Here is a 122317-nt window from a genome sequence, read left to right on the forward strand (position 1 = left end):
TGCCTTTCTCCTCTCAGCCCTTAAAGCTGCTGTCTGCCCATGTAGCTGGGTTCACACATTACACCAAGCCGCAGGGAAACATAGTTGTCGAAAGCCGTGGCAATTATCCCGGTTCATACATCAAGTGAAGCTGAGATTCATACAGTAGGATTAGCCCAAACTGACCAAGCCATGTTTTAGGGGAACCCAGCCGGTGGGTTTGTGTGAAAGAGAAACAAAATAGCCTGTGTGGAGAAGGGAAGTTGTTTGGTGTTTGTTGTTTGTTTTCAGGAAAATTATATATAAATTCTTCCGTTTGTTTCTCATTTGTGAGAAGCACCACTGGGGCTATTTTTGATAGACTGTTAATACTGATCCAGCTAGCACAATCCAGAGCCACAGTGAGGTTTCCACATCTTCCAACATCTATTCTTTTCACACCTGTCATCATCTACCTATTTCCATAAGTCCCTCAGCAAGGTGATGCTCGTGATCCCATAAGAGCCAAAAACAAAAAAAAAACCCCTCGGATTTATGTAAACACGGCATTTAAGAAGCACCGGTTCGAAGGAGTTTATGCATATTCAAAAATTGCAATCGCTGCTGTTCAGAGGACGCAAGATGCCTCTGCATCGTTAAAGAGCGGTGCGCAAGATGGGGTTGTGGGTGTTTTAAGCTAGGAGAACATGCATGGCTGTTAATTGTACATTTTAACTTAAAAGTGCAGAGCCGAAGTATTGCTTTAGCTGGTGCCCGGAATGAGACAGGCTTTTTTTCCCCTGTGGGGTCATTGGTGCTCTCTGAACTTGTTTGTTTCCTTCCAAACATTTCATTACCCAGCTAGGTAACATCATCAGTGCTAGAAGAGAGTGGGGTTTGGTGGAGAGGAAGAGGAAGACTGTAGGGTTCTTGGTGCTCTCAGCTTGGTTGTTCCTTCCAGACATTTCTTACCCAGCTAGGTAACATCATCAATACTAGAAGAGAGTGGGGTTGGTGGAGAGGAGGAGGAGGAAGAGGAGGAGGAAGAGGAGGAAGAGGAGGAGGAGAGGAAGAAGATTAGATTTAGATTTAGATTTTATTAGATTTATATACCGCCCTTACCCGAGGGACTCATGGCGGTTTACAGGGCATTTTAAATCACATCAATATAAAATACAAAGTTAAAAGAGAATTAAAAGATTAAATTATCCCTGAAAATAAAACCCCAGTTAAAATTCTCAGCCTGGGTCAGAGAGCTCAAAGAACCAAGTCTTCAGGTCCCGGCGGAATGAGAAGAAGAAGAAGAAGAAGAAGAAGAAGAAGAAGAAGAAGAAGAAGAAGAAGAAGAAGAAGAAGGAGGAGGAGGAGGAGGAGGAGGAGGAGGAGGAGGAGGAGGAGGAGGAGGAGGAGGAGGAGGAGGGAGGAGGAGGAGGAGGAGGAGGAGTGAGGAAAGACTGTAGGGTGTCTTGGTGCTCTCTGAGCTTAGTTTGTTTCCTTTCAGACATTTTATTACCCAAAAAGAGCCTTGGTGGAGCAGTGGGCTAATGCCTCCTTAAGTAACACCAGCTGCCTGCAATTAGTGCAGGTTCGAGTCCCACCAGGCTCAAGGTTGACTCAGCCTTCCATCCTTCGAGGTAGGTAAAATGAGGACCTTATTAGGGCGAAAGCCCTAATAAGCAGGCATATACATAGAATGAAGGCTATTGCTAAGCACATTGATTTGTGCTTCTTAGATTGTAAGCCGCCCTGAGTCTTCGGAGAAGGGCGGGATATAAATGGGATTAAAAAAAAAAAACTAGGCAACATCATCAATGCTAGAAGAGAGTGGAGTTGGTGGAGAGGAGGAGGAGAGAGGAGGAGGAGGAAGACTGTGGGGTTCTTGGTGCTCTCTGAGCTTGGTTGTTTCCTTCCAGACATTTCGTTACCCAACTAGGTAACATCATCAGTGCTATTAGAGAGTGGGTTTGCTGTCTGTTTATACATAAGTGGCTTCCCCCCGCCAGTGTCTTTTCCCCCTCTCTCTTCGGCACCTCGGCTTCATTTCAAGTGGCTACAGAAGGTCTTTCAAACACAGCCTTGAGGATGCTTTTGGAGATATACAAGCAATAACCGTGCACCCTCTGTGGAATGAGGAGGCTAGCCGAAGGGAAGCCACCGTGCCTGTTCCCATCCCTTCAGCCAGTTTGTGAAATAGTTTTCGTGCCTTTTCCCAACGGAAAACCTCCTTTTTTTTACTGAATTGTCTCCGGCCGCCAGGGGACGCTGTGGCTGGGGACCTGCCAAACAACAAGGCAATTCAGCAGCGGCATCTTCACTTTGTGTGTCCAGATTGTTTGGTTCACATCTCAGGCGCTGCTTTGCGTCAGTGGAACCGGTCAACCTTGTCGTTGTGGCCCAGTGTGGCTTAGTGTGGTGTGCGAGTCCTGTCATATGTGGCTTCTTCTATTCAGTGCTTATTTTTTTTGTAAAAGGAAAAGGTGCCGGAACTCACACATGTCATACAACCCACCTTGCCTACCCTACAAGGTTCCATCCAAACAAGGTGCCGGAACTCCATTCTGAGCGTTCTATGACAAAAAAAGCCCTGCTTCTATCCATCACGGATGAGCATCTTCTCTGCATAAAAGCATGCTGGAAAGAGAGTGTTAATTGTTCTTATTTCTCTCTTCCCCCCACCCCCACCCCCTTAGTAATTTTTTAGCCTTGAGAGTTTACTCCCGTGAAGCCCACAAGCTGTGGCTAATGATTAACTAATTATAAATTTCAGGGGAAATGACTCTGTTCCTTGTAATTATCAGGAAATGTATTCTGGGAAGCATACATGAAATTGACAGACGGGGAAAAAAAATTACAGGCTCTCCCTTTGACCCATCTGAACTGGTGCACGAGAAGACTCAGCTGCCAGAAAAGTAAGATTCCAGATGAATACAGGCAGTCCTTGACTTACGACCACGATTGAGAGGGAGGGAGGGAGGGAGAGAGAGAGAATTTCTCCTATCCAACTCCGTTTCCTACCAATGTCAAGATACCTCGAAGAAGCACCAAGCAACATCTGGTGCAGAAGTCTTCGCTACCTGTCAACCGGTAAAGTGATACCTTGCCCCTTAGGCTGTGATAATATATGCTAGGTAAGAATGTGGGAGCCTAACTTCCCACTGACAGGAAGGACGTTCAAAGATGGCGTTAGAAAGTCTTGCTGCACAAAAAAAGTTGGCAGACGCTTGGAACCAACTTCCAGCCGAGCTAGTGGGCCAATCATCAGGGACGGAGTTTAAAGATGCCTGGGATAAACATATGTCCATCAGCCGACAAAAATTTTTTTTTAAAAAAAGAGAAATATAAATTGTAATTAGTAATTAAAAATAATGAAAAAATGAAAAAGAAAAACAAACAAAAAACCCTCAAAGGGCAGACTCAGTGGACCCCTGGCTCTTTTTCTGCCTTTCTCTCAAATAACAGATAGCCAACTTGATTGCCTCTACATTTGTTTTTTCCTCCAAGAGTAAGTCGGAACCCATCGTTGTTCACTTCGGCAAAGGTCCCATGAAAACAGGCCACAATAAAATGCGACTCCAGCTGCTGTTTCCTCCGTTTCTCACGCAACGCTGAACATCAACAGCTGTCTAGGGACATCCGGTTGCATCACCGAGTTTTCAAAAGACCTTTGCTCCAGTCTTGTTTAAGGACATTGCCCTGTCTTTCTAGTTCTCGTCTTCTAGTCTTGGAACTGAAGTTCCAAATCCAGATAAGTTTCCTGGTAAGTCACTTAATGCATGCTCAAAGGACCAGAAGAAGTGGCCTGAAGAAGCTTCATGGACGAGAAGCGAAACATCTTCCAAAAAAAAAACACACACACCAAGAAAGTCCAAGCTCTGAGCTTCAGCTTCAGAGCTGAAGAAGCTTCTTGGATGAGAAGTGAAAGGTCTTCAAAGAAAAAACAACGAAGTCCAGCTGCATCTTTGGGACAACCCTGACCTGGATGACTGAGAATCCTCATAGACAAGTGGCCTCTAAGATATTCTTCATCCTTTCATTGGTGAGTTCCGTCCTGCAAGGAGCTGGTTGGTTGAGCTGTAGAGGAAGCAAGCTTCCAAGAGTCTTCCTGACCCATCATTTTTTATATCCTATCGGCCTAAGATCAAGATAGCCATCCAGGAGCATCAATCTCATCCTACTGGAAAGTCTCTGAGTGATCTCAAGGAAGCTACTCTCTTGGAGACCCAGCTTTCCAACCCACGCTACAGCCATAAAGTCTCGGCAGAAGAATAACAGCTAATATATATGGATTTTTGGAATTCATAACTATCAATGCTATTACTTGACTATGAGACCAGAGTGTTGTTCAAGCTTCCAGGAAGCAGCATTTAGCTGACCTTGACAGATCCCAGAAGCCCAGCAGTAGAGTAGAGTAGAGTAGAGAAAGAATAGAATAGGAATAGGAATAGGAATAGGAATAGGAATAGAATAGAATAGAATAGAATAGAATAGAATAGAATAGAATAGAATAGAATAGAATAGAATAGAATAGAATAGAGCAGAGCAGAGCAGAGCAGAACAGAACAGAACAGAAGCTGGAAGGGACCTTGGAGGTCTTCTAGTCCAGCCCCTGCTCGAGCAGGAGAACCTATATACCATCTCAGACAGGTGATCTACCAGACAGCAGAAGCCTACCAAGCTGCTATTTCAATGGAGGATTACTACCACAACTGTTGGCCAGTTTGGGGAGATGAAAAAGCCTCCTAGAAAAAAAAATAGAAGTAATAATTCCCAGTATTTTATTCTACTTTATTACCTTATTCAACTGTGCCAAAAGGAGTTGGAAGTCGATGCTTTTCTTTTTCTTCTCCCCTCGTTTCCTCCCCTATCTTCCCATTATTTTCCCTTTCCTTGGCATTTTCCTCTTTTATATTTTTTTTTAATCCCATTTATATCCCGCCCTTCTCCGAAGACTCAGGGCGGCTTACAAGCTTAGCAGTAGCCTTCATTCTATGTATATGCCTGCTTATTAGGGCTTTCACACACACCCCCAAGCGGCATTATTACAAAGTCAGCTTAATTGCCCCCAACAATCTGGGTCCTCATTTTACCTACCTGGGAAGGACGGAAGGCTGAGTCAACCTTGAGCCTGGTGGGATGCGAATCTGCACTAATTGCAGGCAGCTGGTGTTACTTAAGGAGGCGTTAGCCCACTGCTCCACCAAGGCTAATTAAAAAAAAACACTTGGCTAGAAATAATAGTAACAATTATGCCCACAGGATTGCCCTGAAAACTGCTCGGATGGAGTCCCCCACTCAAGTGGAGTAGCAGAGAACGTCTTTTTAGCGATTATCTTATTTTTTTTCCCCAAGGACTCAACAATTTACTCACCTTGCCGACAGGTGGAGCCCGGGAGCAGCGCGACTCGCACCAAACCGAGCTTGGTTCGCTCGGGTTTCGCATACGCCGCCCAAGCCCACTTTGAAGGGTCCCCTCATCCACCCACCCACCCACCCACCCACCCACTGGGCCTTACAGCCCTGGCGTCCATCTGATTGCCCACCCTTAAGTAAATCCAAAGGAGAAAGACGGCCAGATGCGTCTGGTATAATAGGCTCTCCTGCTTGAGCAGGGGAGGGGGCGGGTGGACTAGAAGACCTCCAAGGTCCCTCCCAGCTCTATTCTGAGTCCTGGTGGCTTACGGAGACGGGCCTTCTCACCTGGGAAAGCTGCTACCTGGGGCTGGCCAAGCTGGGCTGTCTTGTGAACGGGGGCTGGTGGGGGGTGGGGGGGGGAGTCGGGGAGGGGGGGGCTCAGTGACGCCCACCAACTCGAGTCTTTCCCAGCAATTCCCAGCGCTTGGCAACGGGAAGAGGGAGAGGAGTGGGTGGGCTTTTCTTCTCGCGGGGCCGAGGAGTGGGTGGGTGGGTGGGTGAATAATTGGGTGGGTGGGATCCCTCGTCTCCCCCAAGAGGGCGTTGGAGCAACCTCTCGCCAGGCGGCGGCTTAAGCGCCTGGAGGAGCGCAAAGGTCGGTCGTGGCGGCTCCTTCCTTCCTTCCTTCCTTCCTTCCTTCCTTCCTTCCTTCCTTCCTTCCTTCCTTCCTTCCTTCCTTCCTTCCTTCCTTCCTTCCTTCCTTCCTTCCTTCCTTCCTTTCTTGGCTCCGCTCCGAAGCGGGGCAAAAGAGCAATCTTTGCCCGGAGGTTGGCTCAAGACGCGGAAGCAAGCCGGCTCCAAACGGGAAGAAGGGACCTGCGGGGCGGCTGCTTCGGATTTCACTCCAGCTGCGGGGTTGTTGCAAGGGGCTGCGGCTGGCCGAGGGGCTCCAGACAAGGCTGGAAGCCGGGGTGAGGTGACCACCGGACCGGAGTCACAGCCGCCTTCCCGGTCACCTGGAGGAAGGCGGACGAACGCCCGCCATCCCCGGCTCAGGAGCGCGCAGGGCCCCCGGTCCGCGTTCTCGACGCTCCAGAAACTCCGAAAAAAGGAAGAAAAGAAAAGAAAAAGAAAAAAGAGGGAGCGATCCCACCCAGCAGTGGGGAGGGAAAACCTTTTTTTGGGGGGAGGGAGGGAGTGGGGGCGGGCGGGGCAGAAGGAATTGCAATTCGGATCAGCCGGAGGTGAGCTCGGAAGAAAGTTGAGCCCAGGTAGGTCGCCACTTTCCCTTTGCGCGCGTCACCCCGGCGGGATGATGGTTTGGTATCGGGGTTTAGGAGCGCGAGGATGGCTTGTGCCTGCAGCTTGCGGACAAGTCGGCAGCGCTGAGCTCGGAACGGAGCGATTACCTGGCGCAGCTTCCAATTTTCCCGATCCGGATTTCGTGGGGAACAGCCTACCCTACAGCAGCGTTTCCCAACCTTAGGAACTTGAAGATGCGTGGACTTCAACTCCCAGAATTCCCCAGCCAGCTATGCTGGCTGGGGAATTCTGGGAGTTGAAGTCCACGCATCTTCAAGTTCCTAAGGTTGGGAAACGCTGCCCTACAGGGTTGGTTTTTCTGGCACTGACAGGGACTGTCTCAGGAGCTGCTGAAGAAAAAAAAAATGTGGACAGCCCCACCTGGTAATGTGCAGCGTATCCAACCTGCACTGAGCAAAAGGGGAATTGCTTTTTTTTTTAAATCCACAGGGGGGAAAAATGTCAGTGTGACGGTGTTAATTCCCAGGCCACCCTTCCTTTTTATTAATGTATTTATTAACTTTATTGATACAAACACACACCATCTTACCACCAGGTACCTCTGGGTGGTTTAATATATTATATATATATATATATATATATATATATATATATATATATATATATATATATATATATATATATATATATATATATATATATATATATATATATATATATATATATATATATATATATGCCTTCTCTCTTGCTGCTCCTACCTGTGCACCAAGGGATTAAGAAAGAGGTGTGTGTGTGTGTGTGGGGAAATCCCTCCTCAAATCAAAAGCATCCAGAGTCGTTTTGGGGTAACAAGAGGGTCAGTATATAAATTTTAATTAATTAAGCTCCTTTGTCACTTATGAATAGAAATAAAACAAAAAAAACCCCTCCAACAACACAATTTTGCTTGGCTATTGATCTCTTAGAACAGGAGTATCGACCTTGGCAACTTGTGGACTTCAGCTCCCAGAATTCCCTAGAGAGCATGGGATTCTGGGAGCTGAAGTTCACAAGCCTTAACGTTGCCAAGGTTGGACGTAGGCCCTGCCTTATACAACTTCAGAAATGGTGCCACTATTTGTTTATTTGGAGCAATCCTGAGGCTGCCCACCTTGAACTCTACAACTATTTCGCAACCACACACAAACACACACACAAATCTAAGATAACGGGGTGTGCCTGTAGGTAAAAAAGGAATCTGGAAAGCTGTCTTGCTTTTACCTTGGATTACCCTGGAATCTCTTAGGTAAGGGGGGGGGGAAACGGATGGAATTTATTGTATTTCCAGGAACAGCTTCCCTCCAGAACTTTCTTTTTCTCTTTCCCTTGAAACATCTGTTGCTGGGATATTATTAGGTGGGAGGGAGCAAACCCCCCCCCCCAAATATCCTGTTTTATACTGTCTGGGGGAGGAGGGATGAGCAGGAGTCAGGATTATGGTTTCCGGAGTGTATTTAAAACCTGGCCGAAAGAACAGTGTCCAAACATTCAAAATAGGTTTCAGCACCAGTGTTAGTCTGTGGCAGCAAAAACAGCATCGGCTCCTGCATGATATTTAGTGATAATTTAAAACCATCAAACTGTCCATGTTAATAAAAGTCTTAATTTTTTTTTAAAAAAAATAGATCGATAAGACTGTCAAATGGGGCAGCTCACAATAGCCTCAATACTAGCTCTCCTCCTTTAAACAGTTTTCCCAGGACATGTGCAAACTGGGAGAGTCCAAAAGGTAAAAAAAAAAAAAAACTTTTGTGCAATTGAAGTCCTGCTCCTAGTTTATTTGCATTGCAATGTATGTAAATTAGGGGCAGGGCTTTGATTGTGTAGTTAGATCACCCTCTTGGTGTTTTCTGTTTGTTTCTTGTTTTAAATCATCTATGGATGTCCCCAATGTTCCATTTTCCTAAGCTCCTTTTTCTCCACATCCCAAAATAAATCTTGTTGGAGAAAATGAAGAGAAAAGCAACAAGTAGATTCAAATGAAAAGACCGGGATTGACTTCCAAGCCAGTGGCAAAATTCTCACTCATGGACCTAACCTGGTCCCTGAATTAATTAATTTATTTTCTGGATTCAGACAATATAGTGACTAATCAGCTTACTCAAATGATCTGCATTTGTATGACATGCTAAGCTGCCTACACGCATGCCAGCCCAACCGAGATTAAAACTAACAATATTTAGCATGGGATGGAGTTGCTATAACTTTTAAGTTTTAACTGATCTGGGCAGGTAGGTATATCCGGAGTCTGTGTTTGTGAACTGTTCCAATATTAGAGATGTGGAGCACTTTAAGATGAAGGTTTCTCAAAGTTACCTATCAATGACCATTCTTCTGAGTTTTCTCTGAAAATGAAGTTATGGGTAAGGAAAATAGAGAAGGTGTCAGATAGAAAGCTTTGTTCTGTTCTTGCATAATATTCTTTGCTTGCATCACAAGACGTGTTAGCAAAAGCGACAGTTGGCTTGAAAGGGAAGTTAAGCGCATTTATCAACAATGAAAGTCCTCGAGTTTGTCCAAAACTTTGGAGAGAAGAGAAGATTTAGAATCAGAATAGAGCTGGAAGGGAGCCTGGAGGTCTTCTAGTCCACACACACACACACACACACACACACACCGCTCGAGCATTTCAGACAAATCACTGTCCAGTCTCTTCTTAAAAACCTCCAGTGATGGAGCACCCACAATTGGTAGCTCAAAGTTGAAGTGTGGGGTCCTTGGTGCGCTCTGAGGCTTGGACCCCACTAGGCAGCTCAGAGAGCACCAAGGACCCCCGTTTGGAGAATTGGAGATGAACAAAAGAAGTGCAGTCCTGTGATGAAACCTTCTCGGCTGAGTGTTGCTATTCATGCTCTCTTTCTCAGGGAGGGATCAGTTCCTCTTGCTAAGTGCTGATGGTCCAGTTTGGTTCCCCCTTTCTAGGCAGGCAGCGGCGAGGAGCAGAAGAGACCGCCCGGGCTTCCTCTTCTGAGCAGGAAAGTGATGACCTCAAGAGGCAGCTGCACACAACATTGACCGAGAGGTCAGGAGACATGTGGGGGGAGTACCGCGAACTTTGAGGAGATGCTGGACCCTGAAGGAAGGGACGTGATGGAGACGCAAAAGGAGAGCAAGCAGAAAGGAGGAGAAGAGACGCCTGTCGTGGCAAGCAGCCTGCAGCAACAAAGACCAGCTGCTGCTGGCAGTCAATCCCCTCGTCTTTCTGACCGGCCTGAAAGCTTGAATCTTCTCCGAGGTCAATCAACCAAGAGGGGCTGCGACTGGGTGAAGAGGCGTTCGGCAAAGTGGGGGGCCGAAATGAGCCCGTCCCGGCTTTCCATGTCTTGGAGCAGCACAAGGAGGAAAGGCCTGAAGGAGCTTCTCCTGCAGAGCACTCAGGCCAGCCCTACCTGGCTTACAGCTTCCCGCAAAGCCTCCGTCCCGATCGATAGCCAACAGGTAGAGGATAATTTCTCAGAGGTGGCTTCTGAAGAGTTGTGCTTAGCTCTGGACCCCTTGGAGCACGAATGGATGTTGACGGTGGCCCAAGGAGACGTGGAAAGCATCCTCGACCTGTTAGCCAAGGAGCCCAGCTTGCTTTCCAGGAGAGACTTTGTGACTGGCTTTACTGTCCTCCATTGGCTGGCCAAACACGGCCGTCACGAAGCCTTGATCCAGGTGATGGCTTTTGCAGAGAGGAATGGCTACCCAATCAACGTTGACGTGCCCACGGCCAGCGGGAGACTGACCCCTCTGCACTTGGCTGCTCTTCAGGGTCACGCGATGACCCTCAAGATCCTAGTCGGAGCCTTTGGGGCCAACACCAGCCTCAGGGACCACAATGGCCGCAGAGCTTGGCAGTACCTCCACGCCAGCGCTCCCAGAGAGTTGAAGGAACTCCTGGGGGCAACTGAAGAAGACTTGGCCATCCCAGGAGCAGGGAACACCAACAACAACTGTGCTCCTTCAAGATGGAGTTGGATCGGGGCCTTTCGAACGGAATCCCACAATGCTGAGGCTGCAAGGCCAGACCAGAGGGCCAGTCCCACGGGCTCTTATTTGAGGAATGTCTTCAGGCAAGCTGTTGCGTTCTTTCAAGATCGTTAGAGGTCTCCTAGGTGGGTTCATGGCATTTGGGCTCCTGGCTGGGGCCGATCCTCATGGCGGCCATTAGAGACCCAACAGTTAAGAAGGTGGAGAAGCCATAGATAGGGTGGTTGATGAAACGTTTGGATTATCTCCCAAGTTTTAGCAAACCTACTTACAGTTTCTGGGATAAGAACTTTTTTTTTGGCTCAAGGAAGTTGATACGGGGAGGAAGAGACCTAATGAAACTGGGGTGCCCCTGGCATTTCTTCTCTAAAGCAGAGGTCTGCCACCTTGACAACTTTTAAGACTTGTGGACTTCAGCTCCCAGAATTCCTCAGCTAGCATAGCTGGTTGAGGAATTCTGGGAGCTGAAGTCCACAAGTCTTAAAGTTGTCAAGGTGGCAGACCCCTGCCCTAAAGTGCTGTGAATACATAACGTGAAAAGAATTTGGAATTCTGTGTCTGGAAAAATTCTCACCTTGTCCTGGGAGAACGGAGGACATTGCATTACGCAAAGATATGTGCATAATGTACTCGGATTTGTTGAGAGTGGACGGCCCCAACTTTTGTTATTGCAAAACCTCTTCTGACAGCTCAACAATACAATTTGGCAAGCAACTCACTTTTTAAAATCCGAGTTGCAATGCTTAAGGAAGCAGAATATAACACTGGCTGCCAGGTCTTTTGGCAGGATGGGGTGGAAAAGTGTCAGAAACAATATGTATTTGAAAATCAGATTTTGCAAGTCTTACCTACCCACAGTGCAACTCAGCGCTGGGCTAAGATCAGCCATGCATTTTACTTTACAAGAATACTGAAGGCTTAAGCGTTGCCTATGCAGATTTTAGATTTTAAGATAAGAAGGTTGGAATGCTCCGCAAACGTATATTTTTTGTGTGCGCTTTGCCTGTCCTGCGTTTCAAAAGAGCGTAAGGAAGCGCACTTGTTAGACCAAGCCCTTCCTGTTAATGTGGCAATCTTTGCAAAAATTTCAGCAGCAAGTCTCTAGGAGAGGGGTTTCCAAGCTTGGCAACTTCAAGACTTGTGGACTTCAACTCCCAGAATTCCTCAGCCAGCATGGCTGGCTGGGGAATTCTGGGAGCTGAAGTCCACAAATGTTAAATGTTGCGATACCCCTGCTCTAGGATGCTGTTTGATACTTGCCTTGTTTGATCAGTATTTTTGTGTTTGTTTTGTCCACCTGGTTTAATTTGTCATTCCTGCTCCCCGATCGAAAGAAAAACGCAACCAATCAAGAGCAGAACAGAAAGCGTAAGTTTTAATCTGCAGGATCTCCAGTCATCTCCAGGATTTTAACGTTAATCTATTTTAGGAGTGTAGCATTCGGAGAGCTTCAGGGATATTCTCTGTTTTAAATAAAGGATATTTCAACACTAATGTTGTCCTTTTTTGGGGGGGGGGGGTTGGGTTTTTTGTGAACGGGTGAATTCCTGGTGGGCAAGGACAGTCTTTAAAACTTTTAGCAGAAATGAGAATCGGCGTTTCACGTATGGCCCCAAACTGGGTGCATCCAGAAAGCTCTGGATAAGCTAATCATGAGTTGCCCCAAGAGAATCACTACTCCCTGGTTGAAAGAGGATTTGGGGTGGTGGGGGGGGGGGTCAAAGCAGGCAGACTCAAGTCTTGGGATATTTTTTGATATTGCTGCCACCAGCACTTTTTGAGAAACCACAAGATTCATAACCGGAAGGGGGCATATGAAACTGCAGGAAATATGCGGGCAGAATTAAAACAACATTGAGTGACATCTGGTGTTGGCAAAGGCTGCTTGATTTCTGAGATCGGTGTGTGTGTGTGTGTGTGTGTGTGTGTGTGTGTGTGTGTGTGTGTGTGTGTGTGTCTGTTGAAGCAGAAATGGTTCTGCCCCAAGAAAGAATGCAGGAATAATTTTAAAAAAAGGGGGCTACTGTCTTCAGTCCCATGAAGGTAACTAATGGGAGATTCGTGACAGTAAGGCAGCATCACGCAATCCGTTGTCTGGCCAGCAACTTTACCATCTAACAGGGATTCAAGCGTTTAACCCAGTCTCCATAGACCAGCATGGGTCATTCCCATCTCGTTTTGCCCAGGATTGAGACGGTATCAGGGTACAGATGATACCTTATTCCACGGGTCTTCAAACGTGGCCCTTTGATGACTTGTGGACTTCGACTCCCAGAATTCCTCAGCCAGGCTGAGGAATTCTGGGAGTCGAAGTCCACAAGTCATCAAAGGGCCACGTTTGAAGACTCCTGCCTTATCCCAATTTTTCAGAGGCTTTATATAAATGCTTAATAGGGGTGCTATTTCCAGTTGCTATGGATTGGACTGAGGCGTTGAAGAAGGGGATTACTGCTTCGACCTATCCCAATGCTTAGATCACGGCTACCCACCTTGGAAACATTTTTTAAGACCTGTGAATGTTGACTCCCAGAATTCTCCAGCCAGACCCGTGTGGGAGTTGAGGTGCACGTGTCTTAAATAAAAGTTGCTAGGGATACCCCTGGCTTAAGACTTTGCGCTCAATGGCATCACAAGGCGAAAATACATGTCCCAGGAATTCTGGGAGTCGAAGTCCACAAGTCATCAAAGGGCCAAGTTTGAAGACCCCTGCCTTATCCCAATTTTTCAGAGGCTTTATATAAATGCTTAATGTTGCAGGATCCAATCAGGGTACAAAGTGCACAGAGAAGTGTTCTTTGAGAATGGGCTTCAGTACGAGTCCGAAAGCTCAGAAGATAAAATCTCTGATCCTGGTTAAGAGACCCAGATTGGATCCCAGTATCAAGTCACCAAGACCGTTGAGATCAGAAGGATCACCTTGCCCTCAACCGGGTCTCATATTGCTACCATGATCTGCTAATTTAAAGGTAATAGACTAGCAGAGGTTACAAAAGGTTGCCTCTAGTATTTTTTTAACACCAGTTGCCAGGAAACAGGTTACACCTGTACTTACCTCCTATTTGTAGATTTCTCAAAGGTGTCTGTGGAAACCACAAACCAAACCTGGTAGTCCTTTATCTGATTCAACTCAGCTTTTCTTATAGGGTGGCGCCAAATAATTCTCAAAGCAGGGCTGAATTCAAGCTCATAGCAAGAAACAATGGTGTAAAATGTGGCTGCTTTAAAAGTCAAAGACATTTTTTAAATGGATTATACTAGTAAGAGGGTCAGTGCTCCTGGATAAAGTTAGGAAGCAGTCTATCTAATGCACCCAGAGAGAGATCTGTATTCACTTGGCTTTGGGTGTCCAAGCTTGTCAACATTAATTCCATGGGTTTTTGAAATCCTGCCCTGTCTCCAAAAGCACCTGGAGAAGTTCCAGAGAAATTTTTTTTGAAGGAATTCCCTAAAAATTGCCCAGATCAGCAGCATTACATTTTTAGACCTAAAATTCCTCCTTCAGTACAAATAGTGGTTAATCAAACCATGTCTTCAACATGTATAGTCTCTTAGAGGGACAGGGCATTTATTCCACTAATACATCTGGTTAAGTTTTTTTTTCTTTTAAATAAATCTGAATCTCTTTCAATCATGACTTTTCTGTAAGCATCTTCACTGTAGGTAGTTAAGTCTGCTAAGTCGTTTTTTAGCTCATCAGCTCTCTGAGTTAGGGCTATCACTGCTACTTTCTTATACAGTTTGGGTATTTTGTAAATTATTGCTTTATTAGTTAATCCCCATTAAATGCAACTCTTCAAAAAAATATTTCTTAACAGCTTCATTGTTGATTCTGGTTAAACCTGCGAAGAGTCTGCGATTAAGAAGCATTTTCTTTCTTTAAACACTGAAAAAACAATTTTCACTTCTTGTTAACAGCTTGTAGACTTTGTAAAAATTGTTTAAAGGTAAAAGGTAAAGGTTCCCCCGCACATGCGTGCTAGTCGTTTCCGACTCTAGGGGCCGGTGCTCATCTCCGTTTCAAAGCCGAAGAGCCAGCGCTTGTCCGAGGACGTCTCCGTGGTCATGTGGCTGGCATGACTGGACGTTTACTGAATATAAGTAAAAAGAAAAAAGGAAATACTCCAAAGATGTTTTGCATGCAGAGTTGATCACAAACCTCTTTTTTCTTCTTTCTCCTATAATCTTTTATACTTTGCCTTTTAAAATTTCCTACCTTATCTGTTATTTTTTCCTGTCTCTGGCTAGAGTTTTCTTAGTTAGTGCCACCAGCACTTTGAAACAATGCATTTCCAAACCCTGAAAGTAATTTATTTGATTTCTATAGCTGTCCATCTCAGCAAACGACTCTTGAGCAGTTGACAAATATTCTCACATTATTTGCTTGGGATGAGTTTCTGCCAAAGTCTTTTATATACTGTCAACGCTTTCATAAGCAATAAATCCAGACAGAATTTGAAATTAACTAATCTCCTCTTTGTTAATGAACCATCTCCCCTCTGGCAGCAGGAATTCAGTCAACATAGCTACGGTGAGAAATAAAAAGAACATAAACACGAACACAAAATACCACATTATTTGGTTTTAATTCCTTTGGAAACCTCTTGGTGGAAATAAAAATGTTAAAAGGTGGCGGGGAAGTACATAATACACCAGGAGGTTCAGTCTTGAAAATAGGGCCCTGTTTAGAAGGGAGGCATCCTGGGGCACAAAAGCTGGGTGCCAGACAGACATGGCGAAGATTGCAGCTGCTTCTCTTCACAGGCCCAGCTTGGTCCTTCTCCAATGCCGCCTCTTGGAATTGTACCTAGAACAAAAGAGGTACAATTAGTAAGCGAGACACAGCTCTGAGCGTCTAACGGACACAAATCTGAACTGCAAGAAGCCAATAGCAAGCAACTAAATTAGGGACCTGCAATCTGGGGGGCCTCTTTTACAAAGCAGAGGGAGAAAACTTTTCCCATGTCGATCTTTATCCCGTTCCTCATTTAAATGCACACACACACAAAAACCCCTAGTGTCTTTATTTTTCAACACAAGCTGCTTTGATAAACAGCGTTATGAAATTTACGGTACAAGGACGGGACCCATAACAAGGTCTAGCATTTCAAAATTTGCCCCCTCCCCCCAAAATTAAGCCCACAATTATAGTACTAAGAGATGGGGAGGTTACTAGGCTATCGTCCAACTGGAATTTATGGACCAGATCAACTAATCAAGTCTTTTAGATTGAAATTCAGTGATTTACTCAAATGCATTGATCCAGCCGATTGCTTTTAAAAAAAAACTACATCTACATCCTAATCTCATATGGTGATGAAGACACACATTTAACAGGCTTCCAAATTATTCAGTTACCTCCTCAAACAATTATTTTCATTCAACATGTACAAATTCTGGTTCTGCACATTTTGTATTCATGCTGTATTATCTGTAAACTTTATTAAGAGGATGAAGCGGCCCTGACAGATGAAGCAATCAATAAATCTAATTTCCCACGTGTTACATCCCAGAAAACCTTCCTTAGATATTACCCGAGTTACATTTGAGTTTCCTCTGAGGACAGAGAAGATGAAAACTGTTTTGTGTTTTCCCCATAACGCTTGTCACTGTTAAAAGGAGACGAATTGCACCAGGATGAAGGAGAAATCCAATCCTATGTAACAGAATTGCTCTCAGCAGGGATAATGGCAGTGTTTCCACATAAGGAAACCCTGCAATTGCAACCTGCTTTGGAAAATTTCCTTTCAGAAAATAGTGTTTCCTTTAAGGAAGTAATCTTCACTCATCTGACCTGGGAACAGATCTCAAAATTTCAGTGCCAGAGAGAAACAAAATGTTGGATGGATAGATATTTATTTATTTATTTAATTGGATTTGTATACCGCCCTATTCCCGTAGGACTCAGGGCGGTTTACAGGGCAGTTAAAACCATGAATACAAAAAATTAAAAACAAATAAAACAAATTAAATTCAAGCCCCAAGAGTAATAGGAACGCAAATGTATTTTGCACCCCAAGAGAAGGGGGTGTACGTGAAACGAAGCAGAAGGATGAAAATCAGGAAAACAAAACAGATGATGAAAAAAGATAACGAGGATTTGTTAGAAAGTCGTTTGATACCAGGAGGCAAAGTTAGGTCAATTACAAACAGGGGCTCATACAAAGTCAGCTCAATGTTGTTATTATTTGTAGCAGAATTGATTAAATAGTATTTATTAAATTTTGTATAATGAATGTTTGGAGGCCAATGGGACCACCTGAAGCTTCATGAAGAGGCTGAGGAGCTGAAGAGTTTGGCACCCCTGATTTAGAAGGATGTAAATGAACTTGAGGCAGGTTTTCTTCAAAACATAAATATCCCCATGAAATTGCTAGTGAGGTCTGACAGCAGGCAGACAACAACCAAGGGGATCTGAAGCCCGCTCCTTCAAGGGTTGTACCTGATCTTATTGCCAGTTTTCATGCGAATCCATTGCGGAATGGGACGGTTCTGCTTCTGCTTCTTAGCGAGGAACCGCTTGATCTTGAAAGTCTTGTGGGACGACTGGAGATCGGGAAGGAACGTCAAAGACAATTTAAGCGGTGGTCAAGATAAGCTTCCAAAAGCATCACACACAGGCTTCCAAGAATGGCCAACTGCCCTTTTGGGAGGTGATGGAACTCTTCCTTTTGTGAATGCAAAAGAGGGAAATCTCTGTGCTGGGCAGAGAGAAGTGGACTAGAGGATCTTCAAGATCCCTTCCTACTCACGATTCTGTGAATCACAGGCCCGCTGCGGAGCAGAACCTAGAGGCAGCCCAGCTAACCCATGGCAACGTGGGTTGGATTATGCACAGCAGGGAGCAGCGAGGATAATTTCAGGAATTACGGGGAAGTTTGACATAGATTCCCAGGCTAAAAGGGGAGAGTAAACTGAGCAAACTGGATTCCCCCCCCCCCCCCAGGGAAGCCTAGTCTCCCTCCCTACACACTGCAACATCAGATAAAAAAAAGGAAGCAAAACAAAACAGGTTTTTGTTACTTTTGAGCTGTCCTGAGTTGTATTTTAAGACTGGCGGCCATGCTCACAAGATACATAAGCCAACAAATAAACAAAGCACCTCTGACCTACCCAATTTATATTTCTAATTTCCATTTACTTAACGGTTACTCCAGTCTTTTTAAAACTTCCATGCTCGGCACTGAAATGTGTTTACACAAACACACCTCGCCCCTGTACTTGACGGCAATATGAAAACGCCAAGCCTAACCCTACGGATTTCAGCCTGCCGAGGGACCCTGGACAAGCTGCAGTGGGCAACGGAAAAAAAGGATTCGATACTTTGGCTAGATGGAATTGATATTTTTACCCCATTTTTTTAAAAAAATAATTCACTCAAGAAAGAGACCTAACGCGCCTGGCTATTTTTCTCCACAACAACCCCGTGAGGTGGGTCGGACTGAGAGAGAGGTCCTGACATAAAATCACCCAGCCAGTTTTCATAGCTAAGGCAGGACTAGAACTCACAACCTGCTCGGGCAGGAGACCCAACTGGATTCTTCCCTCCCCCCAGCCCAATCTCAGAGCCTCAGAACTCTTCTATTGTTGGCAATTGGCAATTTTAAGACTTGTGGACTTCCAACTCCCCAGAATTGAAAAATTGCCGACTGGGGAATTTGGGGCGTCGGAGTCGACAAGGCAATTGTGGAGACCCCTGGCTTTAGAAGACGACTTGGAGTTCTGACACAGACCAGGGGTCTCCAACCTTGGCAACTGAGGGATTGGGATTTTAATTTTTTTAATTTTTAACTTTTAGAATGTGTTTTATTTATTAGGGCTAATTTAATGTATTTTAACTTTGTATATTGTGTTTTAATTGCCCTGTACACCGCCCTGAGTCCTTCAGGAGAAGGGCGGTATATAAATCCAATTATTATTAATAATAATAATAATAATAATAATAATAATAATAATAATACTTGTGGACTTCGACTCCCAGAATTCCTCAGCCAGAGTCGAAGTCCACAAGTCTTAAAAGCTGGCAAGGTTGAGGACCCCTGCCTTAGAAGGCTCCGAGTTCTCAGATGAGCTGGGATATTGGGTGGGGGAGGTCCAATTGGGCCTCCTGCTCGAGCAGGGGGTCAGACTAGAAGACCTCCAAGGTCCCTTCCAACTCTGTTCTTCTGTACTCTGGATACTCGGTGGCTGTGAGTTCTAGTCCTGCCTTGGCTACGAAAACTGGCTGGGGGGGGGCTTTGGGTCAGGAGCTCCCTCTGTCCAACCCACCTCACAGGGCTGTGGTGGGGAAAAACAGGCCTACGACGCCAAATTGGCTCATTATGCGTAAAATTGGGCCGGAATCCGACCAACCTTTCTTCGGACTCGCTCAATCCCATTCCATCCCTTCCTTCGAGTCGCCTTGACCACCGAGAAGGGCAACTCTATGGTAAAGAGAGGCCTACAAACAACTCTCCATGTAAGCGGCGGACGGGCGAGCCTTAACCGGGCACCCCCCCCGCTCTTTTCTACACACGGTTCCCAATTCTCGAAATGGAGCTCGGGGTGATGGGTAGGAAGCCCCCAGAGGGCCCGGCCCGGGGAAGCGGGTTGGCAGGCCGTTCCCCGAGGGAGGATTGCGACGGATATACTCACCATCGTCCAACGCGGCTACCGGCTACCTCAACGGCAGCAGACGAAGAGAAAGGCAAGACGGAAGCGGCGCCGGGTACGATGGGAAAAAGCCGACAAGTGCTTTTCCTGTGAAGGCTAGAAAGTCGACTCGTTGGCGACAGCGCCGCCCCGCTCAGCGTCTCCTTACCGGGTATTGCAGGTTTTCAAGCAGGTTAACTCCGCCAAGGTCAAAGACTTCACAGCAGGATTTTTACGAATAATAGTGAAAAAAAAACGTACTGAATTTACCTGGGGTGTTCATAGATTTAATTTATTCAGTGGGCATGCTGCCCGTTTGGATGTGCTCGTCGGGTGTATTTGGAACCATCTAGTAATTCTGACTTGGTAAATTGAAGATTTTATATTAAATGGTCACCCTTTTATTTTATTTTATTTTATTAATTATGAGACTTGTATGCCGCCCTATCTCCCAAAGGACTCAGGGCGGCTAACAACAATAAAATACAAATGAAAATAAATATTAAAAAAGAATTAAATTGCCCAAAGGTGTACGATCAAACCTTAGTGGCGAATTAAGCCTTTTTTTGTTGGCATGACAAATTGGGCAGAGAATGTCTTTGAAACGGGTCTCTGCTGGAGGATTTCGTTGTTTCTGCTCTCCTTAGTTCGCATTCGGTTTTTCTTAAAACAGGATCGTTTCCCTGCAGGTTTATTCCAATGTGCGCTTGGGCTGGAACAGCCACACAAATGCTGCCTGGAGATCCAATGGATTTGAAGGACATTCATTGGAGAAAGCTGCCATCAAAGGTGGCCAAAGGATCTGCAGATTTTTAAGAAACGTTACCTATTTCTAGGTTGATAAAATAGTTCTGAGCTGACAACCCTGTTCTAGGACATGTCATGTCATCAGGAGAATGTAGCTCATCAATCAACCACATGTTTTCCAAGGAGAAGGCCCCCCTACTTAATTCCTGATATTGCCTGTGAAGAACATTTTCCGACTTGGAAAACATGTGGGCCAGCCAGAGCAGATAATCTTACACTATGTGGAGCAAGGGATCTGGGGTAACCATTTTTAAAACAGAAACTGTCTTTTTAATGCAAAAAGTAAAAATACAAGGTGGGAGCAATGATTTCTAGCGGATGGGAAAAGGAAAACAAATAGACAATAGAAAATGTGCACTTTTTGCTTTGAGCTAGCGTGAAGGATTAGTGAATAAAAAAACAATAATTAGTCACAACTCTAATTAGCAAGAGGTGTGAAATATTCTGCTCAGTGAGGCCTAATAGATAGTCCTCAGTTAACAACCACTCATTTAGTGACTGGTTATAACAGCGCCGAGCCTGTGGTACACCGGTCCTCGACACTCTGAGCATCCCAACACTCCCACAGCCACATGACTACAATAGAGTTAAAGTTCATAACCTTTTAACCTAGAACATGACATTTGACTTTGGGGTCTGGCCTTTTTACCCAGGGTGTGGTGGTTTGATCCTTGGGGCTGACCTTTTGACCTTGGATTCTTGACTTTTTGACTTGGAGTCTTGACTTCCTAGGTGGACCAAGGGATTTGGGATTACCATTTTAAAAACAAATTGTCTTTTGTGTGCAAAATATAAAAATGCGTAATGGGAGCTATGACCTCTAGCAGGTCGGAGAAGCAAAATAGAAAGTTACTGTTTCTCCTTCAAAAATGTCACAGCAGCAGCTAGGCATGGCTTCCCATGCGCCATCCTTGGTGAAAAAGATCAGGTGCTTCCATTATCCTTTCACAACTCATTTCCAGAAAAAAAAGGCTGCACTTTGCAACATTTCAACAAACAAGGGCATACATGCAATTTTGCAGCTACTCAGATTGTTGGACGAGCAGATACAAAAACAGCCAGGGAAGTGATTGAAAACTGGGACACGGGCCCCTTGTCCAGTCAACAGGGGTGCTGATTTACCACCAGCTTATCAAGTACTTAGCAGCTGAGGGTTTGGCAGCTCATGGAAACAACAGCCAATCGCCGGCCATCAACACACCAGTCAACCAATTGGAAGGCACCACATAAATACGAAACCCAGAATAGCCCAAAGCACACATTCCGGTAGAGAGAAGTTATCTTGAGAATGGGCTCCAGCATGATTCCGAAAGTTCGGAAGACAAAACCTCTGGTCACAGTGACTGACCCAGACTGGATCCTGCAACATTATCCTGGGGCATAGAGATTTGCCTTCTATGTGAGGCTGCACTTTCCCTACCAAGTCATTACATACAAAATGATACTTTAAAACATTTATAAATGGACAGTGTTTTATTAAATATAAAATAGCTGTGTTGGATTAGCATAAAGGAGAGCCCAGGTCTGTTGCTAGGAGTTCTTCCTCAGTGGCCCTTTTCCCCCAGTTTGCCCCAGATTCCCTAGAAAGCCAAGAAAAGCAATCCGAGAGATATCAATAGGGAGAGGCGGGGATGGCTGCCTTAGTGCACTGAAGAAGAAAGTCTGAACTGAAGCAAAAAACAAAACAAAAGCAAAGCTATTTTCTTAGGTGGCATTCAGAAAAGCAGAGAGTAAATTAAGATCGATACGGCTGCCTTTAAAACAAAAACTCATTTTTTAAAAAAAAAATCCGTATCTAATGTTAGCGCTTTCATTCTGGCTGTACAAACCTCTCACAAAGCAAAGCAAATGCAAAGCTACGCTCTGAAAATTTTTGCCATTAGCTGTTAGAAACACAAGGGAAGAAAAAAAAAAGACTGGACTCTGACTTAACCGTTATGACAGCATTTTTCTCCCGCTCCAGTCAATAATGCAAATTCTGGGACCACCGACTACCATGATGCAACCTTACAACCCTGGTGCGATCCCAAGGACTGAATTTGAAGTGCAAATACTGCTTCGTGGCTTTTATTATTTCAAAGACAGCACTTGTACTGGGCTGTGGGCAGCCCACCTTCCTTTTCTGAGGCTCCTGCTGCTGTGGCCTCTCAACGGAGAATGCGCTAGCCGAACACAAGGTTGGGTTTTGACTCTGCACATGGCTTAGAAACCAGATACATCCCAAAGCTTAGTTTTCTCTGCTCTTTCCTCCTCCTCCTCCTCCCCAAGGCACTTCTGGACTGTACAGTTCATCCTCTTTGGCTGCTTGTTCGATGAGAACAGGTGAGGCCGTCACACCTCTTCTTTCAAGTTACTAGCCTCACACTCCGGCTTTTTATCTGCTCCTTGGTCAGATGACTTGGAAGAGCTTTCGTCGTACGCAGATAAACGACTTCGACTCCGGCCTCCTGGCTGGTAGAGCTGCATGGCTGGTCGATCCTGGAAGGACAAAAAGAAATTGTATTGGATGTTCCGCTTCCAGCTGAGCAGATGAGGCAGCAATTACAACTGCTGTACTGGATGAACAGGAGTTCAGTAAAGGAGAATTACCCAAACTAAGTAACATCATCAGTGTTAGAAGGGAGTGAGGTTTATGGAGGAGGAGGAGGAGGAGGAGGAGGAGGAGGAGGAGGAGGAGGAGGAGGAGGAGGAGGAGGAGGAGGAGGAGGAAGAGGAGGAAGACTAAGGGGTTGGTCCTTGATGCTCTCTGAGCTTGGTTGTTTTCTTGGAGACGTTTCATTACCCAACTAGGTAACATTATCAATGAGTGGGGTTTGTGCAGAGGAGGAGAAGGGGACAGGACGAGGAAGAGGGGGGAGGGAGAAGAAGAGCAGGAAGAGTAGAAGGAGAAGGCCTGGGGGATCCTTGGTGCTTGCTAAGATTGGATGCTTTCTTGCAGATGTTTCATTACCCAAACTAGATTATCATCTTCAGTGCCTAATGAGCTCATGAGTTCAACCAGCTCAAGCTAGCCATGAAGTGGGCTGGGTGAACTTGGTTTTAATTAATGTTCCTTTCAGGCAGAACGGTCCTATGAATCAGACCTGGAATGCTTTAGAGAAAGGAGGGAGGAACGCTGCAGTGCTAAGTAACCCAACCAGTAATTCCTAGGGCTAATTGGAAGGTTTAGCATTCTCACTTAGAAGCCCTGTGAAACTGATCTTTTAGAACGATAAAATCAAGTTTCCTTTTCAACGAACAATAACCATCATGAATGAACACCCCTCCATGTCTACGCCCTTGATTAAAAAAAAAATACCATCTATTTACTGTTTCCACCTCTCCACTGTACCGGGGACTAATGAGGTATTATCAATCATCTGGTTGAGATAGGTGGCTAAAAAAATTGAATAAATTTTTTACATACATACATACATACATATATATAATTTATTTATTCAATTTCTTATATATCTATATATATATCTGTCTCTCTCTCTGTCTCTCTCTATATATCTATATAAAACAACCTAGGACCAGCACCTTGTTTCGGATCCGATCTTTCTTGGCCAAATCGTCTCTCTTCTCCTCCTTGGTCCCCTTCTCGGTTTTCTCTGGGTTGCCCACATATTCCACGAAGTCGGCTCTTTTCCCTTTTTCTCGCAAGGAGTCTCGTTCTCTTTTCACGTCTTCCTCTTTCCTCCGGAACACCCGCTCTTTCTCGAAGCGTTCTTTCTGCCGTCGGCGGTCGTCTTCTTGGCGCCGGAGTTTATCCCGCTGAATTCTCTCGTAGTCTCTGTCGCGGTCGTAGTCTCTTTCTCGGTAGTCCTTCCCACACTCGTCTTCAAATCTGACGCAAAGCCATTTGGAGAGAGACAATTAACGAGGCAATCTCCTCCTCACTTGTTCACTGGCCACCCTGGACTTTGCACAGAATTTCTAATAGATTTTTTTATTTTAAAGGGGGGACTTACAACAAATTTCTTGATAATGTATATGTATAACACAAGACATTAGAAATCAAAAGTTGCACACATTATAGAGCCCTCTCCAGCCTGTTTCCAAATTAAAGTACTTTAAAACGATTATGTGTGTGTGTGTGTGTGTGTGTGTATATCAGTCTCCCTTTAATTCGTCAGCAATCCAAATTTAATACAAATTGTCGTATATATATAAATATATACACACACACACGCACACACACACATATATATCAGTCTCCCTTTAATTCTTTGTCAGCAATCCAAATTTAATACAATTGTCTCTCTCTCTATATATATATATATATACACACACACACACACACACACATATCAGTCTCCCTTTAATTCTGTCAGCAATCCAAATTTATTTAATACAAACAATTGTCGTATACACACACACACACACACACACACACACACATATATCAGTCTCCCTTTAATTCTTTGTCAGCAATCCAAATTTATTTAATACAAACAATTGTCGTAGTTGCGACTTGCTGCCTGTGGATGGCTCTAGTTTGGGCTGATACAGGCAAAAGATTTCGCGACGCTCAAAAACACTCAAGGGGTGTGTGTGTGTGTGTGTGTGTGTGTGTCTCCTATCCAGAGTTTACGTTTTGGAATTTATAGTTCACACTGTAAGTTAACTCGGCAGTCTTCAAAGTTACTTTGAAACGGTAAGGCAGATCAAACAGTGACTCCGGAAGCTGAATTTAGGGGAAAAGGCACCAAGTTAACCAGGATGGTCTGAGAAACGAGAATACGTACTGCAGTGGGTACACTGGCTTTTTGGTCTTTTCCTCTTTAGCTTCGGAGCGCTTGGCTGGCAGGCTGCCAATTGGGCTGACCATCTTGTCCTCTCTCTGATTCTCTTTCTCCAATCTCTTGGCCTTTTCCTTTTTTTCAAAGTCTCTTTCATCTTTCTCTGGCTTCTTAAGTAGCTAGGAAAAAAGCAAATTTAGTCCTCCTTACTAAATTGACTTTCTACGCTAAGCTAGGCTAGCAATTTGGCCGACTACCAACGTGAGAGTTGTCAGTTATTTCCACAATAAATTGTTCTTCCTCACTGGCTCGTGTTGAGGTCTTCAAACAACTGAAGGTGCAATTCTTGCATCTGTTTACTCGAGTCACGTCAGTGTGAGGTTTAAGGCTTTGATTAAGCCACTTCATACTCGTCTTCTCAAATTACTTATGTCCACAAGGCAATGGCTGGATGCATACATGGTGCTAAGCTACGGCTTCCTAATGCATTTTTTCTAAAATCAGCTAGAATAACGGTTAACGCATCATGTTGAGCCAACACTAAACGGACCACACTAAAATTTAGCACTGGGCCTCAACCTAGTTGCTATAGTCAAGAATGGATCCTACTCTAAATAAAAATATATTGGGATAGTGCAGGGGTCGTCAGACTTGGCCCTTTTATGACTCGTGGACTTCAACTCCCGGAATTCCTCAGCCAGCGTGCCTCGTGGACTTCAACTCCGTGGACTTCAACTCCCGGAATTCCTCAGCCAGCGTGCCTCGTGGACTTCAACTCTGTGGACTTCAACTCCCAGAATTCCAGAGCCAGCATGACTTAGCTTGGAAACCTCTCCCTTTCCCCTCAGCATAGCTGGCTCAGGAATTCTGGGAGTTGAAGTCCATGAGTCATAAAAGAGCCGAGGTTGCCTACCCCTGAGCTAGGGTATTCTACAAATATACACGAGCCACACAGTATCTGTAGGCTATTTATCCTACAGGAAAGAAGTTATACCTTAATCTTTGGTTCCTCCTTGGATTTGTCTCTTTCCTTTTCCGGGCACCTCTCCACTTTCTTGGTTTTTTCACTTTCTTTTCGCCGCCTTCTTTCTTCTTCTTTCCACTTCCTTCTTTCTTCTTCCCGCTGTCTTTTTCTCTCTAATTCCCGTCTCCTCCTTTCCTCTCGTTTCTCTTCTCTAAGCCTCTGCAAGAGTTAGGTTTTCCAACCGAAAGCATCACCTCACTTGACATGAACTGCAAGTACTTTGTTTTCTAAGTTAAGAAACTTCATTAAAAGTTACAAAGCTACTTTAACACATCTAAAAACAACAGTAAAATAATTATCTTTCTTTGAAAGCCGACGTGCGCAAGGAGGAATTCGGATGTTTTCAACCAGGACACGGGTAGGAAAGATAATTTCAAAACACAGCTTTTTTTTGGGGGGGGGGTGTTAGGGTTTTGTATAAAAAAAAACCCTGAACATAAATCCCCAGAACAAGATTAGAACAAGCCCAATATTATTAGTGTTTAATTGGAGTAAGGTTTAATCGGACACCGTTTCTTTAAATATATGTACACGTTGAGCAATAGATCACAAAGCAGCTATAACTAAGGAATCATTACCTGCTTATTCTTCAAGAAGTTCAACAGAGGAGTTGTCTTTTTGGCTAAAGAGTAAAAAAAATAATAAACTGAATAAAGGCATAAACTGAAATTACTGCAAAAACATTACCAAAATAAATACATGTAAGGCATTTCTCTTCATAATGTGGCTGTAAAGAGGATCTTAGAAGCTTTAATATCCATATTAGATTAACTGCAACTAATGTCCAACGAACAGCGGTTATAGTTGTGTTGAATATGTTAAGGACATACCTATTAATTCTTTATTTCTTGCCTCTATTTCTTCTAATAAAGTCTCGGGAGTAGAGGTTAATTTTTCATCATCGGCACTGTAGCTTTCTAAAAACTTCTTATATTCCGGATCTAAGGAACAACCATCACACAGGATATAAATACACAGGCTTAAAAAAAAATATATTGAAAATTATGAAGTCCGTGACAAAAGCCAGCCTGCAGTGGTGCTAGATATACGATCTCTATGGATGACACAACTTCACGTTCTATGACCCACAGCAATGACTTATGCTGTAAAGCTTGCATTGCTGCATTCATGCTAAATCAGACATGTCAAACACAAGGCCCAGGGGCCGGATTCGGCCCGCAAAGTGGTTTCATGTGGCCCGCGAAGCCATCCTGGAAACAGTGAGGGAACAGCCCCCACTGCCTTGGCCCTGGCCCAGAGACCCTCAGATCTGTCCCACTCCTGCCCAGGCCCCCCTAGGCACCCTTGATGCCAACGATGTAGAGCTGGCCACGCCCACCCAGTAGGCCATACGCACTTTAGCCACGCCCACCCAGTAGGCCACGCCCACCCAGGCCATACCCACCTGGCCCCCTGAGGGCAACCACAATGCTGATGCGGCCCTCAATGAAATTGAGTTTGACACCCCTGTGCTAAATGCTAAAACGTCTTCCAGAGACCAGATCAACCATTGCAGCAGACGATTCAAAAGGAGAATATTTATTTGCTGGTAGCAAGAGACAATGAAATTTTCAGAGAGTAAAAAGGGACATAGTCCTCCTGGATGGTTTACCAGCAGATTACACACCAACATAAGCAAAGTAATCTTGGTCGTGAGAATTCCCTTACGTGGAAAATTTTGAACCTGGGCAGACTGGGAACTGCACCCAGAAATTCTCAAAACTGCCTTGGTTGAAGTGAATTTTAAAAAGGAAAGAGCAAGACAGCGTTATCACAACTAACCATCATCAATGGTTCCAGCTTTGGCATCCTTTTTCTTACTCTTCTTTTTGGCAGCTTTTTGAAACGGAGCAAATTCCACGACAGCGGGATATTCCAGACCTGTTTATACGGACAAATACTTGGTGTAAAAAAAAAAGAGAAGCTGCATTTGGAAGGGAAACAGTGGCCGTTAGTTGCACGGAACGTATTTCAAAAGTACAGGTACAGCCTGCGATTTGGAGAGAAGCACACGTGGCCTTGGGGAAGAAGGGCCGACATTGCCAGCAGCTGCCTCACTTAGGGCCAGGCTGGGCACACCTTGTCGGCAATAGGAAGATGATGATGATGACGACCTGCTGGAAGTGTAGCAGGGCCTGGGGAGGGCAGGGTGGCAGGGGCAGCTAGGGCTTTGTGCTGGGGTACTTGGCTGCACCGTGGGGCTAGAGGCGGAACTCTTCTGCAAGACCAGGGCTGAAGTTGAGGCTGGGTGTGGTGGCAGCTGGTGGAGACTGCTGACTGCCTTGGGTCTCTTCTCCAGCTCGGCTGGCTTTGCCACCATCAGGGAGGGCCACTGGGCAGGGTGGCAAAAGGGCAGAGATGGAGGAGAGGCAGATGAGTGGGGGGGAGCTGAAGCCCACCTATGGTCATGCGTCAAAATGGCAAGTGCCTGGATTTTGATGGCACGACTGTAGGGATGTTCCAACAGCTGTAGCATTGGGAGCTGGGTGTAAGTACCATTCCTTCAGCACTGCTAGGTGGTGAATGGTTGCTGCGCAAATCGTCATTAATTGAGGACTACATAGAAGCCCAAAGTGACTGAAAGATGACGTCACACAAGACGTTCCTTATCCTGTGAGTTCTCTTGTCCACCATTCTCATCAACAGCAAGGGGAAAAAAAAGACTACCTGAAATGCATCGCACTGAGCACATCGTGGCTTACTTCAAATGGACAGGAATTACGTTACGCAAAGTAGCTTTCAAACCACGGTATGTTGCCAGTTATTTTATGATGGGTTTTATACTATGCAGGCCAGTGGTGAGATAATACAAATGCATACATTTATAATAGATGGGTGTCTGGGCTTACTGAATAAATGCTTTTGAACAACAATGACTAACCTAACATAAATGATTTGTAAAGTAATTTCGGCTACATGAAAAATGATAAATAAGCAAAATAAATAAACAACAAAAAAAGTAGCATGATCCTACAGGGCCAACAACGGCTGCTGACATGGCTCTCCCCCCAAGAATTCTTCAAGATCTACTGTAAACCCTAAAATGTTTGTGATATTCAATTGTAAAACAACTGCAGGAAAAATATTTCCACTGTGCCAACTCCATTATTTTAGGTGCAGAAAGGCCACAAAACAAAATTCCTGAACTGATGCCTTAATTTTATTTTTATTTTTTTGCACCACATCTGGATTGCCAAAGCCAGCCAGCTTGCTCTACCTTTAAAAAGAAGCTAAAAATGAATCCCATGCAAGGAAATTGGAGCATTTATCTGACTCTGTAAACTTCTATATTAAACCCCGAATCATCCCTAAACAGATGGGATCTTAGGCTAGTCTGGATCTCTAGCAAGAAGCCTGCACAATCGCACCTCTTTCTGACAGCCGTATTCCCTTGTGCAGTTTTTATGTTCTAAAGATTACAAATTAACCCAAATTAGAATGTCGACATTTTTATACAACCAAGCATCCAGTTTTAGTTTACGCTGCAATTCCAAAATTACTTATTTGAAACCAAATCCGATACCATAGTTTCAGAAAAACTGTGCTGAGGTATTAATGATCCTAAGTGCTCTTCCCTGCTAATAAACCTCTACCACCTCAGATTAGTAAAATTGTTGTTGAGTAATTGTGCGCATTCTGAACTACATGTTACCTTTAAAAATCTTAACTCGGTTACAGCATGGAAGCAAATAGGTGGTTCCAGAATTACAATATGCTTATTGTACAAAGGTTTGCCAATATATATGAACAACAGAGATATGATAATTGTAGGCTTACTTGCCTTTGTGATCAATAAAAACATAACCATCAAAGCGATCCCTGAACAGAACTATGTCTTCTTGGTTTTTAAAGTTGATGTATGCTCTGGAAAACATGTGAGGATACAAACTGCAGAAGGACAAAAAATGGCAATGTTTAAGAAAACGTTGCTGAGTGGTGATTATAAATATACACAACACGGAAGGGTGTAAAAACTGAAAGACAGACGTGACATGCCATCGTTACGTGCAACACAACCAACCTTCCCTTTTTACCTAGAGTCGTTTGAAAAGAATTCAAAGTAATCGTGCTCTGGCAGCGGCTGGAGATGTTCTTCGAGCTGTTCCTTGGTCAAGCTGGGAGGAAGGCGTCGAATCACTACCTTAAAGAAAAATGTTTCATCCTTTACAACAGGTGAAACACCAGAGCATTTTTAAAAATGCAAATATGTGTTTGTGTGTATGTACACACACACACACACAAACATTAAAGCGAACTATCAAGTAGTTTAATTAAAACCACATATTTCCTCTCCCCTATTACTTATATGCCACTGAATAAAAATATTCATCCAGAGGTGTGTTCTTCTTCATTTTATTTAGAATAGTACTGTGGAATCCTTCCTGGCTCTAATAACTTTACTCTATGTATATTTTTCCCCAAACCTGCAACGTTGACCTCAATGAAGGAGAATATCTGTAGCTCAGGGCTGAAATGATGCTCTCTGAGCTGGGTGGTTTTCCTGCAGACGTTTCATGACCCAACTAGGTAACATCATGGGTGCTAGAAATGGAGGGGGGGGGAACGCTCCTCCCTTCCAGCACTGATGATGTTACCTAGTTGGGTCATGAAACATCTGCAGGAAAAGCACTCAGCTCAGAGAGAGGGCCAGGACCCCTCAATGTTGACTTCCTCAGCTAACTAAAAGTGGCTGGAGCCTGAAGCATCCCCATAAAGCAGGGGGTGTTCAAACTTGACCCTTTTATGACTTGTGGACTTCAACTCCCAGAATTCCTCTGTCAGGCACACTGGCTGAGGAATTCTGGGAGTCGAAGTCCACAAGTCATAAAAGGGCCAAGTTTGAAGACCCTTGCCATAAAGCAGCGTTTTCCAACCTTAGGAACTTGAAGATGCGTCGACTTCAACTCCCAGAATTCCCCAGCCAGCTGGCTGGGGAATTCTGGGAGTTGAAGTCCACGCATCTTCAAGTTCCTAAGGTTGGGAAACGCTGCCATAAAGGGTTATACCCTCTCAGACGGGGAGGGGGGGCAAGAGGGTTGGGGCTCCTTGATCTAACCAAAGTAGAAGAATAACAGCATACTACTACTAGTAGTACTACTATCATCATCATTTTATTATTACTATTGCATTACTATTACTATATTACTACTACTATTGCCATCATTACTATTCCCATTACTACTATTACACAGATCATCATCACCACCATCATCATCATTATCATTATTAAGGACAGCAACCATAAACCTTAGACGTGCTACCCTGCCAAAGGAATGTTTTTTTCCCCTAAAGTCCCCCACTCCGTCCATGGACATCAGCGAGCTGGGGGTGATGGGAGTTGTAGTCCAGCGGGGGTCCGGGTGGGGGCCGCCCGAGTTCGCTCCCTCTCTCCCCCCCCCACCCGGCGCACGCACCTTGCTGAGCGTCTCTTTCTTGTCTTTGGGCCTCTCGAGCCGGTCGGGCTCTCCGCCCGCCTTGGCGTCCGCCCCGGCCATGGCGGTCCCGAGCCCGGCGGGAGTGAGGGGCCCGCTGCGCTTCTCCTTCGGCCTGGCGTTCTCCTTGTCCTCCTTCATGGTCGGTGCCGCCGGGAGCGGGGCAGCACGCGGGCCTAGCTGTCTCCTGGGCCGCGGGAGTCGGCCCGCTTCTCTCGCGGGAAGAGCGGAGGGGGAAGCCGAGCGAGGCCGCGACGCCACAGCGCCCTCCTCACCACTAGGGAGGCGGCGCGACTCCGCCAGGCCGCGCGTTGCCACGGCGACCAGCCCCGGGCGGCAGGGACTTCACTTCCCAGCATGCTCTGCGCCTTGAAATCTAGGGAAGGAAACGATAGCGTTCCCTTATGCCAAAAGATACCCGGCCTACAACCGGCGCTGCTTACGTACAATAACTGCCCGGCCCGTATGGAGACCCCATCCCAAAGAATAAAGCAGAATAGGGGGAAAAAAACGCTTCGTCTTTCCCTTAAGAAAAAAAAAGGGCCCTCTCCGCCGTTTGAACGGCATTGCCACAGCAACGGCGAGCAGAAGTTTCCGGGCGCGCGGTGCATTCTGGGGGCCGGAGGGCGGGGAAGGTCGGAATGCCCGTCAGGAGAGTTGCGGCGCACGCGCAGTGGTCTCTTGGTCTCTCCGGCAGATAGTTCCGAGCAAGCGGCGATTCGTCGGGATGTGGTACGAAATTCTGCCCTCGGCGGCGATTATGTACGTGGCGCTGATCATCCCGGGCCTTTCCACCTTGTACATCCAGCGCTATTTAAACAACGGCAAGGTGAGGGCTCTGGACGGCGGTGAGGGTGGGTGGGACTACAAACCCCATCTCTCGACTACAGTCCCCAGATGCCTGAACCGGTCGGAAGGGTGCTGATGTTGCCTGTTTTATTTATATGTGTGTGTGTGTGTGTGTGTAAATTATTCAAAGAGCCTGTGGCCTAGGGGTTAAAACAACTGCCTAATATATAATTAGCCCAGGTTCGAATCTCAGATAAAGCGTATTTATTTATTTATTTTATTGAATTTATATACTGCCCTTTCCCGAAGGACTCAGGGCGGTTTACAGGGTATAATTTTTAAAACATTAATACAAAAATTAAGACCAAGATAAAGATAAAATGTATGTTAAAACTTTTCAATAAAAAAAAAATTAAGACCAATTTAAAAAAGATTAAACTAAGTCCCTCAGTATGACTGACTGATGAGAACAAAATAAGTTCGAAATGGCCATATCAGCCTCCCAAATTCTTTATTAGCAATTTGAATAAGTTACACAAATAATGAACTGTCGTAAGTTGTGACTGTAGCCTTGGGCTAGGCCAGGGGTAGGCAACCTCGGCTCTTTTATGACTCATGGACTTCAACTCCCAGAATTCCTGAGTCAGCTCTGCTGACTCAGGAATTCTGGGAGTTGAAGTCCATGAGTCATAAAAGAGCCGAGGTTGCCTACCCCTGAGCTAGGCTGAAACAGGAAAGAAGATTTAACTAGCAAGGTATTCAACAAGACTTGACAAATACTTCACACACACACACACACACACACACACACATATAGAGGGAGAGAGAGAGAGGTATGTATGTATATATGTGTATGTATGTGTGTGTATATGTGTGTATAAAATGGCATGGATCCTGAGCCTGGTCGGAAGAGGAGGAGAAAGGGGGGTGAGCTCTTTGCTAAGAGAGAGGGAGAGAGAGAACAGCGCGTGTCTGATTTTTCTGATTTTGGGAATAACAGAGGGTGAAGCAAAATATGTGGCATTTAATGTCTGCTCACTTTTGAGTTTTGCCTTCCATCTGACCTTATCGTTTTTAATCATCTCTTTCTTCTCCCATCCCCGTTGCTCTACACGTGACTTCTGCCTTATCTCCTCTGTGCTTAAGAATAAAAGAATTATAAAGACTGTAAACGACTATCAAGCCTGGCATAGGGAAAAGCGCCTCTGTGGAAGCGGATCGAAGGTTAGTTTGAAGGAAACGTCTCTGAGTGAAGCAACCCAAATGCAAAGTCAGGCCGTCATCTTTGTAAAAATGGGTAAATCCTGGAGGAGCTCTTAGCTGCCCCGTTTTTTTTTGGGGGGGGGGGTGAGGGCTTTTCTTTTTTAAAAAATATATCTTTAGAGCCAGAATTCAAAGTTATGACTCCCTTGCCAGGAATTGTGTGATCCTAGACCTGCTTGATGAATCAAAAGTTGGAATTAAGATTTCCGGGAGAAATATCAACAACCTAAGATATGCAGATGATACCACTCTAATGGCAGAAAGTGAAGAAGAACTAAAGAGCCTCTTGTTGCGGGTGAAGAAGGAGAGTGCAAAAGTTGGGTTGAAACTTAACATTAAGAAAACCAAGATCATGGCATCTGGCCCTCTCAGTTCCTGGCAAATAGATGGGGAAGAAATGGAGGTAGTGACAGATTTTATTTTCCTGGGCTCCAAGATCACTGCAGATAGGGACTGTAACCAAGAAATTAAAAGACTCTTGCTCCTTGGGAGGAAAGCCATGGCAAATCTAGACAGCACACTAAAAAGCAGAGATATCACCCTGTCAACAAAAGTGTGTATAGTCAAGACTATGGTCTTCCCAGTTGCAATGTATGGCAGTGAAAGTTGGACCATACGAAAGGCTGAGCGCCAAAGAATTGAGGCCTTTGAATTATGGTGCTGGAGAAGACTCCTGGGAGTCCCTTGGACTGCAAGGCGATCAAACCGGTCAGTCCTAGAGGAGATCAACCCTGACTGCTCTTTAGAAGGCCAGATCCTAAAGCTAAAACTCAAATACTTTGGCCACCTAATGAGAAGGAAGGAAGGACTCATTGGAGAAGAGCCTAATGCTGGGAAAGATGGAGGGCAAGAGAAGAAGGGGATGACAGAGAATGAGGTGGCTCATTCTGAAGCAGTAGGCGTGAGCTTAAATGGACTCCAGAAGATGGTAGAGGACAGGAAGGCCTGGAGGAACGTTGTCCATAGGGTCGCGATGAGTCGGACACGACTTCGCAGCTAACAACAACAGCAGACCTGCAAATACCCCTTGTGTTAACAGCAAGGCCAATAATAACCTTTTTTTGGGGGGGGAGTTGTAATCCTAAAAGGGCCCCTGAGTATAAAAGTTTGATGATTTGCCATAATTCAGGAAACAATTTTCCTGAAGGGATTATGGAGTGAGATAACGGAGTCTAATAAACCCAAGAGCATCGTTTCATTTGTTTGTGACAAAGACGCCTCTGACTTTGTTTTCTTGTCTTTATTTTTCAGGGTTTGGAGAACATTGACTGAAGCCATGACGTGATATTCTTATTTCATAAAAGCCTTTAGCATAAATAAAACAAAATTGAAAACAAGTGTGCAACGAATGTGTTACAAACCTGGGAGCAGAAAAATAGGATTCAAAGCAAGGCTACCCTAAGGCAGGTGCCTGGCTGAGGGATTCTGGGAGTTGAAGTCCACAATTCATAAAAGGGCCAAGTTTGAAGACCCCTGCCCTAAGGCAATGAAAAAAGACCTCATAATACAATTGCTTTGGGCTACGCCTTTTTAAAAACAATTATAGAAGAAAATCATCAGCAAGCAGGCAATTCCTGTAGCAGTGGGAAACTGTCTCCCAGGTGCTTCCGCTCCACATGTGGCTTGAGGATCTGCAGTGATGGAAAGAGAGTTAATCTTGCAGGAACACCTGGCATGCAGAAGGAGCCTGTGGCTTCAGAGAGGGAATCTGGAGATACTCACTTCTCCAGATCGCTTTGGATTTGACTTGGGTCCAGTAGATGTCATATGATTGGGCAACAGTTGCCCTGATATAGCAGGAAGAGAAATAATTGCAGTTAGAATTTCTGAAGGCCTTGGAATAAAGCTGAGAATCCTGTGTTTCTTAACTTGGGCCATTCTGGGAGCTGGAATCCATGCAACTTAAAACTGGTCCAAATTGAGGAACACTGTTAATTTCTTGGTGTTGCAACATCCCGCTAAAGATTATAACCGTTCCAGTTTATAGAACTGGAGGGTTTCAGGTTAGAGGAGGCCAGGATTAATTTCCAAGGGAATTCCATCATTTTCCATAATACTTATAAAATCCCACCACCCTAGCCCTTGCAGAATTAATTGCAAAGCATGCAGAGTGGGTGAATATTTTCCAGGAATTATGGCTTCTGGGCTCACCTGAAGTGATCTCGGTTCTCATGAAACCTCACCAATCCATTTAAAAGAAAAGCAGCTGCGGTTCGAAGCACCTATAATACTTACACAAAGATAACTACAGGGGGACAGTGCGAGGGAGGTGGAAGCCAGGAGTAGATCTGACTCATTTTTAAATTGGTGTTGGAATGAGTAATGGCCCCTTGAGGATTTCCAGAGCACTGCCAAATAAATAATAAATAAATAAGCACCAAAGCTACTTCACGTTAATTCTGTTTAAAACAGAATTACTTGTATTTCTACAAGAGCCTTGCTATTTTTCATCTCAGTTTTGTGTCTTCGCACAGCATAACTAAAATGCAGTGTTCATTGCACGCACAATCTTCCAAGTCTTATGGAAGTGATTACTTTCTCTAGCACATTTTGCCTCAATATGCCTTTCCGAATACAACACCCATGAAGTGAAGCCATGGTTTACTCACCCTAAGATTCGGATCTTCCAACAACCGCACTCACCTGAAGTGAAACGAGCAACAGGCAAGCCCAGCGCAACATGAGAAAGTGAGCTGTGACTTGTATAGTTTGTGCTACACAATTTGGGGGCGTGGGTTTATGTGGATAATAGCAATAGCTCTTAGGCTCATAGACTGCCCCATAGTGCTTTACAGCCCTCTCTAAGCAGTTTTCGAAGTCAGCACCTTGCCCCCCAACAATCTGGACCATCGTTTTACTGACCTCAGAAGGATGGAAGTTGTGGGCTCTCTAACTGGGAGTTTTCAAGAAGAGATTGGACAACCATTTGTCTGAAATGGTATAGGTTTCCCTCCTTGAGCAGAGGGTTGGAATAGAAGACCTCCAAGGTCCCTTCTAACTCTGTAATTCTGTTATTCTGAGTCCACCTTGAGCTGGTCAGGATCAAACTCTCGGCAGTGGGCAGAGTTAGCCTGCAATACTGCATTCTAACCACTGCACCACTACAGGTAAAGTTGAGTTCCAACAGACCTGGGGACGTTATGTCACTCGCCGTTGGTTTGCAAGCAAGAACTGGTGGGCCACAAACTAGACAAGTCACAGGCCACAAAGACACGGAAGAGTTCTGGGACTTCAAACGGACAAGTATATGACCCATCACCCTCCAGGCTAACTATTTGTGCTTACCTGTAAAAATCTGGTATTGTTTGGGGGACTTTGCCAAAATCCCAGGGCAGCAGCAGAGGGAAATGAACGCACCTCCAACAACAATCCTCGATAAGCAGCTCCACGGATCTGAACTGGAGAGAAAAAAAACTTTCTTTTTCTGCTCCTGTAAAGCAGCAAACCTTGTTTTCCAAGCATTGGGGGGCGGGGGGGGGGGGAGAAACCACATTTATGTATTGTGTGAAGAATTAACAGCTTAACCACGGGTTAATGAATAAACCAAAGTTGGCTGGATTCACCCACTTTGCTAAGCATTTAGCTATGAAACTCAAAAGCGGGTCCACACAACCCACTTTTCCAAAACTATACAACTATACTTTGGATGATCAGGACAACCGCTGACTTCAATGATACAGACATTAGGGGTTGTTTTGGGCTAGTAGTAGAAGATTATTATTTTTATTTCCTGGAATGTATCCACTTCTCATTGCCTACAATCCTGACCTTTCTTGATGACATCGCATCTAATCTGGCTCAGTTTAGGGTTTCTGAGTTTGCCCAAAATTTGGCTACTGCTGATTTTTGCTAACCTAAAAAAACCGCCAATGATTTTTGATGCTGAGAAAACATAAGGACTTATTAACTAGATTTGGAAAAGAGGAGAAGAGAGAGAGAAAAAGATTTGGTGTGTGTGTGTGTGTCTAGCAGCTTTAACAGCATCTTCCTTTCAATTGAAATAATACAAACTTACCATTAACCAGCTGCCCGTTTTGGAAGGAAGGTGTACTCACTGAAACTTCATAGGGACTAGGAACCGATTGAGGCTGTGCCCCAGTATGGACAGGCAACATGCTCTCGCAGGCAGATTGAGGGGCTCCATCTGGAAAGGCCCGATTTGAGCCGAATATGGTCCAGAAAGCGATAACCGCACCAAAAAAGCAATTCCCACAAGCCATGTGTAGAAAAAAAAAGACTTGCTAGCTCAATCTCTGTCTACAAAAGCAAGTATGAATGTTCCTAGCTCAGAAAGAAAACTTTAAAAACAGAAGGGGCAAAAAAAAGTGCTTCTGGTGAGTCGTTACTCCAGAACAGATTCATTTTCTACCCCTGAGCGGTGGAAAACTCACATGTCTCTGCTGAGAAGACGTCAGGAAAGGAAGAAAGAAGTTCTTTTTTTTTATTGAAAAGTTTTACAGTACATTTTTGAAATAGAAAAAACTCCCTCCCTCCCCCTCCCCTCCCCCCAACCCTCCCCTACCCTCCCTTCTCCCCTCCCCCGACTTCCCAGAACTGAATACAGGGTATAAACTTACAAACTTAAGCTAAAATATGCTAACAACAAAAATAAAACATTAAATTCTATCGCACTTTAACTCTCCGTAAACATAAAGAAGTTCTTTTTTTCTTCTTCCCCAAAACCAGCCTAGAAAGCCAATCGGTGCAAAACAAATTTTAAGCTTGGAAATTGATTAAATCTGAAGCTGGATTTCCTGTCAGATGAGGCAGGGAGGGATTGGGGGTGGGGTGGGGTTGGAAAGGGTAATGTCATCCCAATGATGCTTTTTTTTTTCCCCCACGAGGCAACTTGGACTTTCTTGTTTCTCTTGGGAGACGTTTCTCTTCTCATCCGGGAAGCTTCTTCAGCTTTGACTGGATGGTTGGGAATGGCTGAGCTGAAGAAGCTTCTCGGATGAGAAGAGAAACGTCTTCCAAGAAAAACAAGAGAGTCCAAGTTGCCTCCTGGAAAAAAAAGCATCTTTGGGATAACGATGACCTGGATGACTGAGAATCTCCGCAGGGAATGGTGGCAAATGAGCATTGTACTTTTTAAGCATTTTTATGGCTGTCCTATTCAGTGTGACTCAGGGCAGCGGACAACAAAGCAGTCAACGAAAAAGCCTACAAAATTAAACAACACACACCAAATAAAATGGGCAAAGCACTACGTTTAATTGACACAACCCTCTTGGTGGCGTTCATCTCTTCATCTCACCTGGTGGGACGTTCCTGTGTGCCTGATCCGACCCCTAAGACCTCCTGTTGGTTTAGCACTTTTCCTTTAAGCCTGATGGAATGTCCGAACATCAATGCCACGGAATTATTGGCTGGACGTTGTGGGTTGCCTAAGTGATGCTTGTGAGCAAACACTTTGCAAGTCTGCAGCCGGAAGCTTGATCAACCTTGGAAACTTGCATTTTTTCCCCCTAGAGCAAAGAAGGTTGGTTTTGTCACAAGATCAAAGCAGCCAGAAAGTGGGATATTTTTTTTTTTAGCAGGTAGCCAAATTCCAAAGCCTCTTGGCCGGGTGACAGATTCACTGGATGTTCCCGAGTTATTTCTTACAAACAGCGGCTTGCTTTTCAGAGTGGTGGAGCAAGCAGGAAATAGGGAGGTCAATGAACACAACATTCTTGTGTTGCATTTTCCTTGCACGCATGACCATTTCTCAAGGACAATGCAAAAGGTGGCCAGGAATGTATTGCAAGATGGAAGGTGGGAATAAGCAAGGGTTGGGATTTTTTTTTGCAGCAGCACTGTTATCATGCAGGAAGTATGCAAGAGTGATACAAGGCATGGTTTGTGTGCAAAATAAAGAGTTGGAAGGGACCTTGGAGGTCTTCTAGTCCAACTCCCTGCTCATGCAGGAAACTGTATACCATTTCAGATAAACGGTTGTCAAAATTCTTCTTAAAAGCCTGCAGTGATGGAGCAGCCACAACTTTTGGAGACAAATTGTTCTCACTTTCCGGAAGTTGCTCCTTAATTCTAGGTTGCTTCTCTCCTGGATTAGTTTCCATCCGTTGCTTCTTGTCCTGCCTTTTGGTGCTTTGGAGAATAGCTTGACTCCCTCTTCTTTGTGGCAGCCCCCGAGATTTTGGAACACTGCTATCATGTCACTCTAAGCCCTTCTTTTCATGAAACTAGACATAGCCAATTCTTGCAATGGTTTTTATGATTTAGCCTCCCAAACGTTTGGTGTTTAGTCCTTGGCATCTGCTGCTAGGAGGAGAACAAGGGCCTGCTTCAAACAACGGAGAGGTATGGGAGATTACCTTTGTGACCTGCAGGAACCGTGGCGGCGCAGTGGTTAGAATGCAATATTGCAGGCTAATTCTGCTGGCTGTCAGGAGTTTGATCCTGACCGGCTGAAGGTTGACTCAGCCTTCCATCCTTCCAAGATTGGTCAAATGAGAACCCAGGTTGTTTGGGGGCATGATATTGAGTCTGTAAACCACTTACAAAGGGCTGCACAGCAGCATGAAGTGGTATATGAGTCTAAGTGCTATTGCTATCTTTCCCATAATCAGGAAGAATTAGACCAATGATGGTTTACCATTAGCTGAGTTAGCTTTCCACAGCAAAAAGAGTGAGAAGATCTTCTATTACCTTACGAAGTGGCAAATATATCATCCCCAAAACTTTCATTATTGTGGTGAAGTACAGTCCATTAGAGTCGAATCGGGCACAGGGGTCAAGGATTTGCCTACAGCCCAGATACAACCTTTTCCCAGACTTCTTTCTTCAGATTCTATCCAATCTTTTTTCCATCTTCTACAAGCGGAAGACATAAAGGACCATGTCGTTGGAAGAGAAATATATAGCAGTTATGGAGGAGGCGGAAGAGGAGAAGGAAGAGGAGGAAGACATCCAGTTGGCAGCGTCCTTGGTTGTTAGTGGGGTGATTAAAGATGCTGTGGACAGAATTAAAGCCCTGAAGAAGGAAGAGGCAGGTACTCCAGGGTGGAAGAGAAGCTGCCAGGACATTGGTGTCCAACTTGAATTAGGCTCTAATTTGTCCTCTTCTCATCAACTTCAGGTGCCAAATACAAAATACCAAATATAGCTTGGATGAGGTGCATGGATTTCTCCATCGGAAGAGGCCTGTTGCAGATTGAGGACTATATGAAAGTAAGTGTTGTGTTCGGTGTTCCTTGGCATCTTGTGTAGAAGGCAATGTGACACACGGCTGGGAGGGCAAACTACGCTTAGCCCATGGCCACTTTATGACTTGTGGACTTCAACTCCCAGAATTCCTCAGCCAGGATGGGTTATGAGATTACTCGTCCATCACTGTGGTGACCAAATGAGGCAGTCGCTAAACAAAGTGCCCCATCACTGGAGGTTTTTAAGAAGAGACGGGACAGCCATTTGTCTGAAATAGTATAGGGTTTCCTGCTTGAGCAGCGGGTTGGACTAGAAGATCTTCAAGGTCCCTTCTGTTATTCTGTTAAAAGGCTACCTGTGAACTCCAAAATAGTAAAACATAGCACGCTTTTTTCAAATGGGGGCTTGTAATGGGACTGTTGTTATTCATCCTTGCAGACATGGGAACTTCATGAAAGTTGGCTACACTGGAGCAATTATCTCAACAACGAGGAACTCCGGTATAGCACCAGGTATTATTACCGAGTCCGTTGGAGCATCCCAACATGCAGGAAGCCCATTCCTCGAGCAACAGCGTGTGTCTACTTCGTCATTGAGATTTCCAAAATCAAGCCCAGAGTGAGTATTTTTGAGGTCCGCTTGGGAGACAATTAAGCCCAATTGTGATGAAATCATGTTAGGGATGCTCTTTAAGAGTTCTCTAAAATCCGTGATCTGTGGGGATAGAAACTCAACGCCCTTCTAGGACTGATGATGTTACCTAGTTTGGTAATGAAGCATCTGCAAGAAAACCGCCAAGCATGCAAAGCACCAGGGAACCCCACAGTAGCTCGACCCTGAGCTACAAATATTCCCTTTGATCGGTAATCCATGATCTGCTGTTATCAGCTGCTTTTAAGAATCTGATCACACCCAGAGAAGGGGAAGGAAAAGAGACCTTGACTTACAACCAATCATTTAGGGACTGTTAGAAGTTAAACTAGCACAGAAAAACGTGACTTATGATTGATCCTTAACATTTTTGTCCGCTGCAACATCACGGCGGTCACGTGATCTATAATTGGGAGCTTGGCAACCAACACATATTTGTGATAAGTTACAGCATCCTGGGGCCATCTGTGACCTTCCTAGCTGACAAGAAGGAAAAGCTTGCTATTAGTTTTAGGTATAACTAATATAAAGGGACGCGGTGGCTCAGTGGGTTAGGACGCTGAGCTTGTCGATCGGAAGGTCGGCAGTTTGGCAGGTCGAATCCCGAGTGCCGCGTAACAGAGTGAGCGCCTGTTACTCGTCCCAGCTTCTGCCAACCTAGCAGTTCGAAAGCACGTAAAAATGCAAGTAGAAAAATAGGGACCACTCCGGTGGGAAGGTAACAGCATTCCGTGCGCCTTTGGCGTCCAGTCATGCCGGCCACATGACCTGTCCTCGGACAAGCGCTGGCTCTTCGGCTTTGAAACGGAGATGAGCACCGGCCCCTAGAGTCGGAAACGACTAGCACGCATGTGCGGGGGAACCTTTACCTTTACCTTTATAACTAATATACATAAATGACCATGTTCCCCCGAAAGTTAAGACCGGGTTTTATATTAATTTTTGCTCCAAAAGATGCATTAGGGCTTATTTTTCCAGTTAGGGGTTATATTCAGTCCTAAATGCGTCCGTCTGGCTGACAATCTTTTGTTGTTAGCTGCGAAGTCGTGTCCGACCCATCGCGACCCTATGGACCACGTTCCTCCAGGCCTTCCTGTCCGCTACCATCTTCTGGAGTCCATTTAAGCTCACGCCTCCTGCTTCAGTGACTCCATCCAGCCTCCTCATTCCCTGGGGTTATTTTTGGGGAGGGGCTTATATTACAAGCATCCTGAAAAATCATGCTAGGGCTTTTTTTTTGGGGGGGGGGACATGGTATAAGCAGGCATATACATAGAATGAAGGCTACTGCTAAGCTTGTAAGCCACCCTGAGTCTTCGGAGAAGGACGGGATATAAATAGAATTAAAATAAATAAATAAATAAATAAATAATAGCTAGAATGGTGGCATCTTGAAGACTTAGCCATTTATACTTTTATGAATCCTCTCGCTTTAGGTGCCCCATTCATCCAATACCTATTTGAGTAGCTCAATGAGACAACTTGGAAGAAACCAGAAACTGTAAATTTAGAAATCAGGCAGCACGGAAAAACGGATACAAGAGTTGTAATTTAATGGAATTTCCATCCGGGATGCCTGTTAGAAGTTGAATATTGTTGTTAGGTTAAATTCTTGGGAGTACTTGCTGTATTTTTTTTCCCCTCCTGGAATGTCTCTACTTTCATGAGAACCGTTAAGCAGGCCCATCATGCATAAAACTAACTACTGGTTTTCTCTCTGATACAGACGCTGCCAATTGAAGTGTTCTTTGTGGTGGAAACCAATAAGCTCATTCACAGGTAACATTCCCACCTCTCTATCAACTGGTTTGCATGTGTGGGTTCCCACGTTGCCATAAGAGCTATTTGTATTAGGTAACCTTTGGGATAAAATGAAAAAAAAAGAAAGATGTGAGTGTAAAATGCTCAGGCTGTTTTCTATTTGCAGGCCAGGAAAAACTCGCTTTAAGGAAAAGTGGCTCAAAGATGTAATTGAAAGCAAGATCGTCATGATGGAGACTGTGGATTTTTAGTCCTGCTGGAATGGTTAGAAATTAAAATCTCTTTTAGACAACCCGCTTTTGTGTTTTGGGGTAATAAAATCCATGGCTTGCTGTAATCAGACCCTTGTTTTGATCTCTCTGTGCAATTCACGCCGGTGAAATGCAGGAAGAAAAACTTTTAACCAAATTGTCTATGGAGATTCTCAGTCGTCCAGGGTCATGGTTCTCCCAAAGTTGCTTTTTCAAAAAGCAACTGGACTTTGTTTTTCCTTGAAGAGGTTTCGCTTCCCATCCAAGAAGCTTCTTCAGTTCAGAACTGAAAAATGAGAAGCAAAACCTCCTCAAGGAAAAACAAAGTCCAGTCGCCTTTTCAAAAAGCACTTTGGGGCTTAACCAAATTGCACACGTAAGCAGTTTTAAGGCCCTTAAATTGGACATTTGCAGCAAAAGATGGAAGAGATTAGCCTCGTTGAGTGTGTTTATTTAATGCAAGAGAAATAAATCGACTTTTCCCAACCGGGCGGATCTTCCTAAGGTGTGAAAATGCAAGTCTCAAAATTCCAACCAATGTGGGTAAAAGCGAGAAAGGGAGGCTGATCTACAAAAGCCAGGATCGCAATTCTTTTTTTGAGTTTTTCTTTATGCAGATCTCAAGAATGTTGGACTTTTGATTCAAGAGCAGTCTCTTGAGGGGTCTCCATCTCAAATGTATTAAATCAACTGGACTGCATTTGGGGAAACGCAAAAGGGTGGAGATAATTTATGCTTCTTGCTCAAAGAATGATGATGATGATTATAACTTTATTGTACACCAATCGGCATACATCAAAATGAAATTTCGTTGCATACAGCTCTCAAAGGGTCACCACCTCCGATATATACTCCTTGTTCGGGGCCCGCTCAAATTTCACATTGTCCATTTTAGTCTCTAGGGAGTAAACGATGGCAAACAGGACAGATGGAAATGGGGCTCCATGTGGATTAGCCCTCAAATTCGCTTGTATTCTGACAACCTCGCCTTCTTTCCTTTTTCTGATCCTGACTCTTCCACCCTTTCCTTAAAGAGGCCTTGCTTCTTTTCGCCCCTGGAGCACGCTGCTGCCGCCACCAACTCCTCCAAAAGCCTCTCTCTCTTCCTCTGGGCCTGCTGACAGCCTCATCCAGTTCCTTCGCTCCATAAGCTCCAGGTCCTCTCCTCCTCTGCCTCCTCTGGAAACAGCCCTGATTTGCAATAGAATCCATCACTGGGCCAGCAGTCAGATCTTGCTTCTGGTAGAACAAATTCAAACAGCGCCAACGACTTTTAACGGTCCCACCAACAGTTCCAAAACAACTAGAAACTCGACAGGCCAGCAAAGATTGTCGGTCGTATGTTACCTTAGTTCCACCATGTTGCTCAAACACCTTAAAATCTTCCTGATCATGTGGCCTATAGCCCTTACTATCCCTCCCAAAACTATTCGCCTTCAAGAATGACCTTGAATGACTTCAAAGCCTTGAGAGTCACTGCAGTTCAGAAGTTTGAGCAGTCTGAGAAAACTCCTGTTCGAATCCACCTCTAAGTTTATGGAAACTCAAGAGGGTGACCTTGTCCTTCCCTTGGTCTGGATCTGCCTCTCATGGCTATTGAGAGGATAGGTGGGCCCTGTGTACATAACCTCCAGCTCCAAGAAAAGATGGATAGACACTTACTGAACAAATAAGAAACTGGCAAATCTCATAAAGCAACATACAGCCAACTATACACAGGAGGAGGTTTAATTTTAAAAATACAGTTTAGAAGTGGTGTACCATACTGGAACTTTGCAAAAAATAAAAATAAAAAATTGAACATCCAGAATGCATTTAATAAAAGCTGCCCTTGATACTGGGGTGTATGTACATTGGGATTTTTTTTTCTTCCTAGTTTCAAAATGTGGCTCCAGACATGCTTCTAAAGTTTATGGTGCACTCAAAATTTTAAAAAGGGAGCAGAAACTGAAAACCACCCCCCCATCCCCAGTAGGTGGCAGTTGGCACATGGACTATGAATTCCAATCCACATATTTTATTTAGGCTGTAGATGAAGCCATTGAAGAAACTAAAGGGTTAAAAGAAAACTTATTTAGATGGATATTTATCTCCTCCGCGTTGCTAAAAAAAAGTATTTACACTTAGTCCAGCGGGAAACATATTTATGATCCTCAAAGCATTCTCTTTTGCAAAATTAGGAGAGCTAGACTTTAACACAGCACTAAATCTGCAAAGAATCTCAAAATGACAGATTTACTGATCCTATGTACAAGGAGTCTGCAGGAGATGACCCACGCTTGACAGTCTGAGCCACAAAATGAGATCGTAATTTTTCCCTGTTTTAAAAATCCGCTCATCTTTGTGTGCCTGTTCGAGGCAGGAAGCTTATAAAGGCAACCATCAACATTAAAGCTATTTCTGCCTTTTGGGTGCAGAGTTAGGCCCAGGGTTATGTTCTGGCCATTTTTCACAAAAATACACTCATTCTACAAGAGATCTTGTTCCATTCAGGGCTTAATATTTCCTTCTTGTTAAAAGTCGATAGAAAACAGTCTTCGCCGAACCCCTATTGATGGAGGTTTTGGCTCAACTGATTTTTTTAAAGTGCTATTTTCTCAAAGACAAATAGCAACAGCATCACAGTCGCCTTTTGGCATTATGGTGGTGCTGACTGGCCTGCTTTGGTTAATCTGCCTTGGACTGCAAGTTGGAAAGAGCCTGCAAGTTAGTTCCAAGGCCTCACCAGACCAATTAGGGTTCTTGGCTGGATATCTATTCCCCAAAATTTCCTGTGGCACAAGCCAGTGTCAGGACCCACCCATTTGCCTGTCACTAGGGAGGATACGTCGTTCATTTCTCATCTTTGCCCTTAGTTTTTCGGTAGACCATTTCCCGGAAGCTGGCTAGGATCTTGTTTTCTCTCTTTCGCCTTTCTTCCTGGTTGAAAGAAGCCAGGGCTCTCTTCTCGTCCGCGCTGTAGATCTGGTTCTCTTTCCGCAGACGCACCGCTTCCATTCGCCGATGCCTAACGAGAGATATGGTGGCCATCCATAAGCTATCAACACTCAAGGCATCAACTGGCAACAGAATGTTTTCATTTCCGCCATTCCCATTCACCTCCACCCCCTTACCAGCATACGGGAACTGTTAAGAATGGTGTGGAAAAGACGTTCCATCTAGAACAGAGTTCCTCAACCCTGGCAATTTTGAGATGGGTGGACTTCCAACTCCCAGAATTCACTGACCGGTTGTTGCCAAGGTTGAGAAACACTGAGACAGTTAAAAAAAAAAAGCTCAAATCCCTGAATGGCACGCCGCTGCCAAACCATCATTTTTGATTGGAGAGAAACAACGAAATTAAAAAAGATGACAGTATAATCGTGATTAGTTTTGATTCAGTAGTCTTCATTACAGCCAGGTCACAAATACAAGCAAGATCCAATCTATTCTTTGTTCTGAGATTGCCCCGGTATTTTTGGGGGTGGGGTGGGGGTGGCGGGGCAATCGAAACCAAGGCCGGCCCTTGTCCTTTGCAGTATTCTTAACCAGGTCACTTACCTGCTGCCACTCATAACATAGCCGGATTTCTCAAAGGAAGCAATTTCTTCACTGGTAAGACCTATTTCGCCTCTCCTGGGAATCCGCTTGCCTGCCTTCACATACTCGGCCATGGCAGCCCCTTCACCGGGCAACAAAGCGTGACCGTAGCTTCATGGGAGAAAGAGAATGCCAATGTAAACCACAGCAACTACACACACACACAAATGATTACTCTCCCCATTCCCTACGCCTCGTATTGCAGCTCGGCTTCTTGCATGCTGTACATCAGTGGCCCCCAACCTTTGGGGCACCCGAGACCCGGGTTCCACGGAGAGAGGTTTTCCCGCAGACTGGAGGGGGCCTGATTTCGCGTGAGGCCTGCATCCCACAGATGGGGCTGTGCTTGTTTGTGTGGCTTGGTTCCTGGCGTGCCGGGGACCGGTGCCGGTCCATGGACCTGGGGTTGGGGACCCTGTTTGTACCTGACCTTTACCTACAACAATTCTATTCCCTCCTAATCTATTTATCTAATCTAAATAAATAAATAAAAATATTATCAGCCTCGCAGATCAGCACTTACTTCAAAGGGCGCTCGTCTTGAGAAGCATGAGTGATGGGAGCTTCTGGGCCAATAAAATCCACGGCGTCTGTGTTTTCTGCAATAGGTGGGAGAGGAAAAAAAAATCCAAATCTGTGAAGACTCAGGCAGCACTGGCAGTCCTTGACTTAACACAACTGAGCCCGACATTTCTGTTGCTAAGTGAGACCGTGGTTTCATGAATATTGTCCCGTTTTATGACTTTTCTTGCCACAGTTGTTCAGTGAATCACCGCAGTTGTTAAGTGGATCCAGCTTGCCCACTGACTTTGCTTGTCAGAAGGTCGCAAAAAGAGGATCATACAAACCCGGGATGCTGCGACCGTTCATAAATACGAACCGTTTGTCAAGCGTCTGAATTTCGATCACGTGATATTTTGGGGAATGCTGCAATGGTCGTTAAGCGTCACAAACGGTCATAGGTCTTTTTTTTCAGTGCTCTGGTGACTCCGAACGGTCACTATAAATGCACTGTTGTAAGTTGAGGATCGCCTGCACACATCGTTAATAACGATAAAGCCCATTGGATGAGACCAAACATAAAAAAATCACAAGCCAGACTGGAGAAAAGGAGGATATAAACACTGTAAAAATATCTTGAAAGCAGCTAGCAATCTCCCAACGAAATGAGTTTTAAAACAGATGTCCCCAACCTGTGTGCCTTGGCAGCCTGGCTGGGGGGGGGGGCAGGGGGGAAAGAGGGGAACTGGGCCCTGTAAGTGACGGGAAGCTTGACTGGTGCGAAAGGCAGGCCATGCAGCTCAACTTCCACAAATTTATTTATTTATTTTATTAAACTTATATACCGCCCTTCTCCCGTAGGACTCAGGGCAGTTCACAAGGTTTTTTTTTTAAAACAATGCAACAAGCTGCAAAAATTAAAAACAATTAAAATAATTACACTGACCTTGAAATAAAAACCCAATTACAATTAAAAATAGAATTAAAACCCCAGTTAATACTCTCAGTCTAGGCCAGAAAGCTCGAAGAGCCAGGTCTTCAGGTCCCGGCGGAATGAGCTATGCGTGCTGGTACGCCGCTTGTGTGGCCCGGTTCCAAATTGGCCACGGCCCCGTAGTGGGCTGCAGCCCAGAGGCTGAGGACCCATTTTAAAATATTCGGAGATGAGTGGCTCTCTCTTAACCAAAGGGGTGTACTTCGCTTGATTTGAGTTAGCCCGCCCCCAGTGCTAGCCACCTACTTGATCTCTCAATCCAGAGCTCCTCTCCACATTCAGCTCTCTCGTCCGAATCTTCGCTGCTCGAGTCACTGGAGTCCTTTCTGCTCTTTCTACTCTTCTTCTTCTTGCTCTTTTTCCTAGTCATTAAGTGAGACCGGATGAATTTGGAGAGCCAGTGTCAGGGAAGAGGAAAAACCAAGGATTGCAAACAAGAATAAAGAACTGTGGTTTACAGCATCCTCTGCAAACGGGCAACAGTCATTAGGATCTCAAGCTTTCCCCCCCCCACCTAGCTGGTATGAATATGGTTTTATGTTTTATTTCTTCATGTAGAATGGTGTTTTTCAAGCTTGGCAATTTTTTAAAGCTGGATGGGCTTCCAACATGATGGCTGGGAAATTGTGAGGGGTGTAAAAAACCCACACATTTTAAAGGCGTCAAATTTGGAAAAAATGGAACTAAACGCTGTATTCGGCCAAGTGCGATTAGACACACAAGGAATTTGTCCCTGGTACCAATATAAAAATACCAACACAGAAGAAGTAATGTGCCATGCAGCCCAAACAAAATCCAGGGACTTCCACGTGGTTCCTCTCTTTTGCAATCTCATATAATTGTGCAGCCCTGGAGATATCTGGAAGTAAACCACCCCGATACTTAAAAGGAATTTAACCTCAGGGATTAGGCTGAAGCAACAGACCGTATCCCCTCTCTACAGCGTTTCCCAAAGTATTAACAGCCGATATTAACAATTTCAAGAATGGAAAGAATCCAAGAACTGGAATAATTTGAAATCGCATAAGGAGTCAAGAAATGAAGGAAAAACAAATTTCAATAAGTGAACAACAATAACAAAATCTGAAAGTCAACCAGCGTTTTAGGAGTTAACTTTTGGCTTGTACTTTGGCAGTTAAAGGAAGAATGATATAATATTACATACAGGAAGTATGCAGAATGTTTTAAAAAGAGTTCTTACTTTCTATGCTTCTTCCTCTTCTTCTTGGCTCTTTTTTTTTCTTCCTCACCTGAAGTATTAAATAGAAAAAAGGGGGACAAGAAGGAAACCTTAAAACCTGATTATGTTTCCAAGAGATAAAAAACTAGCACACAGGAGTAACTAGACTATGGGGACTGAATCAAAAAGATTAAGATGCAAATCTCTAATTCTGTTGTGAATCTTTAACTGATACTTACGTGCTGCAGCCTTTTTCTTCTTTTTCTTTTTCTTCCTTTTCTTCTCTTCCTCTAAAAAATAAAAATATTTGAAATGTATGTTATACAATCAGAGAAACAATTCATTCTAATATGTCGATGAAGATTCTTAGTCATCCAGACAGAATTTTCTGGAAGTTGGGTCACGGCCATTCACAAACTGAAAGTAAAATGAGTTTCCCACAGATATTACAGATGTAGTCCAGCTTAAACACATCGGAGTACCTTCTGAACTGGATTCGGAGGAGCTGCTTTTTTTAGATGATCCTTCTTCGTCTTCTGCGGGAGTATGTTCGTCAGAGCTAGATTTAAAGGCAGAATATAGTCTTAAGATTTATGAACTAAAGTGCCCAAAATGAAATACATATGTAACTTAAATTAAATACAAGTTTTACTCTGGCTCAGGAAGTTTTGGTGAGAGTCCCCAGACTTCAGGTGCTCCTAGTTCGCCTATTCGTTCTCTCTCATTTAGCCGTCTGTAAAAAATATATATATATATATTTTTAATAGTCAGAACTGCAGGAAAATGAAATGATCTTCACCTCAAGCCTAAATGTTAATAATGCACAGACTGTAATAGGTTAAGCTTGCACAGATACACGCAGAAAGATTTTCAAGAAAAGGACTGCAAATCCTCCCCCAATTATCATCCTGGAGCTGGTTAGCATTCTGAAAGCCCTCTGCCCAGCTTTTAATGAAACGTTGACACTGAATTTTAATCGCTATATTAAATCAATAGGATTGTCTTAAATTTTATATTCTATTTTTGTGTTTTACTATTTTATTTGTTCACTGTTTGGACTCAAGTCTGTGAGGGAGATGGGCAACTTTAAAATCTGATCAAATAAATAAAACCTCGAACACACTATTTTAAAAAAGCTGCCACTTTATGAATCAATAGACTCCTACAAGACAATACATACGAAAGAGTTATAAAGGATCACAAAATACTCTGTTGCAGTAACATATGTTGCTGTATCTTGGGATCAGTGTTGCTTTCCACCCCCAAAAGTGTGATCACCCTTCCCTTCCAGCAGCTGTGAAAGACCACAAGCACTGCTAACTACTACTAATACTGATAATATTGAAAGAGGAGAATATTTGTAGCTCAGGATTGAACTGCGGGGTCCTTGATGATCTCTGAGCTTGGGTGTTTTCTTGCAGACTTTTCATTGCCCAACCAGCCAATGTTATCAGTGCTAGTAGGGAGTGGGGTTTACTTGCTCTGACTAATAAAATGAGAGCAAACCCCTCTCCCTTCTAGCACTGTGATGATGTTGCCTAGTTGGGCAATGAAACATCTGCAAGAAAGCCGCCAAGCTCAGAGAGCATCAAGGACTCCTCAATCATATTATTAGCCCACTCCATGATTTTCCATGTCATGGGGTATTATTTTTGTTGTTAGCTGCGAAGTCGTGTCCGACCCATCGCGACCCCATGGACCACGTTCCTCCAGGCCTTCCTGTCCTCTACCATCTTCTGGAGTCCATTAAGCTCACGCCTACTGCTTCATTGACTCCATCCAGCCACCTCATTCTCTGTCGTCCCCTTCTTCTCTTGCCCTCCATCTTTCCCAGCATGAGGCTCTTCTCCAGTGAGTCCTTCCTTCTCATTAGGTGGCCAAAATATTTGAGTTTCAGCTTCAGGATCTGGCCTTCCAAAGAGCAGTCAGGGTTGATCTCCGCTAGGACTGACCGGTTTGATCGCCTTGCAGTCCAAGGGACTCGCAGGAGTCTTCTCCAGCACCAGAGTTCAAAGGCCTCAATTCTTTGGCGCTCAGCCTTTCTTATGGTCCAACTTTCACTGCCATACATTGCAACTGGGAAGACCATGGCCTTGACTATACGCACTTTTGTTGACAGGGTGATGTCTCTGGTATTATTATGTATAACAAATAGTAGTAGTAATAGTAGCAGCAGCAGCAGCAGCAACACTTGGTTAAAACTTTTAACTGTTAAAAGAGAGTTTTTACCAGTCCCAGTGAATCGAATCGAAGATTAAAATAATGAATAATAAATCATACAGGATACCATATAAGCAGCAGTAGTAGCAACGGGTGATAGAGGGAGGACCCCAAGGCCAAAGCCAGTCTAAACATCTGGCTGACCGCGAGACCGACCGTAACAAGCGTTAACAACGGTTTTTAACCCCCCCGAAGGCCGCCACTCGCCTCTGCCGCAGCGACTCCTCCTGCTCCTTGCCGTAGTGCTCCGGGTCGTGCCGGTAAGCGAAGTGATGCGGGCGCCCCGGCCGCTGCCGGAAGCCGTTGCGCTCCCGAGAGCGAGACCTGCGGCCGCGGCTGTGCCTGGACGGAGAAGGGCTGGCCGAGCCGTGGTCTCGTCCCCGACGGGAGCCCGGGGAGTCCACGGGGCTCCGCGAGCGCGACACCATGGCGGCCGTTGTGGCTGCGCGACCAGGCCGCGGCTGCGCCTGTAGGCCCCCCCCCGCACGGGAGGAGGAGGAGGAGGAGGAGGCCTTCCTGTTTTCTGACGTCACATCCGGAAGGCGCCATGCTCTTTTGAAGAAGAGTCGCTTCTTGCCCTAGAGGTGCGAAAAGGTTACACTTCCGGGCCCGCTAAAAAATCTCTCTTCCATCTCGTCGTGCAGCTTTTCGGAGGGTCGAGTCAGCCTGTAGCCTGGATCTCTTTGCGAGGGCGTTTCTTTTGGCAAGATCTCCTCCGGCGGTCCTTCCGCGTGAGGCCCTGCTGCGAAAAAAAAAAAAAAAGAAAACGTCCGCCCGTTTCCCCTTCCCCCACTTCCGGCCCCGTGATCCGCGCCCGGCCATTCGACCTTCACCTCGGCCCTTTCCCTCCCCCCGCCCTCTTCAAAACAAAGCCATCCGGACTGCTTGGCGGGCCTCCCGGAGCCTCCGTCGGCGGGAGAAAAAAAAAACCCCTCCGCCCGCCACTTCCGGTCGGCGCGCGCTCTCTTTCGGTCCGGCTGGCTCCCGGGGCGGCTCCCCGGAGTTCCGCAAGGCGGTTCCTTTGTGCTCGGATGGGCTGCCGCCGGTGAGAGACGATGGAGCCTGGCGCCATGACCGAGGCGGGCGGCAAGACTCCGGGTAAGAGCCGCGCCGCCCTCGGCTTTCTTCGGGCGCCCGGGATCCTGGAAGGGGCACCTGGCGGAGCAGCGATGCCGGGCCGGCCTTGTGGCGGGAGGGCGGCGGAGGCGGACGCGTGGCCGGGCCGGGCTTGGCCCTGGCTTCCCGCTCAGCCCCGCTCGGGCCGGGCTGGGCCGGGTCCCCTTGCCGCCAAACGGGCGAGGCGGCGGCCGGGCGAAAGAGGCTGCCGTCCCCGGCAAAGCCCGGGGCCTTCTCCCTCTTCCCTGCCCCGCCAGCCCGGGTGGTTGCGGTGGTTCGGGTTGCCCCGCTGTTGCTCTGCCCTCCAACCGGAGCCTCCTGGATGGGAAGAGGGCCGGGTGGCTCCTGCACGACCCCCAGGAAGCCTTTGGAGCCTCGGGCCGAGTCGCTTTGTTTTCAGCACCCTTCCCTCCACGAGAAGAACGGATCCCGTAGGGGCGACCCTATTCGCTTAAATCAGCCTATTGAATGAACTTCGGCTCGGAGACGCCGCAGCAGAGAGGAAATTCCTCCTTTCCCCCCCCCCCCCGCTGTTTTGACACCTGCTGGAGCCGTGGAGGGGGCGATCTTTTAAGAGCGCTGGGGGTGGGGGTGGGTGTCTAACCTCAAATCGTCATTAGCGGATAGAAACTTGGCTGCAATGTATATAAAAGGGGCGCCAGCTTATCCTTTATTTTATTGCTCCGATTTCTGCAGCTGCCCATCTCCCACGAAGGGGAGTCCCCGGCACGCTCCAAATAGCAATTAAAACAATAAAAGCGGTGAGCATGAATGAAAAAGCATGATCACCGGAGGGAAGATATTAGATATAATGCAAGTCAGAGCACAGGGTCTCCATTAGGAGAATTATTTAGTTGAATTCTTTAGGCTGAGCTGTAATCCACATAGGCTGGGCTGGTTTTGTGGTTTGGAATGACTCTTAAAAACGGTTTCACACCCCTCGGGAAATATCGGTTTTGGGGGTTTTTTTTCCGGGGATGTTGGGGGGGGGGGAAATACATTACTTACGCATTCCGGGTGAGCATCACAATTTTTGTTGTTGTTAGCTGGCAAGTCATGGTCCGACCCATCGTGACCCCATGGACAACGTTCCTCCAGGCCTTCCTGGCCTCTACCATCTGGAGTCCATTTAAGCTCACGCCTCCTGCTTCAGTGACTCCATCCAGCCACCTCATTCTCTGTTGTCCCCTTCTTCTCTTGCCCTCAATCTTTCCCAGCATTAGGCTCTTCTCCAGTGAGTCCTTCCTTCTCATTAGGTGGCCAAAGTATTTGAGTTTTAGCTTTAGGATCTGGCCTTCTAAAGAGCAGTCAGGGTTGATCTCCTCTAGGACTGACTGGTTTGATCACCTTGCAGTCCAAGGGACTCGCAGGAGTCTTCTCCAGCACCATAGTTCAAAGGCCTCAGTTCTTTGGCCCTCAGCCTTTTTTATGGTCCAATTACTGTCCATAGGCTTTTCATGGCAAAGATACTGGAGTGGGTTGCCATTTCCTTCTCTAGTGGATCACGTTTTGTCAGAACTCTCTGCTATGACCTTTCCGTCTTGGGTAGCCCTGCACGGCATAGCTCATAGCTTCATTGAATTACGCAAGCCCCTTCGCCACGACAAGGCAGTAATCCATGAAGGGGATCACAATTTTAGTGGCCGAATAAGACTTAAAGCTGACTAAGTTAATTGGCCATGCAAACAGGAGAGCCTTTTAAATGGGAAATGCCCATCTTCTCACGCTGATAAGACTACTGTATAGAGATCCTCAAAGGGAGATGAAGGAGCAGCGTAAAGAATTCTCAGCACTTTAACCAGAGCGGCTTTTAAAGATTACTGGGGTCGCTTTTGATATGCTAAGCCCCGGGACCTTAAGACTAACTGTATCAAAAGCAATTCACAGCAATAGCTTTAAGGCATTTTCCCTTTTGCTGCAAGCCCTTTAAAGACGCAACAAATGGATGTTGATTGGCTCGAAGAAATAGGTGTACCAGCGTTTTACGTTTAAGGGTTCAGACTGGGCAAATCTAGACTATCGGGTTCATTAAAGCTGAGGCCAACCCCTATATTCTCGGAATCTGTAAATATTTATTTATTTATTTATTGATGGGATTTATATCCCGCCCTATCTCCTGATTCGTCCTTGATCTTTAAAGGAGTTTGCTCTGATTTTTTCAGGAGTAAATTCTCCCCTGATATTGGGGCTGGAAGGGGGCTAATTCCCGCAGGAGAGTTTTGCAGATTTGCAGCGGGGCAACTCGTGGCAACCTTATTGCCACACTCCCACCCCAACCCAGAAAGAGACCCAGGACCCCGGCCAGGGACCCGAGCCGCGAGATCCACGGGTCTGGAGCATTTGCACGGGGCCGCAGTTTGCACGGGAAGCCTCCCAGCCAAAGGGAAAAAGGCTTTGCCGCCGCCGCCGCCGCTCGGATTCCAGCCCCGGAGCGCTCAGAAGCCGAAAGTTGCCGAAGCCTCTTTTCCGGAGACGCCCGAGCGCCTTCGGCTGGCGACTCCTCCCGGCCGGGCGCGGCCGAGCGGCCTTCGGGGGCAGCGCGAGGGGCGCCGAGCGGCTCCGAAAAGAGCCGAGGGGTTCGCAGGGCTGGGAAGCGTCCGGGCGGAGGGACGCGGGGCTGGCGCGGAGGACCGAAGACGCGGGGCGGAGCGGAGGTAGGGAGAGCCGGCCGCGGCGGAGCGAAGCGGGCTTTGTGCCAGCCTTGCTCCCCCCCTTCTTACTGGCAGCCCCCTCCCGGGTAGGGTAGCTCCTCCCGCACTGCCTGCGGACCACAGTACCCATCTTCTGAACTGGGTCTTGCTTGGTCTCTTGGAAGAAGCCCCTCTTTTTCTTCTCCTCCGCCTGGACTCCCATCCCCATCTTACACAGCCCCTGGAATGCATTGAATGAGAAAATCTCATTGCTGGCACCTTCTCCCATTGTTCGGACTCCCATCCCCATCTTGCACAGCCCCTGGAATGCATTGAATGAGAAAATCTCATTGCTGGCACCTTCTCCCATTGCTCGGACTCCCATCCCCATCTTGCACAGTCCCTGGAATTCATTGAATGAGAAAATCTCATTGCTGGCACATTCTCCCATCGCTCGGACTCCCATCCCCATCTTGCACAGCCCCTGGAATGCATCGAATGAGAAAATCTCATTGCTGGCCCCTTCTCCCATCGCTCGGACTCCCATCCCCATCTTGCACAGCCCCTGGAATGCATTGAATGAGAAAATCTCATTGCTGGCCCCTTCTCCCATCGCTCGGACTCCCATCCCCATCATGCACAGCCCCTGGAATTCATTGAATGAGAAAATCTCATTGCTGGCCCCTTCTCCCATCGCTCGGACTCCCATCCCCATCTTGCACAGCCCCTGGAATTCCTTGAATGAGAAAATCTCATTGCTGGCCCCTTCTCCCATCAAGTCACCGGAGAGGCACTTTCCTGAACATCTCTCTCCTGTCTCTCTTCTGTCTTTCTTTTCTCTCCTCTCTCTCCTCTCTCTCTCTCTCCAAAGCTTATCACCCTGGATTCTGACTCCCATGCTTCCCAGCAAGGGAAGGGTTGGAGGGTGGCAGTCCCCCACATAAGGAAGAGTTTTGCAAAGCCTCTCCCGTCCCCACCTCCCAACCAATTCGCGTGACCACCTGGTGCGTTGTGACCACAATAACCATCACCCCCTGCTAGCAGGGCTAGAGATTCTTTCAGGACTAGCTCAGGATAGAGAGAGGAGGAAAGCTGGCCTCTTAAAATTGAGCAAGTGAAGCGGCAACTCCTTTACCTCGTGCTCTTTTGATCGCCCACCCATAGGCTCTTCCCTGGATAGGTGGGAGCTACAGCTCCCATCATCCCCAGCCATCAGGGCTGAGGGAGGTGTAGATTGTGTGTGTGTGTGTGTGTGTGTGTGTGTGTGTGTCCTGGGGAGACTTTTAACCTGCAACTCTTCCAGTTCTTTTAGGTTACAGTTCCTATCCTCTGCAGCCAGGGATGGGTTTTGGAGTCCCTCAGGACCGGAGAACTGGTGGGGCTGACAGGCAGGGCAGCAAATGAGCCGAGTCAGAGAGGAACCTGCTTGTTGAGACATGACCGAGCATGCTTTCTTGAAGCTGGCCATGTGAGGGTTGAGGGACCAACATGTTAGGCGTGCAGTTTGCTTCTGGGCTGACAAACCTGACTTGATGCAAGCAGGGCAGGGAATTTCGAGCAGAAATGCCCCGAGTTTGCAGAACTCGAGAAAAATCAACACAATTGCAGAGTAAGCCTCTTCCTGTCTTGTGACAAAAACCCCACAGAGTGACCAAATTCGACCATCTCAGCCTGACTACCCACTTGAGCTCCTTGTCTAAGAAACAGATGTTAGCAGACAGTTTTATAATGATTAAGAGCCTTCGTTGTCATCTTTTAAAAGCCATGGTTGACAGGATCTGTACTGGTAAATGCCACATTCCTCCTTTTATTCTTCCTCTTCCGTATTTCTCTGCTCCAGGAGCTGGGCCTGCTGGCGTTACCGTAATACCGTGTAGGTGACCTGCAGTCGGCTAGAAAGCTTTGCCCGGAATTCCTGAGCCAGCATAGCTCAACATGGAAACCTCTCCCTTTCCCCTCGGCATGGCTGGCTCAGGAATTCTGGGAGTTGAAGTCCACGAGTCATCAAAGAGCCAAGGTTGCCTACAAACCAGGGCTTAGCGTGATCGTTTTTCTTTTTCGGCCATGAGGGTTCCTCCCTTTAAAAAAGCACATTTGCTCTGCCTGGGACAATCCTCAAGGAGCAAGCTCTTGAAATGATTAAAATAAAAAATTCTCAAGCTTTGCGGTCCGGAATGGAGCTGAAGCAAAAAATAAGAGGCACCAACTCTTGCATTATCTAATGGTCTACTGGAATGGCCTTGGAAGACTTGGCCTACCAAGGGAACGGTCAGATAAGAGACAGCATAGCAGCAGCTGGATGGCGGGTGGAATCAGAGGCTCAGAAGAGACCCCCCCTTTCCCCCCCCCTAGTTTCTGGGCAGTCAAGGAAACAGAAGACGGGAGAATTATCCTTTCAGACTTTTAAGATTCTGTCAATGTGGGGAGAATTATCCTTTCAGACTTTTAAGATTCTGTCAAGGTGCCTTTACAATAAAGCAGAATTCGTTCCATCTGGTTGTTTCAACAGGCAAAACTGGATTGTTGTCTTGACTGCCCACAACTTGAACTCCTAAATAAAAACGACCCTTGGCTCCATTTGTTGAGAAAAACGTAGTTTTCTTAGCGATCAAGCGTACTGCAGCATTTTGCAAAGCCGGAACTGAGACTCAGCAGGCCAAATTCCCTAAGTTCATTAGCAGCTCTTGAGAAATAACAGTGAAGAAATAAACAGCCTCTGTTTTGTATGTGTTAATCCTTGAATGTGTTTCATCATGCCTGCATTGCTTGTCAAATTATCTTGCTAACCTACAGGTTCCACAAGTTGCGTTTCTCATTTTACATCCTCTCTAGAGCTCCATCAGCAAGCTCTACTTTTAATGGGCTCAATAAATAGCTTGCCTTTTGTTTTTAATCCTAGAGTGGCAATAAGCAGCCAAGTTCCTTTCTTATTGCACAGTAAATCAAATTACAACATGTGTCATGTGGGGAAATGTTTGCTAGTTGGTTTAAAGTAGAGATCAGCATACTTTGACTGAAGCACAAAGGGGTTTTTTGATCGGTACCGGAAGAGGCTAGCCTCTCTATGGTCTGCAACATTTATAAATTAATCAGTGATACCAATATTCGTTGTTCTGAATCTGGAATATGAAATTTGGATCATTAATATCTAGAACCAACTGCCTGATGCGCTGTTGGAAAAAGTAGCCAGCCTTTATTCTTGCAATCGTGTTAAGTTTGTTTTTACTGATATTCTAGTATCAATATGGCTTGACAGGCTAATAGGAAAATGAGAGAGTCGTTCGGTATTTGCAAAACACATTTTTAGTAAATTTTTGAGATTTTAGTTCTGGTTAAGAAAGTTGTGAGTTTTGATTAGCTTAAATCAGGGGTGGGCAACTCTACAACCTGTGGACTTCAGCTCCCAGAATTCCTGAGCCCGCTGTGCTAGGCCATCCTGTGACTGTTGGCGCTGCTTTAGCAGGTAACACGAATCCAGCCAGTGATGGTTTATTCAATAAACCAAGATTTAATATACCATGCCTTAGTTGGAGTATGTAAACCCATGGTCAGAGCTTGTTAAATTCCAAGCAAAATAATCCATTAAGTTATTGACGTTCCGGGTTCAAACCTTTTTATTTTAGTTCAAAATGACCTTTTCCCTAGTAGAAAGGATTTTGATTCTACTTCTTTGTTCCAGGGATGGAGACGAGGAAGCTCATAACTGCTACCGACAACCAGTATTCTGGTATGCTTTTGAAAGCTCTGGATGAGCAGCGAGGCCTTGGACTTTTTTGTGATGTCACTGTTATCGTGGAGGACCGCAAATTTCGAGCCCATCGGAATATCCTGTCGGCTTCAAGCACTTATTTTCACCAACTCTTTGCAGTGGCTGGACAAGTAGTTGAGCTGAACTTCATCAGGGGGGAGGTTTTCGCCGAAATACTCAACTATATCTATAGCTCAAAAATTGTCCGGGTGCGAGCGGAATTGCTTGATGAACTGATTAAATCGGGGGAGTTGCTCGGGGTCAAATTCCTGGCTGATCTGGGCGTTCCTCTGCAACAGGTGAAGAACATGTCTTCGGATGCCAAACCCAGCACTTCCGAGCTGCCCACCCTGGAGGCCAATGGCCCCAAAGTGCAGAAGCCCCCAGCCCCACCTGAGACCCAACACATAAAACTCGGGAAGCCCATCATTACGGAATCCTTTTCTCTCTACAGGGAACCGTGCGACTCCACCAAGATCACCATTAGTGATTCTGATGATGACGATGATGATGACGTCATTTTCTGCTCAGAGCTGACACCTGCCAAGGACCGTTCGGTAGAGACCAAAGTCATAACCCAGATCCTGCCTTGCCCGAATCCCACTGGCTCTCCTGAGATGGCCAGCTCTACCAACAGTAATTCTGCCCCTCAACCAGTGGCAACTGCAGCTCCAAGGCTTGACTCATCTACCCTTCTGCCAAGTCCGGCTGAAAACCAAAAGGCAGTTGACCCCCTTCCTCTCCCAGCTCCAAAGTCCATAACTCCAAAGGTTCTTGTGCTCAATTCATCCCAAGTTGGCACCACACCAGGGGTCGGTTCGTCGCACGAAATAGAGGTACTGCCAATTCCTGAAGAGAATCGGCAGCCATCCATCCACGATTCCTTAACCGACATGGAAACCAACGTCATTGACGAGGAAGAAGAGGAGGATGTGGAAGACGTGGAAGACGATGACGACATCCTGGGTTTATCCAGTCCAGGTTCAGCAAGCAGCAGTTCTTTGGTTCAGCAGCCCACGACTCCGAAGCCGGCCGCTGCGGCGGACAGCCAAGCAGCCCAGAAGAAGCAAGTGTTGAACTTCCCGCCAGAACCCATCTCCCAACCCAATGAATTCAAGATCCAAATCTCCGACGTTCTTTCCGGAGGCCTCAAGGACGCTCCTCCCAACGTTGCGCCAAAGCACGTCATGGAAGGGCAGAAGATCATCACGTTAGACAAAGCCACCGGAATCGAGAGCTTGTCCACCGGCTGCAAAGTTTACGCAAACATCGGCGAAGATACCTACGACATCGTAATCCCGGTGAAAAACGAGGTCGATGGAGAAGTCCGCCTGGATGACGTCCCACGCACCTCAGGCCACGAGTCCACTAACCGCAAGCGCTTGAAAGTCAAACACGACGACCATTACGAGCTGATCATGGACGGGAAAGTCTACTACATCTGCATTGTGTGTCGGAGATCCTACGTCTGCCTGACCAGCTTGCGGAGACACTTCAACGTTCACTCCTGGGAGAAGAAATACCCCTGTCGCTACTGTGAGAAGGTTTTCCCTCTGGCGGAATACCGCACTAAGCATGAGATCCATCACACCGGTGAGCGGCGGTACCAATGTTTGGCTTGTGGGCAATGTTTCATCAATTATCAGGTGATGGCCACTCACCTGCGATCCGTTCACAGCCAGGATCCTTCGGGCGAGTCCAAGCTGTACCGTCTGCACCCATGTCGGTCTTTGCAGATCAGAAATTACGCATACATTTCGGGGAATTCCAACAATCTCCCGGTTGCCAGTGACAATGCCCTGGTTTATCCCGGCAATCCTTCGAAAGAGACCACTCAGGAACCGGTCCCGAACGCACCCGTGAAGCCAATGACTTGGGACGACATCTTCGTTTCGCAGGGAAACGAAACCCTCTTTAAACAAAACCCATCGGACGGCACCTCCGAATTTGAGTTTGTGATACCAGAATCTTACTGAAGCCGTTGCGGATGGAAATGTTTTGTTTTGTTATCCAAAGGGGGGAGGAATTTTTTTTATTATTATTATTATTATTTTTTTTAATAAAAAGCAGAGCCCCTTCTGTAAAAGGGCAGCTTGGAAGTATCTAGAGAGCATCTCATATGACGGAACACGTCCATATGCTTCTTCGACTTTTAGCATACGGTAGTGTTTTAAAATTAGACGATGTGTATAACTTTTGAACTTGTGAATGAAAATTGGTCAGGAAACAAAACGATACTTGAATACACAGGAGAAGACGCTTAGGAAGTTAGGAGTTCAGTGTTTATTAGTATGGATCAAAAAATCTAAAAAGTTACCGTTCGGAGACTTTCCCCCGTTAGATGTAGAATAACAGGAATATATACTTTGAACTACTTACTTTTTTTTTCATGTTAGCACTTTAATGCTGAAAAAGGTTCCATTGTGACTACGAAACAGCAACCTGGCTAGATTTTCTTGCTAATGTGGGAAGGGGCGGGGGAATCTTTTTTTAAAAAAAAAATTATAAATCAGTGCGTTCCTACAACTGAACGTTACAAGGGTCCAAATCATGCTTGTTCTCACAAAACCAGGCTTATGGCTAACGAAGCATAACCATTTGGCCTTGGCTTTGAAATAAGCATTGTAATTGTTCATAATGCACGTGGGCCATCCTTAAAGAGAAGGGAGACACTTTCTCCAAGGAAAACTTGTTCTTTTTGTCCCGGGTGTGCGAGAGTGGAGTGGAGGGATTAAGATAACTCAGTGGCTGGACCATTGCATGTCATCTTTTGTGACTCGGTAGAGCGGATGGGAAGTCGTTACGACATCCGGATCTTTTTCTACGGAGAAACAGGTTGACCATTTGGAATGAACCTAACTTTTCCCCTGTCTTATTTCCTAGGGGAAGGGGAGAAAAAAAAAATTAGAAATCTAATTTTGTAGATTTTGCCCTGAACAGTGCAGAAGCTTCCTACCAAAGCAGCCTTGGGAAATGACGCTTTTGGCTCTCTGTAACTGAGTTGGTAGTTTTTAAAAAGGAGCCTAGTTAGTTCGTTTTTACAGCAGCCACCCAGAAAAGGGTTCTTTTTTGTGGGGGGAGGGGGAGGGCTAGATGTGCTAGTCTGAGTTTCCTTTTGTGGTCACGCTTTCTTTCATTGCAAATTGGGAATATATTTTCCCAGTGCTTGGGCGATAGGCAGGATCTGGATTTGAGCAAACGACAGAACTGGTCAAGGGCCATGGTAGTTTGCTGTTGTTGGTTTTTTTTTGTCAAATAACCTCTTGCCTTTTTTTTGTCAATTATAATATTTGGAGTGTGTGTTATAGAAGATTGAAAAGAACTGTGATGAATAAAACTAGTTAGCAGTTGGTGGTTTGTCCTGAAAAACCTCCTGTCATCACTTTGGCTATTTTTTTTCTTCCTCCTTCTTTACTGAAGTCTCTTGTTTTGTATTGCCAAGTAGTCATTCCTAGTCCTTAATTTTGTGTCATTTTTTTTCCCCTTCCCCTTTAATCTTGCGTTTTCCAGCCAGCAAGTGAAGTTGCTGTGGAGTAACAAAGAAAAATCACGTACGCAAATCATGATGAAAAGAGCAAATCGCGTTTCTATTAATGGGAGAAAGCCAAGTAACTCTGTATGCTTGCTGGTTTTTCTGTAGAGTAAGTCTACGTTTGATTACGGATAGAATGGTTTCTTTTTTAAAAAAAAAATGGAAATGATAAGATTGGCATTGCCGAATTAAATGAATAATTTCCGGGACTTTTTATTTAAAAAAATATACCCTCCCTATTAGACGGTGTCCAGTATGTCAGTCATATTCAAGAGACTCTGGTGTCCGTAGCATTTTGTAAACTTAAGTGAAACTCTTACTTCATTCAGCTGCCTGCAGTGCTGAGTAAAACCCACTATGTTGCTGTATGTCATAGTCAAACTTTCAGCTTGAACGTGCTACCCCAGAAAATCCTGATAACCAGTAATTAAATCAGTGCCTGTAAAAAGTGTTTTTGTGTTTTTATTTGCAAACTGAAAGACAGGGATTCAAAGCTGTCTTATCTCGTTAGAAAGACACTTGCATGTCTCAGGTATTTTGGTTTTCTTAGGAAGGAAAGTTTCAGCTTCCAAAGTTAAGGGTTTTTAATGAAGTAGCTGTAAAGCCTTTTTGCTTTATGATGTTGGAAATATGCTGGGTCCTTTTGGATTGGCGCCATTTCTTCTTTTTTTTTTTTTTTGTCTTAAAAGCACCTGGCAGTTACTGATTCAAGAAATGCCTTCTCCTTTCTCAATTTCCTTCTTCTTTCTCTTTTGTAAAGATCAATGACATCAGCTCTAGAAAGAACACATCTAAATCATCATTACTAAACGGGGAACCTTGCTTCCTCCAAAAAAGCAAAACAAAAACCAGCACATTTACTAAAGGGATTAATATGAAATGAAGAGCCTCGAGCAGAAACAGTTAAGTAAAACAGTAACAACAGCAGGTTAAAATTATTCCAAGCAACTCTCCACTCTGAAGTAACGATACTCAATTTCAGTCGTCCCACTTGAGTTCAGATGTACCAATTTTATAAATGTCCCATCCTGAACAGAGACACTTCTGCAAGAATCCCTGTTTTTTGGGGGGGGGGGGGTTCCCCCCATTTGAAAACTTGCATGCAACATAACAGGATGAAAAAAATTAGCACTGTCCACATTTGCGGGATTGCTACAGAGCTGTGGGAGAATTGAAATGGCTGCCTGAAGTTTATATAAATCCAAGATTGTACCACCTTGGGGTTGTTGTTTTTTTTGTGCAGATACTTCCGAGTTATAAATTTGTACGTTGTGGGCAGGAAGGAGAGCGAGCGAGCGAGCGAGCTTGACTCCTGCTCAAGGGTTGCTTTGCACCAAATGTGTGTTTGTGCATTCATTCCTGAATATGTTGACGAGAATAATAAGAAAAATCAGTACTCTTGCTTAATTTATTCCCTATATCGAACCGTTATCACTTATCATTAAAACAAAAGATGCAAAAAAAGGGGCAGTGGTTTATTTCATGACAGTTTTTACAGAGCGGTATTATTATTATTAATTTTATCAATACAGTACTGTAATGTATATAGTTGTACAGCCTTTTCCTTAACATACCTTTCTGGGAATTTGCGTTCTGCTTTTCATTAACCAATACTTGACCTTTAGTTCTTAGAGCTTTGTATGGCAAAAAAAATAAATAAACACTTTCAATTCTGCTGTGGTGCAAGCATTTTCTTCCCCTTCCCCCCCCTCCCCCCTTTTCACAACAAAAGCCTCCCTGTAATTTGGAATCAAATCTGTTGTGTTTTTGCAGAGACCTGCCGGCTAAACAACTGAAAGGCATCGTTGCTTAGTCAACTGTGCTGGTTGAGTTATGTGGCTAGGATCCTAACCCAATCTGCTCACTGGTCGTTTATGTATAAGAAGTAGTCCTCCACTTACAAGAGTTCACTTAGTGACCATTCAGTTACAATGGCAGTGAAATAAGTGACGTGACCGTTTTCATACAACCATTGCAGCATCCCCCACAGTCAGGTGATCAAAATTCAGATGGTTGGCAACTGGCATGTACGTACGACGGTTTCAGCCTCACGTCTGGCGACCCTCTGACAAGCAAAATCCATGGGGGGAAGCCAGATACCCTTCACAACTGTGTTGCTAACAACTGCAGTGGCTTACTTCACAACTGTGGCAAGACAGGTCGTAAAGTGCGGCCAAACTCACGCGACTGTCTCGCTTAGCAACATAAATGTTGAGCTCAAGGGTGGGTGTAAGTCAAGGCAACAGATAAGTCTTCAACTTCCAACTGGTCGCTTGGCCACCGAAGTTAACAACCAATCCAATAAATGGGACTTATGGCCAGATTTGAAGTTGCGGCGGTCAGACTTCCTCGGCAGTCATGTGACCAAGCTTCAGATGACATTGATGGCTGTCTGCAGGAACCCAGTGTCATGGGACCATGGTTCACAAGGGCTTGGCCGAAAACTGGCAACTTTCATTTTTGGCAAAACTGCTTAACAACCGTAGTGCTCAATTCACCACTGCAAATTTGCTTCCTGTCCAATCCGTTTTACAGCCGTTGCAACATACATACATCATAATGGGGAGGCTTCATTATGGCCAAAGGGTTGAGGATTACCCATACGTTGAGTTTGCAATGATGTTTAAGTGTCAACTTGAGGTAGACCCCAAAGATTCAGGAACCCGCCTTCTTAACTTGCCACCAATTTGGAGCATGTCGTTTAAAATTAAAACATGTTGGCTTTTCAAAGTCGGTAAGATGGGGAGTTTGGGAAGTGGCACACACATGAAACTACCATGGGTGGGTCTTATGACAAAGGGTGGCTTATTTGGAGCATTTCATCTTTACATGAATCAGACATATTTTCCCTTGCATGGCCTCGAGATTGAATCACGGCTCCTGTCAAACTGTCTTTGGCGTATGTTGATGAAGGCTTAACCCAGAAATGCTACATATAAAACACCCTGCTCTTCAGGTGCAGGATTGTTCCCCCCCCCCCCAATCACAATTTGTGCTTCTAAATTTTCAGCAAAGCACCTCTGTTCTCTTTGCAGCAAGAAAACTGAATGTGCAAAGCAGGCAAAGCAATAAAAATATTCATTTATTCATGCTAAGTTTCTGGGTGTTCACATGCACACTCACACACACACACACATAAAAGAGGCACATGTTTCAAGTCTTTTTTTTTTAAAAAAAAGAAAAAATCAAATTTAGATGTAACGGCCATAGCTGTTAGAGAGACTAATTCTCTTTTTTCGTACCAGGCTTCTGCTAGGTGGTGAAGGGATTGCAAGACTGCCTGGGAAACTGTCACGGAACAATGAAAATGAACACCACATGACTGCAGCAGCAGCGCAGCAATCAGCACTGAAACAACCACACTTTCCCCAAATTTCATTCCCTAAAGGAGTTATGGGTCCTGGATTTTGGACACATTCTGTAAATTAACCTATTTGAGGTACCTTGGTTCAAAAACTATTGCCCTACGAGGCACTGTTTCGTCCAGTTAAAAGTGATGAACAGAAGTTTTAGTAGCATACAGTTTCCCCGTTGGCTGGGGAATTCTGGGAGTTGAAGTCCACATATCTTAAAAATGCAAGCTTTGAGAAACACTGGGATAGCTTTTCTCTTATTTCAAAGAAATTTGGTTTTTTTTCCAGCACAATGCTGATGAATCTACCACTGGGTGTCAGGATAGAGTCGCCTATTCAATCAGCAGCACTGAAATTCATAAACCACTCTGCATTCATTCTTGCCCATTTGCAGATTTGTCTTTCGGCTGTCTCTCCACTCTCCACACCGTTTTAAAGAATTAATTTCACGCACTCCGACTCTTTGGTACTTCCTTTAAAAGAACAGCAGAGGAATTTTGTCCCTTCGGCTCTAGGGCGGATCTTTCCATCATCTCTAGTGAGGAACAACGATGGGCTTTGTAGGGAGCGGCAGAAATTCCAATTCACAAGACTCATCCGGGTGAAATAAATCAAGCTGGCAGTCACAGTCGGTCAATCCAAGTTCTGCTCCTTTTTGTGTGTCCATTGCAACTCACCTAAAATGGAGGAAAGCTTCAATGGCACGGGTTGAAATTGCCATCCTGACTTTCTTGAGCCCATTTATGAACTCACATCATCCATTGGGCAGTTTCTGAAGAGCTGAAGATAGATCCCGGATCGCCAAATGCTAATCTTGTAACAAACGATTCGCTGGAAGAGAGCATGAGAAGAAGGCAACTTCTTTGAAAATGGGCCTCTTCCACCGTCCTTTAAAAACAAACAAGGGTCCAGGGCAGGATGCCCACTTTTTATCCCCCAAGAGCAGGGGGGCTCCAAACGTGGCCACGTCAAGACGTGTGGACTTCAACACACAGAATGCCTCAGCCAGCCATGGGGGTTGAAGTCTACACATCTTAAAAGTGGCCAAGTTTGGAGACCCCCGCCCAGGAGTGAGGGACGCAAGGCTCCCGCTACAGAAAGGAAACTGAGGGACGGTCCAACGTGCCAGCTGGCTTCTTCCGGTACAAAAGATTGGCAGGAAGTAGTTCAAGGGGCTGCATCCTCTCTCCCCTTCTACTCAGTTTTCACGGCGAATATGGCGGCGGCTTTTCAGAAGGTGGAAAATACGGTGGGGAGTAACGAGGTGGAGCACCAGCTGGGGACCAGACCAAGCTCGGCGAGGGCAGCAATGAGAGTGGATCCTCCGGAAGGCCAGATGGGCTGGATGTTGTAAAGAGGCTGGAATGCTACAAGGGGAACAGGAGAGAGAGAGAGAGAGAGAGAGAGAGAGAGAGAGAGAGAGAGAGAGAGAGAGAGAGAGAGAGAGAGAGAGAGAGAGAGAGAGAGAGAGGGAGGGAGAGAGGGAGAGAGAGGGAGAGGGAGAGAGAGAGAGAGAGAGAGAGAGAGAGAGAGAGAGAGAGAGAGAGAGAGAGAGAGAGAGGGGAGAGACCTTGCATGATTGTAAATCGAGGACTATCTGTACAAAAAGAGTTTCGGCGGAGGAAAGACCCAAGTTACCCAAACATACCTGGAAGTCGTACGCTGAATAGGGTGGCAAGTGAGGTGTGCTGTGATAGGTATGGTACGAGGTCACCTGGGGTCGTGAGTAATAGGACACAGCTGGCCGTGGGTTTTCAACCGGGCAGGTAAGAGTAGGATGAGCGGGCACCTGAAAAGAAGGAAGAGCGGAAAAGATGGTATGGCTTTGAGGAGTATTAATCCGACCATACTACTTGGTGGAAAATCTTCTCCCTCCAGGGGTTAAGAAAGCCCCAATCTCTTGGCCTGCCACAAAAGGGGTCAAAAGCTGTCTGCCTAGCCTTGCGTGGGGAGACACACGGGCCCACACAGCCAAGGGGCTGGTCGACCCCCATGAGACCCTCTCTCTGCCTCTATTAACCACTCCTAGTCTCCCCATCTTGGAATTCTTTTTTTTTTGTAATTTTGCAATGTTTTTTTTAAAAATTAATCTTAAGCTATTTAAACTATTTGTCTGAAATGGCACAAGGCGGGGGGGAGGGGGGGTGTCTTCAAACCTGGCCCTTTTATGACTTGCAGACTTCAACTCCCAGAAGGCACGCTGGCTGAGGAATTCTGGGAGTTGAAGTTCACAAGTCATAAAAGAGCCAAGTCTGAAGACCCCCCCGGTGTAGAGAGAAGATGGTTTGGTCTTATTCTACTCTGCATTCTGTGAAATTTATATACAATTTGTGCAGAAGGGGGGAGCAAGGAGAGGTGCTCTTAATGGCATTCAGACTAAAAGGGTTTTTCTCAGACTTCACTTCCATTGTCTTGGCATCCCCCTTTTTTCCGAGGGAAGCCTGCCCAGAAATACATCATGGTGGGCCTGCAGCCAAAGCGAATCCTCCCATTACAGTTAAAGGGCTGTTTCTCAGATCGGCTGGCAGCTTCTGGCTGATCCAGAGGAGAGCTAAACCCAGATTTGATTAGGGCATGGACCCAAAAAATCCCAGGATGGTAGGTTAGGCTGGAGAGCTGGAATGAAGCAATAGCTAACTGGGTTTAGAGAAAACTACACCATGAGGCGTGTGTGTGTGTGTGTGTGTGTCTCCAAACTTGGCCACTTTTGCAACTTGTGGACTTCAACTCCCAGAATCCTCAGCCAGCTATTGCAGACTTTGGTATGCTTCCTACATCTCCTACTTTGTCCAGGTAGATCTCAACTTATAATAGTTCGTTTAGTGACCAAAGTTGCAATGTCACTGAAGAAAAAAAGAGAATTCTGACCTTTTTTCCACATTTGTGACCCTTGCACCCTCCCCATGGTCACATGATCAAAATTCAGACGCCTGGCAACCGATTCATATTTATGACGGTCACAGTGTTCCCGGGGTCACGTGATCCCCGTTTGTGACCTCCTGACAAGCAAAGTCAATGGGGGAAGCCAGATCCACTCAACAACTGTGTTACTGGTTTAACGTCTACAGTGATTCACTTAATAAATGGGGCAAGAATGGTCGTAAAATGGGGCGAAACTCACTTAACAAATGTCTCACTTAGGAACATAAATTCTGGACTCAAAGGACTACCGGTGTTTGAGTCTTCCTTCCTTCCCATCACTCCCTACCTCGTTTGATTGGTCATCTTGGAGTTTAGGCTTACGATAAAGACCCCTAAAGATCCTAAAGACCCTCCCCCCACCTCGACTGCGTGATTCACTTAAAAACCTGGCTTAGCCATTCTGGCAAAAAAAAGTCACTTAAGAATGGCCTTCCTTAGCACCAGAAATTTGGGGCTCAACTGTATTCACAAGTCAGGGGCTATCTATATACAAAGCCATGGTTTCAATCAGTCAATCAGAGCAGAGCAGGAAGGGACCTTGGAGGTCACCTATTCCAACCCCCTGCTCAAACAGGAGACATTCTATCATTTCAGACAGGTGGCTGTCCGGTCTCTTCTTAAAAACCTCCAGTGATGAAGCACCTACAACTTCTGGTGGCAAGCTGTTCCACTGGTTAATTATCCTCACTGTTCGGAAGTCTCCCCTTAGTTCCAGGATTGTTTGGGTTCGTCTATCTGTTGCGCAGACTCAGCCACTGAGACGTCTAAACCCACAGTCAACTCCGTTCAATTTGTTGTTGGTTTGTCCAACAGCCTCTGAAATGGCCGAGCTTACCAGCTTTCGGACTTACCACATCTTTAAAACCACCCAGGACGGCCGCTGTGATGATGCCTAGAACCAAACCCAAGATATTCAATACTGTTGCAGACCACAGCAACTGGTAGAGATGGACGATATCCTGGCAACTGCTGACATCGATAAATTCATAATAGCCGCCGGAAATTTCCATCCTGTTGGACGGGAAGAAGCGAACGTTCTCAACGGTATCAAAGCTAAACCTCACAGCCTCGTAGGTTTAAAAAAAACAGGGTTAAAAAAAACTGTAAAATCGGGTCTGTCGTGTGGTTACAACTGGGAGGGAAAGGCTCCATCACGTTCATAACTCGAGAACTACAGATTAAGATTGGGAAAGTAGATGAATAAGACTTCAGGAATGCCCAATTGCCTATGGGAGGGGGGAGAGGCATCATCTATCAAAACAAACCAGGTTTGCTTGTGGATCTGGCATTTGGTGGCTTGATGTGCACCTCGGCCACCCAAATCAGATTTGAAAGGACAAGAAGCGACCAGGTGTGGAGTAGCAAATCCTTATGATCCGGCATGAAACCCAATTTTAAAAGCCTCTTTCCCTCCTAAATCAAATATTAAGACAGGGGGCTCAATTAATCAACAAATACAGCTGATGGAAAATCCAGAAAAGGAAGTGACAACAATGAAAATGGAAATGACTTTCTATATAAATCAGAAGAAATTTGAGAAAGAAGAACAGATTGAATGGAACACAAATATATCAGAGCAAGCATGGGGGAACTGGAATAGCAGGGAGACAATTTAACGAATACAAATGGGCTAGTTTTTCCAGAAAACTGGCAATTAAATGGTCTCCTTTATTTCATATAACATATATACTAATAGAGATATATTTGACAATCTAAAAGCACTGATATGGAAGCCTAGTTGGCAAAGGAAGAAAGCCAGAATAAGGTTGAAGAAAATTGGGGTTTTGACTTATTAGAGGGGATTATTAATTAGAGGGTTAAAAGTCCGGCATGAAACCCAATTTTAAAAGCATCGTTTCCTCCTCAGGGATTGCAAAATGGTCTGGGCTTGACCACGTGGTGAAGCAGCGCAGTCTGCCCCACTCACCTTCCGCAGTGGTACAAGTCGCAGCAGAAGCAGGTGTTAGTTTTGATCTTTGGGACGCAAGAACTCCGGGGCTGTGGGTGGCAAATGGTCTGCGGGAAAGAAAAAAGAACTGAGTGGGCTTTTTTTGGGGGGGGGGTGTATCTTCACAAGGACTCTGGGACAATCCCTTTTCTAGATGCCTGTGGAGGTTCTCCGTCCTCCAGGTCCCGGTTGTCCCAAAGATGCTTTTTCAAGAGGCAACTGGACTCCCTTTGTTTTTTCTTTGAAGACCTTTCGCTTCTCACCTAAGAAGCTTCTTCAGCTCTGACTGGATGGTGGGGAGTGGAAGGATTTACATTCCTTGCAGATGGCTGGTCATTTGCATTCCATCAGAGCTGTTGAGGCCACTTAAGTGGTTTGTCTGTGTCCGTTTGGGCTTCAGTTTGAGACACAGACAACACAGACTGATCCCCAACAGCCTGCGCCTGTGATCCAACAGTGAAGGGACACCGGGTGGAAAACAACCTGTAGAAAGCACAGCTCCACAACACAGTCCTTTCAGCAGTTGCAGGAAGGCTCCACACCCATTTGCACTACTCAGGTGACCCTGAGGACACAGACAAACCTCCAAGGGGCCTCAACGACTCCCTAAAAGGCGGCAAATGACTAGCCGTCTGCAAGGAGTATAAATCCTCCCATTCCCCACCCTCCAGTCAGAGCGGAGGAAGCTTCTTGGATGAGAAGCGAGACGTCTTCAAAGAAAAAACAAAGGGAGTCCAGTTGCCTCTTGAAAAAAGCAGCTCTGGGTCATCCCTTGTCTAGCTTGGCATCATTTTTCTTTTTGTGGCAAAGGGGACCTTGATGTGGAACACGGCAAGGAAATTTAACTTTAGCCCTGCCCACAGCATGCAGATCACAACAGGTTGAGCTTTTCTCACTGGAAATCCAAACCATTTGTGAAAAACATGTGACGCCTGGGAAGAGCATTTGGTTCCTCTAGCCCAGGGGTAGGCAACCTCGGCTCTTTTGTGACTCATGGACTTCAACTCCCAGAATTCCTGAGTCATAAAAGAGCCGAGGTTGCCTACCCCTGCTCTAGCCTTTAGCTGAGAGAAGAGAATAAAATCACAGCTATGCTTCTAAAGCGGGGAGAAGAGGAAGGTTTAGTTGTGGGGTGGGGTGGGCAGGGTGGAAATCTGACTTACTTTGGGCTGGGTGGTACTCTTGGCATAGTAGTGGCAGCGTCCTGCATAGAGTGGTCTCAGGTCCTGTCGAAAGAAAGGTCCCCCCACCCCCAGTTTTAAAACAGTTCAAACAGCCACATTTTAAAATGAGAAGCAGACACAAATACAGGGAGTCCTCCAGTTACAACGGTCTGTTTAGTGCAGGGGTAGGCAACCTTGGCTCTTTTATGACTCATGGACTTCAACTCCCAGAATTCCTGAGTCAGCATAGCTAACCATTCTAACCACGGCACCACCAGTCAGTAAGGGAGACACGTTGTAATGAACTGTTGTAAGTCGAGGTTTGTCTGTACTCAAAATTCAGGTAGGCAAGGCTGGGTGTTTGTCCATTTCCCACCCAACCCCTCTCGATCTGTACTCACGATGTGCCTGGCAGCAAACACGCCGTCCACAATCGCGCAGCAGAAGGCGGCAATGACCCCAAAACTGATGAATACGATGGAGGCAACCAGCTGTGGAGGACAGGAGGGAACACAAGGAGAAACTGCTGCTCAGTTGCAAAACAGCTGGCACATCACCTCAAGCGGGCAGCCCTTCTGCCTCCTGGCACCCGCCGAGAGCTATTTTAAGACTCCGCCAGCGTTCCCCTTCTGCAGGACGAAGCGAGCATTTTGAGAGAAGCTCTGTTTAAATGCATGGAGTGCAAAGCATGTGTTTTAATGCTGGACCTATTCTGGGATGCAGCAACCTTCCGGGGTGGTGGGCTACATGCACAGCCTGCCAAAGATTTTTGAGTCAGTCCCTTGCATCGTATACACACACGCACACGCACCCCCAACACACAAAAAGGATTAACTGGGAGGCCAGCAGTGTCAGTCAGCCTTGGGAAACAAACAAACCTGGATCTAGCTGCTTGGAGAACAGACTGGTGTAAATGACCATAATATGAAGGACCTTCAGTCATCTAAAGATGGTAATAACAGTGGGGTCTTCAATGTGGACCAAATGGGCCCCCAGACAGACATTTCCTGGGTCGCTGATATAAAACACCTCCATTCTTCTGTTATTAAATCTAAAGGTAAAGGTAAAGGTTCCCCCGCACATGCGTGCTAGTCGTTTCCGACTCTAGGGGGCCGGTGCTCATCTCCGTTTCAAAGCCGAAGAGCCAGCGCTTGTCCGAGGACGTCTCCGTGGTCATGTGGCCGGCATGACTAGACGCCAAAGGCACACAGAACGCTGTTACCTTCCCACCGGAGTGGTCCCTATTTTTCTACTTGCATTTTTACGTCCTTTCGAACTGTTAGGTTGGCAGAAGCTGGGACGAGTACCAGGCGCTCACTCTGCTACGCGGCACTCGGGATTCGACCCGCCAAACTGCCGACCTTCTGATCGACAAGCTCAGCGTCCTAACCCACTGAGCCACCGCGTCCCTATATATTAAATCTGGCACTCTCTTAAATACCACTGTTGGCCATGCCTTTCTGTGGAAGGTTTTTGGCTTGTCTTAATGCTGCCTTTTTCTCCTCCTACCTATCTTCTGAAGTCCTCAAGGACGTGGACTTCGTGGGTCTCTTTATCATTTGTGCGAAAAGGTAATTAGTTGACCACAAGGAAGGTGTCTACTGACAATTTTGAAGAGCTTCGCAACTAGACCTTCCTACTACCATGGTCCCTGCTTTCCTTGGTGACGGGATCCCACCTGTTCGAAGACATGGAGACAGAAGACAAAGGAGTGGAACTCTGGAGAAGCAGCTGAGAATGCAACACGGAACAGAACAATAGAGATTTGTTCATCCCAACATCACTTCCTGGTCAACTGGTCACTTAGGGAATCTGGCTGCCTGGCCATATCTGCTCATTGGCCTCCTGGACAACTGCTGTTCCACCTGTCTTATTATCACCTGATGGTCAACCCCAAGGTACTACTATTTCCGTTTATGTTTTCCCTTTTTTTTTCCTGTGAAAGCAGAAGGACCACAGTTTTGAACAACAGCTCAGAATCACGATCAATGAAGGGAAAAGAGAGCAAGGCAGAAAGAGAAATCTGTTTAGGGGGTTCATGGTTTCATGGCGGTTTCTTAAGACAGCACGGTATTATCCCATAGCACTGTCTGAGACAGTCCGGAGAAGGCAAAAGAAAGCCACATCATCATTTGGGGTTGCTCCTTCCCCTGCTGCTCCCTTTTTCAGCTCCAGGGGAGGCTCCCCCAAAGTAGCTTCAGCCATTCAAATGAAGCCCAAAGATGAAGTCTATCCAGGTGATCCGGATCTGCTCTTTCGTTCCCTCCGAGTAAAAATACAGGCAGCCTCTCTTGGTTCATGGCAGTTGATGACATAATCCAGATTCTAGGCTCTTCCTTCTGGTGGAAGGCAGTGGGTGAATTGAGAATTTGGCTGATCAGAAAGAGGTCAACCCACAGAAGCAGCCCTTGACTTGATGAGCCAATAATTAAAGACCTATCTGCACCCCCCTTCCCTAAAATGCACCAGGGAGAAGAGCCATGGGAAATAGCTAGACCAGGGTTCCCCAAACCCAGGTCCGTGGACCGGTACCAGGCCGCGGCATGCCAGCAACCGGGTCACACAAACAAGCAAAGCCCCATCTGCAGGATGCAGGCAGCACACAAAACCACGCACCCTCCGGTCCGTGGAAAACCCTCTCTCCACGGAACCGGTCCCTGGTGCCCAAAAGGTTGGGGACCTCTGGGCTAGATGGTTCCAGTTGAGCGAAGAGACGCAGGCTTGATCTTCTTCAGATTAAATCGATCCCAATATCTGGGATGTCATGGCTTGCCAGAATGTCTCTTCTTCAGATGAAGAGCCCAACCCTCAACCCCAAGGAAAGACAGAGCATCCAGTGCCTTGCTGATCATCTGGATGAATTATCTTGAAAGATTTCTTGAGCACTCCTAGCCTGGCTATCGAAGGGACCCATTTCCTGAGTTTATAGAATGCACCTTATTTATCAAATAGGCCAAGCTTGTCCATGTTAGATCAAAACTCCCACACCAAAGTATAAAGTTAAAAACCAACCAAATGCTGTATGGCATACATATACAGTTGCTAGGTCTTTAGTGGCAACCTTTAGGGATTGTTGCTACCCAGACATTTTGACCAGGTTACGAAGAAACCGAGTTACCCTGTGGTAAGATGGGCGGACCAATACATTTAGTAAATAAAAATAAAATAAATAGAGGAAGCGCTGTGCGTGGCACAAGAGCCAGGTTCAACTTCCTCCAGTTGAGTCAATCAAGTGGTAGAAAGATCTCAGTTTAAGCAACCAGGAAACTGTTGCCCACCTGAGTTAACGGGTGCCAGGTGAGAGGAACTAATGGTCTGATTTAGTAGCATTTCCTACGAATATTGGTGGCAGAAGTCATACTTTGAATGCAATCTATCTCCAAGTAAGGTTAGGAAGGACTTCTGGACAAAACAGTCTTGTGGCTGGATCAGACCAAGGCGCCAACTAATTCAGCCTCCACATATACATATATCTTTTAATTCCCAACCCAATCCTTTCTACGGGAGTCCGAGTTTGACTTTCTATTCAATTCCAAGCAAAGATATTAAGTGGAAAGTCCTCTAAAGGTTTAGGATGAACTCTCTGACTCCTTTCCTCCTCTACCGGGAACCCAGCAGCATTCTTCGTAAGAACAACCCTTCAACAATAGGCTTCACTAGACAGGTCAGGTTTGAAATATTTGGAAATCTTTGAGCTCAGACATGAAGGCCCACCTTCCGCTTACAGAGGAGGAATAAAAAAATAGTTGCAATTGAGGAGAAACTTCCGAAGAGTGAGGACAATTGAGCAGTGGAACGGCTTGCCTTCAGAAGCTGTGAGTGCTCCATCACTGGAAGTTTTTAAGAAGAGACAGCCATTCGTCTGAAACGGTATAGGTTCTCCTGTCTGAGCAGGGGGCTGGACTAGAAGACCTCCAAGGTCCCTTCCAGCTCAATTCCGATTCTGGGAAGTCATGAATGCTAATTAACTAACTGACTGGAACACTCCTAATTTGCTTCTGGGTTGCTCTAAAGAATACAGAACTACAAGACAGAAATCTCTGCTTTGGGAGCAAGGAAAGAGCAAGAAAAAATATATAAAAAGAACCTCTAATACACGGACACAAAAGTAACTTAAAGGTAAAGGTTCCCCCGCACATGCGTGCTAGTCGTTTCTGACTCTAGGGGCCGGTGCGCATCTCCGTTTCCAAGCCGAAGAGCCAGCGCTTGTCCGAGGACGTCTCCATGGTCATGTGGCCGGCATGACTAGACGCCAAAGGCGCACGGAACGCTGTTACCTTCCCACTGTAGTGGTCCCTATTTTTCTACTTGCATTTTTACGTGCTTTCGAACTGCTAGGTTGGCAGAAGCTGGGACGAGTAACAGGCGCTCACTCTGTTATGCGGCACTCGGGATTCGACCCGCCAAACTGCCGACCATCTGATCGACAAGCTCAGCGTCCTAACCCACTGAGCCACTGCGTCCCTAAAAGTAACTTATATGGACACAAAAGATCAACTTACCATTTGCCTCTTATTTTCGATCAAATTGGATCCGATAATGCCAAGAAAAGACCCAAACCCCAGCTGAAAGGAAAAAAGATTTTAAAATTTTTTACATTCTGGTCTGGAAGTCAAATGAATTTTTATGCACAGTCGAATTTGGAAACAGTAGGAAGGAGGAGGAGGAGAAATCCACACGAGCAAATATTTCAATATTTTTATCCCAGCATATACGGGAACGTGGGCGGATCAGGCAATATACAATGCAATGATTACAAATATTTGACCTTACTAGTTTTCTCCTGGTCAGTTAAGACTGACCCAGTTGAGTGGGTCTTAGGGAAAAAATGGGAGTCAAGAATTATGGGGAAGCAAAGGGCTAAATATGTACACAGGTAGTCCTCAACTCACAACGGTTCATTTACTGACCTTTCAAAGTTACAACGGCCCTGGGAAAAGCGACTTGTGATCGTTTTTCAGACTTACGACCACTGCAGCATTCCCACGGTCACATGATCAAAATTCAGACGCTTGGCCACTGACTCGTATTTACGACGGTCGCAGTGTCCCGGGGTCATTTTGCGACTTTTTGACTAAGCAAAGTCAGCGGGGAAGCCGGATCCGTTTTACAACTGTGTTACTAATTTAACACCTGCAGTGATCCACTTAACATCTGTGGCAAGAAAAGTCATAAAGGGGGGGAAAGAGTTCACTTAACTGTCTTGCTTAGCGACAGAAATTTCGGGGCTCAATCATGGTCGTAAGTCGAGGACTGCCTGTATAGTAAATCTCTTCCCCTTATTTCATTTCTTGGTTCTTTGCACGTTCTAAAACATTAATCACTGCCTTCCTGATTTTACATTAAGATTGTTCGTGCTTAGAAAAAGATGGAGGAAATGCTTTGGACTACACATCAACCCGGCAATTTCCTCTGCCTGAAAGAAACTTTGCTATTCAGGGCACCATGTTTACATCCTTGTTACTCCCATCTTAAACCATCCTTAATACTTATTAAGAGTTCCGAGGCAAGAGTCCAGGCTTCTCACTCTGTCCAGGAATTCTCTACTTACAATAGCTCCCGGGTAGTAACCCCCAACAGTCACGTTTTGAGTACGTGTGGTTGCAGCAAGGCCCACGGTCAGAATTAGGAGTGAGACGATAAGCAGAGTCACGGTGACATAGAGGGAATTTCGCTTCCTTCTGTTGAAAGACCCTAGAGAGGTACACATAGGGATAACAATAAAAGGATGTGCCTAGCAGGGGTAGGCAACCTTGGCCCTTTTATGACCTTGGGACTTCAACTCCCAGAATTCCTGAGCCACCATGGCTCAGCATGGAAACCTCTCCCTTTCCCCTCAGCGTGGCTGGCTCAGGAATTCTGGGAGTTGAAGTCCACGAAGTCATAAAAGAGCCAAGGTTGCCTACCCCTCTGTCTACTACTACTAGTCCACCAGGAGGCCACTTCCATCTCTTACATGTTCTGTTGAAGTTCACTGAGAGAGCCATAAAAGAACTTCTCCAAACATCGATGGAGATTCTCAATCGTCCAGGAGGTTGAACAGACAATGTGTACGGACATGCAATATGCTCAGAAGCATGAATTTATAAGCTAAAGGTGCTTTTCCAGAAAGCAATTGGACATTTTCGCATCAAGGGTGCCTATGGGGACCTGGGCAGGAGTGGGACAGATCTGAGGGTCTCTGGCAGAAGGAGGGTCTCTGGGCCAGGGCCAAGGCAGTGGGGGCCGTTCCCTCAATGTTTCCAGGATGGCTTCGCGGGCCACATGAAACCACTTTGCAGGCCGGATCCGCCCCCCCGGCCCTTGTGTTTGACATGTCTGCTCTAGAAGGTGGATGGTGACCACACAGGTCACCAACCCACAAGGTGGCCAACCCGGGTTAGCTTCTTCCCATGATGAAACCTCAGAACAGGGAAGTGAAGAACCAAAGGGACCAAGTGACAACCCATAAATTATCTAAACAGAAGAATGACGATGGCCAACTACGGATTTCCATTTCTTTTCCTATCTCAAAGGCAGACAAGGAAGCAGAGACCATTTTTAACAAACTGTGGATCCTAAGTGGGAGGGAAGGGAAGAACCCTATTTCTGAAGGGGGAGGGGGGGAGTCACCTTTTATCAGGTGCTTTCAATTTGGGTGGCTAGCTTCTCTCCCCTTCCCTCCCCCCCCCCTTTCCTTTGAAACACTTATCTTTTTGGTACTCCTATCCTGAATTTCCTAGGAAAGCTTCAAGGGGCACAGAGGGAGGTTGCCCCCCAGCATTTTCTCTCCTCTCTCTCCCCCCCCCAGCTTCGCTTTGCAAGAGGTCCCCTGCACCCGGGGAACTCTTTCCTCCGGGGAAACCCCTTCAAGTTCAGGCTGGCTGCTCCAAGTCCAGAGATCTACCCCTCTCCCTATTTGGAGCAGGGCAAGGGAAGCAGGTCTCTTGGAAATACGTGGGCGGAGGGGGAGTGGGGTGCAAGGAAGGGAAAGGGGAGAGAGGCTGAACCGGGCCTCTCAGCTCCCCCTGGCCTTGCAACCATCACCCCAACCTCTCCAGCTGGCCGAGGGACCCCCCCTCCCCAGGCTGCGCCCAGCCGGCCCTCTCCAATTACGCACGGCGCCCGGGCGCGCTGGAAAGAGTCCGCGGGGCTCAACCCCGTCCTCCTGCCCGGTCTTCCTTCTGCACCCCCCCCTCCACCCCTCCTGAGAGCGCCCAGCGACCCCCACTCACCGACCGAGGTGGAGAGCGGGATGGCACTGGAGCGCGGCGGAGCCAAGGACTGGCGCATGGCGCTGGCGGCGCGCCTCCTGCGGAACCGCAAGGCGCACAGCTACCGAGCGCGGAGCATCATCCTCCCGCAGCGCTCCGGGTCGGAGCCGGCGGCTGGTGGCGCTTGCGCAAGGCGGGGGAGGGAAAGAGAGAGAGAGAGAGAGGGGTGGGGGGTGGGGAGAGCCTGGCAGAGACAGCTGCGCGCCCAGAGGCGAGGGGAGGTCCCAGCTGTTGCGCCGATCCTCGCGGGGTTGAGATGCGCCGGATTCCCAGCGTCGAAGAGCCCTGCGCCTCGATGCAGGGTGGGGTGGGGGGGCTCGGAATAAGGGGACCGGTTCTTTGGGAATCTGCCCCTGCAACGAGGAAAAGATGCAAAGCCGGGGAGGGGTGGGCGAGCGACAAAAAAAAAAAAAGTCTTCCCAAGGGCGGAAATTGTGCCTTGAACGCAAAATGCAGGCGCGCAGCAGCTCAAATCCCCCCCACCCCCAAAGGCAAAGAGCGCGGATCAAAATGGGCTCTTGAGACGCATCAGTGCCACGTTTCCTGGATGAAACTCTCCGTTCAGCCAATGGAAGATTGCACAATTGGTTGGATTAGATCAGCGTTTCCCAACCTTAGGAACTTGAAGATGCGTGGACTTCAACTCCCAGAATTCCCCAGCCAGCATAGCTGGCTGGGGAATTCTGGGAGTTGAAGTCCACGCATCTTCAAGTTCCTAAGGTTGGGAAACGCTGGATTAGATCCTCGACCTGCTTTTCTGTATTCGCTGGCCTTGCGAGCGATCGACCGGCCCTTCATTAATAAGACATTTATGATCCGCATATTTTGGCTGCTTCCTGTGCTAGGAATACCTTTGGACAGATTTATCTCACCGTCTTTTGATTTTGAAAAGGGTTGGGGTTTGCAATAAATGGGTTCTTCGGCCGTATTTTCGGATAAATGGCCAAGTTTAATGCAAAGAGATATAAAAAGCACTTTGCTTCGGCAATATGACTTACGGATTGATGGTCAAGGTCCGGCCTAAGTTACTTCTCAATTAATTTGAAGAGGAGGAATGAAAAGCAGAAAAGCAGAATCCTGAAGGTCTTTGCAAAAACAAGCAAAGGAATACATAAAATTCTTCGCAAACAAGGAAAAGTTCTATAATGTAAGCAAAAAGGAAATTTATTGCAATAGTTATAGTTGGAAGAAGGCCTTCAACGAGATAAAACCTTGTAAGAAAAAACAGAACATTTCCCCCCCCCCCGCATAAAACAGCTGCATTGCTTTAGAACTGTCTTGATCAACTTTGAAATAAGCAGATCTGAAATTGTCGCTGTGCCTTTGATACAGATTCTTCCTCCTGAATGCAGAATTGAGATCTAAAAGACTGTGAGTTCAGAATTTTAAAAATTCCGCATGTAGCAGATTATTCTGGCAAGCCTTAAGGCACAAGGAAGCTTTCAAAAGAAAAGTAAAATCAAATGCCACTCTTAGGAAATCAGGATCTCTCCCCGGATTAAATCTTTTTCCTCGAGGGTCAGATGTAGCCAGGAGGGGGCAGAAGATAATTTGAAAAAGAGGGGGGGAGGGAAGACCAGACATCTATCTAGTCAGTGTAACCTGATCATCCAGAGCCAAAAATAGAAAATGCTTTGGAAAACACATCTATCTGGCTTTTTTTCAACGTGGCCTCTTTCTGTAGGGCGGTGGGGGTGCCCAATTCATTGGAGATGATCTGTAGAATGTCCTGCTTCTAAGGGGTGGAGGGGGGGGGGGGAAGGTGGGTAGGAAAAATAGATAAATCATATTTGTAGGACACAAGGGAGGGTGGACAGCTGGAGGACCCAGCTGGAAGTCAGCAAAATAAGTTGGATCATTTTGGATATCAGTTAGAGTTGGACTTAGGTTTTTCCCCTATAGCAGAGGTCACCAACTCCCGGTCCATGGATCGGTACCTGGCCACGGCATGCCAGCAGTGGGGTGAAAACAACTGAACTGATATTAATTTAAGTTACATTAAACTTAAGATAACATGAGGGCATCTTTGAAACCACAAATTCCTAATTTGCATAGCACTGGCTATCTAAAGGATGTTTCAGAAAGGATGGATGGATGGATGAATGTTTTGGTCCCTAGGGATTTAGGATCTAAAAATAAAACATTAAAAATAGTATGAGTCAAGCTATTCTCCAAAGCAGAGGCCCCCAACCTTTTGGGCACCAGGGACCGGTTCTGTGGAGAGAGGTTTTTCCATGGACCGGAGGGTGTGTGGGTTTGTATGCTGCCTACATCCCGCGGATGAGGCTTTGCTTGTTTGTGTGAACAGGTTGCTGGCATGTTGTGGCCCGGTACCTTTCCATGGACTGGGGGTTAGGGACCCCTGCTTCAAAGCACCTGAGGGCAGGACAAGAAGCAGTCGATGGAAACTAATCAAGGAGAGAACCAACCTAGAATTAAAGAGAAATTCTCCTGACAGTGAGAACAGTCAGTGGAACAACCTGCCTCCAGAAGTTGAGAATGCTCCAACACTGGAAGTTTTTAAGAAGAGATTGGACAGCCATTTGTCAGAAATGGTATAGGGTTTCCTGCCTGTGCAAGGGGTTGGTCTAGAAGATCTCCAAGGTCACCATTCCATTCCATTCCATTCCATTCCATATAAAGATTCTGTTCTGTTCTGTTCTGTTCTGTTCTGTTCTGCTCTGCTCCGCTCCGCTCCACTCCGCTCCGCTCCATTCCGAAAAAAGGACATTTAGCTGGTGAATTCTAGAAGTTGAAATCCACAGATTGCCAAGGTTGGACATCCTTGGTCTACAGCTTGGCTTGGAGAACTGCTGCTAGTGGAGCTGTTGTCAAACGACCCAAAGCAAGGCAAGATGCTGAGATGAACGCCTCGGCCTTCGATAGCCCCAAACTGGGAGTGAGGGCACATTTTGTGCCACCAGGAACCCAACCAGAGCACCCAACCTTGGCATTGTGCCATGAGCCCCCCCCCTGGCTCTCCTTTGAGGTTCTTCAGATGATCTGTGGAACGTTAGACGGCTGGGAAACCGACCCTGCAGAATCCCAGCCGCTCAGCTTGAATGAGCACAGAGGGATAAATATAGCCAAATCTGACTCCCTGAACTTTCAAGAGCAATCAAACAAAGTCTCCATGGTCCCCTCCAGCCGCCCATGACTGACAGGAACACGTTTGCTCATGCGGTCTTTGCTCTCCATTCAAGCCCAATAGTGTTATAATGGTCTAAAACGGATCTCAGGCGTCCCTAGACAGAATCCCGTTGGGTCCATTTTGTTAAGAGAGATTCTTCTCCTTCCCCATCAGATTCCTTAGCGTACCTCAAAGGTCTTTGATGGAAAGACAGCCAAACTCTTATTCAACACTGAATTGTATGACGTCAGTTCCAGAGTAAAATGATCCCTTTCTTGACGGTCGGCCAACACATTTCTCCTCCTGGGCAACGTCGAAAGAGCAACAGTTGTCACTTGGGACTGGCAGCAAAGAAATCCCCAAGTTTCAACTGTCAGTTTTGGGGTCCCCCCCCTTCTGCCCCCTGCAGACTACTGGATCTGCTTTCTATGTGTGAGGCTGGATGATGTTCAAGAGGAAGCTTGGCTGAACTTTCTGGAGCCAGTAGATCTGGTGGGAAGTGTGGTTTAGTTCTTTAACTCCGGAGTTGGCTTCTTATATTAATTCTATTCCCCCTTCTATATTTTGGGGTTTTTTTTGTTTTGTTTTGACAAAGCAATGGCTGCGAAAGGCACCTCTGAAGCTTCCAAAGATCCCCGCACGAATCAACTCCAAACCCCGGTAAGTTAACCTTACTGGGTTAAAGAAAGTTGATTCTCTTCTGGTATCCCTTACATCGCTAAACTTAACAGTTTGAGACCCGCGCAAAAACTGCACTTACCAGCTTGAGCTGTGCTTAGCAGATGCCCCTGGTTTGGAATATTTAGAAGAAGAAAGGAAAATATTATGGGTTGGGGGTGATTAGGCAGATTGAATGGTTGTTTGTTGAAGAACAGTAAAGCTGTGGTTGATCGTTGTTGTTTTCAATGGGGAATATGAAATCCGGGTCCAAAATATGGCCAGTTTCATTGAGGCATATAATTAACTGGGCCTTCACGAACGAAGAAGGCGATTTGAACATGGTTTGACTCAAGTGTTCTTCCCCGGTGTGCCACCCAAGTATTCTTGGCACCTCAGCTTGCTTTCATGAACCCCCAAATCCTCTCTCTCATTCCCTAGATTCATGCATCAACATTAAACTGCAGTTTGTTTAACCGTATGATTAGATAAAACATAATTGCTGGGGTGTGCGCAACATGTTAAGACGTAAACCACGGTTTGCAAAGCAGAGGGGTTAACCCTTCCTTCCCTGGCCAGATTTGAAGGAAATTTAATTGCAGGAACCTGTGTCCCAAATTGCAATCTCCACTCTTTGTGGGCTGACAGGATTGGTAAAAATTAAATTGATTTTGATCACGTGACCCTGGGGATGCTGCAACGGTCAAAAGTGAAAAACGCTTATAGGTCACTTTTTTTTCAGCCCCGTTGTAACTTCAAATGGTCACTAAACGAACTTGTCATAAGTCGAGGACTACCTATATTCCTCTAATCATCTCCACCATCATCCCTGCATGTATACTTAGCCCTTGTGAGCTCAGCTCAAAATGATGCTCCTTTGGTAAAAAGGACAGTGGCAATACAGGGGGATGAGGAGAGACGATGCCTTGTGGCCATCAGCATCCATCTCTGGGATGGAGAAGGAGGAAGGGCGATGAAGTGGCTACTTGAGGAGGGGGTGTCAATGCAGTTAACCCTTTGAAAGGGCAGCTTCACTCTGCCCCGATCAACAGCAAAAGGACTTGTGGCTTTGTCTTCACGGTATGCTCTTCTTTAAATACTACTTTGCCTACGGAGTCCTTAGTGCTCTCCGAGCTTGGTGGTTTTCTTGCAGACGTTTCGTTACCCAACTAGCTAACATCATCAGTGCTAGAAGGGAATGAGGTTGGCAGAGAGGAGGAGGAGGAGGAGGAGGAGGAGGAGGAGGAGGAGGAGGAGGAGGAGGAGGAGGACTGTTGGGTCCTTGGTGCTCTCTGAGCTTGTTGTTTTCTTGCAGACATTTCATTATCCAGCTAGGTAACATCATCAGTGCTAGAAGGGAATGAGGTTGGCAGAGAGGGGGAGGAGGAGGAGGACCGTTGGGTCCTTGTTGCTCTCTGAGCTTGTTTGTTTTCTTGCAGACATTTCATTACCCAGCTAGGTAACATCATCAGTGCTAGAAGGGAATGAGGTTGGCAGAGAGGAGAAGGAGGAGGAGGAGGAGGAGGACTGTTGGGTCCTTGGTGCTCTCTGAGCTTGTTTGTTTTCTTGCAGACATTTCATTACCCAGCTAGGTAACATCATCAGTGCTAGAAGGGAATGAGGTTGGCAGAGAGGAGAAGGAGGAGGAGGAGGAGGAGGAGGAGGAGGAGGAGGAGGAGGAGGAGGAGGAGGAGGAGGAGGACTGTTGGGTCCTTGGTGCTCTCTGAGCTTGTTTGTTTTCTTGCAGACATTTCATTACCCAGCTAGGTAACATCATCAGTGCTAGAAGGGAATGAGGTTGGCAGAGAGGAGAAGGAGGAGGAGGAGGAGGAGGAGGAGGAGGAGGAGGAGGAGGAGGAGGAGGAGGAGGAGGAGGAGGAGGAGGACTGTTGGGTCCTTGGTGCTCTCTGAGCTTGTTTGTTTTCTTGCAGACATTTCATTACCCAGCTAGGTAACATCATCAGTGCTAGAAGGGAATGAGGTTGGCAGAGAGGAGGAGGAGGAGGAGGAGGAGGAGGAGGAGGAGGAGGAGGAGGAGGAGGAGGAGGAGGAGGAGGAGGACTGTTGGGTCCTTGGTGCTCTCTGAGCTTGTTTGTTTTCTTGCAGACATTTCATTATCCAGCTAGGTAACATCATCAGTGCTAGAAGGGAGTGAGGTTTGCAGAGAGGAGGAGGAGGAGGAGGAGGAGGAGGAGGAGGAGGAGGAGGAGGAGGAGGAGGAGGAGGAGGAGGAGGAGGACTGTTGGGTCCTTGGTGCTCTCTGAGCTTGTTGTTTTCTTGCAGACATTTCATTACCCAGCTAGGTAACATCATCAGTGCTAGAAGGGAGTGAGGTTGGCAGAGAGGAGGAGGAGGAGGAGGAGGAGGAGGAGGAGGAGGAGGAGGAGGAGGAGGACTGTTGGGTCCTTGGTGCTCTCTGAGCTTGTTTGTTTTCTTGCAGACATTTCATTATCCAGCTAGGTAACATCATCAGTGCTAGAAGGGAGTGAGGTTTGCAGAGAGGAGGAGGAGGAGGAGGAGGAGGAGGAGGAGGAGGAGGAGGAGGAGGAGGAGGAGGAGGAGGAGGAGGAGGAGGACTGTTGGGTCCTTGGTGCTCTCTGAGCTTGTTTGTTTTCTTGCAGACATTTCATTACCCAGCTAGGTAACATCATCAGTGCTAGAAGGGAGTGAGGTTTGCAGAGAGGAGGAGGAGGAGGAGGAGGAGGAGGAGGAGGAGGAGGAGGAGGAGGAGGAGGAGGAGGAGGAGGAGGACTGTTGGGTCCTTGGTGCTCTCTGAGCTTGTTGTTTTCTTGCAGACATTTCATTATCCAGCTAGGTAACATCATCAGTGCTAGAAGGGAGTGAGGTTTGCAGAGAGGGGGAGGAGGAGGAGGAGGAGGGTGGGGTCCTTGGTGCTTTCTGAGCTTGGTGGTTTGCTTGGAGATGTTTCATTACTCAACAAAGTAACATCATCAGTGCTAGAAAGAAGTGGAGTTTGCGGGGAGAGGGAGGAAGAGGAAGAGGAGGAGGAAGATCATGGCTCTTGGTGCTCTCTGAGCTTGCTTGTTTGCTTGCAGATGTTTCATTGCTTGACTAGGTCATATCATCAGTGCTAGCCATCATCATCACCCTTCAGCCTTGATGATGTTCCCTTGTTGAGCAATAAAAGCAAGCAAGCATCCCAAAGTCCTCAGAAAGCAGCAAGGACCCCACAGTCTTTCTCCTCCTCTTCCTCCTCTTCCTCCCCCTCCCCCTTCAGAGTGTATTTTTCTGGTTGAGGAGTTGGGGCTGGAAATAACAAAAAATAAAGAATGAAAAAAAAAGCTGCCCCATTAAGTGCTTTGGTTGAAGGATCCAATTATCTCACCCCCAAACACTGATGTAGGTCTGTCTGCCTCATCATTCGGGTATTCTGCAACCTCTTGAGTTGGCCAAACCTCCTGACTTTTTCTCTCTCTCTCTCCTTAAAAAACGTCTTCCCACTTCGAAATGATTTGACAAGGAGCAATGATGACACAATGGAAACTTTCCACTGACTCCAGGAGAGAGGAAAGCCACCGGTGCTTATTTTTGACAAATGGAATATTTTACGGGGAAGAAATGGTGGACCGGAGGGGGCGGCGGGAAAGAAAGAAACAAAAACAACAAGCAAAGTAGGCCAGAACATTGTGCTCATGGTGTGTGTGTGTGTGCGCGCGCTTTGCTTTGTCATCATTCCAGGGAAATAAGGATGAAGAGAGACATCAGCTGGATGTAGAAGAGGAACAAAATCAAGAAGGGAAGATGGGCAAGGAAACGTGGGGAGAAAGGATCAAGAAATTGAAAACTTTCATTTGGAATCCAGAGACCCGGGAATGCTTGGGCCGGACTGCTAGGAGCTGGAGTAAGTGAAATTTACCATTAGTCACTTATTTCTCGTTAAGATAAGGATGAATGTTGCATCAATACTGCGTCCGTGTTTTTATTTTTTCTTTAATAGAGTAGATGAGACACCTAACCTTTACAGTTTAACACAGGGAATCATCCATCAAGGAAGGAATAAATATGGAGAAAAATTTGCCCTTATTTCACTTCTGCAGATATTATTCATTTGTTCTTGCTAAACCAGCACAGACCAGCAATTCTATTACGGCAAATCTTTTGGTCTGCTTCGTCTGTCTTAATCGAGTGAGCGAGTTTACCATACGGAGATGAAAGACAATTTTCAAGGCATCATTTGTGGATGGCAAACTGCTAGTATTCATTTGTGGCTTAAGCAACAAAGATGTTTAAGGGACTGGAGGCTAAAACATATACAGAACAGTGGCAGGAATTGTGTATGTCTAGATTAATGAAAAGAAGGACCAGGGTGACATGATAGCAGTCTCCCAATTCTTGAGGGGCGGCCCCAAAGAAGAGGGAGTCAAGCTATTCTCCAAAGCACCTGAAGGCAGGACCAGAAGCAATGGATGGAAACTAACCAGAGAGAGAAGCAACCTGGAACTAAGGAGAAACTTCCTAACAGTGAGAACAATTAATCAGTGGAATGGCTTGCCTTCAAAAGTTGTGGGTGCTCCATCACTGGAGGTTTTTTTAAGAAGAGACTGGACAGCCATTTGTCCAAATTGGTATAAGGTTTCCTGCTTCGGCAGGAGGTTGGACTAGAAGACCTCTGAGGTCCCTTTCAACTCTATTACTCTATTATTCCGTTCTGTTATTAGTGTGCCGTAAAAATGCAGCCAAATATTGTTTAAAATGTATATAATAAAAGCACAGTTAAGTGCATCAGGCTAGAAACTATGGAATCTTGCTTTAGGCATGAAGCCTGCTGGCAGACTCTGGGCCAGTCCTTCTCTCTCAGCCCTAAGAAGCAGGCAAGGGCTAAAATCCTTCTGAACAGGCTGCCTAGAAAATTGCATGGGCTTATCCACGTAGGGACGTGGTGGCTCAGTGGGTTAGGACGCTGAGCTTGTCGATCAGAAGGTCGGCAGTTTGGCAGGTCGAATCCCGAGTGCCGCGTAACAGAGCGAGCGCCTGTTACTCGTCCCAGCTTCTGCCAACCTAGCAGTTTGAAAGCATGTAAAAATGCAAGTAGAAAAATAGGGACCACTCCGGTGGGAAGGTAACAGCGTTCCGTGCTCCTTTGGCGTCTAGTCATGCCGGCCACATGACCACGGAGACGTCCTCGGACAAGAGCTGGCTCTTCGGCTTGGAAATGGAGATAAGCACCGGCCCCTAGAGTCGGAAACGACTAGCACGCACGTGCGGGGGAACCTTTACCTTTTTATCCACGTAGTAGCCAGGAGTAGAACTAAGCTTCAAGGCACCCTCACCAAAATTTGCTTAGCTTAGGTATTGACGGTGGCTTAATGGCAATTCATCTTAAGGATCTTAAATTTCCTCTTTTATGTTGTTTTTTTAAAAAAAGGTTTACCTTCTTGACCTTTTGAGCCCAAATTAATAATTAGAAATATTTTGGGGAATATTAGAAAGGCAGAATATATTTCCCCCAAGTAATAATGGAGAAGATCTTCAGAAAGACAGAAACCAGCCCCCAGAAACCAGCCCCAGCCCCTCTACCCCAGGCAGAAACTAGGCAGAGGCCAGCTTTTAGAAATGCAGATGTGATCATCCTTTCAGGAAGGTTTGGAGCCAGGAAGCTAGAAGCTGATGAGATTAGGAAGACAAAGACCCCTAAAATCTACATACCCCCACCCAAACAGGAACAGGAAACAACCTCAAAAGCCCCAGAAGGTATAAAAACCCACTCCCTAGTACATGTGGTCAGGGTTTTTTTCCAGAGCCATCTTTCTGTCTGGCTCTCCTCTTCAATAAACTACAACCTTCTTTCTAAAGCAGTCGCCATTTTGTTTATTCCCGGCTTGGACTGGACCCTGATGAAGATTTTTCTTTCATCTATCTATCATCTGTCTGTCTATCTGTCTGTCTGTCTGTCTGTCTGTCTCTCTCTCTCTCTCTCTATAGATAGATAGATAGATAGATAGATAGATAGATAGATAGATAGATAGATAGAGGTATAGATATAGATAACTGTTTTATCTTCAAGCCCTCTTGTGCTGCATATTAACCTTATGAGAGCGAATGGAAGCCAGGATTTATGTTACTGAGCAAAGTGGTTGTTGAGTCAGGCCCTATTTTACCACCTTTTCGCCACGGTTGTTAAGCGAATCACTGCAGCCATTGAGTGAATCACGTGGCCGTTAAGTGAATCCAGCTTGCCCTGTTGACTTTGCTGGCTGGAAGGTTGCAAAATGGCAAGCAGGTGACACCCCCCCCCGGGGTCCTCCAACTATTGATAACACACACGTTTGGATCAACTCATTGTGCGGATGTGGCTCTGGTCATAAGTGTGGGGACTAGTTGAAAGTCCCTTTTCTTCAGTGCCCTTTGAAATTACATACTGGTTGCCAAAAATTATCAGATTTTAGATCACCTGATTGTGGGGATGCGGCTATGTCGTAAAACCGGGCAAAACTCACCGAACAAATGTCTCGCTTAGCCGCAGAAATCTGACACTCAATTGCGGTGGTAAGCTGAGGATTGCCTGCACTAGCTTAACAGTTGCAGTGATTCACTGAACAGCTGTGGCAAGAGGGGTTGCAAAATGGAGCAAAACTCACGTCTCGCTTAGCCACAGAAATTTGAGGCTCAGTTGCGGTAAGTGAAGGATCGCCCTGCATTAAGCTAACCGCTGCGGTGATTCACTTAAGAACCGTGACAGGTAAGGTCGTAAAAGGGAGCAACACACCCTGAACAAACTGTCTGGCTTAGCCACAGAAATTTTGGGATTCAATTGCGTCAGTTGAGGACTACCTGTGTCCCCATTAAAGGGCCCAGGTAAGCAATTCAATGCCTTGCCGGCAGCATCGCCAGCCTCCTCCTGCCATGCCGGTCTGCCTTGCTGTGTTCAAAGAGAGGCTCCCCCCTGGCCTTTCTTGACCCCCTGCCAAAGCAGCTCACAGGTCCAAGTTACAGTTTGTTTCCCTCCACAGCAGCTCCCCCCACGTCCTGTCCCCACGGCCCGCCAGCTTGTTCCCAGAACTCAAAATTCCCTGTAACATAAACACCTTAGGAACGCAGAGGCCAAAAGTCACAGCTGTGCTCAAAGCGTGTCCTGGAAACGCATTTGGGTCCCGCTGGGAAATCAAAACACACCAAGAAGCTTCCATGGGGTGGAGAGACGATTTACTTTCATGCGTTTTATTTTATTTTCATTTTTTTAAAAAGGCCTAGGCTTTATTCTCCTCAGACAAAGCCTTTCAACGGGAGAACAGAATAACCAAGTTAAACCCTGGAGGTCTTCTAGTCCAACCCGTTGCTCAAGCAAGGAGACCCTATACTGTTTCAGACAAATGGCTGTCCAAACTCTTAGCCTCCAACGATGGAGCATTCACAACTTCTGGTGGCAAGGGGTTCCGCTGGTTGATTCTTCTCACCATCAGGAAATTTCTCCTTAGTTCTAGGTTGCTTCCCTCCTTGGTGAGTTTCCATCCGTTGCTTCTTCTCCTGCCTTCTGGGGCTTAATTGGTGCAGGAGGCAGGGAGAAAGGATGCCATTTTCTGCCCCTCCAGAACATAGAACAATAGAGTTGGAAGGGACCTTGGAGGTCTTCTAGACCAACCCCTGCTCAAGCTGGAGACTCTATAGGAGCCGTCCAGAGGAGTTTGCGGAGTTGAACGGCTACAGTAATCAAATATAAAGCAAACAAAACAAACAGAGGTCATTCCAGACAAATGGCCGTCCAGTCTCTTCTTGAAAACTTCCAAGTGATGGAGCACCCATCACCAGGCCATCCGTTAATAGCTCTTCTCTTTCTTTCAGGTCTGATACTCCTCTTTTACCTCGTCCTTTACATGTTCCTGGCTGGCATGTTCATATTCTGTATGTATGTAGTCTTGATCACGCTGAGCCCCTACACACCGAGGTACAGGGACAGAGTGGCCCCACCAGGTAAGTGCTCCAGGGAGGATCTGTAAGGCATCCTTTGAGGGGAAGACACTGAGCGTGTGCAGGGACTTATCTCAGAGCAGAGGGGATATGTGGCGGTGCAGTGGCTAATTATGCCAACTGCCAGCAGTTCGATTCTCACCAGCTCAAGGTTGACTCAGCCTTCCGTCCTTTCGAGGTCGGCAAAATGAGGACCCAGATTATTGGGGGAGCAATATGCCGATTCTGTAAACCACTTAGAGAGGGCTGTGAAGCACCGTGAAGCGGTATATAAGTCTAAGTGCTGCTATTGCTAATTCTGCCCGCTGCCAGGAGTTCGATCCTGACCAGCTCAAGGTGGACTCAGCCTTCCTTCCTTTCGAGGTCGGTAAAATGAGGACCCAGATTATTGGGGGAACAATATGCCGATTCTGTAAACCACTTAGAGAGGGCTGTGAAGCACCGTGAAGCGGTATATAAGTCTAAGTGCTGCTATTGCTAATTCTGCCCGCTGCCAGGAGTTCGATCCTGACCAGCTCAAGGTGGACTCAGCCTTCCTTCCTTTCGAGGTCGGTAAAATGAGGATCCAGATTATTGGGGGAGCAATATGCCGATTCTGTAAACCACTTAGAGAGGGCTGTGAAGCACTGTGAAGCAGTATATAAGTCTAAGTGCTATTGCTATGCTGGCTAAAATTAGGGGCAACTACATTGTGGGTATGAAATAATTGATCAATGGTTCCATAGCTGGGGCCATTGATCATTTGCAAATGGCGTTTGTTTCATCGTCCTTGCCTCTGCCGTATTTTGGGAAAAAGTTGGGTCAACATCATAGGAAAGGATGCTGTGAGGAGGTGGGTCAAAAAAGTCAGTCCTATTCTGTTTTGCTTCCCCCCCCTTTTTAAATTTATTTTCACAGGAGTTACGATTAGACCGTACATAAAGCAGGCATACAACATCGCCTTCAGGATCTCCCAACCTAGTTCTTGGCAGCCTTATGTGGACAACCTGGAGCTGTTGTTAAAAGGTTCCCCTTTTTCCTTCCTCTGTAGAACTAGTAATCAGATGAATTCTCTGTATGTTACAATGGAATAGTCCACTCCTATGATAGAAATAAGAGACGTGGTGGCTCAGTGGGTTAGGATGCTGAGCTTGTCGATCAGAAGGTCGGCAGTTTGGTGGGTTGAATCCCGAGTGCCGCGTAACAGAGTGAGCCCCTGTTACTCGTCCCAGCTTCTGCCAACCTAGCAGTTCAAAAGCACATAAAAATGCAAGTAGAAAAATAGGGACCACTACGGTGGGAAGGTAACAGCGTTCTATGCGCCTTTGGCGTCTAGTCATGCCGGCCACATGACCACGGAGACGTCCTCAGACAAGTGCTGGCTCTTCGGCTTGGAAACAAAGATGAGCACCGGCCCCTAGAGTCGGAAACAACTAGCACGCATGTGCGGGGGAACCTTTACCTTTTATGATAGAAATATGGAAGTCCTAGAACTAAATCCACAATGGGATAATGCAGGGGTCCCCAACCCCCATTTCGTGGACTGGCACCGGGCCGCAGCATGCCAACAACCGGTCCGCGCAAGCAAGTGAAGCCCCATCCGCAGGATGCAGGCAGCACGCAAAACCACGCCCCCTCCGGTCCACGGAAAAACTTCTCCCCATGGAACTGGTCCCTGATGCCGAAAAGGCTGGGGACCTCTGGGGTAATGGGCACCTTCCCTACGAATGGGCCTGACTCTGAAAAGAGAAGGAGTTTTTTTTTTTGTATTGAAAATACCAACGTTGAAAAGCATTGCGGTAAGCATTGCGCATCCACCTTCTCTGCTGTCTTTAGAGTACGATGACAAGGTTCAAGAAACCAAAAACATCATCTGCACCCCGGGCGCATATTTTGTACAAGACGGCGACGAAAGCGCAGTGAAGAAAGCTTGTCAGTTCAAGAGGTCCCAATTGATGAATTGCTCTGGACTTCAGGATCAGACCTTCGGATATTCCCAGGGACAGCCTTGCGTATTGCTAAAGATGAATCGTGTAGGTCATTTTATATTTGCTTGCATCTCCTGGGGACACATCTGTGGAGATTTTCAAGTCATCCAGACATCATGGTTGTCCCAAAGATGCTTTTTTTTTCCCCACGAGGCAACTGGACTTTCTTGTATTCCTTTGAAGACGTTTTGCTTCTCATCCAAGGAGCTTCTTCAGCTCTGACTGGATGGTGAGGAATGGAAGGGTTTATATTGTCTTGCAACAGTTGTCTGCAAGGAATATCAATCCTTTCATTCCTCACCAGCCAGTCAGAGCTGAAGAAGCTTCTCGGATGAGAAAAGAAGTCTTCAAAGAAAAACAAGAAAGTTCCAGTTGCCTCCTGAAAAAGCATCTTTGGGTCTCCTGGGGACAGATCTCGCACTGGGTCAAGTGACGCATGTAAATGGGCATGAAGCAAGGGAGAAGGAACAGTGGTCTTACAGAATAACAGAGTTGGAAGGGACCTTGGAGGTCTTCTAGTCCTACTTAAGCAGGAGACTCTACTATACCATTCCGGACAAATGGCTATCCAATCTCTTCTTAAAAGCCACCAGTGATGGAGCACCCACAACTTCTGAAGGCAAGCCGTTCCACCGATTAATAATTTCTCCTTAGTTCTAGGTTGCTTCTCTCCTTGATTAGTTTCCATCCATTGCTTCTTGTCCTGCCTTCAGGTGCTTTGGAGAAGAGCTTGACTCTGGGAGTCAATTCTGAGAATTGAAGTCCACGCACTTTAAAGTTGCAAAGTTTGAAAAACACTGACTTAAATATTGTACTATCTCAACTTAGGTGGCAGTCTTAAACTGGCTTCCTCTAGATATTGGGCATCTGCTCAGATGGGGAGCTATATAAATTGGATTAAGAAAAAAAAACTTGAGGAAGGAGAGATTGAGGAAGGCTGGGTGAACCGTTCTGTGGCCCCGGAAAACAAAGCAATACGAAGTTCAAGGCGGTGGTAGCTTTTGATCTCATTTTTACTTTATACCTGCTGCAAATTAGAGTTTAGAAGAACAAAGTGTTTTTAAAGGGAATTAAAAAGCTCTTTGTTTTTGCAGATTATTGGGTATCAGCCTGGCTACGGCACTCCAATTACTGTGAGTTGTAAAGTCCAGGTAAATTATCTTGATTTTATTTGTTCTAAGTCCTGCCAATTTGCACCAGATATTCTTGGCAGCCAAACTCTGAGCCAAACCTATCCAACTTCTCTAGTTTTTCCTTGTTAATGAGGGGAGACACAATTTTGGCATAACGGTGTGAGCAGCAAGATATGGTTACCATTTAAATCAGATTTGACCAGCTTGTACGTGAAGCCCTGGTTTTGCTAGGACATCCCTGGAGCTCCACACTTTGTCCTTGACTTATGACTGCAACTGAGACTCAAACATCTGTCGCTAAGCGATGTGGTCATTGAGTTGCAGCCAATTTTACCACTTTTGTCTTTTATTCCCCCCCCCCACTGACTATGCCAAGACGAAGGACCTCCCATCTCCTCTGACTGGCAATAATTTCTCCAGGATTTTGGGCAGGGAAAACTGCTCATCTCTTTCCCCATGTTCCTTAAAACAATTACAGGTGTTTCTTATTTTACAACGGTTCATTAAGTGACTGCTTGAAGTTACAACGGCACTGTAAAAAGTGACCTACGAGTGTTTTTTCCCCACACTTGCAACCCTTGCAGAAAACCCACAGTCACGTGATCAAAATTCGCAGGCTTAGCAACCAACTCCTCTTTACGACGGTTGCGGCGTCCCGGGGGGTGGGTGTGTCACCTGATCCCCTTTTGCGACCTTCTGACAAGCAAGGGAGAAGCTGGTTAACTAACTTGACAAGTGCAAGTGACTCCCTTAACAACTCTGGCAAGAAAAGTCATAACCTGGGGCAAAATTCACTTAACAAATGTCTCAGCCACAAAAATGTTGGGCAGAGTTGTGGCTGTTAAGGACTACTTGTATTCCAAAACAGTCAGGAGATTTTTTTTTTTGGAGAAGGGAAGGACCGTTTTTATATCTGGGTACAACGGCTAGCTGATTTCTATTAATGGACAGGCTGTGGTCAATCCGTTGCATATCTTGACGTCCTTCGCTGTGTTCTGAATTGCAGAAAGGCGACCAAAGTCACCTCCAGTCACTAGACTTCTTCCCAAGTGCGACCTTTGACCCCATGTATTTTCCTTATTATGGCAAACTCACACACGTAAGTAGAAAATGTGTTAACTCCCGGATTAACGTTGTGCAAATGATCCCTGTGGTATTGAGATGCCTTCCAAAGAGTACGTCCATATTGGCAGTCTCCAGATGTTTTGAACTGCTGGAGATATCGACTTGACAATGGTTCATTCAGTGACGGTTCGAAGTTACGATGGTGAAAAAAAGTGCATTATGATCGTTTTTCACACTAACGCCGGTTGCAGCATCCCAGTCCATTATTGCTTTTTGTTGTTTTATGTTGTTCCAAGTCTGAAATAGTCTCGATTGATTGTGTTTTTTTCCCCCCAGGTGAATTACACGCAGCCCTTGGTAGCAATTCATTTTACAGGAATTACAAGAAACCAGACTATGGACATTCAATGCCAACTGAACGGGAAAGGAATTATCAATACCGTTAACAACGATCGATTTCTGGGGCGGATCATTTTCACACTAACCATCAACAGCTAAGGCCAGATGCCCCCCTGCCCGTTTGTGGCAATCAGATGTTTCCTCACCGTGGGAAAATCCAATTGGCTATCGACATAGCACCAGGAAACTCCAGACCTATTTTGAGGGTTAGGGCTTTTGGTTTTCTTTGAACAAAAAAATAAAAAATAAAATAAAAGATAGCTCCCAAGATAGAGTACGGAACTAAAAGTAAAAAGCACTTGAAACATTCATCCTCTGAGTAAACCCGTCAGCCCAATGATTTTTTTTAAAAAAGCACATTTAAAATAAAACAGCATTTTTAGATCTTTCCCTGGTGCGTCAAAAGGGATGGCATTTGGCATCAAATTAAGAGTTTAGCCATAATACCACAAATAATTGGTTTTATTTTTTTTAATTATTCTCCTTTGGGGACATACTTTCACTGTCCATATGGAAGACAGCGAGCAGTTTTTCATGTTTAATGGGCCAGTATGGAATAGCTATCAAAGGACAGCCAAGCAGCCTTTTTCTGTTTTTTGCAATTTTTGAAATGGATATTCATAAAGCCACCTTCAAAAATCTCAATTTAACCCCTGTAGAAACCCAAGGAACAGTTAGCCGGCCTTAAGCGTAATCTTTGACCCCCGCTCCAAAAATCCTGAGCTATTTTTATCCTATTGCTTTTCTGGACTCAATTTAGTGGCAGCATAGGCCTTCTCAATCAAGATAGGTATTTCCTTAAATAATGAGAGGAAAATGTGGTTTTCATGTTCACCAGCCTGGAATGCCTAATCAGGTTTGCAAAGATAACACAGAGGGATGTCTAGGGAGGGACCTCCTGATCCTCCATCTTGATCTTCTCAAGATGTTTGCTGGAAGCGTTCACCCTCCGCACCTTTTTATTCCCACGGGGAATGGACCTCCACGGAAGGCCCACCACACAGTGGTGCCATCAGAATTGGGACTTTTCATTAGTAGCATACTTTGGCCTGATCTCCTGTTCTCGGAACAGGGTGGTAGATATCCACGTGAAGAAAGGGAGAACCAGCATTGGAGTGTACGGACTGCTCTCTTTTCTCTCGTTTGCCTCCAACGTTCTTGTTGCAGCATTTCAGATTGGGAGAGAAATCACTGGGGAGGCGGTGAAGAGGTGGGGGTCTCAGATGCTTGTACCCTGAAATAAAAGGACTGACTTACAGCATAGCAAGGCCTTTTTTCTGTGCTGCATGTGGGCTTACAAAGGCTTGAAGGTTGGCAGTTGAGGGGTAGGTCTTACAATGCCGTTGATGGATTTTTGTACCATGGGACTTGGGGCGAACAAGCAACCCCAGGCATCTAGAAGCTCTTTTGAGGGAAGTTGGGGTCCTCCTCCATTTTATTTATTTATACCCATCTTTATTATTTTTATAAATAACTGAAGGTGGTGAACACAATACACCTTCCTCCCGTTTTCCCTGCAACCACCATTTTGAGTTGGGCTGAAAAAAAGCGACCATCCCAAAGACATCCAGTTGGCATGTCATGTCTAAAGAGGGACTAGAATTCGCCATCTAGAACTCACAGTCTCCTGGCAAAAGTCAACCAGTAGTTTTCACGCTAAGGTGGAACTAGAAGTCAACATCTTCTGGTGATTGGCCCAAAGTCACCCAACTGGCTTTCATGGCTAAAGCAGGACTAGAACTCACTGTCTCCTGGTTTCTAGCCCGATGTCTTAACCACTAGTAGACCAAACTGGCTCTTGTGGCATACAGTCAGCCAAGATTGGGGTCCCACCTTGGAAACTCAAGGGACTAGGAAGTTCTTTTGAACTTCTCCTTGATTTACTTAGTCCCTCCTTAGGCTTTCAGAGTTGGCCCCCGATCTCTTTGTGGGAGAGTCAGCACAACTTCTTACAGATATAACCAACGTTTTGGACTCCACTTTCAGTAGAGATTTGAGTTTTCTCTCCCCCATCCCCTGAAAACAGAATTCCAAAATGCGGCAATACAGGATTTTCTAGTCTTAGTAGAAAAAATGGAGATGCCAGACAGGTTTCCCCAGTTCACAGCCACCTGGGGTTGTTGAGGCCTATCAAGTTCATCTCCTCTTCCTATTTAACATCCAATCTGTTCAAATCAGGCTTTCTCATACCCAGAGCTCCTGGATGTGGTAGGATCAGTTCCCAACACGTGGGAAGGATCCATGAAAAGTACATTGAGAAGGTGGGGGCTCTTTATTGTTTGGCCCCACTGCAAACGAAATAGAGTAGAGCTGGAAGGGACCTGGGAAGTCTTCTAATCCAATCCCCTGCTCAAGCAGGAGAACCATCCTATACCATCTCAGATAGGTGAATGTCTAGTCACTTCTTAATCTCCACTTGATGGAGTACCCACAATTTCTGGAGGCAAGCTGTTCCACTGGTTAATTGTCCTAGAATAGAATAGAATAGAATAGAATAGAATAGAATAGAATAGAATAGAATAGAATAGAATAGAATAGAATAGAATATAGAACAGGAGGAGAATAGAATAGAATAGAATAGAATAGAATATAGAACAGGAGAATAGAATAGAGTAGAGTAGAGTAGAGTAGAGTAGAGTAGAGTAGAATAGAATAGAATAGAGCTGTAAGGGACCTTGGAGGTCTTCTAGTCCAGCCCTCTGCTCAAGCAGGAGAACCTATACCATCTCAGACAGGTGACTGTCTAATCTCTTCTTAAAAACCTCCAGTGATGGAGCACCCACGATTTCTGGAGGCAAGCTGTTCCACTGGCTGATTGTCCTCACTGTCAGGAAGTTTCTCCTGAATTCCAGGTTGCTTCTCTCTTTGATCAGCTTCCAACCATTGTTTCTCGTCCTTCCCTCTGGTGCTCTGGGGAACAACCTGGCCCCCTCTGCCTTGGGGCAGCCCCTCAGATACTGGAACGCTGCTATCATGTCTCCCCTATTTCTTCTTCTCTTTAGCCAAACCAAAGTCCCACAGCCTTTCTTCGTATGCGACGTGCCCTGTGTAGCTCATCCCACAGCCTAAAGACAAGTCCAAAATACTCTCAAGCAACACGGACAGGGGTGCTTCTCTCTTTTCTTTTAATTTTCAAAAAAAAAAACCCAATAACAACAACATCCAAGGATCACATAAATGCAGAGGGGGAAATAAGGGAAGAAAATGGGCTGGGGAAGGGAAGGGAAAAAGGGAAGGGACGTTTACACAGGGTGATAGTCAACTTGGTGCTTGCGTTTGGAAACCATGAACATCACAAAGCCAACAATAACCAAGACGCCAGTCACCACACCCACCACAACAGGGATGAAAAAGAGGATATCAGAGCTTTTACATTCTTCAGCTGCAGAGATAAAGAGGGGAAAAAAACAAAAAAACAAAACAAGAGGCAGAAGGTTAGTTAGCGACCAAAGTGAGTAATGGAAGATAAATGAGCAGAAGCACAAATAAAGGCAAAGCTATTCTTTACGTTGCGTAGGGGCTGGTCTTAACCACTTAGCTCTAACGTCGTCTTCCTGGTTTACGGAGTTTCTCAAATGAATACCTACCAGATGCTCCGGGCAGCTTATGGTCCAGCGGTACACGGGATCAAATTGTTCTTAGGAATGGACGCAGGCCCCTTGGCCAACCTCAAAGAGAACGAGCATCTGCAGAAGGGCAGGGTTGTTTTTTTTTGCGGGGGGGTGGGGGTGGGGTTCTTTTACAGAAGTGGAGAGAAATGGGAGATTCGGCATCAGCCGCCAGGATGCCGCGCAAAAGGATCGCTTTAACCAATGGAAAACGAGATCTCCAGCTTCTTTCGATTCTCCTTCCAAGCCACAGCCGAGCTTTAAACAGACGCGTGTAAAATCTTAAACCCATTCTCTCTCTCCACCTTGCCAGCTTCTTCCTGGCTCTCAATTTTTAGACTGCCTACGGTAGGTTTTTTTCTGCCCCTCTGTTGTTCACTGTGTGCATTTCAAGAGCCCTGGTGGTTCCGTGGTTAGAATGTGGTATTGCGGGCTAACTCTGCCGACAGCCGGCAGTTCGATCCTGACCAGCTAAAAGTTGACTCAGCCTTCCATCCTTCTGAGTCCCATCAAATGAGAAATATATTTACGTCACAGCAACTCTAATGAAATCTAATTGGGGAAGCCCCTCTTAACCTGCATAATTCCTAATTTGCAGTTCCCTGTAGCCGATATCAGGGGAAGATAGGTAGGTAATGACTTCTCTGTGTCTCAAATAGCTAATCAGTCACCCGGCCTGATCTCTATGGCTGCCTAACCAGGTTGTGGGTGGGCTTTTTGGTTATCCTGGGAGCCCAGCCAAATGTGGCCTTTTCGACAAAGGGTGGCTGAGCACTTGTGAATCCAGCCACCAGTTCAAAAAAAAAATATGACAGACATTTCACGCAAAGTCTAAACCGAGCAAGCCACGAATCGAGTCAAGATCTCGGTGAGGAACGCTTTCCGATTCCATCCATCAACATCCCTCCCCACCCCACACATAGCAAGACGGTCAACTTTTGCACGGGTTTGCAATTCTGGTTGGCTTCTGCGCAAGACGGTTAACCGAAGCAGAGAAAACAAATGCGGGATACAAGTATTATTTCAACACCTTCAAAAACACTTTAGTTAGAGAGAAAGCCACATCAACAGCATTTTGCAAAACTCCCCATTTCAAGAACAACACGCTTTTTCATAAGGGGCCAAAGCATCGGGAGAGAATGGAAAGTCTTTCAGGAGAAGAATGCGCCCTGCATTTCTTTTCTTGAGGCTGTAGTGTAAGTCTTCTTTCCTTTAGAAGCCTGACAAAATGATGCTACAAACATGTTAAGATTCCAGCACTGGTCACATTTAAATCCTCTGAAAATGAGCAGGTCCTTTCTGAGAAAGAGAACAGGCTTCTATTGGTGTAAATCCAAATTCAGAAGAAATCTCTTCCAGCTTATCTTAATAAGCCACCATTCAACAACCATTAACCCCAACATCCTTCTGTCAGCAGAGTAGCCATTTTGTGCAATGTTTAAAGGAACAAACGTGTGCGAGAAAGAACACAAATCCTTCCTCCTGATCAGTTTGAAAATGGAAGACTTCACCGTGCATCGTTTCTCGGGGTCTAGATCTGTCTATAGCCAGCACGATGCCGAATTTTAGTACAATACGCCATGAGCACCAGCCAAACTAAGCCTACCAAGGCTGCTGCCATTAGGAGTGGCACAAAGAAGTTGTTGACCGCTGGGATGCAATCTTCAGCTGGATGGAGAAAGGTGATAAACAGAGTTAAGCAGGGGAGATGACCTCCTGAAGGAGAGCCTCATTCTGGTCTTTGACCCAACTGGGATGTCAAAGGCAGCTCACCAATACTGCTTTCCCAACATAAACAATAAAGCAAAACAGACTTCCCCATTTGCAAAGCCCCCAGACATTTTGTACAAGACAGCTTTTTGTAGGCCTAGTAAGCTCATCAAAAGTCCAAGCTGATGGAGCACGTAAGGTAACTAGATGCCCTCCAAAGATATGAAATTCAACTCCCAGCCAATATGACTTCTGATTGGAATTCTGGGACCTCAAGAACCACGATTTGGAGGATGTCCACGTTGGGAACTGCTGTTGTCAAGATTAAGTAAGGAAAGGCCAACTCTATTGTCCAATATTGCTCCAGATGTTCCTGGGGAGGTGTAATGCTTGGTTTTGTGTGTGATTTGTTAGGAATGTAACAAAAAGGAAGAGAGTTCAATTGACTCCCTATACAGGTGTGTCTCAACCAGGGAAAATTTTCAGATGTGCAGACTTCAGCTCCCAGAATTCTTTAAAATGTGTGGACTTCAGTTCCCAGAATTCTTTATTTTTGTGGACTTCAACTCCCAGAATTCTTTGATATGTGGACTTCAACTCCCAGAATGCTTTGATATGTGAACTTCAACTCCCAGAATTCTTTCAGATGTGTGGACTTCAACTCCCAGAATTCTTTAAGATGCATACTTCATTAAAAGATGCCTTAGCCAAACTGCGGCTCATGACAGATAGACAACAGATAATCAATAATAATAAACAATTTTTGACTGGGAGTTGCCCTAGATTCAAGGGCAAATTGTCTGAAAAGACTACTTTTTTGGAGAAAAGCTTTCAATTAAGCATCACCAAATTTCCTCATGAACAGAAGAGTTTTTATTAAAGAACTACGTGCAAACAGTCAAATTCCTACATAGAAGTACAAACACAGTAAAGACCATAGTTGCTTTAACAGTTAAAAGCAGACATTTAGCAGAATTGACACAGGCCAAGTTACTCCATTGTTCAGACTTTTAGTAGAAGAGCTGGGTGTGTGTGTGTGCAAATCCAACAGAGGCATTGATACATTTTCAAGTGAAAGTGCACCCTGGGTTCGGTCTGTGTAAATATCCACAGCGGCATATAAACAACGACTTGACAAATGTACTAATCCCTGTTAATACACATGCCCAAATCCAAAGACAATAGTGCAAGTACGATTTAGGTACAATCTTAATCACGGTTGCACACTGAGGAAGAAAGCAAGATATTAAATGAAGAGTAAGATAATTTTATCCTCTTCCTTTTTATTACAGGGCTACTGCTCACAACTGTTTGTAAACTAGGGGGTTTTAGTACACAAAAAGTACCTTACGTTCCAGTTCTGAAAGTGGCTTAGAAGCCCTGTCCCTATGATATTGGCTTACAAATTTTTCATGGTCTTTTCATTATCAGAAAAAAAGAAAAATCTAAACAGTAGCCCTTTGCATGTTGTTGGCTTACAATGTGGATTTATGTGCTAAAATTTTACAGGCACTTCAAGGAGCAACTTTCTGAGACTAAGATCCTCAGCCCCATTTACACGTGGCTGCAAATACAAAAGTGCAAACTGGACTTTTAACAATGCCTTTCTTCTATTTGCACCCAAGCTCGTATACGTAAGACCTTCAGCTAGAGAGGAATTTAAATCCTTCAGCATAAAACTAAGGACACTTAAAACAACAACGTTCTCATTCTATTTTTTTTTTTGGTTTGTTGTTGTTGTTTAAAAAGAAGGCAATTCTTTTCGCCTCCTAGACAAAAGACCAATGCCTCCAATATTTGAAAATGTTGCTGTTGGGTTATTTTAAGGTCTCAAAGAGCCAAGACGAGTTTCAGAATTAGTAACTGCTACCAAATTGTTGGAGAGGAGAGAGAGAGAGAGAGAGGGAAAAAAAAAGAATGCATTAATCAAGCTTACTCAGGCTGAAGTAGTTAACCCAAACAGATTTGTTCGGCCTCATAAACTGAAAGAAAACAAGTTTGTACCATAGACAGGCCTAGATTCCCAGGTTACAGTTGTTATGGCAGCCAGGTTAACCATCGGTCTGTACACAACACAGCCGTAGCAAAGGCCTTGATTTGTACTCCTGTGGCTTCAACACCCTAAACTGAGTCTGAGTAAAACCAACCCCTCTCCTCAAGAATTACTTATTGACTTAACATCTCTACATAACAATATTCCAATCTAAAGTTTCATTTCAGAGCTGACTTTTGCCATTCCTAGCTCTCCGACGCAGTTTGCAAAGTCCTTATTGCACTTAGATGAGTTCAATTGTTGGCTGTGTTTCACTGGAGTGCAGAAGGAGCGCCCCAGGTTTTTAAATAGAGTCTCACAAGTTTTACGCAGTTGGCTTCCATGTGTGGGAAACGGGCTTTTTTAATCCCCACCAAGATTGAAGAACAGTCACACCAGCCCTACAGGCTTTGATAGCCGGCGTACGTTTTCCTGCGGCCAATTAAGTAAGTGGTCACTATTATAACAACCAAGCCTGCAAGGGCAGCTCCAACTACAATTGGGATGAGAATAGTGTCATCATCCAGCAAACATTCGCGTGCTGTAGATGAGAAAGAAGGAATTTAAAAAAATCAAAAGCGAGCAGGGCTTTGTTGCAGGCATTACAATCCCAAATTAAAAGAATCCAGCTTAAGAGACGCTTTTGTAACATTTTTCCATGAAAATTGAGAAAAAAAGAACAGCTGATCAATTGCAAGAGGCCAAGATGGCCTTTTTGTCAAGGATTGAAATAAATTTGGCCAGAATCCCAAAATGGTTAAAATTCCCCGAGAATTCTTCATTAACCTCTCTTTTAATATCGTGGTTTCTCCCCTAAGATGTTGGCATTCCGGCTAGAGTTTTTATAAACTCTTATTATAAGAACATCAAAAACCTTGTGAAATCTGACATCGTTTTCTGAGTTAGGGGTTGTTTCTGCAAAGCATCTTGGGAATATCCTGTCTTTCTTGCAGGCCAATTTACCAGCTTTTAGATTAAAAATTTCCATAGATGCTTAAAAGTGATGCAACTTTCATTATATGTATGTATGTATGTATGTATGTGTATGTATATGTGTGTACACACACACACACACACACACACACACACACACGTACGTATAAAACCCTGAACATTTGTTAGATTAAATGAGTGATGGGAAAAAATGGTCAAAAATTTAGATTAAGAGGCCAATCCAGGGTTCAGACCAATCTTCTCTCAGTCCTGTTCATCATCTGAAAGGTTTTGGCTCCAAAAAAAAAAGATGATTATGAGACACACAGAATAAACTTGATTCCAAACAAAGCTACTTTTATAGCCTTTACAAGTATATCTTAAGATCAATTTGTTTCAAGATTAAGAGGCCCAAGAGTCTGAAGTGTTTTTTTAAGATATTCAACCATGTTTTAAGAAGTGGGAAATAAGTGTACTTATCAGCTTGAGAGCTCTTTGCAAATTGATCAAGTATTTTCATAGCAGAAAGCTTGATTTTTAAAGGAACTGGCTACAGTTCCTAGGAGATCTATCGGTTTCTCTCCCCTTTATGAAATCCACTCCTCTTTCAATATATATCAAAGCGCTTGTCAGCATAAGCTCTTATTGTTATCATTAGATCTTTATCAGTTCTCTAACTATGACTATTCTGGCTCATGCAATTCAGGGATTAGAGATAGCTGTTATGATTCCTTGCCAGCCAGTGGATCCGGCAGCTGAGTCTGAGGAATCAGATTAGGAGGAGGCGCCTGGAGTGACATTAGAGTCAGAGGAAGGCTCTGAGGAGCTCCAAGGCTTACAGTCGGACGAGGAGAATGGCCCCTCTACTCACACTCAGGCTGAGACACAGCTGTGCTAGGAGTCTGAGCGGGACAGTGATGAAGCACAGTTGGGACAAATCCAGGATGCACGAATGTGCAGGCAAGAGAAGCGAGTAGGTCAGAGGAAAGCAATGGGGTGGCTCCAAAGGCAAAGGAGAAGGCATTAGGAAGCCACGCTGTGGCTGCACTATAAAAGGGAAGGTGTGGGAGGTGCTGGTTGCCAAAGGCAACCATTTGTGTTGAGGATCGAGTTTCTGCGGACTGTGTTTATTTGCCTTGGACATTGACTCAGCTCTGTGAGAATAAAAGGGGTTGTTTTTTTCTTGCAGTTCCTGCCTGTTTCTTGGAAGAGGGGTTTCTCCTTGTGAGCATAACAAGGACTCACGTAGGCTGGGACAGAACAATAGTCCTCAATTTACAACCATTCATTTAGCGACGACTTGAAGTTACAACTGCCCTTAGTGAAGAGGATGGAGGTTTTCGTTCTCTGAGATTGTGGGTTGCTTTCTGAATGTTTCGTTACCAGGCTAGGTAACATCTTCAGCGGAGTTTAGGGCATGGGTGTCAAACCCGATCACGTCACGTGACGTATCACAATTTTATTTGCCTTTGCGGAGCCGGGGTGGGCGTGGCCTGCACGTGACGCATCCGACCCGCGGGCCGCCAGTTAGACACCCCTGATTTAGGGCATGTCAGTCTCGTTTCTAAGGGCTTCAGGTGTGGGTGTGTCGAGTGTGATGGGTCAGGTGTGAATCATCAGTGAGTCTTGTGATGGGGAGGTTCCATCATTGGGAGGTGAACGGTTGGAGAGAGTGGGGGATTGCGCGGGATAGTTCAGGGTCGATGCCATCTCTGGTTGGCTGTGTGGCTGATCTGGATTCTGAGGGGTTCGTAGGCTGATTGTAGGTCAGTGTGTCTTTTGATGGCGTTGCTTGTGGAGTGCCAGGCTTCAGTGAACCGCACAGCCAACCAGAGACAGCACCGACCCTGATCCAACCCAGGCAAGCTCCCTCTCCCACCCGCAGTTCCCGTCCCAATGACTCTGTCCTGATGCAACCTCCCCATCAGAACGTTGTAACTCTGAACAGCCACCAAATGAACTGCTGGAAGCTGAGGACTGTTTCCTGTTTCCACAATTAATGGAATGTCTCCGAGGAGTTAAGTTTGCATCTTTAAATGAAAGTGTCCTAAAATCTCCTTGGCTTTTCTCTTACCTGCTGAAAATTGCCCTTCTTCAACTTCAAATGGCTGGATCTTTAAATCGAAGATGTTCATTTTATAGCCAGGGGTCACCAGGATGGATTCTTCTTTTCGGCACAGGTAGGCATTCCCCAGGGTGGTTTCCCAGTTATTCAGGGTGTGATTGGAGGCCGAAAAGGTCCCTGAAGAGGAACAAGATGGTAGGTGAGCTTGGATGGCAATAATGTGTTATTTTTTTTAAAATTTATTTTAAAATTTATATCCCATTTTTTAAAATAAACAATTAAAAGGCAACAAACATAGCAAATACTCCTTCCTCCTGTTTTCCCCACAACAACCACCCTGTGAGGCGGGTTGGGCTGTGAGAGAAGAACTGGCCCGAAGTCACCCAGCCGGCTTTCATGCCTAAGGTGAGACTAGAACTCACCGTCTCCTGGTGACTGGCCCAAAGTCACCCAGCTGGCTTTCATGGTTAAACCGGGACTAGAACTCACTATCTCCTGGTGATTGGCCCAAAGTCATCCATCTGGATTTCATGGTTAAGTCAGAACTAGAACTCACTCTCCTGGTGATTTGCCCAAAGTCACCCAGTTGGCTTTCATGCCTAAGGTGAGACTATAACTCACCGTCTCCTGGTGACTAGCCCAAAGTCATCCATCTGGCTTTCATGTTTAAGTTAAGACTAGAACTCACAGTCTCTGGCTTTCTAGCTTGGTACCTTAACCACTAGATCAAAGTGGCTCTTTATATATCTAATTTAACCACCTGTGCTCTTTATACAATAGCAGAAACTATACTTTACAATACACCTGTTTTGTACGAGGGAGATTACACATTTCTGGCTGGCCACCATAAAAAAAAAAACAAAGAGTCAAGGAAAAAGATTTACAGATAACAGGGTCGTAATTATAAGGAGTTGTTTTTGTTCAATAAACATCTCTTAACATTTTCTTCTTTTTAATTGTTGAATGAGTTGCTCAACAAACTGTTCATGGCCAGGGGCCATGTTTGATAACATTCAAGTAACCAACCGATTTGCATTTTGTTTGCACCATTGTTTATCAAAAGGAAAGCACCAAACAGGTCTCTAAGAAGTCAAACGAAGCATTGAAAACGAAAGAAAAGCCTTTTTAAAAAAACTGTCTTTGCAAACCATTTCAGGTGAAGTCTAGCTTTCTCTAACCAACCTATTCTTGGTTTCCGGCTTTGCTGATGACTCATTGTCCCAAGGAGCTGGATGAGCAAAGACAGTTTACAACAGGGGTGTCAAACTCAATTTCATTGAGGGCCGCATCAGCATTGCGGTTGCCCTCAGGGGGCCGGGTGGGTATGGCCAGGGTGGGCGTGGCCTACTGGGTGGGCGTGGCTAGAGTGCATATGGCCTACTGGGTGGGCATGGCCAGCTCTACATCGTTCGCATCAAGGGTGCCTATGGGGGCCTGGGCAGGAGTGGGACAGATCTGAAGGTCTCTGGCAGAAGGAGGGTCTCTGGGCCAGGGCCAAGGCAGTGGGGGCCGTTCCCTCACTGTTTCCAGGATGGCTTCGTGGGCCACATGAAACCACTTTGCGGGCCGGATCCGGCCCCCGGGCCTTGTGTTTGACATGTCTGGTTTACAATATCCTTTTAAAGAGCCTGACTTCAGTTTGCATCATTCTGCTCTGGAGGATTTATTGCAATTGTTTTGCTGTTTTTCGGTGAGAAGTGCAAACTTTTAAAAGTCAGCCCCTTTCATGTACAAGGTGGGGCTGCAAGAAATCTCTTGTTCAAAACACAGTCTACAGGTAGTCCTCGAACTTATGGCAACTAAGCCCAACATTTCTGTGGTGAAGCGAGACAGTTGTTAAATGAGTTTTGCCCCATTTTACGACATTTCTTGCCACGGTGGTTAAGAGAATCACTGCAGCAGCTAGGTTAGTAACACGCTTGTTAAGTGATTCTGGCTTCCCCATTGACTTTGCTTGTCAGACGGTCGCCAAAGGGGATCACGTGACACACACCCCCAGGACACACTGCGACCGTCATAAATACGAGTCGGTTGCCAAACGTCTGAACTTTGATCCATGACCATGGAGATGCTACAATGGCAGTTAAGTGTGAAAAACGATCACAGATCGCTTTTTTCAATGCCAACGTAACTTTGAACCGTCACTCAATGAACCGTACGCGTACTAGACTCTGAGTGCCTAAACCTCCCTTACCGTTTGGTGATTCCGTTACGGTGATATCCACTCCTTTCAGATAGAATTTTTCCGAAGTTGTAGAATTCCTCTGTTTTCACAAAAGGAAACCCGGTTATGTATACAATTAAAATCATTTTTACGGAGAAATACTTTTCAGGGGAAGCCCACGGTGGAAAAAAATACTGTACAATTTTATTTATTTTATTTTATTTGGATGGGGGGGGGAGAGGGCAGATAGATTATGGCAACCTTGCAATGTCTGAGAAATATCAGCGGAGCAGGAAAAAAATAAATCAGTTCCATCTCCTGTATGTTTGTTTCAATGCAATACAGTGAATAAATCTCCCCACCCCAACCCGCCCCCATAGCGTGAAAAATGAGGCTTTGGTGTCAGGCATGGACGCAGAGGTAACAAATGCCTAACAGACTGAAGTCACAATCAAGATATCTGCTGGAAGTAATCTGATCCTGCAACGGGCAGTTAATTCATGACTTAGTGAAAGCGATCCGGTTTTGAAAGACAGCCCGTTTTGATTGCAAAATGAACCTGCCCTGGTGGCATTTAAGGCTGGAGGAATTCTGGAAAAAGCTCTTTGCTTCCTCCGGCACAACTGAAAAGCTTTCCTGGCTTTCTTGTCCTATCAGGAAAGGGTGAATCGACTTGCATAGGGGAATAAATCAATCAAGTCAGTGCATAAATCAAGTCAGTGCGTCAGTTAGTACATGCCCCGGCGGTACTTACCACAGCGAAGAGGAAATCAACCTTGGTGTTACCGTCACTCAGCCGAAGCACAGCGGTTGTCTTGCCACAGTTACCAGTAGCCACCGTGCTGTTTGGATTAAAGTTAATCATGGTGGGAACCTGAAGAAAAACAGAAACAGTTCAGCCCCTTTATGGTTTCTTCTGCATATTTTATCCCCACCCACAAAGATCTTCAAGCTTTGAAGCTCACAAAATTATCTCCAGGTCTAATCCTGGCTGACCAATAAAAGTGGGATGATTCTGTCTCCCCGTACACATCACGGCTGGGAAGGCACACAAAAAATATTTGTGCTCCGGGGAACTCTAAAATCTGTTCCAAAACCCGCATCCTACCTTACTTAAAAAGGTGCACGCTGGCCAAGTGCAGTGCCAGAACCAAGAAACGAATCACGTCACCATAAAGATTCTGTTAAAATATCAACCTGGACAACTTTTTAAAAAATTAACCCAAAGTTCAGCCGAGAAAGAAAAGGATCTTTTTGCACTGAGAAAAATACAGAAGTCATTTCTAAAAAGAGGGTGTTCCTCGAAGCCAGGGCTGCCTTTGCTTACTGATTTAAATTTATTCTTCTAGCGGGTCCATAATTAATTAGCAAGGCGCCTTAGCGTCTCAAGGAAGGAGGATTCACAGACATCATTGCAGACAAGATTTGGGGAATCTACGCTCCCTCTGCTGGCGAGCTGGGCACCCGAAAGCTACGCAAGCCCTTTTATTTGTGCGTTTAATAACTTTATATGCTTAAGCTGAACTGCAACTCCGGCTTATTGGCTGTGCAATAAGCATAATCAACAGGTAAAGGCGTGGTTTAAAACAAAGGGAATTAATTAGCAATCTTTTACAAGTTCACTTCCTGCTATGGCCTGCTCTTGTCTTTTAAACCAAGCAGGTATGGTAACTGGAAGAAAAAAGGGTTGGACAATCCAATTTTTAGTTGCTTTTACACCTCTCTCCTGTTAATGCTGATATCCAGGGCTGGCTTAACATCTCTCAGTCTCTTCCTAGCATAGGAAGCATCCCTCTAACTTTAGCATAAAGGGGAGGAACACCCCCCCCCCAAGCCCTAAAGCAAAATTCAGCATTTTTACCACCCAGTTGCAGCCACACCATCACGGGGAACTTTTAAGAGCTCTCAAAACTGGGGTTAAAGTCAGCCCACAGAATGCCAGCTTCTGTATACGCCATTAAGCATGACTGCTGACACACACAAGAATCCACAGTGCCCACGGGGATAACCAAGTGAAACCTGTTGAGTGACGTTCAGCTGCAAACCCAGGTTGGCTAAAATGCAGGTAACCAGGCCAGATTTGACGGTGTAGCTTCCTGTGGCAGGTTTCTCCTCTGGCTGGATGGTGGGGGAAGATGGCGTCTCTGTGGCGTTTAACTCCGGAGTGCCCGTGACGGTGGCCAGGAGGATGGAATGGCTGGCCACGGGAGCAGTGGAGGCTGTCACGTCATTATCACACAGTGTCTCTACAGGGGGGGGGGAGAAAAAAAACCCAGAGAAATTTGAACCAGGAGCCCTGGTTCTGGACAGCACTTACATTGATACCCATCACAGCACAGCTAGTCCTTGACTTACGACCACAATTGAGCTCAAACCTTTCTGTTCCTAGGTGAGACGGCCGTTAAGTGAGTTTTGCCTGGCTTTCCGTTTGACTTTGCTTGTCAAAGTCGCAAAAGATGATCACGTGACCCCGGGAACACTGCCAACGTCATAAATACATGCATACTTATAATAAAATACATGCCAATTTCAATCACGTGGTGAGGGGGATGCCGCAGAGGTCACGTGTGGGAAAACAGTCTAAAGTCACCTTTTCCAATGCCATTGTAACTTAACAAATATTGTTAAGTCGAGCCCTACTACCAAACCCAGTATACTGAGCATACTGTAGCTTTCCCATACTTTGGAAAACCTGCTGGGGATTATGGGAACCGAAATCAAATGTTCAAGAAAGCTATAAAACGTGGATGTTCCATTGTATTGCAATCTTTTCATTGGCAGACCAGGCGAGTCGTTTAAAAAAGGATGATGAAAACGTCACACCAGGAGCCAAAGATACGGTAACACCACCGACATGGCCAACCCAAGGGTGAGAAACAAGATGCCCCCCCATGCCATATCTGATGGTTTTCTAAGGTGGCAGTTGAATATTTCTTTAGTGACATGAATGGAACGTCCACGTGTCTCGAAATCACAATCTAGCTTAGAAGAAACAGGCCTTATGGCAGGTGGCCCCCTTCTCTTAACACCTTGCTACTATTTCACTTCTTCTGCTCGAGGGACTGTTTCATGTAGACCAAGGGTCTTCAAACTGGGCCCTTTTATGTCTTGTGGACTTCAACTCCCAGAATTCTTCACCCAGGCATGCTGGCTGAGGAATTCTGGGAGTTGAAATCCACAAGTCATAAAAGGGCCAAGTTTGAAGATCCCTGATGTAGATCATGGTGGGGCCAACCAATCTCATTGATACCAGTCCCATAAATGCAGCCTTTAAGGCAGAGGTTGGGGGAACGATGGCCCCTTGATGACTTGCGGAGTTCAACTCCCAACATAGCTGGCTGAGGAATTCTGGGAGTTGAAGTCCACAAGTCATATAAAAGAGCCTTCGTTCCCCACCCCTGCTTTAAGGGAACACACCTCTTGCTAGAAGGAACCACCTACTCAGCAGCGTCCAACTAAAAGCCTCGATTCTCAGGACAGGAACGGTTTACTTTTTGAAATGTGGCCACTGCCCAGTTTGTAAAGCCGTCAAGTACTCTTGAGCTTACTCACTCTGGTTACTCAAGCGTCCATCTTGAAGGAAAGCTTGCAGAGTCACACTCTGGAACGTCTGGGTCACATTGCCACTTTGCACCGTGTCTTCAGTGTCACAAGTAAAGGCTGTATTTAGCGCAACCGGGTTGGCAGGAAAATTGGCCTCAACGGTTATTCGTTCTGTAAAGAAATCAACGTGTTTGGTTCAAGGCTACCAGCTCTAAGGCTTACAAATATTAAACTTAAATGTCTATCGAGATTCTCAAACATCCAGTTCATGGTTGTCTTGAAGGTGCTTTTCCAAAAGTCAACTGGACTTTCTTGGTTTTTTCCCTTGGAAAACGTTTCGCTTCTCATCCAAGAAGCTTCTTCAGCGAGTTTCTTCTGAAGAAACTTCTTGGATGAGAAGCCAAATGTTTTCAAGGAAAACCCTTCAGTTGCCCCTTTGGGATATTAAACCTAAAGTGCCTTGCAGGATATCGGAGGCCAAGAAAGACAATGGCACCCATTTGAACTAAGCTAGCAACCAGGGCTTGCAAACCACTAATTCAGGGGGTCTTCAAACGTGGCCCTTGTACGACTTGTGGACTTCAACTCCCAGAATTCCTCAGCCAGGCACACTGGCTGAGGAATACTGGGAGTTGAAGTCCACAAGTCGTACAAGGGCCACGTTTGAAGACCCCTGCACTAATCAGACCCAAATTAAGGTGACAGATGAATCCAGCCAGGGGAAATTCCTTTCTGTCAAGATTCCTTGTAAAGAAGTGCATCCGAAGGAGGAAGAAAACACTTATTGCTCACTCAAGACAAACAGCCAGAATGGCACCCTTAGTATAAGATGGGGATCAAGAAGACTTAAGTGCCCACTCATTCTTGCTCAATTCAGCTCAGCCCTCTTCGTAGCACTCCTTGTATAAAATGAGGAAATTCTCAATCAGGCATGGCCAACTGAAATTCTCAGGGAGAGGCGAGGCAGCGCTGCAATAAATAAAACAACCTGGAAGTTGAAGAGTAAGAAGCGTGGGGTTTTGCAAGAGACACTTGCCACGTTCGGCTTTTGCAATCAGCTCAAGAGGGCGGAAACGCGCCCTTTATTTTCCCTCCCGACAAAACCTTTCCCACATAATCTGAGCACTTCGTACTACGTTCAGATGCCAAATTCTCCCCTTTTGGGGGACTGTTACGGGACATGCCGTTATCCTCACAGGGTTCAACTCTGCTTCCAGATTATTCAGGTTTTTTTTTTTAAACAAGATTGTTTCTCCCACTTTTGATCACTTTCCCAGGGCCCTGAGATATGAACTCACGGTGCCTAAATAATGTGAGTTGGGCTGACTTGAATTTTATAGTTTCAAATTGCCACCCAGAACGGATAGAGTTCAAACTTTAACTGTTTTTTTTCCTTTTTGATATTTTGAAGCATTTTAAAGGAGCAAAACAGAGGCTTTTAAGCCTTTGTAGATGTTTCAAAGTCAACTGTGGGAATAAGATTAAAAGTTTATTCATTAGATTGATACTGTCTTTCCTCCAGGGGCTGGGGAATTCTGGGAGGTGAAATACACAAGTCTTAAAGTTGCCAAGATTGGAGACCCCCTCCCACTCCCCCCGATCTAGCTCTTTGCTGACAGGTCAACCTCTTAGCAACTACACCAGCTAAAAGCATGACTGGTGTCCTGAAGAGACCATGCCAAACCATTTTAAAAGATGCTGTTTTCCAAAAGCTGTTTTTTTTAAAAAAAAGACAAATGTGGCGTAAGAACTACAATTAATCACAAAATGACCAAGAAAAATCTGGCTCAAATGTTCTAATTTTTCCTGTTTGGGGAGCGAGTAGGGGAATCTGGAAAGAGGTCCACTTTGTTTGTTTTTTTTTAAAAAAATCATGCCAAATACATTGTTAATATCCCACTTTTGAGATGTTTCCCCTCTTTAAGATGGTGCGTAACGGCGTTTCCGAGATGTCGTGACCGCCCAGAGAAGTCCAGAGGTGACGTGGGAAAATGCAACACTCTTTCTGTTGGTGAACGATCAGAAGAACGTCAGAACCCGAAGCCACGGGAAGTCCCGATACCTACCCTTCCGTTTAGCATCCGGAAAGAACACTTCGTCGCCGGTGTTATAGACAAAGGTGATGACTCCTTGATAAGCATCGTTGGTCTTTGTAAAACGGACGGTCCAAGAATTGTCTTCTCCAAACTCAATGGAAAGGACTGGGCCAGAGGTTTCATTCCCACAAGAGGTTCCGATGTACCTCACATCTTCCGGGAACATAAAAGTAGATGTTTTCTGAAAAAGATTTCAAACCAGCAGGACTCTTTTAAGCCAAGAAGGTGCACGAAACCGCTGAGGAAAGCATCCACGGTCAACGCTGAGCAATCTCTGAGGGGCTGCACCAAAGAAGAGGGAGTCAACCTCTTCTCCAAGGCACTCTGAAGGCAGGACAAGAAGCAACGGATGGAAACCAATCAAGGAGAGAAGCAATCTAGAACTAAGGAGGAATTTCCTGACAATGAGAACAATCCACCAGTGTTGCCTTCAGAGGCTGTGGGTGCTCCATCACGGGAGGTTTTAAAGAAAAGATTGGGCAGCCATTTCTCCAGAATGGTATCTGGTCTCCTGCTTGAGCAGGGGGTTGGACTAAAAGACCCCCCCCAAGGTCTCTTCCATCTCTTGTTATTCTTTTAATATTACAAAAAATAAAATAAGGCATGCATTTTAAAGTAAAACCTTCTCTTGCTCTGTGGGTTTTGAAGGACGTGCGAAAAGGCAGTTTTGCAAGCATGCAGGGAGCACTTTCCAGCAGCCCTTTAAAGCAGCTGTTGCTTTAAGTGTACGGCTGCCCTTTAAGTCTGCAGGCCCAGAAGAACTGCTGCTTTAAAGAACTGCTGGCAGATGCTGCAGCGCAGCTGCTCCCCCTCCCCCCCAAAGGCCTTTTGCAAAGGACGTTGCAGCCCTCTGAGTAGTTTAAATTTCAGACAGGATTGTTGAGATGCGTCTGTTTTCAGGTTCCCCCCATTTTGGCTTAAATACTGGGGGAAAAAAAATCCTGTGTGCTTACAGATTCATCTGTTCCTTCGTAGATTACTGAAAATTTCACCATCCATTTCGCAAACAGACAAGACACGTTGAAGTCATCTTTCACCTCCAAATCTACTGCGTAGGTCTGGAAAACAACTGGAATATCGTTTGCCCAGTCAGCCAGTGATACAATTAGTGACAACCCCCCCCTGCCCACGTCCCACCACCCTGCATTTAATTGATTTAATTGAGAACAATTAACCAGCGGAAGGGTTTGCCTTCAGAAATTCTGGGCGCTCTTATCACTGGAGGCTTTTAAGAAGAGAATGATGTAGAGTTCCCTAATTGAGCAGGGGTTGGACTAGAAAACCTCTAAGGTCCCTTCCAACTGTGTTCTGTTCTTCATTCAGATCATTTTTATATGTTACAATTATTCTATTTTCATTTATCCCCATACAAGTGTTTACATTCAACAAACAGCTCAGAATTTATGAAGGAAAACAGTCTTGGGGCTTTTCTGCTTCTCAGACAATTGTGCAAAAAGCATAAGAAAATTTACAAGACAGACCATCTATTCCTCAGATATTTTTAATCAGAGATCAGAGTTGGCATTTCAGGTGGGAAAGAAAAACTGAATTTGTACATTTAAGTATAGGTTTTATGCGAGTTAGGTACAAATTGCAAGAAAGAATAAAAGCTGAGTTTCATATAAATGGAATTAAAATAAATAAAATAAAATAAATATAGTCACGATCATCTCTCTCCCCACATTCATTTTTCTTTGTGCTTAAATCACAATTATGTCTGAACACTGGAAAAAAGGGTAGCCACTTGATAATGAAAAAAAACATCAGGAAGAAAATTTCACATCCTTAATTATTTTTCCGTCATTCTGGTCTAAAGCTGATTTTTATCTAGACCGATGCATAAAACATCCACATTTCATTAACTAGGAAAACGCACTGCTGATGAATTCGCCATCACAGAAATATTTGTGTTCTCACATTTCTCGGAGGGTGGATGGAAAATTTAAGGGCACGTGCACACTTTAGGAGTCTCCCAAACCCATTTTATTTCAACCACCCAATACTTAATAGACTGGTATGGTAGTAGGTTTTTGACGTGTGTGTAATTGCAACACACAAGTCATGTCCCGGCCTGTCTTTCCCAGAGAAAACTCCTGACACATTGCTTAACAAACAGGTTTAAATGCTGGTTTAACAGTAGTTAAACCTCCGCAACTGTGTGTCCTTCCCTTCTATTAAGCTCATCTTTTAATGATGCGGTTCTTTTTTCCCTTTCAAATAGGACAACACGATATAAGGCTTGCAAGTTACATTTCCCCATCTGACACGGAAATACAGTAAGAGCAATTTTTTTAATGCTTATTTAAGACAAAAATGAAAGAGCAGTCTCTGTGAAATGCTAGAAATTGCAAGAAGCAGCTGAAGATGCCAGAGTCTAAATAGGAACACAACTAGGCCAGAACAGGAACTCGGGCAGAGACCAAATTCTTGCCCTCTCTTTCCAATTCTACTACAAAACTCATCACACTGGCATCACACTCCTGTCCTTAAAATGTAAAGCAGGACCAAATTATTGTATATGTAAAGATCAGCCATTCATTTCTTTTTTCTTCTGTTCATCTCCGATTCTTGGAGATAGAATACAGCTGGAAGAACCTTGGAGGTCTTCTCATCCAGCCTCAGAGATTGCCAGGACAAGTCTCTGCAGTTTTCTTGGCAAGGTGTTTCAGAAGTGGTTTGCCATTGCCTCCTTCCTAGGGCTGAGGGAAAGTGACTGGCTCAAGATTGGCCACCTGGTTTGTGCCTAAAGTGGATTAGAAATTATATCTCCATTTCTAGCCTGGTTGCCTTCATTGCTAGACCAAGTGCCTTTCAAGCCCTCTACGCAATGCATTTATTATGTCACCCTGACTGTCATACATGAACCCACAAGGCTTTCAGCCTTCATTAATCTGGTCTCCTCCAAATCTGATGGGAGGTTAAGTCCCAGAAACAAACCCGGCTAATATTGGCTGAAGAGTTGTGCTTCCAATACACTTAAAACTTTGAAAGATTTGGATGAGTTTTAGGAGCCTCAATGATTTAAAAGCTGTCTGAGAACTCATCCAGGATAGGGAATTCTCTCTGGATTTTTAGTGGATAATTGGATCATAAATGGCAGCAGGATCCAGAGTCAAGCTAGAAATCAAAGGCTGAGTTTATACACTATGGAGAGATTGTAAATTGCTGAAGGATTTTAGTTGGTGATGTCATAAACAACAGCCCTGTTTACACAACAAGTTAAGACACAGAAGGTGGTCTCTGCTAGATACAGCAGATGACTCTCTTTATCCACATCCAAGTCACACTTTGGCCTTTTTCTTCTTCTCCAAGATCTGAGAAGTTCTTCCAATCTAGATACACCTCTTCCTTTTTCATCAAGGCTCACACAGCCTTCTCCCCAGTTGTGCTTTGAGGAACCGTCAAGTTTGACTCGCTGAACTTATGGGGCAGTATTCCTTTGCTCTTGGCAAGGTAAACCGAGTCAGAATGTGGATCTGAATTTGGGTGGGGGGCCACCAGAAGTCTCAGCTCCAGTGGGGAATTGAAAAATATCAGCCAGAAGAAGACAATAGCAAGTCAGCAGAAATGGAGCCTTATCTTTATTCCCTGGGCCCCTGTTCTTACTTTTCAGCATAGACAGACAGTGTTGGATTGAGTAAGGCTGCCTAAGTAAGTATAATTTCACCGACCTTGTAATAATTCAAGTAATAGCACCTGACTTCTCTTGGCTAATCTCCAAAAACTAACCAAGTTTGGCTGGCGTTTAGCAAGGAGACAAGAAATTCCAGGGCTGCAACGTAGCTTGGAAGTGGAACTAACCATCCAGCAGAAGAAAACCGTAGCTCTGTGTATCTTGCGGCCAAGAATATTGTAAGTTCCTAATTTTCTTAATTTTCTTCCAACCTTCCTCTACATTCATTGTTAACTCCTCCATTATGAGCAGCTCAATTGCAACTGCTTGCCTCCCACTTCAGATGCAACTTCATCCAATCTTTTTGCAACGTTTTGAAGGAGGCACCTTAGAAGCTTTCCAGGTTTTCACGAATGCACCCCAAAGCCTCACTGCTGCCTCTTCACCTCTCACATTTGGGGTGCCTTCCAACATCCCTTTTAGAGCATCACTCAAGTACCCCCACTTTTAAAGTGTGCCTGCTCCGGTTTGCACCTTCCCCTCCGGCGCTTTTAAGGGACCCCCTCCTCTTTGGCTCTCTCCTTCCACCCTCATATATTTTTTTTCGGGGGGGGCATGCCCGAATTCTCCATCACCACCCCCTTCCAGGCAACCCCTCCCCACATTTGGGGTGCCTTCCAACATCCCTTTAAGAGCATCACTCAAGTACCCCCACTTTATGGGGGTGCCATTTGCACCTTCAGCTACCCACTTTTAAGAGACCCCCCCTCCTCTTTTGCTCTTTCCTTCCACCCTCAAATTTTTTGGGGGGCATCATCTCCCCTTCCAGGCAACCCTTGCTCCACATTTGAGGTGTCCTCCCCCTCCTAAGCAGGACCCCCTACTTCTGGGGTGCGCCTCCCCCGATTCCAAGAGACCCTCGGCCGCTTCCACCCCCAAATTGGAGCCCCCCTCCCCTAACGCTCTCCACCTTCGGGGGGGGCATCAGACCCTTGTCGCATTCCCAGGGCAGCCCCCCCAAGACTTCGGGGCGCCCCCCTGGGCTCTCACCCAGGCCGTCGAGCAGCAGGGGCAGGAGGAGCAGGCAGCCGTAGAAGAAGGGCGGTCGGAAGCGGAGCCGAGGCGGGTCCATGCCGAGCGGCGAGGGAACCAGCACCAGCCCCGAACGGATCCAGACAACCAGACGAGACGCGCAACTCGCCAGCTGCCGAAACCGGTCATATGGGAGCCGGAGGGGCGGGGCCGGCGGGATAGGGAGGAGCCTCCTGGCGGCGCCGACCAATCGCAGCGCGAGCCTCGGCTTGGGCGGACCTTGCGTTTCACGGCCGGGCTTTCTGTCGTAACAGGCGCGGTAGGGGCGGTTGGCTTTGCATCACAAAGCAGGGAAGGCTGGGAGTTGTCTCTTCCTCTTTTTACCCCTCCTAAATTGCTCTGATTGCAAACCTGAAATATTTGCTTCCTGCTGACTTATTAAAAAAAAATCAGTCACGATTGGAAATCTTTTATTCCCCTCCGCTGTGTTAGCCCTAACCCAGGGGTCGGCAACCTCGGCTCTTTTATGACTCATGGACTTCAACTCCCAGAATTCCTGAGCCAGCTATGCTGGCTCAGGAATTCTGGGAGTTGAAGTCCATGAGTCATAAAAGAGCCGAGGTTGCCTACCCCTGGCCTAACCTAACCCTGCTTTGCTCCGTCCGTGGCTTTGCAAACCTGGTTTATTTTTTTTTGGGGGGTGGGGGGAAGATGCGGCGATCAGCCCAAGCCGTGCCAAGCAAGCCGTAGTAGAGAGGGGCTTAGCTTGGGCCCGTCCTAGGCACCGGCAACGTCTGGTATAGTTGGAAGGGGGGTGGTGGAAAGCGGTGGCTTGTTTCTGGAAGAAGAAAAGGGAGGGCGGCGACGGCACACCAAACAATTAAAACCTGCTGGGGGGGGGAAAGTGCTGAGCTGAAAGCTGCGGAGCACGTGAAACCTTGGAATAATTGCAAATAAAGGAGTTGGAGGTGTCAGGTTGTTTTTTTTTCTGTGTGTGTTGTAACACGCCTGCACAGTGATTTTTTTTTTTCTTCAAAAGTCACCCAGCCGGCTTTCAGGGCTAAGGCGGGACTAGAATTCCCAATCACCTGGTAATTGGCCCAAATCACCCAGCTGGCTTTCCTGCTTAAGGCAGGACTAGAATTCCCAGTCGCCTGGTAATTGGCCTGAAGTCACCCAGCTGGCTTTCACAGCTAAGGCGGGACTAGAAGTCACAGTCTTCTGGTAATTGGCCCAAATCACCCAGCTGGCTTTCCTGCTTAAGGCAGGACTAGAATTCCCAGTCGCCTGGTAATTGGCCTGAAGTCACCCAGCTGGCTTTCACGACTAAGGCGGGACTAGAAGTCACAGTCTTCTGGTAATTGGCCCAAATCACCCAGCCGGCTTTCCTGCTTAAGGCAGGACTAGAATTCCCAGTCGCCTGGTAATTGGCCTGAAGTCACCCAGCTGGCTTTCACAGCTAAGGCGGGACTAGAAGTCACAGTCTTCTGGTAATTGGCCCAAATCACCCAGCTGGCTTTCCTGCTTAAGGCAGGACTAGAATTCCCAGTCGCCTGGTATTTTTGTCTGAAGTCACCCAGCTGGCTTTCACGGCTAAGGCGGGACTAGAAGTCACAGTCTTCTGGTAATTGGCCCAAATCACCCAGCTGGCTTTCCTGCTTAAAGCAGAACTAGAGCTTCCGGTCACCTGGTGATTGGCCTGAAGTCACCTAGCCGGCTTTCATGACTAAAGTGGGTCTAGAACTCATGGATTCCTCCTTTCTAGCCTGGTGCCTCAACCAATAGACCCAACTGGCTCTAGATCATCCTGTCCAAAGGGGGCACCTTCAAACGAGTGGACCGCAACACTACATTCCCAAGTAGGCAGAATTCTTGTTGAGGAACGAAGTCTGGAGGGGGAGAGAGAAGCAGTTATATGTTCTGTGGTCCACCTGAAGAAGAATTAGAGGAGGAGGATTGGATTGGGTCCCCCACCCCACCCCTTAGGGCCTAATTTTCATCCCTTCTTCAATTGCAACATGTAGTTTTAACTTAGGGTATTGGGTCTACCAAGTCTCTGATTCATGCCATCAGAATTAAACAAATTACGATGCAAAAAGAGACCAAGTATTTATCTGACACAACACACCTAATACAAATAGCTTCTGAAATCTTGAGGAACAGGAATCTTAATGGTAGGGCTCAACAGCAGCGAGAGTCTGGAAGTGAGGCTGAGACAAAGCATAAAACTTCAGGGCTTTTAACTGCAGATTCACAATGTAGATACACCACCCAAGCTGGCCTTAATATGCAACGTATTCAACAAAGAAATGACGGCTTGGCATGTTAATCCAGGCATAGACTTTTATCAGAATATGTGCGGCACAAAAACATGTTCACAGAAAAAACAAGCCAGGTTGCACCTTTTAATTCTGCCACTTGAGAACTGCAGATTAGAAAGGTATCTGTGCCCTCCCCCCCAAAAAAACCTTGGGAGATAGGAACAATCCACCAACCTATTTTGAACCAATCCAACTTTGAATCAATCCACCAATCTACTTTGCGCTATGCCAAAGCCCTTGTTGTCATAGCAAATTCAGAAAAAATGATTCCAATAAACTGGCTTAGCAGAAGTAACAAAACAAAAGCAAAGCATCAAGGTTTATTAAATGAGCTGGATGCATTTTCCTCAAGAGTAGCCTTGTAGTAGCACTTGAAACAGTTGCACGGAGTTTCCCACTGCATGAAATTAAGGAAGGGCCATTTGCAAGACAATGCTAATGAAACTTGCTCGTTTGCAATCTGCTAGTTAGCATTGCTTTGCATAAACTAAGATGGCAACTCAGCCAAGTCTAGCCTACGTCTTTTTGTTGGTGCCAAAAGATTCACTCCCGTTAGTCAAAGGCAAAATGCTAACTTGCTAAAGCACTTAACTAGCCCAGTACAGGTAGTCCTCAATTTACAACGGTTCATTTAGTGACCATTTGAAGTTGCAACGGCACTGGGAAAAAAAAAGGGCTTAGGACCGTTTTTCACACAACCGTTGCCGCATCCCCATGATCACGTGACGAAAATTCAGACGCTTGGCAAGAACCGATTCCTGTTTATGTCGGTTGCCGTTTTCCCAGGATGTGATCGCCTCTTCTGACCTTCTGACAGGCAAAGCCAATGGGGAAGTTAGAGCCGCCCTGAGTCTTCGGAGAAGGGCGGGATATAAATGGAATTAAAATAAATAAAATAAAAAATTCACTTAACCACCATGTGACTAACTCAACAACTGCAGCGATCCACCAAACTGGCATGAAAGGTCGTAAAATGGGGCAAAACTCACTTGCAAAGGTCAAACAGAAATTTGGGGCTCAATTGAGGTGGTGGGGGTGGGGGTTGAGGACTACCTGTAGTGATTTTTATTTTTAAAGGGGAGGAACTAGACAAGGGGTAGGCAACCTTGGCTCTTTTATTGACTCGTGGACTTCAACTCCCAGAATTCCTGACCCAACCACACTGAGGAGAAAGGGAAGAGGTTTCCACGCTGACTCAGGAATTCTGGGAGTTGAAGTCCACGAGTCGTAAAAGAGCCAAGGTGACCTACCCCTGATCTAGACCAACTTCAGCTAGAAAAGAGAGGCCGAAATGCACCATCCACATAAAGCTCGCTCCATACCACACACGACCCAAGGAAGAGTTTAGCAACACAAAACTGTTTATTTATTAAATGACACAAAATACCTAGATAACAGACTCACTCTTTTTAAAGGACATGTATTTACATTATTTACCAAAGAGACTCTCTGTACCCATCCACTTTTACTTATGAAGCGTTTGAAAATTGTTCGGGTTTTGGTATTTTGTTTGCATTGAAGGAATTAATGTGGGCATGTCCTCTTTGCAGACCTGTGTAAATAGAACACTTCTATGCAATAAACAAGCACAATCTTAAATAGCCTACTGAAGTGGCTTCTTAAAAGAAACTGGATTATTATTATTTTTCCCCTCCCGCTGCTGTCTCTTCCCTCCCTCCACCCGCTGCAAAGATATTCTTTCCAAAGAATGTGTTTAT

The 122317-nt window shown here is 45.7% G+C and overlaps 10 protein-coding genes and 1 long non-coding RNA gene across 18 annotated transcripts; 5 read left to right on the plus strand and 6 right to left on the minus strand.

The window, feature by feature from the left end:
* The first annotated feature begins 6524 nt into the window (after positions 1-6524).
* SOWAHD (sosondowah ankyrin repeat domain family member D) lies at positions 6525-11087 on the plus strand. Its single transcript, XM_083371936.1, has 2 exons — positions 6525-6581; positions 9538-11087. Exon 2 carries the CDS (start codon positions 9679-9681, stop codon positions 10699-10701), a length of 1023 nt encoding a protein of 340 aa, XP_083228062.1. The 5' UTR covers positions 6525-6581; positions 9538-9678; the 3' UTR covers positions 10702-11087.
* A 4064-nt stretch (positions 11088-15151) lies between these two features.
* Positions 15152-19354, minus strand: RPL39 (ribosomal protein L39). Its single transcript, XM_083371953.1, has 3 exons — positions 19219-19354; positions 17027-17130; positions 15152-15391 (listed from the first exon to the last, which is right to left on the minus strand). Exons 1-3 carry the CDS (start codon positions 19219-19221, stop codon positions 15343-15345), a joined length of 156 nt encoding a protein of 51 aa, XP_083228079.1. The 5' UTR covers positions 19222-19354; the 3' UTR covers positions 15152-15342.
* Positions 19355-21464: 2110 nt separating this feature from the next.
* Positions 21465-31497, minus strand: UPF3B (UPF3B regulator of nonsense mediated mRNA decay). Of its 2 annotated transcripts, none has more exons than XM_083371931.1 (10): positions 31185-31497; positions 29805-29911; positions 29552-29658; positions 27553-27651; positions 26601-26711; positions 26349-26392; positions 25741-25929; positions 24753-24916; positions 23545-23851; positions 21465-22500 (listed from the first exon to the last, which is right to left on the minus strand). In XM_083371931.1, exons 1-10 carry the CDS (start codon positions 31341-31343, stop codon positions 22354-22356), a joined length of 1434 nt encoding a protein of 477 aa, XP_083228057.1. In that variant the 5' UTR covers positions 31344-31497; the 3' UTR covers positions 21465-22353. The 2 variants fall into 2 exon arrangements, with proteins under 2 accessions (XP_083228057.1, XP_083228056.1); XM_083371930.1 differs by having other exon boundaries at positions 24753-24925; positions 31185-31496.
* A 355-nt stretch (positions 31498-31852) lies between these two features.
* Positions 31853-34591, plus strand: LOC310645905. The gene is made up of 3 exons (XR_014493609.1): positions 31853-32031; positions 33138-33215; positions 34506-34591. It is a non-coding gene; the product is annotated as an uncharacterized lncRNA (long non-coding RNA).
* Positions 34428-37736, minus strand: LOC310645899 (putative defense protein 3). 2 transcript variants are annotated; one of them, XM_083371947.1, is made up of 5 exons: positions 37270-37736; positions 36540-36652; positions 35490-35602; positions 34977-35000; positions 34428-34885 (listed from the first exon to the last, which is right to left on the minus strand). In XM_083371947.1, the coding sequence occupies exons 1-5, from the start codon at positions 37472-37474 to the stop codon at positions 34795-34797; spliced, it is 546 nt and encodes a 181-aa protein (XP_083228073.1). In that variant the 5' UTR covers positions 37475-37736; the 3' UTR covers positions 34428-34794. The 2 variants fall into 2 exon arrangements, with proteins under 2 accessions (XP_083228073.1, XP_083228072.1); XM_083371946.1 differs by having other exon boundaries at positions 34977-35041; positions 37270-37700.
* AKAP14 (A-kinase anchoring protein 14) lies at positions 35496-43788 on the plus strand. Of its 2 annotated transcripts, none has more exons than XM_083371950.1 (6): positions 35496-35942; positions 40078-40249; positions 40336-40427; positions 40842-41021; positions 42781-42833; positions 42982-43685. In XM_083371950.1, exons 2-6 carry the CDS (start codon positions 40096-40098, stop codon positions 43064-43066), a joined length of 564 nt encoding a protein of 187 aa, XP_083228076.1. In that variant the 5' UTR covers positions 35496-35942; positions 40078-40095; the 3' UTR covers positions 43067-43685. The 2 variants fall into 2 exon arrangements, with proteins under 2 accessions (XP_083228076.1, XP_083228077.1); XM_083371951.1 differs by lacking the exon at positions 35496-35942 and having other exon boundaries at positions 39041-40249; positions 42982-43079; positions 43684-43788.
* Positions 43789-43817: 29 nt separating this feature from the next.
* NKAP (NFKB activating protein) lies at positions 43818-52094 on the minus strand. 2 transcript variants are annotated; one of them, XM_083371939.1, is made up of 10 exons: positions 51748-52094; positions 49973-50053; positions 49803-49879; positions 49560-49610; positions 49342-49390; positions 48387-48502; positions 47169-47244; positions 46607-46756; positions 45867-46073; positions 43818-44305 (listed from the first exon to the last, which is right to left on the minus strand). In XM_083371939.1, the coding sequence occupies exons 1-9, from the start codon at positions 51966-51968 to the stop codon at positions 45899-45901; spliced, it is 996 nt and encodes a 331-aa protein (XP_083228065.1). In that variant the 5' UTR covers positions 51969-52094; the 3' UTR covers positions 43818-44305; positions 45867-45898. The 2 variants fall into 2 exon arrangements, with proteins under 2 accessions (XP_083228065.1, XP_083228064.1); XM_083371938.1 differs by lacking the exon at positions 43818-44305 and having other exon boundaries at positions 44777-46073; positions 51748-52093.
* A 371-nt stretch (positions 52095-52465) lies between these two features.
* ZBTB33 (zinc finger and BTB domain containing 33) lies at positions 52466-64238 on the plus strand. The gene is made up of 2 exons (XM_083371929.1): positions 52466-52638; positions 58966-64238. The coding sequence occupies exons 1-2, from the start codon at positions 52596-52598 to the stop codon at positions 61008-61010; spliced, it is 2088 nt and encodes a 695-aa protein (XP_083228055.1). The 5' UTR covers positions 52466-52595; the 3' UTR covers positions 61011-64238.
* A 317-nt stretch (positions 64239-64555) lies between these two features.
* Positions 64556-79289, minus strand: TMEM255A (transmembrane protein 255A). The gene is made up of 9 exons (XM_083371942.1): positions 79167-79289; positions 77504-77646; positions 76455-76517; positions 72354-72443; positions 71953-72015; positions 70769-70857; positions 69693-69852; positions 67568-67708; positions 64556-67286 (listed from the first exon to the last, which is right to left on the minus strand). The coding sequence occupies exons 1-9, from the start codon at positions 79222-79224 to the stop codon at positions 67125-67127; spliced, it is 969 nt and encodes a 322-aa protein (XP_083228068.1). The 5' UTR covers positions 79225-79289; the 3' UTR covers positions 64556-67124.
* A 3166-nt stretch (positions 79290-82455) lies between these two features.
* ATP1B4 (ATPase Na+/K+ transporting family member beta 4) lies at positions 82456-96736 on the plus strand. Of its 2 annotated transcripts, XM_083371941.1 has the most exons (9): positions 82458-82995; positions 86474-86531; positions 86692-86854; positions 90793-90921; positions 91816-91923; positions 92734-92930; positions 93980-94036; positions 95025-95117; positions 95420-96736. In XM_083371941.1, the coding sequence occupies exons 3-9, from the start codon at positions 86755-86757 to the stop codon at positions 95579-95581; spliced, it is 846 nt and encodes a 281-aa protein (XP_083228067.1). In that variant the 5' UTR covers positions 82458-82995; positions 86474-86531; positions 86692-86754; the 3' UTR covers positions 95582-96736. The 2 variants fall into 2 exon arrangements, with proteins under 2 accessions (XP_083228066.1, XP_083228067.1); XM_083371940.1 differs by lacking the exon at positions 86474-86531 and having other exon boundaries at positions 82456-82995.
* Positions 96737-98590: 1854 nt separating this feature from the next.
* LAMP2 (lysosomal associated membrane protein 2) lies at positions 98591-118479 on the minus strand. Of its 3 annotated transcripts, none has more exons than XM_083371874.1 (9): positions 118297-118479; positions 114587-114702; positions 113604-113814; positions 111547-111708; positions 110014-110240; positions 108749-108868; positions 108025-108094; positions 105840-106007; positions 98591-100758 (listed from the first exon to the last, which is right to left on the minus strand). In XM_083371874.1, the coding sequence occupies exons 1-9, from the start codon at positions 118376-118378 to the stop codon at positions 100622-100624; spliced, it is 1293 nt and encodes a 430-aa protein (XP_083228000.1). In that variant the 5' UTR covers positions 118379-118479; the 3' UTR covers positions 98591-100621. The 3 variants fall into 3 exon arrangements, with proteins under 3 accessions (XP_083228000.1, XP_083228001.1, XP_083227999.1); XM_083371875.1 differs by lacking the exon at positions 98591-100758 and adding an exon at positions 100767-102666; XM_083371873.1 differs by lacking the exon at positions 98591-100758 and adding an exon at positions 100767-103373.
* Positions 118480-122317: the final 3838 nt, after the last annotated feature.

This window comes from Vipera ursinii (assembly GCF_947247035.1).
Source record: "Vipera ursinii genome assembly, chromosome: 12".
Lineage (NCBI taxonomy): Eukaryota > Metazoa > Chordata > Lepidosauria > Squamata > Viperidae > Vipera > Vipera ursinii.

Bases quoted from the DNA above. Each gene is read 5' to 3' on its own strand.
- LOC310645899 (XM_083371946.1), bottom strand. From the start codon at position 37,474: ATGGCTTGTGGGAATTGCTTTTTTGGTGCGGTTATCGCTTTCTGGACC. The intron at 35,042-35,489 runs GTAAGTATTATA...CTGCTATATCAG, and splicing joins CCCCCTGTAGTTATCTTTGT to GGCAACTGTTGCCCAATCAT. The intron at 34,886-34,976 runs GTGAGTATCTCC...CCATCACTGCAG, and splicing joins ATCCAAAGCGATCTGGAGAA to ATCCTCAAGCCACATGTGGA.
- RPL39 (XM_083371953.1), bottom strand. The intron at 15,392-17,026 runs GTACAACCCTTG...CTTTTGTTCTAG, and splicing joins AAAACTGGCAATAAGATCAG to GTACAATTCCAAGAGGCGGC.
- LAMP2 (XM_083371873.1), bottom strand. From the start codon at position 118,378: ATGGACCCGCCTCGGCTCCGCTTCCGACCGCCCTTCTTCTACGGCTGC. The intron at 111,709-113,603 runs GTAGGTATCGGG...ATTTCTTTACAG, and splicing joins TCCGGATGCTAAACGGAAGG to AACGAATAACCGTTGAGGCC. The intron at 110,241-111,546 runs GTGAGTAAGCTC...CCCCCCCTGTAG, and splicing joins TGGACGCTTGAGTAACCAGA to AGACACTGTGTGATAATGAC.
- TMEM255A (XM_083371942.1), bottom strand. From the start codon at position 79,224: ATGCGCCAGTCCTTGGCTCCGCCGCGCTCCAGTGCCATCCCGCTCTCC. The intron at 77,647-79,166 runs GTGAGTGGGGGT...GTACCTCTCTAG, and splicing joins CCCGCTCTCCACCTCGGTCG to GGTCTTTCAACAGAAGGAAG. The intron at 69,853-70,768 runs GTGAGTGGGGCA...CCCGTCCAACAG, and splicing joins GACTTGTACCACTGCGGAAG to GATGGAAATTTCCGGCGGCT.
- ZBTB33 (XM_083371929.1), top strand. From the start codon at position 52,596: ATGGAGCCTGGCGCCATGACCGAGGCGGGCGGCAAGACTCCGG. The intron at 52,639-58,965 runs GTAAGAGCCGCG...TCTTTGTTCCAG, and splicing joins GGCGGGCGGCAAGACTCCGG to GGATGGAGACGAGGAAGCTC.
- SOWAHD (XM_083371936.1), top strand. From the start codon at position 9,679: ATGCTGGACCCTGAAGGAAGGGACGTGATGGAGACGCAAAAGGAGAGC.
- NKAP (XM_083371939.1), bottom strand. From the start codon at position 51,968: ATGGTGTCGCGCTCGCGGAGCCCCGTGGACTCCCCGGGCTCCCGTCGG. The intron at 49,880-49,972 runs GTAAAACTTGTA...CTTTAAATCTAG, and splicing joins CCAAAACTTCCTGAGCCAGA to CTCTGACGAACATACTCCCG. The intron at 49,611-49,802 runs GTACTCCGATGT...TTTATTTTTTAG, and splicing joins CTCCGAATCCAGTTCAGAAG to AGGAAGAGAAGAAAAGGAAG.
- UPF3B (XM_083371930.1), bottom strand. From the start codon at position 31,343: ATGAAGGAGGACAAGGAGAACGCCAGGCCGAAGGAGAAGCGCAGCGGG. The intron at 27,652-29,551 runs GCAAGTAAGCCT...CCGTATAAACAG, and splicing joins TGTTTTTATTGATCACAAAG to GTCTGGAATATCCCGCTGTC. The intron at 26,393-26,600 runs GTATGTCCTTAA...TTTACTCTTTAG, and splicing joins AAGAAATAAAGAATTAATAG to CCAAAAAGACAACTCCTCTG.
- ATP1B4 (XM_083371940.1), top strand. From the start codon at position 82,933: ATGGCTGCGAAAGGCACCTCTGAAGCTTCCAAAGATCCCCGCACGAAT. The intron at 82,996-86,691 runs GTAAGTTAACCT...TCATCATTCCAG, and splicing joins CGAATCAACTCCAAACCCCG to GGAAATAAGGATGAAGAGAG. The intron at 90,922-91,815 runs GTAAGTGCTCCA...TTATTTTCACAG, and splicing joins GGACAGAGTGGCCCCACCAG to GAGTTACGATTAGACCGTAC.
- AKAP14 (XM_083371950.1), top strand. From the start codon at position 40,096: ATGTCGTTGGAAGAGAAATATATAGCAGTTATGGAGGAGGCGGAAGAG. The intron at 40,428-40,841 runs GTAAGTGTTGTG...TCATCCTTGCAG, and splicing joins AGATTGAGGACTATATGAAA to ACATGGGAACTTCATGAAAG. The intron at 41,022-42,780 runs GTGAGTATTTTT...TCTCTGATACAG, and splicing joins TTTCCAAAATCAAGCCCAGA to ACGCTGCCAATTGAAGTGTT.